The 127602-nt window shown below is 39.0% G+C and overlaps 1 protein-coding gene across 1 annotated transcript; it reads right to left on the bottom strand.

Annotated features, from left to right (window-relative positions):
• Positions 1-44122: 44122 nt before the first annotated feature.
• pten (phosphatase and tensin homolog) lies at positions 44123-119578 on the bottom strand. Its single transcript, XM_003224371.4, has 9 exons — positions 119444-119578; positions 97603-97687; positions 92897-92941; positions 88581-88624; positions 83437-83675; positions 62697-62838; positions 59431-59597; positions 48843-49070; positions 44123-46976 (listed from the first exon to the last, which is right to left on the bottom strand). Exons 1-9 carry the CDS (start codon positions 119520-119522, stop codon positions 46791-46793), a joined length of 1215 nt encoding a protein of 404 aa, XP_003224419.1. The 5' UTR covers positions 119523-119578; the 3' UTR covers positions 44123-46790.
• Between the last annotated feature and the right edge of the window lie 8024 nt (positions 119579-127602).

The raw sequence follows: 127602 nt of genomic DNA on the forward strand, positions 1-127602 counted from the left end.
TAGCTTTACTGCTTGGGATGAGGAGAATACTTGTGGGGTTTTCTGATTTGTGTCAAAATAGTTGAGCAGAAAAATAACTTGACTGAACCTATAGACTATGATTTGAGTAACAATCTGCTGACCTGCCAAAGGCAGAAAATGTCTTAGGTTGGTCCAGAAAAATAAATGGGAACCCAAGGCTACTCTCACTGTAAGACAGAGAGAGCAGTATTGAAATAGTTAGCAGTATTACATACAAGACAAGGAATGTATTTACAACCAAAGAAAGGCTATAAAATGTACCATGGCAGAACTAATAATGATGTGTATGACAAAGAAAACCTGCCAGAAGACACATATTCAGCAGTGTCGTAGCATCTGATTTCTGGCAAACAGGCATAAGCCTCAATCAGTACCTTCAGAGCATCACCAGATCCATTATGGTATGACTTTATTTTAGTTATATGGGTCTACAGGTTGCAGGAAGTTAGCCTGAGCCTAGATCTAATTATTGGTGCCAGCTAGAATATAGTCACAAAAATAAATGAGAGCCAAGTCATATTTCAGTTGTTCTATTCTAACTGGAACTTAACATTGGGTTTAGACAGTGGTCAGTTTGATTTTGGATCATTCTGGAACCTGCAATGCTTTGCCACTCTTGAAATTTTGTCTCAGATCAGTTTTTCCTCTCAAAGTACAGGATATAATTCTGGGGTTCTGTGGGCAGAAGACCAGAATCCAGGAGTTGGAGTAAGCAATCTCTCCTCCTCCCTTTAGGCCTGCCAATGTGTCCTCAAAACTTGTTCTGGGGTGATTAAGAAAGCCTATGGTTTTCAAAGTAGTTCAAAGGATTTTTGTGGGGTGGTGGGGGAAAGAAATTATCATTGCTCTTGCGCCAAGACCATACTGGGTTTAGACAAAAACACATGATGGATCTGGAAAAAATACTCCAATACCTTTCCATGATGATGTTGCAAAATGTGAAATAGAATGTCCGAGTAATGCCAAATGTACTTTGTCTCAAATGTTGAAACACCACGTTAAGGTTTATCTGATGAAGTTAGGAAGGAATTCATCAGTGAAGTTGAGAATTAGAGGCAATCATAATGATCCACAGGAAGTCTTCTAACTGATTGGATAGTTGAACTTCAGGTTTCTTGCATAGTATAAAATTATGGTACTTTGATACCCTTTTACTACTTCATCACACATGTCTTCGCTAGTGTCCTAGGACGCTTGCAACACGGAGCCGCATGCCACCTATCACACGACACATGTTCACTGCCAGCAGGGCTCTGTCAATGAACTGTGGTACAAGTATTTATTTATTTATTTATTTACTATACTTTTACCCCGCCCTTCTCACCCCGGAGGGGACTCAGGGTGGCTTAACAACATGGCCAATAATTCAGTTCCGTTTAAAACAATTACAAAGAAATTACAGAAAGTCATTTAAAATACATATTAAATTACAATAAAACAGTTAAAACCATTAATATCATGTGATCCAAAAGCAAGGTTCGGGCCGTTCCATTGGTCAAATTCCGAGTCTTTCATGTCTATTGCTGCACCAGGTTTTCAAAAGCTTGGTCGAAGAGCCATGTCTTTACTTTCTTGTGGAAGATCAAGAGGGAGGGAGCTGAGCTGATCTCCCCGGGGAGAGAGTTCCATAATCGCCGGGCCACCACCGAGAAGGCCCTGTCTCTCGTTCCCGCCAGCTGCACCTGTGAGGCAGGCGGGACGGAGAGCAGGGCCTCTCCAGATGATCTTAAACTCCGAGATGGTTGATAGGAGGAAATATATAAGTATCCTACAACACTTCACCCAGAACACGGAAGGCTTCCCATTTTCTGTAGGGCCAGCGCAGGGGGAAGCTACATATCGGCACTTCCGCACTTGCGATGGGCAAGTGTCACTGTAGGTGAAGTGGGGTGCCAGGATTGCCCCGCTGCCCCAAGAATTCATCACAAAGGCAAAAGAAAAACACAATCCCATGCAAAGTTACTGCAAAAACAAGAACTTACCTTAGATTACTCTGAAATACATTATCATATATTGCTTTTCAATTCAATTGATACCTGGCCCAAATCTTCCCTTTCTAATAGAAATATAAACAGACCATCTCCACCAGATGCTTCACTTTGTCTCCTTTTCATTTTCGAAACCAGCATGTGCCTGATACTGTTCGATATGCCCATCCCAATCAATGCATTTAGCAAGAGAATCCCCAAATGAAACTGTCAGGGTTGAAGTGCAGCATTTTTCAAAGGACATCACAGAAACTAACACCACATTTTTGGGGGGAAATAATTGCCAGAAGAAGGATTATATTTGTACAGAGGTGTACAGTACATGCATAATACAGTATGTGCATAATGTATCATCCAGCCTCCTGGGCTTAGTGGCAGGGCACCTGAACATTCATTTTGGTGGTATGTTTCCTTGATGGAATTTGGCTGCATCATTATAAAGAGTGAGTCACTTGCCTTGGGTGACAGGTACAGGGAGATGGCTGTAAAGTGCTAAGAGATAAAGTGCTTCACCCTCTAAACTAGCCTGGGGCTATCAAGAGCCGTGGAGAATGCTGGCTGGACTCATTGCCAGTTCAGGATGGGCACAACTGTAGCAGCAAGAAAAAAATATTGTGGATTTCTGTGTACCCAGTAGCAGAATGAGATAAAAAAATTCAAAAAGTATATACAATGGGTTCTTGCTATTCTCTGTTTCATTCTAGGGCCTCCCATGAATACCAAAATCTGTGGATGCTCGGATCCCATTATATCATCTCTGTCCTGTGTATTTAACATGTATTTTATATAAATTTATTTATTTGTTTGCCATATTTATACCCTGCCCTTCTCACCCCAAAGGGAACTCAAAGTGGCTCACATATATATAGGAAACAATGTGATGCCATACAAATGTAACATTCAGTAAATAAACATATACATTAAAACCTGCTGTTAAACATACCAAATATTAAAACCAATTAAGTAAAAACATGCAGTTCAATATCATAGACCAAAGGCTGTTCCAGTTATCATTGAGCTGCACTTACTACACTAAGAAATTTGTATCCAAAAGCTTGGTCCCACAACCACATTTTTAGTTGTTTTCTGAAGGTCAACAGGGATGGGGCTGATCTAATTTCGCTAGGGAGGGACTTCCACAGCTGACCACTGAGAAGACATGTCTCTCATCACCGCCAACCATGTCTGTGAAGGAGGAGGACCAAGAGCAAGGCCTCCTCAGAAGATCTTGGTTACCGAGATAGTTCATAGAGGGAGATATGTTCAGACAGGAAAGTTGAGCCGGAACTGTTTAGGGCTTTATAGGCTAAAGCCAACACTTTGAATTGTGCTCGGTAGCAGACTGGCAGCCAGCAGAGCTGACACAACAGGAGGTTGTATGCTCACTGTACGTCACTCCGGTTAGAAGTCTGGCTACCGCCGGTTGGACTACTTGGAGCTTCCAAACAGTCTTCAAAGGCAACCCCATGTAGAGTGTGTTGCAGTAATCTATTCGGGATGTAACAAGAATGTGGACTATCATGGCCAAGTCTGACTTCCCAAGGTACGGGCACAACTGGCGCACATGTTTTAATTGTGCAAAAGCTCCCCTGGCCACTGCCAAAAACTGAGATTCCAGGCTCAGTGATGAAAACAGGAGAACTCCCAAGCTGCGAACCTGTGTCTTCAGGGGAAGTGTAACCCCATCCAGCACAGACTGTAACCTTATACCCTGTTTGGACTTATGACTGACCAGAAGTACCTCTGTCTTGTCTGGATTCAATTTCAATTTGTCTGAAGCATAGGGAAGCTGATGAAGAAACATAACCTACAAACTATCTACAGACCCACCAAGAAAATCCAACAAATGCTACATGCATTTTATTTTAGGGAAGATGCAGAGCACTTCCCCAGTGGCACAGCAGGTTAAACTACTGAGCTGCTGAACTTGCTGACCAAAAGGTCAGTGGTTTGAATCCGGGGAGCAGGGTGAGCTCCCGCTGTTAACCCTAGCTTCTACCAACCTAGCAGTTTGAAAACATGCAATTGTGAGTAGACCAATAGGTAACTCTCCAGAGGGAAGGTAACAGCACTCTGTGCAGTCATGCTGGCCACATGACCTTAGAGGCGTCTACAGACAATGCCGGCTGTTCAGCTTAGAAACAGAGGTGAGTACCAACCCGCAGAGTCGGACACGACTAAACTTAATGTCAGGAGAAAACCTTTACCTTTGCCTAGAACACTAAGGGACAACAGATTCCGTTGGTTTTATGCATTTGTCCCCCTAAACATTGAGTTCTTATCAGACATCTGATAGATCTCATAAGATCAGCCATCAACATATACCATAGGAAAATGCCCTAGCCATAGACATAGACATTAGCTTGCAAACAGATCAAGGGCTGGAGAGGTTGCAAGTGTACATTGCTCATCATGAAAATACAATTGTCTCTTAACTCATTCAAACTTCCTGAAGAAACATCCAAAATATGCAATGAGCCATGCATTTGGATAAACAAGAATTCTGTTTACCCAGACTTTCACTGACAATATGGCACCTTTATGAATTTGAAGAATGTAGAAAGAATCCTAAGTCTGTGCTTTTAGTGAAGTAGATTTTTTTTTATTTTGGATATAAGTGTACATAACAAGTGTTAACATTTCTACAACCTAGCACCAATATGATGCAGCCAACATGCTTTACATTTCCAGCAGAATCACTCCTCCTGCTCCACTTCCTCCTTTTCACTTTCCTGTTGTGACTTGCAATAGCTCCCAAGGTCTCAGGCAGTCTTTCCCATCACATGCTGCCTGAACTGTTTACAGACATTGGAAAATTCTCCATAATTATCAGATATAACTTTCCTCCATGATTTTGCCAGTCCCAACTGCCAAGGATCCCCCAGCACCTTTATCTGGCAGCTGCAGTCATTGTTGTGGGGGTTTTTGTGTGTGTGTGTGTGTCAGGAGCGACTTGAGAAACGGCAAGTCGCTTCTGGTGTGAGAGAGTTGGCCGTCTGCAAGGACGTTGCCCAGGGGATGCCCGGATGTTTTGATGTTTTTACCATCCTTGTGGGAGGCTTCTCTCATGTCCCCGCATGGAGCTGGAGCTGATAGAGGGAGCTCATTCACACTCTCCCCGGGTTGGATTCGAACCTGGCAGCCTTCAGGTCAGCAACCCAACCTTCAACTCTCAAGGCTTAACCCACTACGCCACCAGGGGCTCCTTCAGCTTAGGCAATGCTTGTCTTCTTGACAAGTGTTGTCCAGAGGGAATTTGCCTCTGAGACTGGGAGAATATGACTGGTCCAAGGTCATCTAGTTTTTATTTGGGTCGCAAAGGATTCAGACACTGGCCTCTGGGCATCATAGACCAACACTCAAGCCACTACATCACAGTGACTCTCTAAGGTCAAGAAAGTGCAGGACTTCAGAAACAGAGATAGAGATGCCTCTGGGATACCTCTGTCATTTCCTCCTCCAGTGGAAAAAACACCAACTCCCCACAATTCATTTACTTCCCGGTGGCACAATGGGTTAAACTCTTCTGCCAGCAGAACTGCTGACCGAAAGGTCGATGGTTTGAATGCAGAGAGTGGGGTGAGCTCCCGTCAATTCCAGCTTCCATGTGGGGACATGAGAGAAGCCTCCCACATGATGGTAAAACATCCTGGTGTCCCCTGGGCAACATCCTTGCAGACAGCCAATTCTCTCACACCAGATGCAACTTGTAATTTCTCAACAATAAAAATCCATGAAATTGTTGTGGGGATCTTCATGTTTGTTGTTTATTCGTTCAGTAACTTCTGACTTTTCATGAACTCATGGACCAGCCCATGCCAGAACTCCCTGTCGGTGGTGGCCACTCCCAGCTCCTTCAAGGACAAGCCAGTCAGTCCCTTCAAGGATGCCATCCATCCATCTTGCCCTTGGTTGGCCTCTCTTCCTTTTTCCTTCCATTTTCCCCAGCATCATTGTCTTCTCTAAGCTTTCCTGTCTTCTCATGATGTGGCCAAAGTATTTAATCTTTGCCTCTAATATCCTTCCCTCCATTGAGCAGTCAGGCATTATTTCCTAGAGTATGGACTGGTTGGATCTTCTTGTGGTCCAAAGCACTCTCAGAATTTTCTTCCAATACCACAGTTTAAAAGCGTCTATCTTCCTTCACTCAGCCTTTCTTATGGTCCAGCTCTCACATCCATAGGTTACTACAAGGAATACCATTGCTTTAACCATGTGAACCTTTGTTGCCAGTGTGATGTCTCTACTCTTCACTATTTTATCCAGGGGGTCTTCATAACAAAGCTTAATTTCTCCCTCACAAATGTGGAAAATGAATAGCACAGAATTGGTGGTTTTTCCCTCCACATTTTTGGGTTCATCCTTTGGGCTGCCCCCTTACCTCCCCCTTGCTGTGGTCTTTGTTGTCATGGCTTTTTCTTAGGGTAAAAATTCAGAAAGTTTGACATTTCTGCCCATAGTTCTGTGCCTGATCATCTTATTAAGAAGAATGCCAGATTCCAAGTGTTGATCTAGGGAACAACAAGAAGCCCTAAAATTATCATTTTCTTCTTACATAAATGAGTTACAGTCGGTTTCTCACAGTGAAATGCTTTTCAAAACATTATCATTTTGATACATCTTTAAATCCTCCTCATTCTGCTTGAATTAGGAAACCATCTGTCAGATCCTATATTGGATATATCAGCATGTTGATGTGCTCTGCAACCACTTTGCTTTTTGATCCTGAAACTATCTAGAACCTCACAAATCTTCTCCACATTCACAGTGAATTTGTTACTGGAAATTGTCCATGGGGCATAATATTCAAGCTACTCTATCATTGGGGTGCTGATTCAGGAAAATTGTATTGGATAGATAACATCATCTCTAGTTTCTGATATGCCATCCAGTAGTTGCCATCTGCTCACCCACAGAAAACCATATTTAATAATCTAGATCTGATGTGGTCTATCCAATGCAATTTTCTGAATCAGCACCCCAAACAACCCCAGGAACAAGCCTAAAAATGAAGACATCAAGGCACCCCCACTTCCAGGTGCCACATGAAACAGCTCTGCTCAGTCGGGAAGGAGGAGGAGGAGGAGGAGGAGGAGGAGGAGGAGCAGTCAGGAGGCTTGTTGTCACACCTTTTGTGGGTAGTTAGCCTCTCCCCTTTCGACACCGCCTCAACACAATCAGAAGGTTTCACGAGACCAATCGCTCTTCTTGCAACGGTGTAGTAACGGTGAGGCTGCAGACCATATTCTTGGGGACCACTGATAGTCCATGGACCACAGGTTGGGAACCACTGCCTTAGACCAACTCATAAGTTTAGGCATACTGAGCTCTTTCCCTCTCAAAAGGAAAATTTAGTTTCATCCCATTTCTACACAAAATTTTGCAAAAAAATCTCTTTCTGGGAAAGAAAGTTCTGGCAAACTTCAATAAGTATAGAAATTAATAATATGTCTTTTCAGACAAAACTGTTTTTGAATGTAGGATCTGTATACCAATTTTTGGAATTTGATGAATGAGGCAGAATACCCAGGCCTTGGAAAAAAATATTTTATAGTGAATACATTTCTCCTCCTTTTTTAATTTCTGAATCTGAGTTTTCTATAATGTTTATAATTAAATCAAAGTATCTCTCCAGTGTCACTTCAGACTGCTGTTTGAGATTAGCTGCCCCAAACATATACCAAATTACTCACAAGTCACATATGAAGTGTGGCGTATGAGATCTACTTGTATTTGAAAATTGTTTTGTTCACATTAAAGAAGTGGCTTTCCTTTTTTCTGTCTATACGCTGAATAGGAGCCAGTGTGGTGTAGTGTTTTGAGCATTGGGCTACAACTCTGGAGGCCAGATTTTGAATGCCTGTGAATTGGTATGAAACCCAATGAGTGAACTGGGGCAAGTCAGTCTCCCAGAGGGAAAATCTCTTCTGAAAAAATCTTGCCAAGTGGAGACTCTAGGTCAGCCCTAGAGTCTCCACTAGGAATCACTTGAAGGCACACAACAAAAATAACTAGCTAATTGTACTAAAGTGATCTGCTATTTGGTCTGAGCAACTGTTGAGGAAGAGGCCCTGAATTCTTGAAAAGAGAGGGGTGGACAGAAAGGCAGTTGGGATCTATCAGTTAGGGAGAAAGCCAATAAAACTGAGAGAGAAAATACCTGTTTTGTAAAATTGTAACTGTGAAAGAAATGCATATTGCCCTGACTTTTTCATGGACTGAACAGAAAGGCTAAAAAGGAAGTCCTATACAGTAGAGGCATTCTTTCAAAACAGCTCATAAACAAATGAGGAGGAGTAGGATGCTAGTTGCACCCCCTTCGTTACTCCATCTGTTGCTCTTCTCATTACAAAAGCTATTTTCTGAATAGAAGAGCTGCCATTCTGGATCACAAGGAGACAATTCACAGATGGAAGAGTCTCTTCTGTTTAGGACCTTATCATAAAGGCCCATAGATTCACCGCCACTCCACAGCCTGCATTGGCTGCCTTACCTTACCTCCCTCATCCCATGGGTGGAAGCGTCATCACCCAGCTTCTCCCCATTGATGAGAAGGCAACATAGGAAGGCTCCCGTGTTGCCGTAGTGGTGGCAGCGGGCACTACTTCACCTCCCTTTTCGACATGGAACCTAACCAGAAGTCCCTTTACATCGTGTGAAGGGCTCCGTGCCATAAAGGGAGGTGAAGCAGCGTACGACAGTCGTAAGTCAGTCTCCACATATGAAAAGTAATGGGATTGTGAACATGGCTAGATTCCCTTCTTACTCACATATTCATCAATGCTTAAAGAATACTTGAATATAACTAGGTTTTGGCCATTTTAGGTGAATATCATCTCTGCTGGTCTTCTGGGCAAGAGATGTCCTAGTCATGTTGAACATGGTAGCCAATTTCACTCTAACCAATGTCCCATTTCGCCCTCTGGCTCAATGGATCAAGATAGCCAGGAAGACCAGTCAATAGGGGAAGACCCTGGCAAGGTTGAGCATCCTTTAATCCGGAATTCTGAAATCCGTAATACTAAAAAAATCTAAAATTGTCTATACAGGTGACTGAGATAGTGACCCTTTCACACTCATGAATTTTAACTGATTAAACCAAATCCCCATGAGTGTCCACTGAAGTTTATATGTCTTGAGTGTCCACTGAAGTTTATCGATGGAGCCTGATTTCTAAATTATTTTGCGTTATGGAACTACTCTTCATGATTCGCTTAAAAAAAAAGGTTTCAAAACTCCCTGAATTTTTTTTCTGGCTATGTCCCTGCCTTCAGGCTATGTGTCTACAGTGTGTATGAAACATAAATAAATTTTATGTTTAGAAGTGGGTCCTATTGCCATGATATCTCATTTTATGTCGACCTCACAACCTCTGAGGATGCCTGCCATATATGTGGGCAAAACATCAGGAGAGAGTGCTTCTGGAACATGGCCATACAGCTTGGAAAACTCACAGCAACCCAGTGATTCCAGCCATGAAAGCCTTCGACAACCAATCTCATTTTATACTTTATGGTGAACCCATAAATTTTATAGGGTTGAATTTCATTGGGTTTTCTTAGGCAGTGAATACAGTGTTCCCTCACTTATCGCGGGGGGTTAGGTTCCAGGACCACCCGCAATAAGTGAAAATCCGTGAAGTAGGGACACTATCTTTATTTTAATATTTATACATTATTTTAGTAGTTATACACTATTTTAAGTCTTTATCAACCAATCATGTGTTGATAAATCGCCTCCTTCTCCTCCTGTTGCCGCTTGGGCTACTTTTCTCTCCCTTTGGCTTCTCCTTCCTCCCTTCCTTAGGCTGTAAATTGTAATTTTTTATGATTTATAATAGTCTTTTGGAGTTTATTGAAAAACCACGAAATAGTGAATCTGCAAAAAGTGAACCGCGAAGTAGTGTATTCCAAACTGTAAAACTGGAACACTGTATTCCAAAATCAAAAACACTTTTGGTTCTAGGCATTTCAGATAAAAGATACTCAACCCAAAAATCTTTAGTAGTGATCATTATATGATACCTGAAAAGAAGGTGAATTGGGCTAGATTAGAAAAGGCAACATATATTACCGGACTTTAATTTCCACTATCTCTATGTTGGCTATCTTAGTTTGGACCGATAGAGCAAAAACATCTAGATGACTACTACTGGGGTGGATAATTTGATCTAAACCTGTCATTTTCAGATATATAATTCTCCTGTTCTTTTAATGACTTAAATTATAGGCAGAATGAAGCAAAAAAAAAAACCCTGTGAAGGCTTATTTCTTCAAGACTTGAGTATATCTTATGTATATTAAGCCTTGTTTTCTATTTTACCACTCTGGTCTTTTGATGTCTGGATTTTGGAAATTCATTAAAGATATCCAAAAACCACATTCAGGGCTCAGATAAATGTTTCAGGTCCACCTCACCTTAAATTCACCCTTGGGATCACCCAGTTGGCTCCCAGTTGGTCTCATCTTGCCATATAGCCAAACAGTGTTTTGGTGCCACTAACTACACAGAAAAGAAAGATAGCAGAGGGTGCAGCTCGCCTAGCCCAAGAGCAAATAGTGTGTTCATTTATCAGGCTCTGGGATATGTTAATCCTTATACATACTGTCTTTTTGACCTATGCATAAGTAAGCCCATTTGGGAATTTAGGAAGATATCCCTTCCTTGGAAGCTTTCCTTGATTACAACATAGTTGCAAGCAGATAGACTAATGAAGTAGCTTAAGACTGGGGCGCCAGTCGCATTTTAGTTATTTTGGTATATAATTAAGCAAAAGAACTGAAGATGCAAATAAGAAGAGGTCAAGATAACCCAGAAATGTAACGTGACCCAACCCAGTCAACAAAACACTCATCTGAAATACTTAAACCTAATCCAGCATAATCCTATGGGAATCAGTCATGTTGTTTAACTCATTGTAAAAGCAAAATGTTCAGTTGACCAGAACCCTCAGTTCCTCGTGTAGCCCAGCAGTTGATCTAGTAAAACATTATTTTTATTAGAACTAAACACTGTTTAAAGTTTTAGCTATAAATTACCCTATTAGACTCCCACTGCTTTTCATAGGAGATTTAAGCATGGTCTTAAATCTTTGCTTTTGAAATTTGTGTTTTCCAGCTTCAACTGGATCACGTCCTAGGTCTTAAATGAAAACTGTCCAAGTTGCACCTGGGTGGGTTCCCAATAAGTTCAATTTATGGGGATGGTGGGATATGGAATCAATATCTAGAAGATCATAGCTTTCTCACCAGGATAACTGTTCCTCAAACAGAAATTTCAAAAAATAAAACACTAATTAAAACAGGAAAAGGTTTTTAAAAACCAGTTGTGTACTAAACCATGATGTGCATTCTTACAGACTACCGGAGTCATTGGCACCACTCTGTAAACTACTTGGAATGAAAGAAACTAAAAAGCTAAATAAAACTTGTTAGTAGAGACAAGATGGTGTTGGCTTATCATAAAACATTAGAGATACAGAATGCAGTTTGTTTCTGTTTCTCAAGATTTTAATGCAGAGCTACTAAGTTTATGTTTATGAAGAGGCAAAAATGATCAAATCTTACTTAAGTGCTTCGAAGGGACTATTTCCTTTCTGTTCCGAACAGAAAGAGCCATGATGTGACCTTTATTTCTTCCTGTCATGCATTTGATCATGAAAACTAGTCTGAAAAAATGAAGTTCATCATACTGTGATACTCCTTCTCTCTTATTCTAGCAAGAGTAGGTTTCTGCCTAAATCACCACTGCCACCGTATATGAAGACATCCATCAATATTGCTTTCACCAAAACTGAGAGCTTTCTTTATTCCCCATGGAGCCCCCGATGATGCAGTGGGTTAAACCTCTTGTGCCTAAAGGACTGATGACTTGAAGGTTGGGTTGCTGACCTGGATTCAAATCCAACCTGGGGAGAGTGTGGATGAGCTCCCTTTATCAGCTCCAGCTCCATGCAGGGACATGAGAGAAGCCTCCCATAATATAATGCAAGATCAGAGATAGAGTATAAATAAGAAAGAGACATATTAGAAATAATAAGGATGAGAACTTGGTGGAGATGATTGGAAGTCAACATTACCTTTCCCCGTATTTTTCCCTTCCCCTCCTATGGGTTTTTCTTTTCTTTTCTTTTTTCTTTTTTTCTCATTTTTTCACCCTGTTTTTCCTTTCTCAAATACCCAACTTTTACAAGTATTTTATTTTATGTAAATATATTCCCCCTAATAAATATTACTTTTAAAGAGAGAGAGAGAAGCCTCCCAGAAGGATAGTAAAAACATCAAAACGTCCAGGCGTCTCCTGGGTAACGTCCTTCCAGACAGCCAATTCTCTCACACCAGAAGCAAATTGCAGTTTCTCAAGTCACTCCTGACATGAAAAAAAGAAACCTTTGCCACCACTATAAGGATATTTTCCCATCCTAATTGTGGGAACCCAGCAGATGCCCTCAAGGTTCCCGTGGAGAATATTATTCACTGGACATCAGTTCTCTTCATCATCTGATGTTACCACAGAAATAACATCTGAACACAATGCTCATAAATATAGTGTTCCTGGAGACCAAAATGATACATGAAACAATACTTTATTGAGATAATAGAAAAAAAACAAATTAATAATTAGACATATTTAAAGCAAATGTTTCACTCTTACTCTTCTTTTAACTGACTTGGGGTACATCTACTGTATACAGTCAATGCAGTTTGACAATACTCTGACTGCTCAATGCTATGGAATCATGACAGCTGTAGTTTTATACGGTCTTTAGTCTTCTCTGCCAAACAGTCTTCTCACATCTCACCAAACTACAATGCCCAGGTATCCATAGCATTGAGCTGGACAGTTAAAGTAGTGTCAAACTGCATTAATTCTGCACTATAGGTGCATCCTCAACACTTTTAAACCACTTTCATAAGGGACTTCATCACATGGGGGATTGCCTCCCCCCCCCCCCCCCCCCAAGGTCCTTTAAAGTGGTGTAGATGCATCCTTGGATGAACTCTGTCCTTTTCTGAAGGAATCCCTGGGATTCTTTGTAGCTATTCAGCGTTTCTTTGGCACACAAGGTGATGTGGAATAGTTTACTTTAGGGTAAAAGATGAAAGAATCTAACATATCACCAAAGAAAGGCCACTTTCCCATCAAAATGTGAAGCCTGTTTCAGAAGCATTCAATGATGTCCTTCGGTTTTCAAATACGTTTCTGTAAGACTCCATGGGAAACACAAGTGTCAAAACAAATCAGCCCCACAACAGCACAACTTAAATGAAAATACATTTCAAATAATTCTAATTACATATTTTTTCAAACTTTGTGTGACCTGCAGAAGCGACCATTTCACAAACTAAAACAGACCTTGCCTTGGATGCAAGATTATTTTGGCTGACCTATATAGGCATGAGGGGATTTGAGAAGAACATAGCATGATACCACAACCTAAATCTGGCACAAATGTCAACAAACACAAAGGAAGTATCATTCACAAGCAGTTCTGGAACCTCCAATATGCCATTTGAAACACACAGGATGTACACAGACTTTTGAGGGACCACGGCCAACAATAACTTTCAGTTTTAACTAGTCCAAACCATGAACTTGAGGAGTAAGCTGTGTGCACACCGATGGAGCATGAAAAGCTGGATTTCCACCAAACCTTATTAAGGAAAAGTTCAATAGTGGTAGACAAGCTTCCTTCAGCAATAGCCAAACCAATATTTCAATATTCTCAGGTTTAGTCATCAATGTGCACAAAAGATCATGGTGCAGTTTATACAAGTTAATAAAACTTCTCAGTTAGTGTGTTACATAATTGTACTTAATTTTAACCTGGAAAAAAACTAGAGAATAGTTATTTCAGGTTAAAAAAAAAAACCTAAGAATTTTGTTATTCTCAATTTGTTTGTTTTTTTGTTTTGTTTTTTTATGATTTTGCAGGTGTCTTGTACCTCTAAACCCAGCAAATGATGAGGGCTGGCTTTAATTGTTTGGTGGTCATGAAAAAATACATATTTATTCCACACATACAAATATTATATGTACAAACTGTATGCATATACAATTATAAACAATATGTATAAATATTATTTTGCAATTGTAACACAATGGCCACCCCTTATGATATTACAAGAACCCAATCCAAGTGTCAGTTATAGGCTCTAAAATCTCATGGAGTAGGAGGATGTCAACTTTGGAACCCTAGAAGGAAAGGCAATCAACTAGATCACATGTGCTAGACTCAAGGCACATGGGTCACATCTGACTGCCATGTCATTTTATGTGGTCCTCCAGATGCTGGACTACAACTCCTCCATTCCTCATCATTGGACATCATGACTAGAGCTGACTGGAGTTGTTATACAGGTAAAGGTTTTCCCCTGACTCTGGGGGTTGGGGCTCAACTCAGTTTCTAAGCCAAAGATCCGGCGTTGTCTGTAGACACCTCCAAGATTATGTGGCTGGAGTGGTACCTACTCACATTTGCATGTTTTCAAACTGTTAGGTTGGCAGAAGCTGGGGCTGACAGTGGGGGCTCACCCCGCTCCTCAAATTCGAACTGCCGACCTTTCAGTCAGCAAGTTCAGCAGCTCAGCAGTTTAATCTGCTGTGCCACTGGGGGCTTCGCTGAACACATAAGAAAATGCAAAATCTTACATTTTTAAGAGGTAAGGTTACAAATGATTATAATTTTGTTTCCATTTTTGAGAAGAATTATAGAAAAGTTTCCCAGTAATTTAATGGAATTACTTTATACATTTCAATTTCATCAACGTTCAGTTAACCTTTTGTTCTTTGCAACCTTAACATGAAAAGAATTCAAAACTATGACAAATTCTTCTCAAAAATGAAACACAATGATCATCCATTGCTGTTTGTTGATGGACATTCCATCTTGCCTCCTGATAGAGTTTATGCTGTTTTCAAAATCAGTCTGAAATGGTGCCATGCAATTCCTTTAAATACTACAATCCAGAGTTATGTAAATATATTTCTGGCTTGAAGAAATTCACTGCAGGTAAGTCTGCACTAGGATGCAACTGAAATAATCCTTAGGCATCGCAGCCAAGTGTAATGAAGGAATTGGTGTCTGAGTATCTCTTTAGGATCAGTGCTGAAAAGCATGAGGTATTCACTAATCCTAAAGCTGGAGGGTTCATCCAGAATAAGTAGTTTACCATTGTCAGACAAAATCTTCTTTTACTATCCTCTTATATCTGTTGCAAAGCACCCATTAATCTCTAGTACAGAATAAAGAAATGATTTTGTGTATCTACAGAGGTATTGGCACTCCATTTTGTTGCATTTCCATAATAGGAATGTTATCTCATTCTTTCCCCGTTTTAGGCTGCAGTTCTGAAATATAAGTGCCTAAATACATAGTTGGAGTAGAAACATAATCCTAGCCTATTGCCTCTATGCAGCATCTGTTATTCCAAATAACATGTTTAATGCACCCACACTGCACATCTAACACCAAATAAGTCCTGCCAGATGACTTTATGTAAGTAAATGTATCTTTAAAGGGGCTATATTTGATCTTGATTATAATTAAGTAGACAGCTCCAAGTGATTTGGGCTTGCAGTGACTAGTGTCTTGGCATCCAACGACTAAGGAGAATGCTTAGTGTGTTTCATAATATCAGCTCTTCCATAGGGCTAGAATAACAACAGTGCTGAATAAGCTATAGACAGAAAGCATGTATGTGCTAGAGCATAATTATGGGGAAATTTCCCAGTGTGCAGAGTGTTCAGACACATCCTTTTTGTACCAGTCTCTTTTAAAATGCTCGGCACCTGAGAAGAACTGCGTGGTTCCTCATCATGAAACATAGGATGTTCAAGCCTGGTAACTCCCAAAGCTCTTCAGCCCATAAGTTCTCCTCCAAAACTAACAATACTGTTTGGGAGGATGGCAGGTAGCTGGATGAGATCTGTGATGGGCACAATAATTAGAAATGTGACTGAATCAGGTGAAAAAGCACAGTATTCCCATATCATCTTTGGTTTGATCCACGAAGATCTACACTAGTTTTAATAACTATTATGTCATCAAAAGTGGATAAAAATATAGCAGTCAATAGACTAGGGACCTCACCACACGATGGAAATTCAGCATCGTCAGACACTTCTGCCTCAGTTGACCCATGGAACCCCATACCGTCCATCGCATGATGTAGCCTCACTTCCGATGAGGCTCCGTGGATCAACTGGAGTGGCAGCATCATAGGACACTCCACCACCAACATGGGAGCCTCCCGTGTTCCATTTGGAACAACGGGGCTGGCACGGGGGGAAGTCACGCGGCAATGCTTCCCCATGTGTGATAGAGAAAGCTGGTAAATTGAAGTACTGAACCTCGTTAATGTGATGAGGTCCTATAATCCCATCATTCCCAACCATTATTAGCCATGTTGGGATACGACACAGATTTAAATCTTGTTTGTTCTCTGAGACTATAACAGAGAAAATTATGTACACTAAGACTACCGGTCATGAAAGATATGTTCCCTTCCAAACTGTGGTCACTGAAAACTGTGGATACTATTGGACCACATTAAATGACCTAACCAGTGAACTATAAAACATTGGAAACAGACAAACATAAAACATAAAACATTCAACATTGCACAAATCCCAAAATTATCTTGACTACTTCATCTCACTCCCCAAATGCTTGCTTGAAAAGCAACATTTTAAGTAATTTCCAAAATGTCAGGAGGAAGGTGGCCAATCTGATCTCGCTGGCGAGGGAGTTCAACAGTCGAGGGGCCACTACCAAGAAGGCCCTGTGTCTCATCCTCATTAATCGCACCTATGAGGTGGTGGGACCGAGAGCAGGACCACCTCAGCTGATCTTAATACTCTAACTGGCTCATAAAGGAAAATATGTTTGGATAGGTAAGCTGGACTGGAACCATTTAGGTATTTATTGGCTAAAGGCAGCACTTTGCTATTGTGCTTGATAGAAAACCGGCAGCCAGTGGAGCTGGCTCAACAGGTGGTTGCATGCTCCCTGTGTGTTGCTCCAGTTAAAAACCTGGCTGCCACCTGTTGGACTACTAGAAACTTCCAAACAGTCTTCAAAGGCAACCCCACATAGAGTGCATTCAATAGTCTATTTGAAATGTAACAAGAGTATGGACCACCGTGGCCAAGTCTGACTTCCCAAGGTGTGGGTGCAGCTGGCACACAAGTATTAATTGTGTGAATGCTCCTCTAGCCACTGCTGAAACCTGAGGTTCCAGGCTCAAGAAAATTATCCTTGTAGAAAAGATTCTCCAACACAAATGTGTGGTAATCTTTGGGGCAAGTATATCATAGAATTGCCTGGAGGACATTGCAAATTCCGAGATACCATTTTCCCCAAATGCAGGTAAATGAACCACAGATATGGTTCTGCAGTTACAGGGGTCTCGTATTCCCAGAATCATGAAATAGTCTGAAATTTATTTTTTGCTGCAAAGATATCTTATAGAGTATAGGAATAAAATGCTAATGCTCAAGACTTGCAACAGGGGAAAGACATAGCATAATGTATTGCTGAAGTGGTTGAAGTAGGCAACTATATGATGGTTAAAAATATGATAAAATGCAGAACCTTTTCAGGATGCCTTGTTTTGTTTTTTTCTTTTATGAAGCTAAAGGATAAATTAGGCACACATAAATAAAGCCAAAAATTTCTATACCTAATTCAGTTTACTCTTCAAGAAACTGAATTGTGTTCTATTAAGGGGAAAGTAAATATCAAATATAAGACTTTATTGAAGATACTAAACTTTACTATAATGTATGTACCATCCAGTCCCCTGCTGACATAAACTGGCTCCATTAATCTTAAAGTTTTATTTAGACAATTCAGTAGCAACTCCCACTTGCCCAGCATTTCATCCCTACCCCACCCTAGGTAGATGCAATGGTCAGAAGTGCTTACTACCAACTTTGGCTCCTTCCTAAAATTAGAGGGCCTAAAGATGGTAGTGCACATGCTGGCAACCTCAAGGTTGGAATTCTGCAATGTGCTTTACATTGGGTTACTGCTGTACTAAGTTCAGAAACTTCAGTTAGTTTAAAACACAGCAGCCAGATTAATTACAGGAACATTTAGGAGTGAGCATATTGCACCCATACTAAAGTCACTCCAAGGTTGCCAATTAGTTTGGCCTTTAAAGCCCTACATGGTTTGGATTCAGATTGCCTACAGGATCGCTTTTCTTTGCACAACCCAACCCTTAGAACCCTTAGGTTCTCTGGGGAGCATCTACTCCAGGGGTCCTCAAACTTTTGAAGCAGAGGGCCGGTCCACAATCCTTCAGACTGTTGAGGGGCCGAATTATCATTTGAAAAAAAAAACAAAACAGAACAAATCCCTATGCACACTGCACATGTCTTATTTTTTGTAGTGCAAAACAGCAACAACGACAATGAAAGAACAATACAGTATTTTAAAATGAAAACAATTTTAACCAACATAAACCTATCAGGATGTCAATGGAAAATGTGGGCCTGCTAGCCCCGGCTTGCTGTTGACCTATGCAGCCCCGAAAGACAGTTGCACCTGTCAATTAGGGAAATTTAGGGACGCTTTATGCGGGAGGCTAATTTACAACACCATAAAACTGCCAGCAAAACATGAGGAAAGGAATGCGGAAGTACAGCCACTACTGGACGGTGAAGCAACAGCTCCCCCTGTGGTCGGAATCGTGAAGCTGGAAAAATGTTAAAAATGCCTCTGAGTCTGTCTAATGTATGTTGTTTGTCTGTTGGCATTGAATGTTTGCCATATATGTGTTCATTGTAATCCGCCCTGAGTCCCCTTTGGGGTGAGAAGGGCGGAATATAAATACTGTAAATAAATAATAAATAAATAAATTATGATTGTTGTTGTTGTGTACCTTCAAGTCATTTCAGACTTTGGCCGAGCCTAAGTCTAAAATTAATTATTTATTTACTGCATTTATTTACTACATTTATATCCCACCCTTCTCACCCCGAAGGGAACTCAGAGCAGCTGTATGTACATACAATATATTATATTATTAGCATAGCACAATATTAGCATTATATATTACTATATTGAACTATACCACTATACTGTAATATTATATGTAATATATAACATATAATTAATATTATTATATGGTATTATTATTAGTATTATATTGTGTAACATAATATTAGTATCAATACTATATGTATATACAGTATATTATATTATTAAAGCTGATATAAAAATATTATATTATAAAACTGAGGGCAGGGGCCAGGTAAATGACCTTGGAGGGCCGCATCTGGCCCCCGGGCCTTAGTTTGGGGACCCCTGATCTACTCCAACCAGCCAGAAACAGATTGGCAACCATCACCCAGAGGACATTTTCTTCAGCTGCCCCAAAGCTGTGGAATGACCTGTCAGACGAGATTCAACAGCTAAAACAGTGGTTGGAATTTAAGAAGCAACTGAAGACTCATCTCTTCTGGCAGACCTATCAAGTAAATTTTAGTTTGCAAATTTCAATCTGCCTTTCATTAATGAATTTTAACTTGCATTTTAACTCTGTGTATCTTGTTATATGTGTTTTAATAAAGTTTTATTTCTTGTTTTAACAACGTTGTACCCTGCCTCAAACCACAAGGAGAGGCAGGTAATACATTTACAGTAGAGTCTCGCTTATCCAACCTCCGCTTATCCAACATTCTGTATTATCCAACGCAGTCTGCCTTTTAGTAGTCAATGTTTTTGTAGTCAATCTTTTCAATACGTTGAGATATTTTGGTGCTAAATTCATAAATACAGTAATTACTACATAACGTTACTGTGTATTGAACTGCTTTTTCTGTCGGTGCTTAATTTGTAAAGTCATAAGGTAATTTGAGGTGTAATAGGCTTTTCCTTAATGCCTCCTTATTATCCAACATTTTCGCTTATCCAACATTCTGCTGGCCCGTTTATGTTGGATAAGTGAGACTCTACTGTATGATTATAAGATGTATGAAGTTTTATTAATTTCTTGGAAAGTATATACACTATAGAACTAATGCAGTTTGACACCACTATCACTGGCTTGGCTCAATGCAATGGCATCATGGGAGTTTTAGTTGTACAAGGTCTCAAGCCTTCTCTGCCAAAGATGTTGATGCTTCACCATATTACAAATCCTGGGATTGTAAATGCACCTTAGGTTGCCTTTTAAATCATGTATATCATCTTCTCGTTCCTATTCTTATCTTAATCTTAATCTTAATTTCTGAAAGCCCCAATCCTAAAGCAAAACAATACTACAATGAGAGATAGAGATGCTAGAGGAAACTGTTGGGTTCCTCTAATCCTATTAAATGTGCCCTTTGCAAAATAGCATCAGAATCTATAGCTGTACATCCATTTAACCTAATGACACATGCTAGTCATTAGTATATATATGCTGTTGGGAGGAACATTCTATGCTTCGCTTTTCTTTGCCGGGTCTGCTCCAGCATAACACCAAGCCATCAAGACCACAAATCCTGGCATGGCTTTTTCTGAGAAGAACATCTGGTTGGCATCTTCCCAGGTTTGTTGTTTGGCTCTCCACAGCTGGCCACCAGGGTGGCTATCATACTGCCCACGCAGCCTTCACAATGGGCATACCAAGATTCCCGGTTGTTATGTCCTCCTGGATATCCATTCTCTCCCTTCCTCCTCACCTTTATGGTCTCTGTGTTAGATGCCTGCAGGGGATTTCTCTGTGCTTCCAAAATGGTCATTTGCCAGTGTGATGGAAAATTATGATGATGAACAAACTGGAAAGTTAATATAAGATTCCCCACAGCAGATGGTCAAGCAGGCATGTGACAGTTTGGAGACTGGCTCATGGTGAAAGGTTTAGATGAACACTGTTACTTTAACAAAGAGTTATTCTTGTCATTGGAGCTGAGCCAAAAGCTTACAGCACTGGAGGGCTTGCAAACATTTACAGCATAATAACGAGGTTAGAAAACATCCCTATACACAAGGAAATATGAATAGAACAAAATAAAATATGCTTGCTTTGCCTAAGACGGTCTCTGCTTACGGTTACATCGAGCAAAGGGAAGGAAAAATATTTTTTCTATTAAAAGAAAATCATAGACACATGCACACCATGGCAATACATACATGAAACTTACTTTCTTGAGAACTTCAGACTGCAAGCCTTCTCATTTCATATTCCTTGAATATAATAAAAAGGTTTCTCCAAGAACATCCTTTCCCTACTTGATGCCTTCCTGATGTTTTTGGTCTATAGCTGCCATTACTTTTGACCTGCTGGCTTGAGTTGCTGGAGTTTCAGGGCAAAATATTTGGGAACAGCTGGTTTGAAACCTTCTATCAAGCTAGTTTTCTACAGCTTCTTTCGTGGATTGCATCTGATCATGAAACAGCAACACATGAATGGAGTATCATATGCTGTATACAATATATCCATAATATCCACACCTCTGAGCTTCCTGTAGAGATTGAGGCTCTGTCTACACTAACCATTTAGGTCGGGATGAGTGTGGATTAATCTGTAGGTGACTGCAAAGTCTCTTTGCATAATAATATTCCAGGCTAACATAGATCTACACTGCCCTATATCCCAGGATTTGATCCCAGATTATCTGGCAGTGTACACTCATATATTCCAGTTCAAATCAGATAATCTAGGGGTCCTTCTACACATGCGGTAAAATCCAGAAATAACTGGGTGTAGTGGCTAAATAATGAGTTAAGAAGTTAAAAACACGTGTTAAAAAGGTGCGCTTATAACCTGATTCCGGCTGAAAAATGCACACCTTTGTATGATTGTATATCCTTGCAGTCATGCAAAACATGTGCTTTCCTTCTGTCTCCCCTATGTAGACTGATCCAGTGCATGTGCGTTTTTAAAAAGCCAAAACAGCAGAAACTCTTTTACACTTTATAATCTTGAACAGAGTTTGAATTAAGAATCGGAGGAAGAGAAAGATCAAAAATTTCCTCCATTATGTGCTGGACCTCATATGCACACATGTGAATCTGCTTATATTTATATTAAGGTACGGGTATTATAAATATATTATATACAGCATATGCTACTTCATTCATGTGTGCAATATACTGTCCAGCACATAATTGAGTGAATTTTTTTTAAAAAAAACTTCCGCTGGATGTCTTTTGTCTGCCCTCCATCTTGATCTGCTTCAAAAGAAGACTGTGAGGACAGCAAGGGAACATATCCCTGGACTGACAGGTCTGTGTGCGGGCCTGCTGCCAGGTAACAACGGTTTTACAACCACTTTGAAAACACAGATTTTGGCGCTGTCTGGAAGTGCCCTGGGATCAGATCCTGGGATGTAGGGCAATGTAGATCCAGCCATGGCTATATCTCTGAATTATACCTTTTCAAGATACCCCATATCAAATACCTTATAGTTAGACCGGCTCTCCATTAGTTTCCCCTTGTCATGAGTTAGGGTCAATAAAAGTAGGGTCCCACTTCAAATCTTCTGATGTCTGAGACATTGCAGGGCTTCTGCCAGTCAAAGTAAACACTGCTGATCTAAATGAACACAAGCTTTGAAGCAATAGAAGAGAGCTTCATTATGACCGTTTCTCCTGTGGTTGCTGCTTTCAAAGTAACCACAACCAAGCAGGGTTAGCTTTAAAATCAGTAACTGACAAGTAGAGAACGTTTTGTTAAATCTGACCTACATTGTGGTAGGAACCTCTGGTGAATGACAGTCTCCAGTTATGGCCCCAGTTGATTCAAGGAAAGCCTATAAGTGGTCAACACCGGAGTGTGGTTTGGAAGGCCAGGCTTCTGCAAAACTATGCAATTTTTTAAGAAATATTGCTTAATTTATTGTTTATAAAATGGATTCTAATATGGTGAATTGATTTAGATTTCATACACTTTGGGCACCCAGCACACTATCTATATGAAAGGTTGGATTCAGAGAAAGTGTCCATGCTGGAGGTGTTGAATATAGAAAAGTGATTTCCATTGGAGATAGAAGTACACCCTTATACAGTAGTAACCTTGAAGGCACTTAGTCCTCATAGCTGGTGTCACACAAAGAGGGCAGGAGAAAATCCTTCAATATGGTATAGGGGGGATTAGAGAAAGTCCTCAAGTCTTAGCAAATTCCAGTAATGTAAAAGTCTTCACATTTGGTGGGGGAATGAGTAGAAATCCCACATCTGGTTACAATGATGGGATTTCTTGGGAGGAACCCTCACAGATAAGGAGGAACCCTCACATTTGGTGGGGAAAGGGTTAGAAAAAGGCCCAATGGTGGAGCCAGTGTGGTTTGATACTTTGAGTGATGGACTAGGACTTTGGAGAGAATGGGATTCAAATCATCACTTGATGACAGAAACACAATGATTGATCTTGAGAAGTCACGCTCTCTTAGCCTACGAGGAAAGCAGTGGCAAACCCATTCTGAACCATTCTGACATAAGTCAGAAACAACATGAAAACACAGGCTGGATCTTCACCACCTTATATCCCAGGATCTGATCTCAGGTTATCTTCTAATCCCAGATTAATATTGGTTTCTTCTATTGGTTAATATGAGAAACATTCAATATTGTGGCTTTTTCGTAAAAGAAAAAGGTTTTGTCAAAACTTTTTAAAAATTCCCAAAATTCAGTAGATGTATGAATATTTCTAAAAGTTGTGGGAATGATCTCCTGTTACCTTGTGTCATTGTATAGAAAATTCAGATAATTCTTTTACAGTAGAGTCTCACTTATCCAACATAAACGGGCTGGCAGAATGTTGGATAAGCGAATATGTTGGTTAATAAGGAGGCATTAAGGAAAAGCCTATTAAACATCAAATTAGATTATGATTTTACAAATGAAGCACCAAAACATCATGTTAGACAACAAATGTGGCAGAAAAAGTAGTTCAATACGCAGTAATGCTATGTAGCAATTACTGTATTTATGAATTTAGCACCAAAATATCACAATATATTGAAAACATTGACTACAAAAATGCATTGGATAATCCAGAACGTTGGATAAGCGAGTGTTGGATAAGTGAGACTCTACTGTATTTAATGTTGTTTAAGAAAACTTTGAAAAATTTCCTAAAAATCAGTGGATAATCAAAACGTTCTGAAATTTGGTGGGCTAAAAGTGGTGAATATGTTCTACCACTGTAGCAAGTTTAATCACAATTGCTCTACAAATGAGGGAGAGAGAAGCCCCTGAAGTTTCCCCAGTGACGTGATTATTTCATTTATGCGCATGTGCAATTACTGTTAACGAAATAATAAAAAAAATGTTAGTCTCATTATAGTAACAAAATTTTCACTAATGAAACTTTAGAAACACTTTAGAAATGAAGCACCAGTACCCTAGTTTTGCGAGTACTTTTGAACTATTTTTTATCTATTGCAATGCCTAGTACCTACTCCTTCCTGTGGGATTACACAGAAGGAAAATAAAATAGCAGAACATGGTGTAAAAAATCCTTCTGTTTACCAGTGCTAAACCACTTCCACCTTAAAAGTCTTGGATGAAAGTGACCCAAGAGTGAAACAAGCTACCACTTGGAGGGACCCGTTATAATGGGAGCAGTACACATTCCTCCATCTGGCTACCTTATGGGGTCTGCATATAAAGCTAAATCATTCCAGAGATTATAAGAAGCAGCAAATTTGTTGTTGAAGGCTTTCATGGCCGGAATCCCAGGCTTGTTGTGCGTTTTCCGGGCTGTGTGGCCATGTTCCAGAAGTATTTTCTCCTGACGTTTTGCCCACATCTATGGCAGGCATCTTCAGAGGTTGTGAGGTACTTCTGGAACAAGGCCATACAGCCCGGAAAACACACAACCCAGCTAGCAAATTGCTAGTTATTCAGCCAAATAAAATTCCTGTAGCAAGAAGTCTCTCATATTGCAAGGATTTAATGGATTTCTAAACAGTCTGTGCAGAATGGATTTCACTTCATGCAAGATCTCAATATGGGTTTCCAGTGTTGAGGATGGAAGATCTTGTTTTGCTGCCTCTCTATATTCCCAAGTGTGGGATTTTCTTTCTTTTTTATAAGTCACCCTTCACTGTTATACGTGACTGCAAATCATCCGCTTGTAATGAAGAAATTAAAGGGTGCATTCAGAATAGGGTTCCCATGTCTTGGAAACCTCCGGATGAGAGAAAAATATATTTATGGTTTTTCCTATTTGGTTGGTGCTTTTCATTTGAATAGTATACCTTGTGTGACTGTGGTTGATCCTCAACATATCATATTTAATGACATCCACATGACTTGCCTACTAGGATATCATAAAGGGTCCTATCTAGGTCTCAAAGATAATATCGAATACTCTCAGGCATTCTTTAAGAAACATCTTCTCAACATTTTAGGTTTTGCCTGCACTACAGAATTAATACACTTTAACTGCCATGGTTTAATGCTTTAGAATCATAGTTTTAGTTTTACAAGGTCTTTTGCCTTCTCTGCCAAATAGTGCTGGTGACTCACTAAACTACAACTCTCATGACTCCAAAGCATTGAGTCAGGCTAATTAATGTGATTCCAAACTACATTAATTCTACAATGTAGATGTATGCTTAGAGTCCTTCAAAGCTGATCGTAACTATGCCCTTGATGGGAGAGGAACAGGAGAGAAATGCTTTAACACCTTTCTGACATACAATTGTGGCCCAAATGTGTAATACATAAACTAATTAATAATAATAATATACTTTATCCTGCTCTATCTCCCCAAGGGGACTCAGAGCAGATTACAGTTACATATATGGCAAACATACAATGCCAGAGACAGACAGGACATAAATAGAGACAAGGCTTCCCTCTTTTCATCTGGCTCTACTTGACTCAGCCATGGGGAAGTGTTGTTGTTTCATTTTCCATGCCGAGAAGCTTGTCGTCCATGGATGCCTTTCCTGGTTGGATTTTTGCCCTGCCTATTTTTCAGGGCACCTTTTACCTCCCCGTCAAAGCAATACCTATTATCTACTTACATTGTTGTTTTCGAACTGCTAGGTGAGCAGAAGCTGGGCTGACGGCGAGAGCTCACCCCAACCCGAGTTTGAACTGCCATCCTTTCGGTCGGCAGGATCTTCTATAGCAGGTTGTTTAATTAGTTACCTCTTTATTGACATTATTTTTAGCAAAACATTCAGGTTTAATTGAATCCGTTTTAATGTATTTCAGTAAGCTTTTCTGTACGCAGCATTCAAAGCATTCGGCTAATTCAGTGAGATGTCATTGAAAAGCTCTTTGCATGGTTAAATTGATGAAGGGCATGGAGAATCCTCAGTTTGCATCCCAATTTCATGTGGCCCTGGGTGCTATCAGAGTTTTTAAAGGTTTTTAAAAATCCTGATGGTACACTGTTCACTCCAAATCATCCATCTAGGGATCATTCCCCCTTTTGCTTTTTATCTGCATGTATGCAAGAAATAGAGAGGTAGAAACATAGAGGGGGGGGGTGGCGGGGAAGCAATGCAATCTGCCAGGATTGCAAAATCCACCCACTTGGAGTCTGGAGTTGCTTATGTAGATAAAGCCCCTAGTTAATTTTGTCCTGTGGACTGTAGTGCTTCATTGAAAAAAAAGTTGTCCAGCCATTAACTTGTCTGATGATTCTGCCCTGGTTAATCTGTGAAGCAGAAAGGTGCCCCATACCATCAAAAGAAATACTTCTAGATGTCCTCTCCTAACTAGGAGTGCTAAGACAGCCAGCAATTTACTAAAGGGTTGGATTCAATAGAGCACTTGAGGGCAAGTGATGACAAAGGTCCCTTCTACACTGCCCTTATATCCCAGGACCTGATCCCAGGTTATCTGCGTTGACCTGGATTAGATGAGTTTCCATTGCCATATAATCTGGAAGGAGCAGATAATCTGGGATCAGGTTCTGGAATATAAGGACAGTGTAGATGGGGCCAAAGTCAGGATATATCTGACTAAAGCCAGGCTAAGGCTCATGTTACCACTTCTAACATTAAAAAACAAGAAAGGGATAGAAGAAGAAAGTAAATGTAACTGGTTTCAATATTCACACAAACCTTCTTGGATATAAACTCACTTCTTCAGATGCAGTACAGTGTGTGCAGAGTGCATCTGAAGAAGTGGTTTCATATCCATGAAAGTTTATGCAAAAACATGCACCAGTTAAAGATGCTGCTACATTTCTGTTTCAGTCTCCCGCTCCCCTTCCTTTATTGTTTTGATGCTGCAAGAGACTAACACGGCTATGTTGAAAATTACCACTTTTGTAATTGAGAAACATCTTGGCTCTCTGCCAGCTTGGCATTTGTACAATGTCATTTACCAGAACTGTGCCAAGATGGCAAAGGGATTTTGAAAAGCAAAATGCAGCTGCCAAAGTATTAACTGCAACCTACAGGTTGGATTACATCACGCCACAACCTGCTGGCTACCAATTCATTTTCAGACTCAGTTTAGAGTTGCTTCTCATCTCTACTAGCCAGATATTCCAGGAATTACAGTAATTAAAAAAATCAATTCCAAATATGAATTTGCCTTTTTGAGACCAATATCTCCAGCTCAGCCATCTGTTTCCACCATCATCAGATGTTTGGTGGGTGATTTTTTTTCAAAAAACAAAATACTTTCTTTGCAGTGGCCCCTGGATCATTGTGTGTTTTGAAATGCCAGGTAGGGTTCCACTGTTAAAACAAAAATAGTTATGTTAAGTAGAATATATATGATACTCCAGTTTTTTGGTTTCTTTTTACATTTACAAAAAGTGCTCCTCTGCTGATTTTTTATATTGCTTTTTTCATGTGTTGATCATTGCCAGAAAAAAAAAGAAAACTTCACTGACCTAAAATAAATCCCCAGTGGCACAGCAGGTTAAACCACTGAGCTGAACTTGCTGACTGAAAGGTCGGCAGTTTGAATCTGGGGAACGGAGTGAGCTCCCGCTGTTAGTCCCAGCTTCTGCCAACTTAGCAGTTTGAAAACATGCAAATGTGAGTAGATCAATAGGTACCGCTCTGGTGGGAAGGTAACAGCGCTCCATGCAGTCACGTGATCTTGGAGGTGTCTACAGACAATGCCGGCTCTTCGGCTTAGAAATGGAGATGAGCACCACCCCCCAGAGTTGGACACGAGTAGATCTAATGTCAAGGGAAAACCTTTATCTTTTACTATAGATATGGCTAAGGACTTCATTTCTTGAGCAGGGGAAAGCAGAAGAAAACATCTTATCCTGTTCTCTCCTGTCTTTCCCCATCTTCTAGGATGGCTGGGTATCCCACCTCCTTTCCACATCGAGGTCAGACTTTCTGCCGCTTTTTGCTGTTTGGAGTCAGGTAACACCAAACTCCTGAAGATGGATTTAGGGCTCTGTTTTCATGCACTTCAGAAATGGAGCACCACGGAGTTCCCCCTGGAAGTGACCTTACATCACATGATGGCCTCCGTGATACTCTGTTTCCGAAGCACATGGAAATGGAGCCCTAAACCTGTGGGATGAAGTCCAAAATCACATCTGAAGTCTCATTCTAATCTTAGTCCTTCTGTGATTAATATAAATAAACCAATAGAGATGAGCCCATTGAACCTCTCTGATCACACTATAATTATCCATTCACTTGTCAGACAATGGCACTGATATTATCTTTTTGCCAAATCAGTCAATTGTAACAAGGGAGTTGAAGTCTTAACAGTATATTGAAGAACATGAATGCAGCACACTATCTGGCAGCCTCTCTAGTAGTAATGTTTTTAGGTTCAAGTAATATTTTAGATCCAATGTTTTTAGGTTGAAGGCATTTCTATGGGGAGAGGGGGATTGGTTTTATCGAATATTTGATTTTAACTACGTTTTTACAGTGCGGGAAAAAAGTATTTAGTCAGATACCAATTGTACAAGTTCTCCCACTTAAAAAGATGAGAGAGGCCTGTAATTGACATCATAGGTAGACCTCAACTATGAGAGACAACATGAGAAAACACATTCAGAAAATCACATTGTCTGATTTTTCATGAATTTATTTGCAAATTATGGTGGAAAATAAGTATTTGGTCAATAACAAATGTTCATCTCAATACTTTGTTATATATCCTTTATTGGCAATGACAGAGGTCAAACGTTTTCTGTAAGTCATCACAAGGTTGGCACGCACTCCTGCTGGTCTGTTGGCCCATTCCCCATGCAGATCTCCTCGAGAGCAGTGATGTTTTGGGGCTGTTGCTGGGCAACATGGACTTTCAACTCCCTCCAAAAGTTTTCTATAGGGTTGAGATCTGGAGACTGGCTAGGGCACTCCAGGACCTTGAAATGCTTCTTACAAAGCCACTCCTTCGTTGCCCTGGTAGTGTGCTTGGGATCGTTGTCATTCTGAAAGACCCAGCCACGTTTCACCTTCAGTGCCCTTGCTGATGGAAGGAGGGTTGCACTCAAAATCTCTTGATACATGGCCCCATTCATTCTTTCATGCATACGGATCAGTCACCCTGGTCCCTTTGCAGAGAAACAGCCCCAAAGCGTGATGTTGCCACCCCCATGCTTCACAGTAGGGATGGTGTTCTTTGGATGCAACTCTGCATTCTTTCCCCTCCAAACATGACAAGTTGTGTTTCTGCTAAACAGTTCTACGTTGGCTTCATCTGACCATATGACATTCTCCCAATACTCTTCTGGATCATCCAAATGCTCTCTAGCAAACTTCAGTTGATCCCGGACATGTACTGGCTTAAGCAGGGGGACACGTCTGGCACGGCAGGATCTGAGTCCCTGGCGGCGTAGTGTGTTACTGATGGTAGCCTTTGCGACATTGGTCCCGGCTCTCTGCAAGTCATTCACTAGGTTCCCCCGAGTGGTTCTGGGATTTTTGCTCACCATTCTTGCAATCATTTTGACCCCACAGAGTGAGATCTTGCGTGGAGCCCCAGATCGAGGGAGATTCTCAGTGGTCTTGTATCTCTTCCATTTTCTAATTGTTGTTCTTACAGTTGATTTATTCACACCAAGCTGCTTTCCTATTGCAGATTCAGTCTTCCCAGTCTGGTGCAGGACTACAATTTTGTTTCTGGTGTCCTTGGACAGCTATTTGGTCTTCACTATAGTGGAGTTTGGAGTGTGGCTGCTTGAGGTTGTGGACAGGTGTCTTTTAGACTGATAACAAGTTCAAATAGGTGCCATTACTACAGGTAATGAGTGGAGGACAGAAGAGCCTCTTCAAGAAGAAGTTACAGGTCTGTGAGACCCAGAAATCTTGCTTGCTTTTTGTGACCAAATACTTATTTTCCACCATAATTTGCAAATAAATTCGTGAAAAATCAGACAAGGCGATTTTCTGGATGTGTTTTCTCATGTTGTCTTTCATAGTTGAGGTCTACCTATGATGCCAATCACAGGCCTCTCTCATCTTTTTAAGTGGGAGAACTTGTACAATTGGTATCTGACTAAATACTTTTTTCCCCTGTACTTTGCTTTGTATGTTTATATGTTGTAAGCCGCCTTGAGTGTGCTTGCAAAGAAAGGCAAGGTAAAAATATCTTAAATAAATAAATAATGCATGGCAGCTGTATCAGAGGAGAGGCGGCCCATGTTGCATCATTGTCTGACACTGCTCCTGAATCACCGCAGTTTTTGCCAAAGCCAGTCTCCCACTATGTTATGTAGGCCTCTTTTATTTTCCACTGGCCAGACCTACGGAGCCAGATCTGGTTATACTGCAGATCTTATATACAATATGATATAGATGTGAGGAGCTACAATCCAATTTAGAGCTCAGTGAACTTTTTGCTTTGGGAAGGAAATTGTCATTAATGAGTTGCAGCAAACACATGGGCTCATGGCCAGTGTGTGTGTGGGGGGGTCATTTTAATGGGCAAAGCAGATGTTCCTTGAGACTTATTGCAAAAAGTTAAGTGGGCTCCATGCCAAGAACTGCTTGGAGAAAACAGAGAAGCTTGCTTTCTTTAAATACAATTTTTAAAGAACAACAACCGGGGAGGGGGTGGAAGCTTGTGGAATGAGTGCTTGATTTGAAGCAAGATTCGATAGGATGACCAAAATGAATGGAGGACCATCACCCCCAATCTTATTGTCAACAACAAAAACTTATCAAAACCTGGCTGGAGCAAGCACAACCATGCTGGCTTGATTGGCAATTCCCTGCCCTCAATATTTAAAACTGAAACAAAACAATAAAATATTTCAGTCATAAACATGACACATTTTAACACTCTGATTCTATGTAAACTTTAGTCTGACTTAAGATACCAAGTCACATCTGATCTCCAAAGCTAAGCAGGGTCAATAATGTTTAGCATTTGAGTAGGAGACTACCAACAAAAAACAGATGCTGTCAGTTATATTTCAAAGGAAGGAACTGGCCAAACCACCTCTGGGTATTCTGTGTCAAAGAAATCTCAATGAAATTGATGGGTCGCCATAAGTCAACAGGCAGGTCTAAGGTGCACACATGTACATTCTGCATGTAAGTTAACTACAGTCGTTAATTCCAAATAGTATGTGCAGCCTACAATTTGAAATAGTTGCCAGTTGACCTCATGGATAACTCCATGGCAAGCCTCTTACAAGAACACAGGACTTCTTCATGGACTTGTACCAGTTCAGACGTGTCCACCTAATTCAGCACTGCCATCTAATTTCAGGACCGACAAAGGTCTTCCAGAGTCTCAACCCAGTAGTCCTTCAGTGGATTGCTGCTTTGAGTTCTCCTAACTCTCTCTCTTCTCTCGCTCTATCTTTCTATATCTCAGTCTTTCAATCTTTAGAAAAAAAGACACTTGTGACAGGTAGAACAAAGAAATATTCTTAAAGTCCTGCATGTAATCAAATATGCAAGCGCTCATATTCTGTTTAGGACTAACATGCAGATTACATAGCTTTTACCTATCTCCTTTCCCACCATGAATCTGTTTATCATCTGTCCTGATCAAGACTTCTGGAGATGTTAAAAGCTTACATACGCTTTGTGACACTTGGGTTAACCCATAGACAGACAACAAAAAACATTACCCTTAAACACAGATTGTGTGTGTGGCCAATACATCTGCTTTCTATGTGAGATAACATACAAGTGGATTCACTGTCTCTAAATCACTGAAACAACAAATTGCATCATGTCTATACAGATTCCTTACATTCTTTTATTTAGTTAACCTTTAACATAAAATCTTTTTAATTGTACTTCTTTGTATCTTTGACTGCTCAGTATGTCTATGTACAGAGATTGGTTGGTTTGCATTATCTTTTTGGAGCACGTCTGTTTATACTACAAAGACATTTTCCTGCCTGATGAAAAAAATACTCCAATAGGATGTTTCCTCTCCAGTCTGCATTTCAAAGGTGACTAGACTAGTAGCGGAGTCATACTTTAGCACAGGTAATGAGATGGCATTCTTTACTACACCGATAGGAATAGATTGGTTTAGAGCTTACAACTGGTTACCTTTCCCCTCCAACAGAAGGGACATAAATGATTTCATCAATTGGTTCTGCCACCTTAGACAGACCTTACACTGCCTTATAGTATAACCAGTCCTGCAATATGAGGGTTGAATGAAAAGTAATGCCTCCACCTTCGTTACTTCGGTTTGGATGGGAATATTTTAATAAATCAAATGCAGAAATAATCCTTAAAATGTGCTCTTTAACTACGATTATTCACTTTTCCACATAATCACCAGACAATTGGATACATTTCTGCCAACGATGAACAAGTTTTCTGAAGCCATCACAGAAGAAGTTGACACTCTGTTTCCGCAACCAGCGTCTCACAGTACCCATCGTGCACAGATCTTCCGATAGCCAAGCAAAGCAATAATGTGACCCATACGTTCTTGTCAAATGCCGATTATGCTTGAAATTTTTCTCTGAGTGATACGACGATCGTTCTGAATCAATCTATCAACCTTTTGCTTGTGAAACTCGGTGGTTGCCGTCACAGAATGTCCAACTCTTTTGTTTGTCACACAAGTCAGATGTTCCCACCTCAACATCTTTAAACTTATTCGCCCAACGACGCACAGTACTCACATCAACACTATCACCATAAACAATTTGCATTCTCTGATAAATCTCCTTTGAGGTGACTGCACATTGCTTATGTTGCATTGACCGTCTGCGCAGGGTTCCATACTTCACACTTTAACAACACAACCATTCAATGCTAAGGCTTCCCGCCAAATGGAACTGTTGAGGAGAGTCTACTGAACAAGCCAGTACCTGCTGCATACCAGTACTTCCATCTGTTGAGGACTTACAAAGGTGGATGCATTACTTTTCATTCAACCCTCGTATTTAAACAGCAAAATTACTTTTTTTAAAAATGCCATAGTCGAAATCCCACATCTGTTCCCTCTTCTGACCCTTACTCAATGCAGAGTGCTAAGAAAAAAAAATACAGTCGGACATATGCCAAGCCAGCAGTTCTGTCCATTAAAGTTTGGTTAAGAGCTCACTTGCATTTCTAAAAGACTGTCTCTTTGATCTACTGTGTTCTATTTAGTTTTAAGGCATTTGCTTTGTTTATTCATTTGTTTTCATCTTTCCTGGTCAAAAAGATATTTTCCCACATACCCAATTTTGCCTCAAATAAAACCTGCTTGCTAACATTCATTCCAGCCTATATTTACATCCACCCCCCCCCCCCCCAATCCCCTCTCCAGTCTTAACCCAATTTACAGCTTGTAACTCTAATATCTTGTCTAGAATGGCTGCATATGTTCACTGGGGCCCTCTCAAGTTACCACGCTCCACTTAAAACAACAAACTTCAAACTTCAGAAAGCTTGCCATACTTGAATACTTTTGCCATACCAGTAAGTTCTCAGAGCTGAAGAAAGAGATTGCTATCAGTTCTGAGCAATCAAGAGACAAATGACAGTGAAAACTGCACATCTGGAAAACCTTGGGAACACATCCATTTGGTAATGCAAGGATGAAATCTAAAGTTACCCCAGGAATTGGCAAGGAGGACATAGAATGGAATTGCTTAGCTCGGAAATATATCAGCAAAGAAAAGGTTTCTTGGAAAGGAAGGGCAAGTGGAAGAAACCACAAGGTCCATTCAGTCCAACTCCCTGTCACACAGGAATACATAACAGTAGAATGGTTGAGACCAAGGCGAAGAGGCTGGCAAGTCAAAAAGTAAGGCCACAGAAGCCAGGAACTCCACATTCAAGACAGAAAAGGTATCAATACCAGCAGTGTTCCATATTTAAATGAAATATGGTTCCTGGAGTAGACCAAAACACACTAAAGGCACCAGAGCCATCTGATTTTGAAAGCTAAGTAGGGATGGATGGGATGCCACTAACAAATACCAGGTGCTGAAGCCTGTATTTCAGTGGAAGGAATTGTTAAAACCATCTTTGATTATTCTTTGCCTAAGAAAAGCCTATGAAATTCATGGAATCATCATAAATTCACAAGGGACTTGAAGGCACATGTGCACACATCTGGGGCAGAAAATAGTAGCAATTTCTGGTTTTAGGGTGGAAGGCAGGACATAAAAGGGGAAAGGGAGAAGAATCATTATGTACTTCTCCCTTGTTCAAATTACTAATTATATAGTTCCTTCCCTGCAATCATGAGGTGCTGATCATCCCCATGAAAATGGCCATGGCTAGATTTTTTAAATCCAAGATTTGAATTCATAGAAAGGGAACTGCCAGAGATCCTATAAGTGAAGACTGATTCTTGCTTTCAATAAGAATCCTACCAGATATGCAATTGTATATACAAATTAAATTACATGGAAATCTCCCTTACCTAGTTTCCAACATTACCTCACAACTTCTGAGGATGCCTGTCACTGATGTGGGTGAAATGTTAGGAGAGGAAGCTTCTGGAACATGGCCATACAACCCGAAAGCAACACAGCAATTCTGGCCACGGAAGCCTTCAACGATACATGGAAATCTGTTTTCCATGAATCCCATACAGCATAATGCTGAACAAGCAATGAGAGATGAAGCACAGCCACGGTCCAACATATACATTTGAGTGGATTCATGTGGTAATATGATTTCCCTATCATGGGAAATGTGAAACAAGATCAAAGTTGTGTTCCCTCAGTCAGATCTCAAAGTGTCCAGTGTGGGTACAACCACCTCCCTCACCCTAAGGTCCAACATCTCAGATATTCCCATAAACTCTATCTTATATACACAAAAACGTAGTATCTAAAATCCTAGTAAACTAGGCAGAAGTCATAACTTGTCACTCATTTAACCTGATTGCTTTTGGGGTAGGGGGATTCAAATTATCTGAAATAGTACATGTAGTCCACTGAGACTATTTCTCAAATGTCCTTCAGAGATCAGGTCAGTGGCATCGAATGAAGAGGTCATTTAGGTGGTGGCCCCCTAGATTTTTTATTTCATGCCTAAAGCATTGCATAAATAAATTAGTTTAAAACTGATAAAATAAAGGGATCACAACAGTTCTTCCTCTATGTATGAGGCAGGACATTGTTGTCAAGCATAAAGATACAGAGTTGTTTGTTCTGCTCCACAGTCGCACAAAGTGGAGGATTCTTCTAGGTAGAGCCATGTTGCCAGGTTGTCTTTTGATCTGCCAACTCCACTTCTGAGCCTGTTCAGGGACTTCCAAGCTGCCCATTCTTGGTTTGTCCCTGGTGGAAGAAAACCGTGCCGGGGGGGGCGGGGGGGGGGATTCAGTTGGAATTGACTGATTTTGCTGCCCACAGGGATATTCTTGCTGTTGCTGGAGGAACATTTAGAGGAGTGTTGGTTCTCATGAAACTTTTCCTTGATTTGAGTCTACTGGGAGGAGAATGATAGCCATACAACAACATACAGCACTTGGCAGCAACATCCCGTCGCACATCAAGGGGGGCAATGCCAGCTAGCTTATAGAGTCTATCAACAGGTGTAGGTTTAAGACCTCCTGTGATTATTCTACATCTCATTCAGTGCTATATTCACCTGCTTCACGGTGCTAGTTTGATCCCCATGATCAGATATGAAATACTGATCATGATTTTCTTCCCACCAAGATTTAAATTCATGTCTTGCTGTTGCCCTTTGTTAATACATGGTTTTTATTCACTGCTTTAAACTTACATTTACCTGTGTCATTGTACTCATTTGTGGTTTTATTATATTTTTAAAAAATATTATAAATCACTGCCAAAAATCAACTCATATTAAAAATACGTCCTCCCACAAATAAACATTTAATAACTCCCCAGCATGCTGCCAATTGATAAAGGGAACACATACATAATACACAGCCCTCCCTGCAGTGTATAGAAAATAGTGTAACACTGCTGAAAATGAATAGCCTTGTGAACATGGAAATAAATACCCCATCTTAGATTGCCATCCAGAAGATTCATAGCTAACAACTGCCTTAAGCCTCTTACTAACTATCTTCAGTCCTCCACAGCCATCTAGTCAACTAGAACAAAAGAACCCACACATTAGCATTTAACAAATTCAAAACAGACTTGCTCAGTCTTGCAGTCAAGACCTTAAAAGCCCTTGGCTACAGGGTGAAGTTGAGCTTGCTGCAAATCTTGCCAGATGTCATGTGAACTAGTTTCCCTATTGTCTGGTTTTGTGTATGTTCCTCAAGATCGTCACCTGGGTGGGTCCAATGATCTTTGAAAAGTAACCTAAGTGGGTGTTTGTGTGTGTGTTTGGTCTATTTTAGTCAACTGCATTTAAACAAAATACTTCCAACTCCAAGAAATGGAAAATATTTGCCAGTAACTGCTGATCGCATTTGAAGTATGCAGCCTCAATGACCAAAACCAGAATGCTTTAACAGTAGAAACATAGCGATGCAAATGTGTTACTGTGGAATGATACTATAAGTTGTTGACACATGGCTAAAAAGCAAAGAAGAAAACACAATCTGATTATAATTTTCACTACATACATACACAACCAGCATATCGTTGAGTGGCATTTTGCAAAACAGAAAAGGAAATCCCGGATTAATACGGAGGCGGATCAACTAGAAATGGAGGAAGATCGGACATATCTAGGGGAAGAGTTTGGGGAGGGAACAATTCAGTGGTTCTCTACTAAATATGCCAATGACCGAGAAACAGACTCAATGCTCTGAAATAGTGGATTTCAGATGGTGTTTTAGGCAGTGTTTCTGAAACTGTGAGTACTGAACCCAAATGGGGTCCTCTTAGCTCAATGTTGGGAGTCCCTTTTTTAATATAATCTAGTAGCTGTTTTTAAACACTTAAGACAATGTGCAATGCAATGTTTACAGTTGATTCTGCAGAAGATGCTTCAGCTGAACGTCATAAAAAGGAAAATCGGCCTGTTTAACAAGCTTTGACAATGTTGATTTGTTACCAGTAATTGTATGATTTAGAATCATTGAATAATAGAGTTGGAAGAGACCTCATGGGCCATCCAGTCCAACCCCCTGGATGGCCCATGAGGTCTCTTCCAACTCTATTATTCTATATCTATTTTATGTATCTATTTATGTAAAAATTTCTTAGGCCAGAAAGTGTCCCGAGTGGAAGAGTCTAAGAACCCCTGTTCCAGAATGACACCTTCCCTTTGCATGTAAAAGTGTCCAAATTCAAGTCCACAATCACCAGCTAAAACCTGCTAGCAGGTAATGAGAAAGAGCTCTTTCAAAGACACTAGATGTTAATCATAGGATGTACAATCTGTCTGACTTGGTACATGGTTGCTTCCGAAACTCAGGTTCCTTGGAGGTACAGAAGAACTCCTTCAAGTTCAGGCTGTCCTGAGAGGTGATTTCTCCAAGACATTACATGCAACTGCCATTCGGCATTGTATGCTTTCTCTGGTGCTTTCTCAGTTCACAAAGACTAGGCACAAAATGACAGGTTCATGCAAAGTACAAAACTTCTGTAGAAGATCAGTTAAAGCAGATCTTTAACTGTGCTTCTATTCTGTATGCAGAATATCTTAAAGCTGACACCCTAGAAATTAAGAGGTGTGGCAGTTTTTTCAGAGCTGGTGAAGTCTCCTGGCATATAAAGTGTTAACATTTTTGCTCTGTATGCCAACTTGTGTTGGCTACCATGATTAACAGGTTTCCTTGATCAACTAATGTCAAAGGAGCCAGGAAATAAAGTGCTTTGGCACCAAATTCTGAAGTTACATAGGCTTAGGCTTTATCAGCAACTCAGCTGGAGACTGCCTAAGAAAGCGATGTACGCAACCCTGAGATGCTTAGATAAAAGGCACAAAACCAGTGCAAAGTCAATTCCATTCAGGATCAGTAGCCTGCTGGGTCCATTAGAATCAATTTAATTTTGAAACTCACATGTCTTTATCATATTCCTGCAGAACTCTCTACGCCCCAAAATATTTCTATTTCAATAGCTACCTTGTAGTTGCTGAGGTTGGTAATCACTGCATTTGGTGGAAGTAATTCTAGGTACTTTTGTCAAGAGCTTTCCTGTATAAGTTTTGATAATGTCTCCAGTAACCCCAGCCTCGTTCTCTTTCCTCTCCAAACCTTGTGTAAGGAAATGGACTCAGGTCAGGTCAGGTTTACTGAAAACGGCTTTTATGATTCCTTAACCTTTACCACAGCCCTGCACATCTATACTGTAGAAAGTGGGAAGATGACAGAATGCAAACTTATTGTGACTCCTGATTCTACACACAAAAATAGACCATGTCTGAAAGAAATACAGTAGACTCTCGGGCCCCTTCTACACTGCCATATGATCCAATTCAAAACAGATAATCTGGATTTTATATGGCAGTGTAGAAGGAGCCTCAAGCAACCAGAACTCTCAAGTAACCAGAAAAAATGAGTTAATATTTTAAATAAACTCAAAATAAAATCAGTTTTAGTAGAAATGTGTTACATTAAATTAAGTTTGTCTTATTTACTTTCACTTACTGTATTTCAATATTACAGTGTTCTCCCACTACTTCACGGTTCAGTTTTCGCGGACTGTTTCAGTTTTTTAATAAACACTAAAATAATAGTATAACTCATAAAATAATATTATAAATCCCTCTTTCTACTTCCTTCCTAAGGAGAAGCCTAAGGAAGAAAGGAGGGAGAAGCCGAAGGGAAAGAAAAGGAGGCTGAAGCAGCTTTCGTTTTCACCTCACAAGGCAGAGGCAGTGGCGGAAGCACAAGGGGACAGAGACGTTACTTGTAAGCAACACAAATATAGCGACCCTACTTCGCGGATTTTCACTTTTTGCTATGCCATAGTACAGAGCCTAGTATTAATTAGGCCTATTTTTTAACAGTAACCCTCAAGCAACCAGAAACTACATTTATCTGGCAATCTACTAATCCCAACTGGTGCCGGTTAACCAAGAGTAGAATGTACATCAAAATATATCAAAGGCAGAATTCCTCTATAATGAAATCTCATTTACAAGCAAACAAACTTAACAAGTAGAAAAGGAATGGAATACGCAGTGTATACTGTTTTTCTCTTCCTCACATTTAGATTCTTACTGCTAAAATTATGGCATAGTCAGTTTTGACAACAAAGTAGCAAACATCCCAAAACATCATAGAAACTCCTGAATTTAATCAATAAGTGTCCAAGGATCTTTTTGCAGAATTTTTAAAAATGTCAAAGATACAATGACCAATCATAACATTATGTAACATGATTTTTGTTCCTGGGTTATAGAAATATCTTCACAAAGCCTGGTGAAGACCTTTCTCCCTTCAACAGGCTGTAGAAATAAATAACAAGTAATTTGTGCCTCAAATTTAGCACTGCAGTGGGTCTTCTCTTTATAGTTGCTAAATTTCTTCTGTTTGTTATGCCTTTATATTTTTTGGTTAAATTTAAACCACTTACAGAACTTTTGTGTGATCAGAAGCAGACAAACATAATAAATAAAATAATTTTTGTCCGCTGTGGGCTTTCCTCTCCATGGTCTCCTTTCTGCTCCACTGAAGGACACAGGGTGGGACCATCCAAAGAATTAGGTAACACATGTTGCACATAATATAAATACAATATTTTAGACATAATTAAGGCTCTCTATACTCTTGCCTAAAGTAGTTACATAAATTAGCCAAATTGTGAGCACACCAAAGTAACAAGGACGACGCAGCATACTTTGCACAGGAAAGTGTAAAATACTGGAAACACTAAAGTCATGAGGGCAGGTGGGTAAGAAATAAACATTATTATTAATTAATGCAGTACCAATTACCTAATCACTAGCAATTTTTCAAGATATTGGCATTAAGTGTATCGTATGCTCACCAGCATGGTGATGTTTAAAATTTGTTTTATAAGTAATTTTTATTCAAGAAAGAAAAAAACAATAGGACAGCAACGATAAAACAAGCACATACTTTTAAAGATATATAATACTAAACACTACACAATTATATTCTACCTACTACTACAGAATTACAACTACACAGCTATTAAAAATAACAGAATATGAACACATAACGAAGCCCACCAAAAACGAAACAAACAAAAAGACAGATCTACAAACCTCACACTATCTAATGGTTTTAAATCCTTTTCAGTCTACTCCCTTTAACTATTATATAAACACATTTATACTTTTGATAATACTCTGATTCATGAATCCTATAGTTGACAAATTACCCCGGCATTGTACTGAAAAGGCAATAAACAAGTCACAATCTTTTGTAGAGTTGATTAAAGATTTCTCCTTAATCAGCACAGTCAATTTGCTCATCTTGACAAGTTCACAAAACTTCGTCAACCATTTATCTTGGGTTGGAATAACTGGTTCCTTCCAGCATGGCAATTTCTAAGTAGGTTACGTGTGATTTTTTAAAAGGCTTATAAAGCAAGTAACCACAGTTTACTACAACTACCTCATTTCTGATTACTTCAGAAAGGGCGAAAAATAAATTGAGAATAATATAATTCTTAAGCACTGTGTGTGTGCACTCTCTTCCATAAGAAATTGAAGGACCAAACCGAGCCCACCACATATCACAAATGGAGAAGTACAGTGAAGTTACCATCCACCAAAGAGAGACAAGATATTACCCTTTTGAACGGGGATAAAATGACTTTAAGCATCCAATATTTGTTATGATTAAAGTATTCCTATGAAAAACAAGGTGCTTTTTAGAAAAGATAGAAGACACGTAACAACAAATTAAGGCTATCTACAAAAATGCACCAACATTTACTGCTTCTTATCAAACTAAAGATCACCAATTCATTCTGAAGGAACATTTAACCTCAGTAAATGAGGTTGACTGAAAACAGGGGAGAGGATTAATGCAACTGTTAAAACTGTGGTTAACAAAAGAAACCACATTTTCAGCAGTCTCACACTGTACAGGTAACAAATGCCAGAGGAGATTACTAATGCACATCATTTCACAATTTCCAACTTGATTTCAGATTTTAGAGAAATATTTGCATATTTTCTAATTAGGGGTGCAATTAGACCCATTTAGAAAACAGAAAGGGGAGGGAAGAGGACAAAAAAGAAATCCAGTCCTAAACTCCTTTAGAGAAACTAACAGTCTGGTGGAAACAGCAGAACAGCAGTATTTCATGTTTCCTGTCTTCTGCTAGTTGGTTCCTTGTTTCTGTTGTATATTTTATTTACATCAGAGTATTCTGCAGTATCTCCGGGTTTTATGACAGCAGCTTTATGAACTTTATGTGGCTTATACTGACTAATGCAATGCCTTTAAATGCCTAAAACAGACAAATAATAATAATAATAATAATAATAATAATAATAATAATAATAATAATAATAAATTTATTACCCACCTCTGTTTGAGGATCAAGGTAGAGTACATCATTATTAAAACCAAGAGATAAAACACTATTAAAATACAAGATACATATAGTTAAAATGCAGGTTAAGAGTCACTGATAAATGCAGATAACATTCACAAAATAAAATTGACTGGGTATGCCTGCTGAGAGATGGGTCTTCAGTTGCTTCTTCTATTCCAACAGCCAATTTAGCTGTTGATGCTTTTCCAGCAAGTAATTCCACAGTCTTGGGGAAGCCAATTAAAAGGTCCTCCGGCTGACAGTCACCAATCAGGCTCTGACTGGCTAGAGTAGATGTCCCCAAGAGGACCTCAGTGTCCAGGGCAGATTGTACAGGAGAAGGTGATCCTGTAGGTAACATGGACCCAAATCATATAGGGCTTCAAACATAAAAAGCAACACTCTGTACCTTTCCCAGAAACGAATTGGCAGCCAGTGGAGTGACTTTAGTATAGATGTAATGTGCTCACTACTGTTGGAGTTTCCAAACTTAGTACAGAAGTAACCCAATGGAAAGCACACTGCAAAAGTCCAACCTTGAGATTACCACTTAGTGCACTACCATCTATATCTATGACGTCTGAAGCAAGAGTTTTGCAAAAGCACTCTGAAAATGACACAACAGAGCTAAGGTGAATGAGCCTGGAGGACTTCTCTTATTTCTGACCACACTTCCTCTTTTTGAATGAATTAAAATATCTCAAACAAACACAGCATTTATAGCCACAAGTCTGCAGCAAATGGTCTGAGCTGCAGCTACAAAGTGGCAAAAAAGGCGCACAAATACATTTTTAATTTAAAAAAGTGAATAGAACACAATGGACTACAGGAAGCTGAGAAGGTTCTATGTTAAGGTTTGTACATGAATAGAGAATCAAGCTCCATTGAAAACCAATGTAAGTGCTTGGAAATATTCAGTCCATACTGAAGATCTGGAGGGACCCAGGAGAACCAAAGATGGCCACACATGTTTTACTGGAAGCAAACAAAACCTCCTAGAACGTAGCTATTAATAATGACCAAGTACAATTAAACTGTAGCTTAGACACACAGTAAACTCTATTCTTTAAGAAAAACCTAACCAGAAAGATATGAAATGTTACCAGCTTGGGTCCTCAAAAATCACAGTTCAATAGGCATTTTTCAAGTATAAATCAAATTTCAAATACATTTATATAACCCTTTCCCACCCAATCCTTTCACATTAGCACCAAACCTTGCTGCTTGCATCGAGAATTTGTAACCAACAGACAGCAATAACCTTAGCACGGCATAGGAAGGTAACCACAAAACAAAACAAAACAAAAAAGACTAAAATGTTAATAAGTCACAACTCTCAATCATTTCAATCTTCATTTCAAGCAAATCTGGATAGTTTCAGTGGTAACATATTTGGGGCCTAAGTTTACATTATACAGTGGTAATCTAGATGTAAAACTCAAGAATTCGGTCCAAATAAACTCAAGACTAGGATGTGTAGGAAGCACGTATGCCTACAAAATGGCTTTTACAATTTTTTTTACATTTTTTTGCTTCATGCAAATGACAAAACTGTTGCACACTCTATGTAGAAACAAGGAGCCTAGTCTAAACATCAGGCTTCAGTTTATCATTGCTTTTCGATCCTTTTTATAGGTTATCTGAGGTAACAGAAATTAATATCTGTACAGGTGCAAAAACTCCTTTATGTAAGAGCACAAATGACCACTCCAAGACCTCAGTTACAGGTAAGCAACTTGCCCATGTATGACAGTAACAAAGATATAAGTGAGAAATTATACCCATTCCAGATATGCCGTTCTGGCATATCCATACTGGCAGATTATTAGGAAGAAAGCTTGGCATGCAAAGGACCTGTATTTGATGTACATTTTAAGAACAGCAGAGAAGTCTAAACGTTCTAGAGTTGAAAAGATATATAGGAACTATACAGGGGGATATTTAAAATTAATCTTGTCTTTTGTAACTCTCATTGGTCTCAGACTACTTTTCACACTTTTTATGTCATGGGACAGGAGTTCTTTTTAAATGCAGGAGAAGGAATAGTTTTAACATAGAAATTTAAGACCTTACTACATGCACCAGAAATGAAGCAGCTGGCCATAGTAAAGTAAATATAGGAACAGGTCCAAGAATAAAAGAAAAATACATGCAATCACATTCATACATCGGGTCAAGTGGAATGTTAATTACACTCTGATCCCTACGTGGAAATCCCTACTTCTAAAATCCAAGAATAAATTGTAAAAATCTCACCAATTTGACTTTTTAAACTGGAATTTTCTAATTTGTATAAAATGGGATTTCCCTCTAATCACATGTGCTTTTCATTTGTTTTAAAGAAAGATGAAGTGTTTTTGTTCCATGTATTTCCATATAAAAATACACCCAACACAGTGACAAGAATGAAACTTTAATCAGATTTAAGTGGAGTTTTAACACTAAGATAAAGGGCTGTTAAACACAATAACAAACGGACATCTGATTTGTATGAGACATTATCCTGTACATGTCATTTTTCTTGTTTTTGTGTATCCTCAGTGCATAGCATTACACACAGAGCCACTGTTGCACAGCACAATAGTATCTGAAGAGGCTGAATCAGAATAAGGCTGCTTAACAGACAGATTTTTTTTAGTATATATATATTTATATATATTCTATATGAAAACAGACTGAGAATTTTGAACTGGCGAAGTAAAGAGGCAGCTCTACCAAACACTGCAGTTAAAGCCTCCTTTTAGTGCACAGTTCCACCCCCTTCCATCTGCATGCATGACACATTTTTAACAGTATTTTAAAAAGGTAAACGAGGCACTTTGTGGCAACCACAGGCATCGTCAACATATTGCACGTTTGCTAGAATTTAAACATGGAACTGCACACTAGCACCCGACACTTCTATTTCTCCTTTCCCCCTTAAAGCTGAAACAATTGATGCTGTATGTAAACCTCTCTCTCGTTTACAACTTGTGCCCCAGCAAAGAACCTTGGTGCTATTTTATGCAACTGCCCTTCAGCTACGGTGATAAGTTATTTCAAATGGGACTACAGATGACTAGGGATGGCACAGGGCCTAAGAGAAAGCTCCTGTCAAAGTGATGCCTTCAAGTAATTTCAGACATGTAAGCTGCTGCACGTCCAAGAATTTAGCACACAGTCCAGAAACTCAAGAAATTACCTAAGAAGAATGCATTTTTAAGCTAATGATGAATACTGTCATAAATAAAGTTTTAATTAGGACCAAACCTTTTCAATCATAGCAATTCTTGCCATGTTCAATGGGATGGTAGCTGAAATAAAGTATAGGAGAGTATGCATTATATATATATATATATATATATATATATATATATATATATATATATATATAAAATGCCATTTTTCCTTTTTCCAATGACTATACCATAAAAACGTAAGCAAGGCTTCTTGGAACCACTGACACATTCAAAATCCAAATCCTCATTCAGACCTTCACATTCCAAAGGAAGAACAACAGTGCAAAATGCCACTCAACTATCTCCAATCTGACCCTCCCATGGTAAGCAGTAGGACTCTACAGGACACCAAACACTGTCAACATCCAAAAGGTTTAAAGCACAAACTTTTGAGTCGGCTGATGAGGCTTTCAAATTGTTCAACAGAAACCAAGTTCAATGTGAGTCACTGAAGAAAAGTCAAAGGCGATTCAGTAGTTACCTCTTGCCAATCAGTTATTTCTATGTAATTGTAGCACTGGGTCAAACATAGGAAGCCTTACCATTAGCTTTGAGAAACTTTACATAATGGATGAAAGCTACGATCCTGTGCAGCTACATGCAAGTCCCAATAAAATCAATATGAAGTTATGGGCACGCAACTACACACAGGATAAGAAGGGAGAAAAATTCACCAATGTTACAGGAGCATGTTGCCCCTTTGTTCAATATTCAGCCTGTGTTCTGCCTCAACTAGTGACCATTATACCCTTGTCATTAGAGCGAATAGAGACTGGGCACAATGGATTTCAAATCCGTTTACTCTAGTGGAATAACCAATAATGGACAAGTCAACGCCAATAAACCAATGGGATTTTACACCATGATAATTCAAAATAGCAATTCCAAATGTTTGAAAGACAAGATTTTTTTTGATTATCTTTTTTTTTAGAAAAAAATATTACTCTGACCTTTAACACCCACAGCTCAGGGAATGGCAATTTCAACACACAAATAACTGTGTACGCCCATTTGTGACAGATAGCCTCCACATTTATATGGTGAAGTCATTGTTACTGTTTCACGTGTAACCACTTTTTCGAATCCCTTCATTTGTAGATCTTTTATGATGTTGTGGAAGGTTCATTCCTGTACCCCTAATAAAGAACCACTCCCTCTAGCTGCCTTTTCTAGCACCATTATGCTTAAAAATAAAATAAAATGCACAAACAAGCAGTGACAGCGGCGATTCCTCAAATGTCCAGGATTTATTACTGTTGCATGCTAAAGAGGTGCATGTAAGTAAGCTGGAAATGGTACACAGTCCAGGGTCCAGCAAAGACATTCCTTTCTGAGCTTGCCTTTCCACTCTCCTACCCACATTACATACATTTGAATGTAGAAAAACTCTGTTACTTCTCTGAGCCAACTTCATACTTATCTGTTGCCACAAAAGTGCAAAGAAAGGGGCAGGATGTGAACCTGTGTATTAGAAAGAGCTTTACAGGAACCTCAGTTGGTGACAGAACACAAAAGGAAGATTCCTACGTATACACATCAGATCTGTCTCCACTTTTATAAAACTGGAATCAAATGGGAAAGTGCCATCTTTGTGTTTTCCTAATTGAAATTTAAATGTCCTCTTGACACAAAAAGGTATATACATAACATAGCTACGTAACCTTTTTTTCAACGGGACAACAAGTGTCAAGCCCAATGACATCATAGGGCAAATGCGATTGGTCAGGTAAAGAACTGTTCCTACAACTGATAATTGTGACACAATGTCCTATTGCCATTTCAAAAGGTCCATAATTCAGTTTATTCAAGTTTTTCTCTTTGTGGTTTTTTTTCCCAAATAAAAAAAATATTCAGACTTTTGTAATCTGTGTATGCTGATCTTCATCAAAAGGTTCATTCTCTGGATCAGAGTCAGTGGTGTCAGAATACCTATAATGATCAGGTTCATTATCACTAACATCCGGTGTTACTGAAGTTGAGCTGCTTGCTTCTGGGTTTGATGGCTCTTCTACTGTTTTCGTGAAAAATAGCTTCACCTGGGGAAAAACAAGAAAACAACAGAAATCAGTATGTATCTGCCCCATGGAGAAATATCTGGACCCCATATGGCTGGTATTAACTATTGCCTGGTGCTCTTATATGAAAGTACCATTTAGGGTCCTTTTTAAATTTAAGTTTTAAAAGACATTTATTTCCTTATTTATTATTTTAAATAAAATACCATAGTATGGACTAATACAATAGCAGGAAGCTTGGCAAACTGAAGTAAATAATTAAAACTACCACAACAATAAGAAACAAAAAAGAAAAGAGATAAACAAAATAAATAGCTATACCTTTAGCATTATAAACAAATTTAAAATCTCTGGGTAAGTAAATAGGTGTTGATCTAGGGATGAAAACAATACATCAACACTGTCTCTATGTGGAAAGAATGTTGTAGACCCAGGATGATCCAATAATAAAGCCTATTCTCCTTTTTGTCACAAACCATATTTTAAAACCCGTTTAATCTTATGGTACAGGCAGGCTGATAAAGGAAGAGGTGTTATTTCAGTGATTTAGTCAGTGCCAGCTACAAATATTATAATATATGAATTATACAAAAATTCCAGACAAAAAGTATGTATCTTATGGCATGAAACTTCCTATTTCTTCTAAAATAGTGCTTCTCATGCTATCTGATGTGAGGGACCAGCAGGTTTTTCCAGTATACCAGAGACTGGTACCATTATCTATGCTCAGTAGCTACAACATTTTCATTCTTTCTGGGAAGTGGTCCACTGACCAGCAGTCAATATGTCAAGGATCAGAACTGATCCATTGATCACAAATGTGAGTACTAAGATTCTAAAAAGGATCGACATTTTGTCCCTTATGTTCCTTTTTCTCCTTTTCTAAACAGATTTAGCAAAGTTTTTTTTTTCAAAATTGTTAGAAGAAATTTTAGTTTGCACTTTCAAAATTGAATGCTTACAGTACAACCCCCCCCCCCCCCCAACCTCAGTATGTATAGGGGTTATGTTCCTGGACTTCGTTTGGATACAAATATCGCAGTTAATAGCAAGACCTACTGAAATGAGGGACCTTTGGCCCAAGAACATCATAGTATTCTGCTGGATGACCTAGGAAATACCTAGACATGATATATATTTTCATATCTGGATAAATGAAACCACACATGGCAGTTCCAAAGATATGTGGTTCTTAGTGTACTTATCAAATGGAATGATGATGTTGAGGATGATAATGGGGATTAACATTTTGTCTCTTTTCCACAATATTTTGAAACTTCATTTAACAGAATTTAATTTAGCTAGGCTTTGTCAAAATCAACTTGATACTTTTTCCATCATTGATCCTCTTATGTTATATATATAAAACTATAGATCAAAGAATGGGGAAACACAATGACATTCAATAAATTAAATTCTCAGAAACAGCTGAATACTGGCAAAATGTATGAATACCCATTTTAGCCATTAAATACATCCCAAATACATATTTGTGATAATCTTTACAAAGCCACCATATCAGGCACAAACTAAAAAAAAATCACATAGCAGCGGAAAGTGGCACTCCTGAAAGAATATGCTGTAGGCTTACACCTTGTTTGTTTGCAAAATTATAGAATGTTTAAGCATGCAGAAACGTTATTCTCTGCCCTCCACTACCCAATATAAAAGAAAGAGAAGTGGCAAGACAAAAAAAAGGTCATTAAATGGAACAGAAGACATAGAATTTCTTAAGTCTTCCCATTATTTATAGTTACAGATATCCTTTATTGGTTTGTTAAGGCATGAGATATAAAGTAAGGGACTTCTAATCTTCAACGCACAGTACATTTCAAATCATTGCACACTCTTCACATTCTATTACTTGATGCTTCAGATTATACTCACCTTAAAGTTTGGAGAAAAGTAACGATTTGCTTTGTCTTTATTTGCCTTGTCCAAATCATTTTTTGTTAGTGTAAGTATTAGATATTCCTTGTCATTATCTGAACGCTCTGTACTGAAAATCCCATCAAGTTCCGGGTCCCCAAGAAGACTTCCATTTTCTACTTTGTCAGAATTTTCTTCCAGTCCTGGTATGAAGAATGTATTTACCCAGAAATGAAACATTTTTTCCTAAGGCAAAAAAAGAAAAAGAAAAAAAGAATTTGCTTTAACTTACAAAGGAAAATCCACATACACTCATAGGTCATCTACTGAAAGTCTGACTCTAAAAATATGTACATAGAAACATAAGATGTGAAGTATTACTGTGAGGAGACTTGTTTATGTTACCTTCTGTACTCACACAGGAAATGGAACGTCATCGCTATCCCTCTCCATGCTTCTGATGGAAGTATCAACTCCAATTTGGTTCCCCCAGTGATTAACACAATTACCAAATGAGATATTTCTTCAGCATTTCTTATGTATAATAGTGGTGAGAAAGGTGTGGCTGTCTAGCTAGTATTGAACTGCAATTCCCGCAACTCCTAGTCAGCAGGATAGTCTGCTTATTTATTCATTCATTCATTTCATTTATCTGTAATCTTTCTCCCAATGTAAGACCCAAATCAGCTCACCAAGAAAAATTAAGATCAGTTAAAACCTGACAATAACCACTAAAACACAATTAATAATCATCACATTAAAACTATTCAAATACTATTCAAAGATTCATTTTTCCCAAACACACTAAAATCTGGGCTACAAAGAAATCAGGGGCTGTAATGATTGCTCTCTTAAACAATATTGATTTTCAAGGAAAGTTAAACTGAGAGACACATTAAGAAACTTGCAGTTTTAAAACTTACAACAAATGCATTAGAAACTAGAATACAAGAATTTTAACAATGATTACATATACTTCTCAGTTTACTTTGTTTCTGCCTTAATTTCTAATCAACTAATTTTTCTTTCATGGTGCCTTCATCCCTCATTTTACAGCATTTTCAAAGTGTTGTATTATTTCATTCAACTCCATACTAAAAGGAGACAAAACCACCATTCCCTATCTATCGTTCTCTTCAAAAGTATGGACCAAACATAAGGAAGTGGGTACAACTTGGATTTGAAGAGGATTTGGAGGGGTTTGCAGTTACTTTACTTACTTTATAAATGAAGTACTAGCAGAACTATATTTGCAGTAGGAAATGTACAGGTTACGTGCAGTTGAATACAATTCTACTGCAATGAGTGAATGCTCTTAATCCCAGAATGAGCCAGGCTAATTGTAAGTACCACCCTGAATCCACTTTTTCAATAATAAAACTATGCACTCAATAATCCTTTTATTGCCTGTTCCTTTCATCCAACACCACTGTAAATACATATGTTTTATCACTGACTTTAAAACAGCTTTCAAGCTACAGATCTGGATTACAGAAACTTTGAGCAAAAATGAAAGTTCGTTAGATATGGGCATGAAAATCTTTCATCAGATTCAAGCTAAGAGTCCTCTGTTGCCGACAAGAAACAAACTTAGATAGATAGGATTGTGACTTTGAACTTGTGTAATTTTAAATGGATGTTTTACAATTTATGTTTTAACTGTTTGTTTTACCTGTAATTGTTATTACAATTGGTGTTTGGCATCTAATGGTTGCCAGTTGTGAAGCCACCCTGAGTCCCCCACCACCACCACCAGGGCAAGGACGGGATGTAAATATATGAAAGAAAATAAATAAATAAATAAATAAATAAATAAATACAGACTTAATTCAAAATTAGCACTAACTTCTTGGAAAATGGGTTTGAAAATCTTTTTTCCTGTTATTTAATTTTGTTCTCTTTATTTAATGTAAAGTGTATAAGGACATAAATGCTGTTACTTCTTTTCGAAGAATTAAGAGAAGTTGTTATGCTAAATTGCATATAAAAATGTCTGAACTCCTGTTTTACAAGAACAAGCCAATCCAAAATCAATATTTTAAAATGGCCTCCAGCCTGAATTCAAGATGTTGGTGGTGACATACTGTAGTACCCATTATTCTTGAACAGTCTACTTAGAGAACTGTTTGGTCCAGTTACAGACTACTTTGGCTCCAAGCTATAAAGCTGCAATCTTTTAAGTAGTGAGAATACAGGAAATTCAAGACCTCACTGACAAATTACAACTAATCACCAGCTAGGAACTCAAAACTGAAACCGCTGCTCTTCCTTACTAAAACATGTACATATTATTTCAACCTTGTAGCGCAGCCTTAGAATGGCCAGTAAAATACCATTTTAAAAAGGGATCTAGGAATGATCCAGGAAACTATAAACCAATTAGATTAATTTCCATCCCAAATACATTGATGGAAAGTATTGTTATGGGTTCTTACGCATATAGAAGGCCAAGTGGTTTCTTCATAACCAAGTACTGAACTATTAACATTTTAAAGTAATTTTGAAAGTGTTGGTAAATATCTACTTAGAATTTGAAAAGTTTTTGGTCTCATACCAATTGTGGAAAACAATGCCACCTGATGTAGTAATAGTTATCAAGCTGACTTTAAAAGGAAATATATATCTATAGAGGATGATGTCATCAATGTCACCTCCACAAGAGAAGCAGTATGGCCCTGTTTATCTGCTGCAGAGAAGGTTTTAGAGATGAACAGTGCAACTGAGGGATAACTGTAACTGATCTGCCATTAAATAAGTCTCTGGTCTTCTGGCTTTTCTAATCTTCTTCAGTCTAATGATCCTGAATTGAATCTGTATAAATACGTGATTTTAAATCACTGACATTATTTAAATTATTTTATGTACTTGTCTTAAATAGATTTGGTTCCATATATTGCCCCAAGATTTTATGATATTTGGCAGGACATAAATATTTAAATAAACAAATGAAGTCATAAATAAAGCATTTAATTAATACAGTTCTGCTCATATAGTATTCAGTATAAACCAATCTCACTTTTTTATAAAAAGGATAGCACTACTGTAGCAAGATAAGATTTTTACACCTGACCAGAATAATGCCTGGCTACTAAAAGTATAGCAAGTCACAACTATGCAGTGCTATCAAAATATTCACATGTTTAAATAAACTTAAACTGGTATCATCTTGTTTTACTACATAAGCCAATCAGCCTCTCCAAAATAAACTATTAACTATCAGCCAATAAACATGTTCAATAGAGTATAATAATATTATGGAACATGTCTGTTCTAATACATCTTTACTTCTACTTCCATAAATATTGAAAGTTCTTTTGCAGGAACAACCCAAAAATACTCGATCCCTTGTCAAAATGCTTGTGGCCACAAATTTTTAGGATTTTGGATTACTTTTCTACTTTTTGGGTTTTAGAATACTTGTATATGTACATAATGAAATATCTATTATTTATTTATTTATTTATGACATTTCTACCCCTCCTTTCTCAACCCCTGAGGAGACTTAGGGCAGCATTACACATAGGAAACTATTCAATGCCTCAACACAATGAACAATTCAAATAAACATTTTAAATAGCATTATAAAATACATTAAAACATTTAAAACAATACCATCATTATTAACCACGCTATCCACAATCGTAATCTGGACTGTTCCAATAGTTATTGCACATAATTCCATATCTATCTATGGCACAAGAGATGGGACCAAAATTTAAACATGAAATACATTTATGTTTTATATATGTCGCACATAGAATGAATGTAATTTTACATAATATTTTGAAACAATGTTTATTCATTCTATATTCTCTAGGTTTCTCTAATCAAATCCATCCATTTTACAAGACAGACCACACTATATGTGTTTTTCAATCTTAGATTTACTATTTTTCTGTGCAGTTATGACCCATCAAGGGCAAACACCTTCTTTTCACCAATTTTCAACCTCTCTCTCTCTCTCTCTCTCTCTCTCTCTCTCTATATATATATATATATATATATATATGTTCTGACCGTTTTTCCTTTAACTTAAACAGCGAAACTACTGGAGCAAATAACACGAAATTTGGCAACAAAAGACATAGTCATCCGGTGTGTTTTTACAACAAAAAACATATAAATACTACATGGAAATGACAAAAAAAACCCAAACCCAAACACGCAATAATGCATTCTGTGCACGCGTGGAGCAACCCCCCCCCCCCCAAAGAAAAAAAAAGGCACTCCAAGGCTGGCGCAACACCAGGAAATGGCGGCCATCTCATGCCTGCACAGAGGAGGCGATCGTGCGGGGAGGGGTTAGAATTTCTCTCACCAACCGACTCCTCTTCCTTCCCCATGCCCGTGGGGATCTGTGGCAGGGCCTGGTTGAAGGAGACATACTCGGCCAGGACGGGCAAGTCATCCAGCGCCCAGGCCTGAAACGGAGGAGGAGGCAGAGGAGGGAGAAGGACAATAACAGAGGAGGCAGCACTGCTGCTCAGCCTGGTTGATGGAGGCATACAAGTCCTCAAGTGCCCGGGCTGGAACGAGAGTATGGAGGAGGAGGGGCCAGAGGAGGAGGACGACAGGGGAAGGTGGCTCTCCTGCTCCGCGCTGAGAGTTGGGCCGGCCAACGGAGCACTCACATGGGGGAACTTTTCCACGGCGAGGCCAGGCCAGGGAGCCGACTGCTCTCCTCCTCCCTCCCCCTGGCTGCTAATGGAGCCAGGTGGCGAGTGAGGCCTAGCTATGGAGTCAGGAGCCCCTTGAGAAACTGTGCAAGGGAAAAAAACACCTACGCAAAAAGGCAAGAGCTGGCAGGTGAGCGGGTGGAGGGGGGGGGGAAGGCAGAAGAGCCAAGAGGGATGAACTAGCGGCGGATTTTCTTGACATTTCCCTCACTTGCCAGGTGCGTTCAAAAGGGCAGCGCCACGGACCCACACCTTTCGGCTGGGAGCTTTTCACCCCTGAGGGAAGGCTATGCCACTTGGCTACAGCGCTGCTTCTTCCCAATAGGGAGCGTGGGCAGAGACCTCCACGCCCAGCAGCACTTTCAACATGATTAGGATAATAAATTTAATAATATATATTTAAAATCTATGGTATAATAATACAGAATAATATAAACTCTAATATCAGGACAGTAAATAAACAGCAACACTCTGAAAACAGGGAAATTCCAGAAAGAAAACAAACACAGCCAGCTAACACCTCCCAATAAAAGAATCACCCAGGGAGGAATCAGCCAGGCTTTGAAACTACAAGCCACTAAAGGCTAATCAAGCTGACTAATTACAGCATTCAATCTTCCCTCCAACAGACAAGAGATCATTCTCCCATGCTAGATATTATTCCACAGGTATATAAACCACACTTACCTGCCTGTTTCTTACCTAGGTAAATCCATTGACAATGAAAAATCCTGGCTCCCACCATAAACCATATCTAAAACCAGAATAGTAAATACAGAACTACAATCTGAAAACGGGGGAATTCCAGTCAAGAAACAATCAGCCAAGCTAAAACCACCCAACAAAGAATTCCCCCAGGGAAGAATCCGCCAGGCTTTTAGGCTACAAGGCCATTAAATCCCACTCAACCTGACCAATTTACTATGCCACAACACACCAACACCTCCAAGGTATGACCTCCAATAAAAAAACCTAAACAAATACACAGGAATGAATAGCCTTGCAACTTCAAAGCCTGCCTACTTCTCATTACTTTATTTTCCATGCCACAGCAACACGTGGTCGGGCAAAGCTAGTTAAGTATAAAATATTACCCATATTAAAAAATACACAGATTCGAAAACACTCTCAAATGATGTTATAATTATGTAGATACAGAATGTGAGGGATGAAAAATGTTCCCAATGAAACCTGGATAATTATTCTTTCATATGCGACAGAGAAAAGATATTTTTCCTTTCTAAAAAGATAAAATGCTCATTGTAGTAGCCAAGTATTTTCCATTTCCATTCTGAAGGAGTCAAAGAAAAAAAATCACAGGATCTCCAATTATAACTTTCCAGGTCTGGATATATTATGCAAGGATTGCTTAAAAAGAGCACCTGGAAAAACTAATATTGTAGCACCTTTATTTAGACAAATTCAAAACAGTATAGTTAATACTATTGGCTTTATATTTAGCAAATACAAAATGTCTTTGGTAACATTTAAAAAAACTATGAACTACCTACAAATCTAAAGTTTGGGTTTTTGCTAAAGAACAGACTGGTGTGTTTCAAAGACATACATTTCCGTTGTTTAGAGGGAATGCTGTAACCAGTAGGGGGCTACTTGGCCATTAGTGTACTGAAGTGGATTTCAACAGTGAAGAACAAATGATGAAATTGGAACTTGAAAATGTTTCTAAAGCTCATCTAATAACTCTTGGCAAGGCAGATTCACTACTTATGTTCTAACATATTAATCCTTCATTGAATTTTTTAAAATGCTTTTGAGGGGTGCACAGTTTAACGAAGCTGATATGCTGTAGAATGAGTACAGTTGTGCTGGCACTGTTAGTTATAATTGTATGAAAATAAGAAAAATAACACTGGAGGAAAACTGGGTGGGGGAGGGCTCAAAAGATGTAAGATACAGGCTTGGAGAAGAAGACAAGAAAAAGATGGGACAATATAAGGAGACAAGATTAATGCAAATGCCAGATGACAAGAATGTACTTGCTCTTGATATAGAGGATATTGTAGATGGAATTTCTTTGTATCTTAGAGAGTATGTATAACAACAATACTCCTCCTCCTACATCCCCAGCGATACAATAGACTCCTGTCTCCTCCCCTTTATGTTATAAAACTGTACAAATTAAATAAAAAAAACTGGTAAAACAAAAAAAGATATCCAATGTGAGACAAAATATTATTGATACATACAGTATGTTATATTACTGCATGTATGCGACATTGGTCTAAACTGCACTATGTCAAATTTATTGAAACATATCCTGCTAGTACTAATTCTGTTTTTGGCTTATTTTATTACATGAGGCACATAGAGATGAAAACCCATCCTAATTATTATTGTAGTATGCATTGATGACTGACTGAATCAAATCATATAATTTTTACTTAGTTTTTTTAATGTAACTGCAGATTTGAATAGCCCTTATCTGGAATTCCAAAATATTCCAAAAATACAGAACTGTCCACATGGGTGACTGAGTGACACCCTTGGTTTTTGATGATTTTATGTACACAAACTTTATTTTGTGCATAAAATTATTACAATTATTGTGTACAATTACCTTCATACATATGAAACAAAATGAGTTTTGTGTTTATACTTGGATCTCATCTCCAAGAATACTCATTATATACATTTATGCGAATTCAGATCTTCCAAAATCTGGGGGGAAAAACCTGAACTCCAAAACATTTGTGGTCCTAAGGATTTTGGATAAGGGATGTCCAAGCTATAATTGCTACTTTGAATAAGCCCAGGATTATGTTGTCAATTTCTACCATGTTTTGAATGTTTCCCTCCTGCCCATCGTAGTGCTTATGGTCACGGCAAAATAAAGGGTACAAATAAAATACTTCACCACCAATGCTTTAGAGAATGCACAGATCTTATCACTTGCTCCTTTAGGACTTTATTCTAGTTGTTTTTGTTAAAGGTTGAAACTGAAATATTAGTGCACATAACTTGCAAGTAACTACTAACAGGCTAATGAGTAATGCATTATTTGACAACAAAACATTGAGTAAGAAGTGCTTTCTGAGGACTTCAGTATCTGAAGTACTGCCTATATATACTTCTCTGAATTCTTTAGTTATCTACATGCACACTTCTAAGTACTCCCTCAAACTGAGGAAGGAGGGATAAAGGGAAAGAATACTTTTTCAGTGAGACCCAATACCCTCCCTCCCTCTCTAGAATAGCTTGCTTAGCATCCACCCCATTTTCTTTTCAGACAAAGGAAGTCTTCTGTTACTTTTGTCATCACATTAATATTGTCATTTTTAAAATATTATTCTGAATTCTAACTGCTTTGAAAAATAATTACCGTGTTTCCCCAAAAATAAGACAGTGTCTTATATTATTTTTTACTCCCAAAGATACGCTAGGTCTTATTTTCAGGGGATGTCTTATTTTTCCATGAAGAAGAATTCACATTTATTGTTGAACAAAAAAATGAACATTTATTATATACTGTACAGTAGTTGTCACCACAAACCAACATAACTAAACCAGACAAACTGTGACTCCTGTCAAGAATTTCTTGTTACTACCATTATTTCCATATACAACTGGTATGTACATTTACCAATCCTGCATGCTATGGTGTTTTGTTTGACGGGCGCCGGGCATGCTTCCAAACAAAAGCTTTGCTAGGTCTTATTTTCAGGGGAGGCCTTATATTTAGCAATTCAGCAAAACCTCTACTAGGTCTTATTTTCTGGGGATGTCTTATTTTAGGGGAAACAGGGTAGGTGGCAACCAATATTGTAAAAACATCATGATCAAGTCTCCCACTTTTTTCTGTGATCCCATACAACTCAAACACAATATTCAGATTTTATTCCATACTTATTAGGGCTACGCAAAAGTTGTTTGTGCATCATATGTTGGATCTATTTAGTAAAATCTGTACATATGACATGATTTTCAAACGATAAGCTTATATTTATCCCACAAAACCCCAAGACAAGCTAATGAGCAAAATAAAAGTCTGTTTTTTATATCTGATTTAGTCCTCAGCCCTGAAAGTCTTGGAAAAACAGTAGATCAACCGCAGTTTCTAGAACGCTGCAAAACAGGAAACTGCATTATACCAAGTTACACCATTGGTCCAGAAACTGTCATCTGGCAGCAGTTATCTGCAAGATTGTAGGCACATTTCCTGGTCCTCTCAAAAAATTCCTTTTATTACCAATGGTCTCCTATCAAACTTCTATCCAGTTTTCAACATCAAGTGCCTTGGTGTATGGTGTAAACGTTCACACAGCAATAGCAGCACCATTCAAGGCAGCAAGCCATCATCAACTTCTCATCAACTTCATCAAAATCAGAAAGTTGCCATTTGTTCTGCTTTGGACTTAATAACCACCATTTCATGTGTTTAAGCTAAAACTCACTGTTTGCCATGATATACGATTTGAAAACTTCAGAAAACAATATTTACTTAATTCAATTACAGTAGAGTCTCACTTACCCAACATAAACAGGCCGGCAGAATGTTGGATAAGCGAATATGTTGGATAATAAGGAGGGATTAAGGAAAGCCTATTAAACATCAAATTAGATTATGATTTTACAAATTAAGCACCAAAACATCATGTTATACAACAAATTTGACAGAAAAATAGTTCAATACGCAGTAATGCTATGTAGTAATTACTGTATTTACGAATTTAGCACCAAAATATCACGATATATTGAAAACATTGACTACAAAAATGCGTTGGATAATCCAAAACGTTGGATAAGCGAGTGTTGGATAAGTGAGACTCTACTGTATACTATTTTCCAGCAAATTTTAAATACTAGGACACAAAGCAACAAAGAATGCAAAATACGGTGGTGTACCTCTGTGAAAACAAAATACTACAGGAACAAAGTAGATACATCTGTGATGACCTCCTAGGCCAAAGGTCCTCAAACTACGGCCCACATTTAGTCTTGCTGCTCTCACTGCCGCCATTTGCACCTGAGCCCACTCCTGTTACCCCTGTCATTTATGCCCACCCCCTGCTCCCACCCCCATTTGTGCCCGGCCTATGCGCCCATCGCTGCTGCCTTCTGTGCCAGCCCACCACCGCCATTCGTGCCTGTGTTTGAACTTTCTTTATAGTTGTTAAGAATGAAGATGTTGTGTCTTTGGATGTATTCTTTCTCCTCTCCCCTTGTTTTTGTCATTGTTGTGCCAAAAGTAAGGCAGATTGATGGGACAGCAGAGAAAGTGAGGAAGGCAGAAGGAGAACAAACAAGAGCGAGAGAAAGGAAAGGAGAGGTGGAAGGAGAGAGGGAAAGAAAGACAGAGAGGAAGGAAGGAAGGAAGGAAGGAAGGAAGAAAGGAAGGAGAGGGAGGGTGGGAGAAGGAAAGAAAAAAGAGGAAGGAAAGGGGAAAGGAGGAGGGAGAGAAGGAAGGAAAAAGAGGAGACAGAAAAAAGAAAATGAAAGACAGAGGTAGAAAAAAGAGGGAAAGAGGGATGAAAGAGTGGGGGGGGAAAGAAAAAAGGAGGGAGGGAAAAGGGAGGGAAGGAGGAGGGAGAAAAGGAAGAAAGTTAGCTAGAAAACAGAGAGAAGGAAGAAAAGTAAGAAAGAGAAAGAAAGGTGGGAAACAGAGGGAAGGATTTCAGAAAGTGCGGCATAGTGGTTTGAACCTCGGACTGTGGCTCTGAACCTACTGGGTGACTTTCCCCAAGTCCCACTCTCTCAGCCTCAGATGAAGACAAAGGCGCATAGCATACCCTTTGAATAAATCAAATTTTGTGAGACGGTCATCTTAGGTTGACATAAATCTAAAATGACTTAAAGGTACACAGCAAGAAACTACCATTTCTATTTGAAGCAGGAAAAGAACTGAAAGGAAGTGTATTTAAAACTATTGAAGAATAAAAATCAAGCATTTCTCAAGATTAAAAAAAGCAAACCTTTTTCAACATCTTGTTTTGCTTATGGAAGAATTCCACTTTGATGTCACCACACACTGGCAATGGCTGAGGGAATTCGAAGTACATGTATTTGTCTTCACGCCTTGTGGGCCCTGAAGTAGAGGTGAATATCTTTACCTTGAGCTGGTAGACCACAAATTGAGGATCTGCACGATAAAAGCAAGCATTCCACAACAGTTAGTATAAAAAACTGATTCCAAAAAGAACTTTAAAGAGGGGTTTTTATGGATATCAAAAAGAATTAAATTATGCTAAATAATTATGTTGATTTAAATACTCTAAAGGCATCAGATCTCCTCTGAACTTGGAAGGTAAGCTCTGGTTAATACTTTGTTCGGAGACCACCAAAAAATACCAGGTGTTATAAGTTAAATTTCAGAGGAAAACAATGGGGAAAACACCTCTGAATATCCCTTACCTAATCCTATGGAATTCATAGGAAACTGACAGGCAACATTAAGGTGTGTGTGCACATGCACACACAATTTAGCCATGCTAACAAATGTAACCATTTCTAAGCTAAAGTTATTGATAAGTCATCAACTGCAAGTATGGACTATTAAAAGTCTTTTTCCTAAGAAAAATGTTTGCAAAAAATACCTGCAACATTTGAATCGCCGGTAGTAGTACTGGTGAAAACATTTCCAAGCTGTCAATGAGCTCGGCATTTAATGTAAACCTGATATAATGCACACTGTTGAAAACACTACATGCATTATAGATGCTCCAATATATAGCTTATTTATATGTTGTCAGCATTATATCTATTAAACAGTAGTTACTAGAGATGTGCACGAAAAAATTTCCTTCATTTCTTTCGTGCTATCTTTTCATGTTGACCGTTCGTCTACGCAATAGATGACATTTTTGTACAAAACTATAGGCGACACGATATTAAAAGTGGTACAGTTTCGTGCTTGCTTTTGTTTTCAGCCACATGGCCTCCATGCCTGCAATTCACTTCCTCATGAGTCAGAGAAGGAGGTAAGAAGGTGATTTTTGGAGAATCGGAGGCCAAGGAATCACTGAAGTGGGCTGGGCAGGGAGTGTAAAGGGAGGACTGCACCAAAAAGAGCCATTGCTGCTGCTGCTGCTGGGAGCTGGGGCTGGCTGGGTTGGTTGCTGGCTGCTGCTATTGCTGTGTCTCTGCTTGGGCTTGCCTTGGCTTGCCTTTTCTTGTGCCTTGCCTTTCTGGTGAGGGCACTTCTGGGACTGGGAAATTGGGGCTTGGGGATTTTCACTGGCTGCTGCTTGCCTCATTTAAAAAAAATCCTTTTCTTGTTGGGTTTCCTTTCCTTTCTCCGTTTATCTCAGTGGCTCAACTGCCTGCCTCTGCCTTGGTCTCCATTTCCTTTGGTGTTTTATTTTACATTTTTGAAAGCAAATACATATTTGGGGTTTGTAATCTCCAACCCTTGAGTGCTCCGCTTCGCCTTGCTAGGGCGCAGTGATTTCTGACTGGCTGGCTGCAGTGCTCTTGCCTTATTTTAAAAATTCTATAATGTAATAATAATTTAAAAATAAACAATATCAGGGAAGGAGCTGGGATTTTTCAAGTAGGTTTGGCTGGGGAGTACTTGGCCTTTGGGAAAACTACGTTTCCTTTCCCCTCCTTGGTATAGAGCTTTCTACTTTTCTGATCCCCACTCAACCCGTGAGAACTACCTCTTCTTTCCTTCATCGCTACATACAGGCCAGCATCCTTTGGGTGGTTGGGTGTCGTGTGTCGCCCTTTCAAAGGGAGACTGGCCATGTCTGGCCAGTTTGTCTAAGCTATTTTGGGGCGCACGGGGAACTAACCCTTGAGAACTAGCTCTTTATTTCCTTCATCGCTGCATAATGCATACAGGCCAGTGTCCTTTGGGCGGGTTTGGTTGTTGCGTGTTGCCCTTTCAAAGGGAGACTGGCCCCCTTTGGGAGATTTTGACCCCTCTAGCCCTAAAACTGAGTGGGAGGTGAGCCTCTGAAGCTCTCCCATTGCCGCCAATGGCACGAAAAGTTTCATTTTTCGTTAGCGAGACCAAAATTCTATTTGTATAGGGCCCCCCATTTTCGTTAGCAGAAACAAATACAAAAATGAGACAAAACGAATGAAACTACACAAAACGAACAGCAATTCCATACAAATGCACAACACTATTGGCTACCTTATCTTTTGTATTTTGTCAAAGACAAGAAATGAGAAAGAGGATAGACTCATACTTCTCTAAATGTTAATTTATAGACACTGCTAACTTATCATATTGGGCAGCCATGGAACAAAGCAATGTAAAGTAACTTCCAGATACTCTTTCAATGTAACACATAAAAACAAAGAATCCTATTTTTCCCACTGTACACATCTATTAAAAAGATCTAAACGGTTTTATCAATCAAGAACTATGTCAGGATACGACACACACTAAAGGCTAAAAGATAATAAGAGTGGGCCACATGCACAGCAATAAACTGATTTAGCATCTCTTGGAACTGGCTTAGAGCTTGATTTGTTTAAATGATGAACATATTAACAATGTCAATGAACTGAAACATGTAGGTAAATACGAACAGAACAAACTGCTTTTCTTATTTCAAAAAGTATAGCTAATTCCTAATGATTGCTATACTGTTGTGCCTCAAATAATGATGTCACACCAAGAATCAACCTCCACAACAAAGTCACACCAGCCAACCAAAGAAGCTTTCAAAGGACCTGTAATATGACTATAACTTGAGGGAAAGTTGGAGGGGACGTATCACATTTCCATTCAACATTCTAAGCATGACAGATTCATTATGTGCCTGTCAATTTAGTTGTGACTTTAATAAAAAATAGAAATATGTGGATTAGTTAAGCTTGAGATAAAGATTCATCCATGGTCACAAAGTAACCAATAACTGATTTAGGATTTGAGTATAGATTTTCCTGTTTGCAGTCTTGACATTATACCATATTGGGTCTACTGTATCTAATCCAGCACTATCTTCTGTGGAAATGCTTTCCAATGGACACAGACCCATGTATAGGTCAGCCCTATTTATAAGTCGACAGTAGCAACTGATATGTTGATAGTTGAAACTTAATTTGTCAGAAGGCATATAGGGATAAATTTTAAAAAGTGGTAAATGTACAACAATTTGCTTTCCAATGTAGTACAGTTTTATAATAGTTTATATGTCTCAGTTTCTATGAGAAAATACAATGGTCCACAAATGCAAATAGAAATGCTGTCTCACATAGTAAAAGTGATTGAAAAAGAACTTACTGCAGGTGCCACCACTGAACATTGGAATTGTTTCAAACATCATTTTGTGAAAGAGCAGTGCCACTGGTCGGTAATCCAGATGATTCTTTAACAGGTAGCTATAGTAATATACATAGCGCCTCTGACTGGGAATAGTTACTCCCTACAATGAAAAAGAACAGCAGAAATATTTAATCATGTGTAATATTTTCACAGCTTGTTACCTTAACTGACTTCCATGATTTACAGCATAGAAATGAATCATAACAGCTGTATATAAGCAAATCTGTCTATCTCTACAGACTCTCTTCCAGATTGAGAAATTTAGCATAACTCTAATAAGCCCAAGTAAGCAACCCTAAGAAAAGGTCTGGGACACTTCTCTACTCTAGAAAAGAAAATACCAGAAGGAAACACAGAACATTAAAATGAAGTTTTCGCTTCTGCCCATATTTGGGCTGCATTCAAACAAAGAAGATGGACTTGTCTCACGTTTTTTTCTCCTATGAAACTAGTATGAAATTGGTCTCATATATATTCCTGTACTTCTTAACATGGAGCACATTATAACATTTAAGTTAAAAAAAATCCGATTTGTATGAATGTTTATGTACATTCAGTATTTCTTGTTTTTCCTCTTTAAAGTTAGCTTCTTTATTCCTTTCACTTCTCCCTACAACATATGATGTTGCACTCTAGATGAGATGACTGAGGGTTATTCAGGCCTTGTATTACATCAAAGCCAATGAAAGTTAATACATCATGAAAGCATTTCAAGAAAGTATAGAATCATAGAATCATAGAATAGTAGAGTTGGAAGAGACCTCATGGGCCATCCAGTCCAACCCCCTGCTAAGAAGCAGGAAATCGCATTCAAAGCACCTTACCAGGGAGTAAGAAATGATAAAGATAGGAAGACTAACAAAGTTCACTTTTATAGTGCAAACGTACTAATATAAAACAGATTAAGATTTACTTGCTTGCTCAAAAGACTATTGCAATGCATCACCACTAACAGTCTGACTGCATAGAACTATGCAAAGTGCAATAATCTGTAATGTCAGCTATTGATTTATTTATAATAGTGTGGTAAGAAAAAATTTAGTTCTGATGCAATTATTTATCTCAGAATAAGTAGAAAGGTGCACTGTGTGTACAGCCCAAGAATTTGGAGGCCAGTTTTGGTCCTTTGCATAGTGTTAGGTGATCCCTCGTAGATCGAGGATGGTCCTCCAATTGTGGGGTCTTGGGGGTGGGTCCGTAGGTCTTTTTTGGCCGCAGGGTGATGAGCCCTCTGGACATGGCAGTCCAGTCAGGGGTAAGAGAGGCAGACTATGTTTAGGGCATCTTTTCTAGTGTGAACTAGGCTATCATAAAGTACAACAAAGCTGCTACCTTCTTACTTTAGCTCACAGTTGTTACAATAAAAGTTGAGAGGAATGTTAGACAAAGGTTGTCCAAACATTATGTGGTTGAGGTCCATACCATATTCTGAACTGCATTGTTGTTAACGCAATCTCATGAATAAGAGACCTCCAAGTCATCCTATTATCATATCAATAGCCTTGCTCAGGTCGTGCAGATTACATAACATAGCTTCGTTAATTAAGTCTATCCTTCTGAAATGTGGTCTTCCTCTTTTCCTGTTGCCTTCTATATTACCAAGCAATACTATTTTCTATCTATCTATTTATTTATTTATTTATTTATTTCAAACATTTATACCCCACCGTTCTCACCCAAGGGGACTCAGAGCAGCTTACAAGTGGCAATTGATGCCGTTACACTGATATACAATGAACTAAAACGTTAAAACAGTTAAAACAGTTTCTAGAGAGTCCTGTCTTCCCATGATGTGTCCGAAGTATGAAAGTGTCATTTTAGTCACCTCAGCTTCTAGAGAATGTTTGTCTGTGTGTGTGTGTGTGTGTGTGTGTGTGTGTGTGTGAAGATTTTAGTAAGAATCTGAGTAGATTCCATCTCCATAGCCTGAAGCAGGTCTATGGTTGTTGTTTATTCGTTCAGTTGCTTCTGACTCTTCATGACCTCATGGACCAGCCCACGTCAGAGCTTCCTGTTGGCCGTCGCCACCCCCAGCTCCTTCAAGGTCAAGCCAGTCACTTCAAGTATACCATCCATCCATCTTGCCTTTGGTCGGCACCTCTTCCTTTTTCCTTCCTTTTCCCCCAGCATCATTCTCTTCTCCAAGCTTTCCTGTCTTCTCATTATGTGGCCAAAGTACTTCATCATATGTTCCTGGTAATTTATCCCAAGTACTCTAAATGCAGCTTCTACTTCATTTTAAAAAACTGTAGGTCCATCTTCAAACGGATCTTCCTTGAATACATGAATCTGTCATTCTTTCATCTCTTATATGTAGTTCTTCACTGCACTGCTTCTATGAACTTTTTATTTCTACTAGGTCATGCAATGTGTTTTCCTTTGTTGGGCATATAGCATCCCCATTCTTGCTTTAAATTTTCCTTTAATTCTTGGATCTTATGGAAGAGTTTTCGTTTATCTTTTTTTGTTGTCATTTTCTATTTGCCTGCATTAATTATTATAGTGGCTAAACAGTTGCATTTGGGGTTCAAATCCTATTTCCAACAAATAGCAGTTTTGACACTCGTCTGTCCTTAACTGCTTAAACAGTTTCATTTGTCATCTCTTGAGGCTTCTCTTTCTTTCCTTTCTGACAATGTCCCTGGATTCATAACTTAATCATAACTTAATTTGATGTGTAATAGGCTTTTCCTTAATCCCTCCAACATTATTATCCAACATATTCGCTTATCCAACGTTCTGCTGGCCCGTTTATGTTGGATAAGTGAGACTCTACTGTGTTTACAAATTTAGAACCAAAATATCACAATGAATTTAAAACATTGACTACAAAAACATTGACTACAAAAAGGCAGACTGCGTTGGATAATCCAGAACACTGGATAAGCGAATGTTGGATAAGTGAGATTCTACTGTAATATGAAATAATTACTGTGGTAATCCAGTCCAACCCAATTCTGCCATTGGACGATACAATCCAAGCACTCCCAACAGATGGCCAGCCAGCCTCTCAATAATAATAATAATAAGAAGAAGAAGAATAAGAATATCATACAATCCTAAGGTTAACAGATACCCCTAAGGATCATCCAGTTCAACTTCCTTATACAATGCAGGACCCCATCTACCCTCACCACTTTCACAGTACACAAACAACCAAATGCATACTAAACATAAAGACAACCATACAACAGACATTCAATACCACCACTACCTCAACAAGTTCTCACCAACACCACCGGACAACACCACAGCAACACGTGGCCGGGCACAGCTAGTCTATATATATAAAAGAGTGATGGCATCACGGCAATTCACAAAACAACAAAAGTACAGGCCCCCCAACCTCAAAATTTGACAACACAACCCATCATCCATGCCTCAAGGTTGATACAACAAAAAGAAAAGAAAAATAAAGTCCTAATTAGAGGGAGAGCAATAATTGTTTTTTATCCAATTGCTGCCAGTTTAGAGGGCTAATCTCTGCCCACTTGGTCGCCTAGCAACCAGCCTGTCAGCAAAGGGACAGCCAGGGTTCAGTTAGGAGACAGGCAGATTTAGGCCTAATTTAGGCTTCTTCCACAGATTATCTAATTTGCACTGGATTATATGGCAGTGTAGACTCAAGGCCCTTCCACACAGCTATATTACCCATTTAGAATCTTATATTATCTGCTTTGCACTGGATTATCCTGACTCCACACTGCCATGTAATCCACTTCAGTGTGCATTTTATACAGCTGTGAAGAAGGAGCCTCATATAATCCACTTTTAGACAGATAATATAAGATTATCAATATACAGTAGACTCTCACTTATCCAACATAAACAGGCTGGCAGGATAAGTGAATATGTTGGATAAAAAGAAGGGATTCAGGAAAAGCCGATTAAACAAATTAAGCACCAAAACATCATATTATACAACAAATTTGACAGAAAAAGTAGTTCCATGCGCAGTAATGCTATGTAGTAATTACAGTAGAGTCTCACTTATCCAACACTCGCTTATCCAACGATCTGGATTATCCAACGCATTTTTGTAGTCAATGCTTTCATTGATATTTTGGTGCTAAATTCATAAATACAGTAATTACTACATAGCATTACTGTGTATTGAACTACTTTTTCTGCCAAATTTGTTGTCTAACATGATGTTTTGTGCTTAATTTGTAAAATCATAACTTAATTTGATGTTTAATAGGGTTATCCTTAATCCCTCCTTATTATCCAACATATTCGCTTATCCAACGTTCTGCCGGCCCGTTTATGTTGGATAAGTGAGACTCTACTGTACTGTATTTACAAATTTACCACTAAAATATCCAACGCAGTCTGCCTTTTCATAATCAATGTTTTTGTAGTCAGTGTTTTAAATTCATTGTGATATTTTAGTGGTAAATTTGTAAATACAGTACAGTAGAGTCTCACTTATCCAACATAAACGGGCCGGCAGAACGTTGGATAAGCGAATATGTTGGATAATAAGGAGGGATTAAGGATAACCCTATTAAACATCAAATTAAGTTATGATTTTACAAATTAAGCACAAAACATCATGTTAGACAACAAATTTGGCAGAAAAAGTAGTTCAATACACAGTAATGCTATGTAGTAATTACTGTATTTATGAATTTAGCACCAAAATATCAATGAAAGCATTGACTACAAAAATGCGTTGGATAATCCAGATCGTTGGATAAGCGAGTGTTGGATAAGTGAGACTCTACTGTAATTACTACATAGCATTACTGCGCATGGAACTACTTTTTCTGTCAAATTTGTTGTATAATATGATGTTTTGGTGCTTAATTTGTTTAATCGGCTTTTCCTGAATCCCTTCTTTTTATCCAACATATTCACTTATCCTGCCAGCCTGTTTATGTTGGATAAGTGAGAGTCTACTGTATATTGATAATCTTATATTATCTGTTTAAAAGTGGATTATATGAGGCTCCTTCTTCACAGCTGTATAAAATGCACACTGAAGTGGATTACATGGCAGTGTGGAGTCAGGATAATCCAGTGCAAAGCAGATAATATAAGATTCTAAATGGGTAATATAGCTGTGTGGAAGGGCCTTGAGTCTACACTGCCATATAATCCAGTGCAAATTAGATAATCTGTGGAAGAAGCCTAAATTAGGCCTAAATCTGCCTGTCTCCTAACTGAACCCTGGCTGTCCCTTTGCTGACAGGCTGGTTGCTAGGCGACCAAGTGGGCAGAGATTAGCCCTCTAAACTGGCAGCAATTGGATAAAAAACAATTATTGCTCTCCCTCTAATTAGGACTTTATTTTTCTTTTCTTTTTGTTGTATCAACCTTGAGGCATGGATGATGGGTTGTGTTGTCAAATTTTGAGGTTGGGGGGCCTGTACTTTTGTTGTTTTGTGAATTGCCGTGATGCCATCACTCTTTTATATATATAGATGAACTTTAAATTCTATGGGGATGTTCTTCAGGTTATATTTTGGCTCAATGGTTGGTTGGTTTAGTGTTCTTTAGCTTTAATTTTTGATGTTAGCAATTCACGGTCTTTTGAGTTGATGAGATAATCCCAAATTCTAAACTGTAAACATGTGAGAACACATTTTTTGTAACCATGAAGGCTTCTACCATCCCTACTTTCAGATATTTTTTCTAATTTTGAAATACACTAAATATTTCTGAAATGCCAGGAACTTAATATTGCTGACTAAATTTTGAGTCTTGGTGTGACAATTTTGATTCTAATATGTTGAAAACAAAGAGTCAGTGTTGACCAGTGGTTTTGTAGATTGGACTGGGTAACCTTGAGCAAGTCACTCTCTCTCAGAGGAAGGCAATAGCAAACCCCTCTAAACAAACCCTGTAAAGAAAAGCTAATTATAGGTTCACCCTAAGTCTTCGTAAGCTGGAAATTACTTGACGGCACAGAATCACAATTCTGAACGGTTCTTTTTAAAATCTGAGTTGTAAATAAATATTTATTTAATGTACGTTTACCTTTCTCCAGATTAAAAATGGCATTCTTATCCAATATAATAAATTACTTCAAAACAAAGTTGCTACTGTGAAATTTAAGAGACAAGCAAGAAATTCGCCTAGAGCAACTTAAAAAAATGACTTTAATCATTACAGCATAACAATATTTTGAACTGTTCACAACTATTTCTGCAAACAAGCTAGCAAATTCATTCATGCTAAATTCATTCCATAACAAGTTTTGTTTTTTTTAAAAAAGGGGGATTTCATAAAATGTTCCAGATTTTCACCTTCCAGTTGCTACCCAAAGGTAAACAGGGGAGTATTCCAAGTTTAAAATGTCCATGATTTCCTTAGTATAAACATATATATATATACACACACATATACATACATACTAGCTGTGCCCGGCCACGCGTTGCTGTGGCGAAGTATGGTAGTATGTTAGAAATAAAGTATTGAGGAATTGGCGGTAGTTAAGATAAAGGGTAAACGTTTTCCCCTGACTCTGGGGGTTGGTGCTCATCTCCATTTCTAAGCCGAAGAGTTGTCCGTAGACTCCTCCAAGGTCATGTGGGATGACTGCATGGAGCGGCGTTACCTTCCCACCGGAGCAGTACCTATTGATGCACTCATATTTGTATGTTTTTGAACTTCTGGGTTGGCAGAAGCTGGGGCTAACAGTGGGGGCTCTCTCCGCTCCCCCAATTCAAATCTGCGGCCTTTCGGTCCAGAAGTTCAACAGCTCAGCGCTTTAACACGCTGCGCCATCACGGGATATTATTTCCTAAAGGTTGTGAATATACAATATTTCTGATTGGGTTTTTTTTGTCTGTTGGAGGCAAGTATGAATGCTGCAATTAGGGAAAATGATTAGGATGTAATGGCCTTGCAGCTTTAAAGCCTGGCTGTTTCCTCCCTGAGTGAATTTTTTTGTTGGGAGGTGTTAGCTGGCCCTGAATGTTTCCTGTCTGGAATTCCCTTGTTTTCAGAGTGGTGTTGTTTGCAATATTTTATGTGCTTCTACTGTCTGTGGCCCTGAGAAAACAGATGATTTGCCAGACTTTGATGATGGGAATACTTTGTTGGGAGGTGTTAGCTGGCCCTGATTGTTTCCTGTGTGGAATTCCCCTGTTTTCAGAGTGTTGTTCTTTATTTAGTGTTCTGATTTTAGAGATTGTATTGTTCTGTTTTATTATACCACATTAATTTTTATATATTCTGATTTTAGTGTTTTTGAATACTTGGAGCCAGATTGTATTCATTTTCACGGTTGACCGCAACATAATAATAATAATAATAATAATAATAATAATAATAATAATAATAGTAATAATAATGACTTCGGTAATACACAGTGCTTCACCCCCTTCTCAGCTTCCTTTCTGGAAGAACCCTTTCTTGGGAGGTGTTAGCTGGCCCTGATTGTTTCCTTTGTGGAATTTCCAATTTCCCTGCTTTCAGACTGTTGGTCTTTATGTACTGTCCTGGTTCTAGAGATTATATTGTTCTGCATTATTCTATCCCAGTAATTATTTCATATTAAAGTAGAATCTCACTTATCCAACATTCGCTTATACAATGTTCTGGATTATCCAACACAGTCTGCCTTTTCATAATCAATGTTTTTGTAGTCAGTGTTTTAAATTCATTGTGATATTTTAGTGGTAAATTTGTAAATACAGTAGAGTCTCACTTATCCAACATAAACGGGCCAGCAGAACGTTGGATAAGCGAATATGTTGGATAATAAGGAGGGATTAAAGAAAAGCCTATTACACATCAAATTAAGTTATGATTTTACAAATTAAGCACTAAAACATGTTTAACAACAAAGATGACAGAAAAAGTAGTTCAATATGCAGTAATGCTATGTAGTAATTACTGTATTTACGAATTTAGCACCAAAATATCACGATGTATTGAAAACATTAACTACAAAAATGCATTGGATAATCCAAAACATTGGATAAGTGAATGTTGGATAAGTGAGACTCTACTGTACAGTAATTACAACATAGCATTACTGTGTATTGAACTACTTTTTCTGTCAAATTTGTTGTATAGCATGATGTTTGGTGCTTAATTTGTATAGTCATTACCTAATTTGATGTTGAATCGACTTTTCCTGAATCCCTTCTTATTATTCAACTTATCCAACGTTCTGCCAGCCTGTTTATGTTGGATAAGTGAGACTCTACTGTATATTGATAATCTTATATTATCTGCTTAGAACTGGATTATATGAGGCCCCTTCTACACAGCTGTATAAAATGCACACTGAAGTGAATTATCCGGCAGTGTGGACTCAAAATAATCCAGTGCAAAGCAGATAATATAAGATTATAAATGGGTTATATAGCTGTGTGGAAGGGTCTTGAGTCTACACTGCCATGTAATCCAGTGCAAATTAGGTGATCTGTGGAAGAGGCCTAAATCTGCCTGTTCCTCCCTAACTGAACCCTGGCTGTCCGTTGGCTGAGTTGGCTGCTAGGAGACCAAGTAGGCAGAGATTAGCCCTCTAAACTGGCAGCAACTGGATAAAAACAATTATTGCTCCCCCTCTACTTAGTACTTTATTTTTTTTCTTTTTGTTATATCAACCTAGGATGATGGGTTGTGTTGTCAAATTTCGAGGTTGGGGGGCCTGTATTTTTGTTGTTTTGTCCGGTGCCCTGATTCCATCACTCTTTTATATAGATATATAGATATACAGTAGTCTCGCTTATCCAAGCTCCGCTTATCCAAGGTTCTGTATTAGCCAATGCAGTTTGCCTTTTAGTAGTCAAATGTTTTTGTAGTTAATTTTTCAATAAATTGCAAAATTTTGGTGCTAAATTCATAAATACAGTAATTATTACATAATGTTATCGTGTATTGAACTGCTTTTTCTATCCATTTGTTGTAAAGCATGATATTTTGGTGCTTAATTTGTAAAATCATAATTTGATGTTTAATAGGCTTTTCCTTAATCCCTCCTTATTATCCAACATTTTCTCTTATCCAATGTTCTACGTTGGATAAGTGAGACTCTACTGTATATATATCACAAAGAGCTGCTGATGTCACCTGTAGAAAATCACTACAGAGTAACACACTAACTGGAGGCTCATGACACAATCATGAGAAGAACTAACTGAAGTGGCTCCTTCTGAGAATACACACACTATCCAAGTAGGGCTCACCAAATTCTTTGTAATATTGTATCCATAACTTGAGGTTCAGCTAATGTATGACTCTTTTTGAAACAATGTAGTTTCTTTAAATCTAGCTCAGTCAATTTTCTAAACAGACCTCAGAATTATAACTGTTTCACAAAAACTCTTTTATTTGTAGTTTCCTATACTTTACTGAAGAATGAAACGTTTTAGAAGGTTTTTTAAAATAAGGAAGGCAAACAAAAAATGGATTGAAATGATGATGCAGAGAGATACAGTGAGCCACTGTGGAATAGAGAATAGCTTTCCAAACATTTCATGTTGGTGACACACTTTTTAGACATGCATAATTTCATGACATAGTAATTCAGTTTTACTAGCAATCCAGAGGTTAAACCAACCCAATATGCTACTGCCTGCATTCTTCTTCGAGGAATGGGAGCTATGCACCAAACTGTCTTATATGTATTTCATGTCTTTGTTTGGGGTTTTCATTACATTTATACACTTCTCTGGTAACTGTAATCATGAAGGGTAGATTAAAAATATTAGCAAAAAGAGGGAAATACTAAAAAGGTTCCTACTGCAGAAAGTCACTATCAAGAAAACTAAGCCAACAAAATTTTGTAATTAAGATACAAAGAACTATAGAGATTTTAATAAACCTTCCCATCAGGCATAAGTACAAATGTAATAAGTTAAAGTATGTAGATAATGGTGCTCACAAATTGGACATAAAGAATCCTTCTCTACAGTAGTGACATGACAGATCCTCTCCTTCTTGTTAGCTCTTCCTAAGTATGTTCCCTCTATACTATTTTTTTAAAAGGAAGTTTTACCCTCCATATTTTTGGCACAAAAATCTCAAGCTTATACACAAGTATATCCAGTACATTCCTGTGTCCAAAAATGCAAGGCTTCCCATGATAGTATGTGAAACTTCTACATTTTAACCTATTAATTTGGATAGGTAAAAATAGAGGACAGCATCTCCAAGTTGTAAATACATGAGTGTGTGTTGGGGGGGGGGGGGGGGGTACTTTATAATCATCTGAAAAAACCCAATGTTATTACCTCTTTTATAATTTTGTTTCCACTTATGTCCATTGTGTGTGTTGAGGGGTGGGGGCTGGAAGGGACAGGGCTCACTTTTTGATGGCCCACTAATGGTATCACCATAGGATTAATTTTTGTTGTTTTATGGCCAACATAGCTACTCCAGAAAAACATTTCCTCATGACACTAAATCACAAAATCTCTAATTCAGTGGTTCTCAACCTGGGGTCCCCAGATGTTTTTGGCTTTCAACTACCAGAAATCCTAACAGCTCATAAACTGGCTGAGATTTCTGAGAGTTGTAGGCCAAAAACATCTGGGGACCCCAGGTTGAGAACTACTGCTCTAATCTGTTGTTAGGATAAGCTGTACTCCTCTTCAAAACACAAATAGATGACTTCAGAAACCAAAACCTCCATAAGTGAATCAAAGCTGGTGTCTCTGGTAAAAGAAATGCTGGAAACATGGATGAAGATGGCAGATTTCATGTAGAGCCAGAAATTTGACTTGGAGAATTGATGATCTACATGAAATGTTCAGTTGATCTTGGCCATGGATTCAAGAAAGCTATATTTGGACTGGACTTGAGCAGCTATGACGGCCTGCAAGATGCTGAGTTTTGAAAAGAATAACCTCAGTGCCTAATGGAACAGTGACTAATACAGTCTATATTTAAAAGAACATGCAGGAGCTCCAAGAGTGAGGTATTTAATCTTCACAATTTAAACAGTAAGTAAATTAAGTCTTGGTCCACCTTATAGGACTTCAGTACACTGGTTGCTATTGGATACCATGTCTTAGGAATATAGCCAAGCATGGCAATTAAGGCAGCAAAATGCAAATGCTTCAATTTTATTCTTACTGCAATTAAGCGTACATCCATGGAATCAATAGAACTTACATAAAGTAGGTTAACCATGAGCTGGAGACTAACAATGGAATTTCAACTGTAATAAGTATTAAGTGGTCCTCAAGACATGGTTGAACTTCAGTTCCTAGCATTCCTCATTCATGGCCATACCAGAGAGGGTTGCTCAGAGTAACAGTTGAACAACATGTGCAAGGCTACACAATTTAGAACAATCAAATAATCCATACTGTTAGCTTAATTAAGTTGTAGTCTCCATTTGTTAAAATCATGTCAGGTTCCAAAAACGTAACGTATTGCATTCAACTAATTCTCTATTAACCCTATGGCCTTCTGGCTGCATGCAAAGCTTCAAGTCTCCTTCTGTATGCCCAACCTTGTGTTTCCCAATATCCTCTAAAATGTATTGCAATTTGTTGTTGGCACAAAAAAATCATACAAGCGCCTACCACATTCCTGCATCACAGGGACAAGCTGATATGCTTGCTCCTGTGGAAGACAGCAATGGTCGAAGCAATTACTCTGATATTTCTTGTTTGCCACCCAAAAAAAGTTCAAAAGTGTACACCTGCTGCCCCTTAGAAGAAAAAACTGATGAGTAACCATTGGCACCAGATAGTTCATCATGATTACTGCAGTTAGGGAAAGAAAAGTACAAAACTCCTTAACAAAACAAAACTAAACAAAAACGATACTAATTGGACTCTCTTAAAATAAACAGAATGTACAATAAAAAATCAAATTGATGAATAAAGTTGTAGACATTAATAAAGGAAATTCCATGGAGGTTTTCCAAGCTTCTAGATGCAGACAGTTTAAGCTGTTCAGACATCCAGGATTAAGACTGAGAATAGTGCAATGAATTGTATGTGTCCGGGGAGAGAAATTATTGTGGCAACTTGCTATCTCAGTCTGCCAGTTACTTAGTCATCAGTGTAGTAGGTACAGGTATACTGTACACAGATTTATAGTGACTAAACGATCATAGGAAGTGATCACATAGGATTTGAGAGCACCTTGAGTTTAATTGATTGCTGAACTGAAGGTTTTGGAATGTGATTGATGGTTTGTGTATGTTTGTTGATATATTGTTGATTGAAAGTTTGACTGAAATAGGCAGTAGGAACGGTGTGTCAACTTGGAATTTTTGAAGGTCAAGAGTGGTTTACTATAGGAAGGCTTTTTGGAAGGTTATAGGAAATAAGTATGCAGGAAACTCTGAGGAATAATGACCTCTCTTACCTATGTGATCTTCTGGGGAAATCGTTCAGTACGGTTTTACATCAGATGGAGATACTGAGCAAGAAAATTGACCATCTTTTTAAAGGAATTTCCCTGATTGTGAAAAACTCTACTCCTATGGACATTACAACAACTGTACCAGCCAGTTTTATTAACATTGATGAGGAAACAAGTGCTTTGGAAGGCCAGGGAAGGAAGAGGCTGGAGGGGCAGAAGGTAGCCAGTAGGCTAGGATCTGAAGTTGCTAGGGGAGGGGAGGGGTTTGTGCCTGGGGGAGAGGGAAAGGGGAGGGATGGTTGGAAGGAGACCAGCAGAGTCTTGCAGAGGACAAACAACTCTTTAACATCTGAATTGTTTGGACAATCTCTGGACACTCCCAGCAATTTTCAACATCTGCTACGAACAAACAATGTGGCAGTGGAAGTTTCAGACTCACTACTGAACAGAGGCAGATGGACATCTAAGAGAGCGGTCCAGATATCTCTATCCCAAATTCTATCTGTAAGCTGGTCGGAAGTGAAGATCAGGACTATTGACTGGCTTCATAGAGATTATCAATCCCGGAACCGCTCCTCGTGTCTTCTTATTGGACTGGAAGACAGATTGTTAGTGGAGGAATTGTTCTCACTTGGGCCCAAATTACAACAGTGGGGCATCACTCTTAGAAGGGTATTAGTAGACCCATTGATCCGCCCTTTGGTCATCGGGCTGAAATCTGATATACAAGATTCAATAATGTCCAACAATGGGGTTGAATGTTCGCCGGTGTTGGCCCCCTTCTCAGAGTTCCATTTTGAGACTCCCTCCCCAATTTCGAGTCCTGCCTGCTTCAACTCCCAATCCCACCCACAGACGCTACCCTTGTTCAGTCCCCTTTCCACGTCAGATGACTCCATGTCAGATGACTCCTTTTCTCTCCGACCAGTGGAGATGGGCTCTTTCCCTAGACAAACAAGTACATTTGGAGGCTCTTCATCTTTGGACAGCTGACTAACCCCTTCAGAAGGCAACCTCAATCAGCCAATCCACCAGGGGAAAGAGGGGTCACACGGATGGGGCACCATCGAGGTGGTGTGGGGGAGGAGGAAGATCGGTCACTTGCTGCCCAGGGAGAAGCGCAACAGAGTTCTTGCGACCCTGGAGAGGAATAGGTGTGGTAGTCTCCATGACAGACCCCCCGGTCTTAAGGTTCTGCTTTTGAACGCCAGATCCGTCAATGGTAAGACAGCTGTCATTCAGGATTTGATCCTGGATGAGGGGGCGGATCTGGCATGCATCACCGAGACGTGGTTGGACGAGCTGGGTGGGGTGAATCTCACCCAGTTGTGTCCACCAGGGTTCGGGGTGCATCAGCAGGCCAGGGCTGGGGGGCGGGGAGGAGGAGTCGCGGTGATCTTTCGGCAGTCCATCGCCCTGATCAGATGCGCCGTTCCGCAATCTTCGAGGTTCGAGTGTGTCTTCTTGAAGGTGGGAGCCCGAGACAGCTTGGGGATTCTGCTGGTGTACCGTCCACCCCGCAACCCAGCAGTCTCTCTGTCTGAGCTAGCAGAAGTGGTCTCCAATTCGGCCCTGGTCTCCCAACAACTCATAGTTTTGGGAGACTTTAACATCCATGCCGAGACCACATTGACAGGTGCATCTCAGGATTTCATGGTTGCCATGACGACCATGGGGCTTACTCAAGTTATATCTGGGCCCACTCATCAGGCGGGACACACGCTGGACCTTGTCTTTATTGTGGACGGTGGGACAGTCAGAGTGGAAGAGCAAAATATTCTTCCATTGTCATGGTCTGACCATCATCTGATCTGTTTAAGTTTCGCCGTGTCTTCTAATCTCCGCAGGGGTGGTGGACCCACTAAGATGGTCCGCCCCAGGAGGCTGATGGATCCGGATGGACTCCTGAGGTCTCTTGGGGATCTTCCTGTTCTGGAGACTGGCGATCCTGTCGATGTCCTGGCTGATCACTACAATAGTGAGCTGTCAAGGGCACTTGACACGATCGCTCCCGAACGTCCCCTTTCGCTGCGTAGAGTCACGTCGACTCCTTGGTTCACTGAGGAGCTGGCTGTGATGAAGCGTGCGAGGAGGGGACTAGAGTGCATCTGGAGGAAATCTCAGGATGTGTCCGACCAAGCACGGGCTAAAGCCGCTATTAAGGCTTACTCCGTGGCTTTGCGAGCAGCCAGGAAAGCTTTCACGACTGCCCGCATAGCGTCTGCAGCCAACAGGCCATCGGAGTTGTTCCGAGTTGTTGGGGAGCTCCTGCGGCCTCCTGAGACCCAGGGGCTTCCCGATGACTTGGCAACTCAGTGCAGCGATTTCGCAGACCATTTTGCAGGCAAAGTTGCTCAGATACGCCGTGAGTTGGACTCCAGCTTAACTGTAGTTCCAGCGGAGGTAACCGAGGTACCTGTCTGTCCGATTTTGTGGGATTCTTTCCGGCTTGTTCTTCCTGATGACGTGGAGGGGATTCTTGGGTCTGTGAGGGCGACCACTTGCGCTCTGGATCCTTGTCCTTCTTGGCTGGTTAAACTGGCCAAAGATGGGTTGTTGGATTGGTTTGTGGCTATTATAAATGCCTCCTTGGGCCAGGGGATAGTTCCATCCTGCTTTAAACAGGCGGTGGTAAAACTGCTATTAAAAAAGACCTCCCTGGACCCATCTGTATGTAACAGCTACAGACTAATCTCCAACCTCCCGTTTCTGGGCAAGGTTCTGGAGCGGGTGGTTGCCACGCAGCTCCAGGAATTCCTCGATGACACTGATTTTCTGGACTGCTCGCAGTCTGGCTTCAGGCCTGGGCACAGTACTGAGACGGCTTTGGTCGCCTTGGTGGATGACCTCCGCAGGCAGCTGGACAGGGGGAGTGTGACCCTGCTGGTTCTCTTGGACATCTCAGCGGCTTTCGATACCATCGACCATGGTATCCTTCTGGGGAGGCTCTCCGGGATGGGGCTTGGTGGCACGGTTTTGCTGTGGCTCCAGTCCTTCCTGGAGGGTCGTTCCCAGATGGTGAAGCTGGGGGATACTTGCTCGGACCCCTGGCCATTGACCTGTGGGGTCCCGCAAGGGTCTATCCTATCCCCCATGCTATTCAACATCTACATGAAACCGCTGGGAGAGGTCATCCGGAGTTTTGGAGGGCGTTGCCATCTCTACGCAGATGACACGCAAATCCACTACTCGTTCCCATCTGACTCCAAGGAAGCCCCTCGGATGCTGAACCAGTGCCTGGCCGCTGTGGCGGACTGGATGAGGAGGAACAAGCTGAGGATCAATCCCGACAAGACAGAGGCCCTCCTGGTCAGTCGCTCGTCTGATCGGGGTATTGGGTGGCAGCCTGTGCTGGACGGGGTTGCACTCCCCCTGAAATCACAGGTCCGCAGTTTGGGGGTCCTCCTGGACTCAGCGCTGACGCTTGAGGCGCAGGTGTCGGCGGTGGCCGGGAGGGCCTTTGCACAACTCAAACTTGTGCGCCAACTGCGACCATACCTCGTGAAGTCTGACTTGACCACGGTGGTGCATGCCTTAGTTACCTCTAGACTGGACTACTGTAATGCACTCTACGTGGGGCTTCCCTTGAAGACGGCCCGGAAATTACAACTGGTCCAGCGGTCGGCGGCCAGACTAATAACGGGGGCGAGTTACAGGGAGAGATCTACTCCCCTGTTTAAGGAGCTCCACTGGCTGCCGTTCATCTTCCGGTCCCAATTCAAGGTGCAGACCATCATTTATAAAGCCCTAAACGGTTTGGGACCCACCTACCTTCGTGACCGTATCTCCTATCATAAACCTGCCCGATCCCTTCGATCGTCAGGGGAGGCTCTCCTGTCACCACTGCCAATATCTCAGGCCCGCCTTGTGGGAACAAGGGAGAGGGCCTTCTCTGCTGTGGCCCCCCGATTGTGGAACTCACTGCCCGGTGAGATTAGGCAAGCCCCCACACTAGCAGCCTTTAAGAAAAACCTGAAAACATGGCTCTTCCGTTGTGCCTTTGGAGAGTAATCACTACATACATCCCTTTTGCTGCTCTCCTTCAATATTTGTCCTCCACATCGCACCGCCACTTTATGATCCTGTCCTCTGTGGTTTTTACTCCTACTTCCTTTCTCACCTCGAGTTTTAATCTAGTGTTCATGTGGCCCGCCCTTGGTTTTATTGTTCTTTGACCTTGTTTAATGTAGTGTATATTTTCTTTTATTGTGTTGTTTAATGTGCTATGATTTGTTGTTCTATTATATTTTGTTATATTATATTGTTCTGGGCATGGCCCCATGTAAGCCGCCCCGAGTCCCCATTGGGGAGATGGTGGCGGGGTATAAATAAAGTTTATTATTATTATTATAAACACTTTAATGGTAGAGTCTTTGTCTTTAGATGCTGAGCTAATGACTCAAAAATTCACACAAGGTTAGCAAAGTGTATGAAGATATTGCCTGTTTTTTTTTTTCCTTTTGATGATGCTGGCAATTATGATAGTAGTGGTCATCTCTATGGGAATGCCAACTCATGCCAACCCTTTCCTAAAACCTGAGAAGCGACAGCTTGTCCTGTCAGTCCTGAGGACGAAGCCAGTACAAATAACATTATGTAACAAAATTTGAAGATTTTTCTGTTCCTGGTTTGAAAGTGTTATTTCCTGTTTAATTGTGTGGTACTTACTTTGAAAGTAGTTGTTCTACTCCAGAAACTTTGCTGTTGTGGTTCCCATAAACTATGTTGAATTGGTTAAGATTTGATCGGATATTCATTGAAAAAATATAGCAAAAAGATTGCAGTTTAATAAATGTATTAAATGCTTTTATGACAGAACCAATTAGGAAATGACATTTATAACCCAGGAACAAAAATCATGTTACATAGTGTAATAGCTGTTTGGCAGGAGCACTACCCCTCCTGTCTATCATGCATTTCCCAGCCTAGCAAGCTACTCTACCCTCATGTAACCAAGTTACAGCAACCAGAAAGAAGGAAAGTGCTGTGAGTTTGCCTGAGGGCATAGATGACGACCAGAAGAACCACAGTTACAGGTATGAAAACTATTCTTCCTTATGGTATCTGTGCCTCCCACAAATGGATGACAATGAGGCTTCCCAGAGTTTGTGAGTCAGGAAGCTGGAGAAGGGAAGATAGCACAGAACATGCAAAACTAGTATTTGCTCTGGATCTGCAATCTAATTTATGTTGGATGACCATAGATGACTGTGCCATGAGGCCAGGTAGAGAAACACCATATACAGTAGAGTCTCACTTATCCAACATAAATGGGCCGGCAGAACATTGGATAAGCAAATATGTTGGATAATAAGGAGGGATTAAGGAAAAGCCTATTAAACATCAAATTAGGTTATGATTTTACAAATTAAGCACCAAAACATCATGTTATACAAAAAAATTGACAGAAAAAGTAGTTCAATACGCAGTAATGCTATGTAGTAATTACTGTATTTACGAATTTAGCACCAAAATATCACGATGTATTGAAAACATTGACTACAAAAATGCGTTGGATAATCCAGAACGTTGGATAAGTGAGTGTTGGATAAGTGAGACTCTACTGTAGTAACACAGCTGAGAAGGTCACTGCTCTAGCGGAGTATATTATTTGATGAATTTATAGGCTACTTACATGATCTGTACAATGCATTTCGAGAATCACTGAGATAACACCTGGTTCTTTTTTGAGGATTTCTCATAACAAATGAACAGTCTATTACTGAGTATTACACTACTCAGTCATATACTGAATATGAAGTGCAAGTTGCTATCATATGTCAAAAGAATAGTGTTATTTTTTTCAGTTGCATTGCTGACTACAGATGGAAAGTAGGCAGGACAATCTCCTGGTTGAAATGAAATTGTGACATGACTGTGATATCTGGTCATAGGGCTACCTTGTTCCAATGAAAAACACAAATGGCTCATCTGAACAAAGTGCCACAATCCCACTTGCTCACCTCATAGAGGTGACAGCTGCAAGAAATGCCACTTTCAATATGAGGAGACATTCAATAGTAGAAACCTCTGGTTTGAAAAGTTTGCAGATCAGCTACAAAAATACTAGACACAATGGCCATAGCAAAGGAAATAAAGTCACCAGTTGATTGAAGTGCAATAGATGTTTTAGAAACTTCTTAAGAATGGGATGTAAGGATAGTGTGACTGATCTAGGAGGCACTGGTTGATATGCTACAATCATAGCCAAATAAATGCTCAATGAAGAGAAGGCCAGTCCTTGCTTGCAAAGATGTAATAGGAAATGCAGGATAGTAGAACCCCCTGCAGATGAAACAAGTTTCTATCTAGAGATCACAAAGGAACAGAATTACTACAGTGTGCTGTATTTATATATATAGCAATATCTTTCCCAGTAGCTGACAAAACTGACATGGGTTTAAGATAGTGGTTCTCAATCTGTGGGTCCCCAGATGTTTTGGCCTTCAATTCCCAGAAATCCTAACAACTGGTAAACTGGAGTCTGTGCAGGCACAAAACCCATGTGCGTGAGGCACAGAAATGATGAAGATAAGCTTTAAATAGCCAGTGGCAAGAAGTCTCATTGCCAAATGTTTGGACCTAAACATATTACAGTGGAAAACTTAGATGACAAAGTAAAAAGACACTTAATGGAAAGACTTTGAACAAGTTAATGTCATTGATAATCAAGCTCAAGGAGTTTGTGAATTCTGAAAGATGAAAGATATTAAATATATAAATTCAATTATAAAGCTTTTGAAGATTTTTTCTCTCTCTGCAACTACTTGCATTATGTTTGAGGGGAAGGGGAACTGGCTAACACCTAAAAATTTACTGGTTGAAAGTGGGGGGCAGGGAGTCATGTTCCTTGCCTTCCAGAACTTTACAGTTCTTTCAGTCAATATATATGATTGATTTCCTAATGTAGTCTGTATAAAACCAAGAAAGTGTTTGGAACAGAATTTTAATTTTTGAAAGACAGACTAATAGGTAACAATTTACAGAAGGAGGGAGTTTTCAAAACACCTTATTTTATTAATTAAAGTTACAATTAAAGCTGCAATCTTTAATCCACAGTGTTTAAGTGAGTATTCTAATTTAATTTTGTCATTCCCTATTAAATACAGTCATAGGAAGCTTATCAGAATTAAAATCTGTTTTGCAGTAATCTCGAGGACTATAAATTAAGAACTTTTATCCATTAGTGTAACCATAGGGTAAATAGTATTTTACAGATAGTATATGGGAAAGGTATGCACTCTTCTTTGTTAGAAGTGCTACATTTTCCACTGCAGTACAATATTGTTATCCTTCATGAGTATAGATTTAATGTCAGGAAAAATATGACAATCAGAATATTGCTTGCCACCTTACAGAATCAGTAATTTTATACATCAAACAGGCAAAAATATTTCATCATGTTGTCAGGGTTCATTTCTCTTGTGCAACAAACAAAAATGAATTCAGAAAACACCTCATTTATCTTCATTGTCATAAGTAGCTGCCTATTGTAACTAAGAATTGCAAAATATCAACAAAAGAGATAGGTAATCACACATGAAGTCATCATATACCTGTTCACATATATGAGACCAATGCCATTTCTCAAACAGATCTATAGCCAAACTGATATATTTCTCATTCCCACTCCAAATTTCATAAAAATAGCCCTTAAATATGAACCTACTTAAAATTCAAAGTAGCTAGAACCATTACACAGAGAAATGTTAATACAAAATTTAAAATAAACACATGCAGCAACACATATTGCGTTTCAATCTTCATCCATCATAACAAAAAGTTTTCACTGAGTGAAAATAGGTTAATATTGGATTATTTTTGTCCTTTTAAAAAAAGTTGTGCCCGTAAAATATCTAAAAATTATAATTCTGGTTCTATGTGGATTCTGTACCAAAACAAACTTGGGAACTGAAGAGTTGAAGGTGAAACTGACCATTTATCCAAAAAGCTATGTGAAAACACAGCATCTTTCTATAGATAATACATTTTCTTCTCAAGGAGACACTGAGGTTGTTTTTTTAAAGATGTAAGAAGGTCTGCGGAATAACTAAAACTGGATAACTGAATAATGAAGCCACACGAAGACAGAAAAATTGGTCAGTTTCACCACTTGCAGCATAGGTCAGCAACTTCTTTAGAAAGGACTAAAAATTAATTTGTCATAGTTTAAATCATCTGTATCGAGGAGGCAAAAAGAGTGGACAGTTCTACATACTTTGTACATGTTAGGGGAAGAGAGATGATCACATATGCAAAACCAACTAATAACCACATAGCAATATTTTATGGATACAGGATGTTTATGATTCAGGCACAATTTAAAAATGCCTCCCAAAAAATTTGAGCTTCATAGCATTCTACAAAACCTATAAATGAAATAACAAGTTATTTGGGGATGAAGGCAGATTCTCACCTTTTTATCTCTGGTCCTTACTTCACCATAGAAATCTAGGGCTTCTTGTGCCTTATGAAATCTTCCTCGATGTAACAAATATGCACAAATCATTACACCAGTTCGTCCCTTTCCAGCTTTACAGTGGATTGCTGCAACATGATTGCCATCTTCACTAAGCCATCGATCAAGATCTTCACAAAAAGGTTTGATAAGCTCCAGCTGTGGAGGGTTATGGTCTTCAAAGGGATATTGTGCAACTACAGAATAAAAAGAATGAAGCAATTAGCCAAGAATTAGACCACTTTTACGTGTAACGTGCTATTTTAAAATATTTAAAGTGATTACAGGTTTTATACACACTTGCACAATTTGTGGACCACAATGCCAAATACAATCTGTCTTCCTCTTCTTCATTTTTTACATTTTTTACATTATGTGAATTCATCCTAATGTTTCACCCTGTAAATCTAGTTCAGAAATACCAGTATTATGAAGCATTTTCCAGTTCAGAATTATTTAACATCACTGAAAATTCAAAACTAGACAACTCTGTTTAGAGCACACTTGATATGTGTCCCAAATCCAAAAAGCCAACACTATATTGTAATGGATTTTAAGAGTAATGTAAGAAAAGAAGATGGAGCTGACTAATGGGATGGGAGAAGGGCGGGAGCTGCAGAGCATGGCCAAAATATGTTATGTTATCCAATATCTACACATATAAGGAGTGTCATCTTTCAAATCTTTATTTCACATTTTGTACAAATTTCTACACTGACTTTCTTATCAGTCAAAACTGTTTACAACAAACAAAATCCAAAGAAAGCAATATCAAGTAAAAGTCAGAATACAGTGCAGGAAGGCATCAGAGATAAAAACCTGATGCTCAGCAATAAAAACCAACCTAGTACAAGGAAGAAAGAAAGGGAATCTGGGCCTCATGGGACAAGCTGTTCCTTAACAAGGCTACAGGAAAAGGCCCTACCTCCTGTTAGACGTAATCCTGATTCCACACACTTTGTAACAGCCAAACTTGTAGAGGGCATTAAGTAACCAGAGCACAAATGATTCTGACTTTCAAGGTATTTCACGGTGTAACTAAGACATGCATTGCCATAACACACTATTTGATCTGACTACATGAAGAGACAAAATTGGTGAATCAATGTAAACTGAACAATTGCATTTCTGGCCACTGCCATAATCAGGGCACCAGCCAAATCCAGGAGTAGTCCCCCCCCCCCCAAACTACTGTGATTTTTTTTTTTAGGAAGCAGTACCTCAACCAATAATAGATTGAATATTTCCTTTGGACAGCAGCACTTTTGACTGTCTGAATTTTGTAACCTATATCTTAGTAGACATAACACCAGCATTCAAGAAAAAAACTACAAATAAACAGTAACACAAGGGCAATCATACACAATACTTTGCAGGTACCATTCATTGCTGTCATGTAGTGCATCAGAACTCTATTATCTTAATCTACTGGTATATTATGAGTTGCCATTGGTCTTGCACTGGGAATATTTGTTCATGTATGTGTGCATTCAGTCGGCACTCCATATATGTGAGGGTTAGGGGCATAGAGATCCTGCAAAAGTGGAAAAAACATGAATATCTCCAGGGGCAAGGCAATACTTTCTTGTGGAGCCAGCAAGTGGGAGGGGGGTCACTGCTCTTTCAACTATCCCAAAAAAAAGGGGGGGGGGAGCTGCAATCATCTTTGCCAGCCAACTCTGGAAGCGGAATGTTGCGTGGTTTCTGGGCTGTATGGCCATGTTCTAGCAGCATTTTCTCCTGACGTTTCACCTGTATCTGTGGCTGGCATCTTCAGATGATGCAGGTGAAATATGTCAGGATAAAATGCTGCTAGAACATGGCCATATAACCCGGAAACCACATAACACTCCAGTGATTCCAGCCGTGAAAGCCTTCGACTAAACTCTTCAAGTGTAGGCACCTGCTAGTTGCCTGATTTCGTTGGCAAAGGGGCTCATTGCTGTCCTGCCTCTCCTGTACCTTTTTTTTTTTTGGGGGGGGGGGGGGAGAAAGTCAACCAACTCTGGCAAAGTGACTTGCTGCTCCGTCACCTCTTCTGAGACCATAGGAGGGGTAGGGCAGAAGTAAATCAGTTTGCCAACCAACTTGGGCAGTCAGTCAGTACATACCATGTCATCACATTGAAGCTGGGAAGTGTTGGAATGAAACAGATGATTTCCCTATGTTCATCACACAATTTAATGTATTGTGGTACTCAGCATTCAAACTATAATTCCCAAGACTGAACAGAATGGAAACATGGCATAATCATCATCATCATCATCCTTCTCTCCTGGCTTTCCCATGCAACACAAAGCACAGGCACTGGCACAGGCACAGGCATGGAAAGGGAAGAGAAGTGAAAGGCTATTTTTTTTAAAAAAAATGTTCTGGCAAAATAAAAACTTGGTGAGCAAAAGGTAATGCTCTCCCTAACAAAAGTACTTTTGGCTGCTCCCACAATTTCCCTTCCACACATTGGGGAAACCTTTCATTTTAAACCTGGGAGCAACAAATGCCATCACATTGGAGAATTGGCCAAACATCCAGATCATTACCAAAAATCCAGTTCCCCACCACCTCATGAAACATTTGAAAAGAATGCTGCATAAAACATGGAAAGAATGCTCTATCCTACACTTGAAGCCAAACTAATGTGATGAGAACAATGGCTTCCCAGATGTTAAGTGCAGTACTTAGTGAAATTTAGTAAATGTGATGAAGTAGATTGAGGTGGTCAAAAAGCAGCTCTTTGCCACCCTGCCTATCCCGTAGCCTCAGAAGAGGTGTTGTAAGAACAACAAGCTGACCAATTCTCCCTGCCAGAGTTGCCATTCTGCCTCTTTCGAAGTTATGGGAAGAGCAGGCAACATCTTACTGTTAAAGGCATTCATTTTAAAACAAACACTGGATGTTTAGAGGAATGCTGTTTTATGAGGTGGTCCCAGCACTGTGATTAACTTGAAATCAACACACCACATTCTACAGTTCTTCCACATTCTCTAGGTTAGGGTCACAGGACCTCCACAAAAGTGAAAAGCCACAAATAATAAAATAACTATTTTTTTAACTTGGAGAACATCTCTCTGGGAATTCCTAGGTCTTCCAGCATGACTCTATGGTCAACATCTGCTGGAAGCTGACCACAGAATTGACTACAGAAGTGCCCCAACTAAGGCCCACGGGCCAGTTGCGGAACTCCAAGGTCATTTACCCACCACCCAGCTATAACATCACCCTAAATCTGAAATGACTTGAAGGCACACAACAATCCTAATTAACTTGACTATCTTATTAGTCAAAAACAGACCCACACTTCCCATTGAAATGCTGGTAAGTTTATGCTGGTTAAAATTGTTCTTCATTTTAAATATTGTATACTTCTTTCATGGGTTTTTTTGCACTACAAATAAGTTAGTGCAGTATGCATAGAATTTATTCAAGTCTTTTTCTGGACCCCCAACAGTCTGAGGAACTGTGAACTGGACATCTGTTTAAAAGTTTGAGCGCTACTGGTCTAGGTCCTCCAACATAACAGAAGAAAGCTGACAATTGGAGGACCTACACATTCCGAGAAAGAATGTTTTAAATAAAATCTGTGAATAATCCACGAAAGTCAAAACCCTTTTGTGGAGGGACAACCATACTGACCATACATGTTTCATTCTTCACTTTTCTTAAGATTCTGACTATCAGTATCATGATAGCCCTTTTTCGTTCATATTTTCATATGGCCCTAATAAAGATGTTGCCTAACCCCTACATGGCTTACTTTGTTTTGTTAATAAATTGCAAAATTTCAAATGAAACACTTTTGGAATTTTGAGTGTTGCAGGTGTTCAGAAAATAGCAATTATTGGTATATCCAATCACAAAACACTCATTTTCAAGCAGGCAACCCTTGTGACTCGTGACACAAAAATGGATGATGCTCCCAAACACATACTTTACAACATAATGCCAACTAACTAAAAACACACAAAGCAGGACAACCTTGACCATCAAACACTCATTTCTAGTGAAATACACACTACACAAAAACCAACAAAACCCAGGCAATAGATATTACAAACGGGAAAGTAAGCTGTATTAAGATCTGTTTACTTATGTATCTTGGATACATTTGTTTTCTACTGTTTGTGTATCAGGGTTTTTTTTTTACCAAATTATAATGACGTCAGGACCTAAATACTCAAAAGGTGTTTCGCTAAACAGAGTTGGGCATGGTTAGTATTTGGATGGGAGACCATCAATAAATAGAGCTGCAGGCTCTATGTCAAAGAAAGGATTGTCAGAGAAAATTGTAAAATTCATGGGATTGCCAAAAGTCAAAAAGTAACATGCACACACACACGGCCACCAACATTATTTAGTCAATGAAAAAAATGCATTAAAATGTGTATAATAACAAATGGGACTAGCAAAAATGAAAATATGTTCACATAGAAACCAACAGATTTTCAAAGCTGTAACAGATAGACAGACACACTCACACAGTCACAAGTAAAATATACAACACAACACTTCCCACCCCAAATCCACAATAAAACAGCTTCGGACATTCTGAGACATCAAGATGGTGCTAGAAGTTGATCAATCAAACTTTACAGTGTGCTATCTTCCCAGTATGAAATAATAACTACCACCCAAAGAAATGTGAGGGGGAGTGAATTTGGCAGGCATTTAGGCACAATGTCCATGGTACTATGCATATAAAGAAACAGCAGTCATGTTTCAAACATACTACATTGTTTAATATCGTGAGGAAGGTTCAGGCTGATCTACTTCCCATCCCCTCTCATGCATCTTATGCACAGAAGAATAAATTAAGGTTTAGGTTTAAGTCCAAACTATGCTAAGATGTTTTAGCAAAAAAATTCTGTGTTCTTCAAAAGATATTTCCATTCAAGTATTTTCTGGAAATTGCTCTCCTTTGGAATTGTTAGACACAGATCAGAATTTTTAGAATTACGTTTTATTTAAAAAAAAATACTTATTTGATATTAACAATCTAGGACCCATACAGAAAATAATAGATATCGAACTACTAGGGAACTTAAAGCTTGTTACAACACTAATCTTCCTTCTCAGTTCAAGAGAAACAAAACAAAATAACATACCTCTGCAGTTAAATTTGGCGGTATCATAATGTCGTTCAGCACATCTGAAAGAAAATTATGATATGTTAAGTACAAATTTCATATCTACCATGGAGACACATTTACTACATTCATATACTTTTCAAAACTCCATCACAACAATGGCAAAAAAAAAAAAAAGCACATTAATATCTGACTAAATGGAAGTTCCAGATATCTTGAATCAGAAGTTCCAAGACAAATCATGCATATCTGAAAATGGAATCTAAAACATTTGGAAGTTTTCTTAAGGAAACCTAAACACACATAATAGGCCCTCTCTCCTTTGTGATAGTACAAATTGTAACATAAATTCATATACATTTGTAGCAAAGATATAGTATATGCCAACATATTTACACCAGATGCCAAAGTGATGCAACTGATTGTACCACAAACAAACAGATACTCCATTGTGTAAATGCTGATTAGTTCACCAAACATCAAGGCAAAAGTGAGAAAAGGAGTTGAGTATATGCCAGGAGAATGATTGGTTATATTAGGTATTGAACTTACACAATCTCTGAGAAAGAAAAATGCTTATGCAGCTTTACACTATGATTGCATTTGACAAGATTCTGGTCTAATGCTTAAATAAAGGGTTGGAATCATGCTGCCCTTCCGAATGTTACTGGACTGAAAATCCTAGCACTCTTACCCATGTTGTTTATAACTGCTGGGAGTTGCTGCTCCAAAAATATAAAAGTATTATTTCCATCTTTGGCTTAAATCCTCTTAACTGATCAGATAAGAATACTAGACATGCTGTGATGTCCACTGGTAGAAATGGGGAAATAATGTGTTAGTGCCATGAAGTATGGGACTTGGAAAAGGAAAATCTATTGTGTTAATCATGATGTGCGCTTAGTGGGTCCAACAGTTCGTTAACTTCTAGCTTTAAAATCTGATCCTTCTGTAAAGATAGAAAGGGAACTTCTATCTATATCACCCTCAGCTTTCAACAGAAAGGCTGGGATAAAACAAACCTTTGATTAATATGATAAGCCCAGAATATTTCTATTTCCCAAGAAGAATTATTATTTATTGGCCTATTTATAAATATAGAGTTATTGTGAACAATAGATTTAGTATTAAAATACTATATATTAACTGGCTAGTAAACAAACATCTATCATCCTAGAATTAGGCACAATACTACTTATCAAGCTGGATGTACAGTCTATAATTTGATAAAATACAAAAAATATATGAATAAACAAACAGGTGGAGGAGTCTCCTATGTGGATCCAGACAACTTTTGCTTTCTTACAGTGTATTTAGACTAGAATTCTTTAATTATACCCTCTATCCTAATACTATTTCTCACAGGTTGCAAACTTAGCTTCCCCAGCTCTAATTCCTATTTCTGATCTATTACTAAATTGCTGAATTTTGTTCCCAAGCATACAAAAAGTTGGATACAAGTGGGCAAAAAGAGAAGCAATCACAATACGTGAATGGATATTGCTCTCAGTGAATGGTACAATAGAGCAAATGTAGTGTTAATATCTTCAGATCATGAAAATAAATTTGTACAACAGCCAGAAGTGCTCATATAGATGCACTACAGTTCATCGTTTAATCAGACTCACTCTTCCAGGCAGTGGACATTCATTGCTTTAGGAATAATGGTCAGGCTATATACATACAACCATTGGTACAGTGAATTGAATTGTGAATAAGCAACAGTCATAACTTATTTGTAATTCAACTAAGGAAAGTATCAGATCCAGTAGAAAAATATGATAATGTCCAAATATGTCTTATCAAAAGTTTATCACAGTAAATAATTCAATTTACTGACACAAAGTTAGGCAGATACTCAGTGTAATAGATAACACTAAATTAATACAATATTTTAGCTGTCAGGAACCATGTTATTGCAGTGCATACAATTTCTTTTGGAAAGAATACCATGTTTGACATATTTTTGATTCAGTTACAATCATTCATTTTCATTTATTTTTTATTCACCATCAAATAATATGCCACATGTAGTATAAAAGGCATAATCCAAAAATATTATCGGATAGTACGAAGTTGAAGAAGTGTGTATTGGAAGTTCAACTGTACCATTACAACTGAGGGATGTTCTTGACTGGCAACTATTACCGTGATTTTATATCCCTTAGAAGACCGATAACATTGTCATGCTATGCTTAGTGCAAACGAACCACAGCTTTCAGATTTGTCACTGTAACTAGTTTAAGAACAGATGTTACTTACTATTTCTATAGCCTTATGAATGCAAACTTCTATCTCCATTAAGAGAAAGAAATAATGAGCTGAAACACAGGGTGCTTAGTCAACTCAAGGCAAATGAGACCAAGCAAATAGGTCTTTGTATGCATAATTAAAATGACTGGAAAATAGAGAATGTTAATTTAATAGTTCATATAGTTTCAAACATAAACTTTTAAATGAAAAATGAAGGGTAAATTCACATAGCCCACTGTTTTAATAGAAGGGCTTGGCCAACTGTTTTGAAATTAGTTACATACCGTATGTAGAACCTAAGATCAAATAATGATAATGTAAAGGCTTAGTTTAGTGAAGCAACTATAGCTGCTTCCAGAGAGGAACAGCATGATGACAGTTATCTACACTGTTATTCATGGAAATTAATTTTAATGTGGTATGGTATATGTCAGGTTGCCAGCACTGACAATGAAAAGTCTGTACAAGATCCCTATTTGTGAATATTTTTAACCTCATAAGTGCTAAAGAGTTTGGCACCTGAAAATAATGTTTTTAAAGTTGTAAACAAATATAATACTTGTGGGGCCAACTTATTCTAGATCAACCTTATAATTCTAGATCAACCTTATAATACTGATATTCTAAACTTTTAATGCACAATTGATGGCTGCTACATTTAATTCTCACTTATTCTAGTAATTTTGTTTTGAATACATTTTGTAGTATTTGTTTTACTGGTTTAGTATTATCTTTTACTGTAAACTGTTTTGGTTTTCTCATCATTTAAATAAGCAACTAATTTATCAACCCCAAGAAAAATGAGACAGGAAAATTTATGAGTTGTGTTTTAAAGTTTCTGTTCTTGTGTATTGAAGGAAAATTTATTTCATCTAGGAACATCTATTTTATCCCAATTATGCTCTTGTTCTAGTAAACCAACAGAAACTATATCAGGGATCAACTGTTTCAGACCACAACTGTGCACAGGGCATAATTTCTTCAACATAGTGATAAATTAATGAAAATACCTAAACTACATGCTGAATTGAAAATCAGACTTATGAGGTCAGCATTATAGTAAAAGAAAATCATATCTGAAATGTTAGATTTAAGTATTTGTTCCGCATGAACCACTTTTTTAATCTGTCTTTTTTAATACTAAAATAGTGACGGGTTTCTTCCAAATTTACTATAATTATAGAGACCAATGCTAACTTCTTCTCAAAATGGCAACTCAAAGTAACATCATATCACATCACTTCTGATTGCCATTTTGGCAGGCTTTGATAGAGAGAGAAATATCTGGAAGTGTCTTTGGGGTGTCATCATGCAACCAACGGGCTTTCTGATCAATTTAAGAAGAAAGGTATCTCAAAATCACTATGATTTTTTTTAAATAGAAGGAAGAAGGTTTTGGGGAACTTCAAGGGCTCCAAGACTGCAAATGAGGATACTGAGGGTTACACACTGCTCATGGATCATGCTTTCCCTACCCTTGATATAAGGCTTAGATTCCCTTACATGAAATTTAATTACCATATGTACTCATATAAAAGTAAAACTGAGCTGACATACATCGGTCAATGCTGAAAGAGGGACTCAGTGAAGGTATTGTCAAGAAGCAAAGGTAAGATGTTCCCCTTAACAATGCCTTCACTTCGGGTCCCTATTTCAGGACTGATCATCACCCATCCCTTGCCCAAACTAGAGAATGAAAATCAGCCCTTCAGAGAGAGAAAGGGGGGCGGGATCTGAAACACAAATGTAGCCTAAGAATAGCAAACTAAAATTTTCCCGAAGATATACTGTAATGAAATAATGCACAACAATTTTGTATCACTGCAAAGATATCAACAGAAAACATTTTAATCACTTTCCTTTATCACAATGTTAGAGGATGAAAAGTGAGCTGTTAATCCACTGAAAACATTCACCCTCCCACTAACTTCACCTGTGCCAAATAATTAAACCATGCTTACATTCATCATTTTCAGAATACCTCTGAAGTCTAGCTTAGCAGTAAAAAGATTTTCATTTACTCTATAAATCATATTTAAGATCAACACATGACAGTAAGTATAACTGAGAAACATACTTACAGATTGTATATCTTGTAATGGTTTTTATGCTTTGAATCCAAAAACCTTAAAGAAAAACAGGGAATTCAAATATATGTGGGATACCAATGTTTTAAACTGCTACTCAATAATATATATACATAGTCAGCTAGAATCCTGATATTAATTTTCAAATCAGAAATTCATTTCACATGTGTGGAGTACCTAGTCCTACTGCTCTTTTCTTAAGAGCTAATAAGTTAGGGTCATAGTACCAAAATGTAACTGCATATTTAAATTTAAAAAGCATTCCGATTATTCAAGTTGCAGAAGTAAAGTTGTAACACAATATAATGTCATTTAACAGATGTCGTTCCAAGGTTGCATAAAAGCTGTTTTAACATGAAGAAAAGTAAATTAAATTCTTAAAAGTGATATTTATTTCTGGATTTCATAGAATATATTTCAAATCAAGTGAAAGGAAAACCAGGAATTCAGAACCTGTTCCCACAAACTATATTATAATTCCATTTTAACTCATACTTGCCAAACATCTGTGATTATTCCCCAATAACTTGAAAAAGTTGAAGCAGACATCTAATGTGACTAGTCACTCGTTCTCACTGGCTATGCACACTTTCTGATTTCACTAAGTGTGGATAAGATGATGCTGAGGAAACAAACCTAAGACTCAGTAAGAGTAGGTTCAAATTTACGCAACTATACAGGTAAACGATAACATAAACAGACCTCACATTTATTGGGCAATAGATGTCCAACTAATTATAAATGCCAGTCAAAGAAGTATCCCTGATAAAAATTGATCTATTGAATCACAACTAATCAAAGCTCCAAAAAAAATTAACAGAACCAGTACATCACACAATTCCACTGGACATGAGAGAAGCCTCCCACAAGGATGGTAAAAACATCAAAACATCTAGGCGTCCCCTGGGCTATGTCCTCGCAGACGGCCAATTCTCTCACACCAGAAGCGACTTGCAGTTTCTCAAGTCACTCCTGACACGAGAAAAAAAAACTCGACCAAGTAAGATCTCACAAAGGCTACACTCACATATAAATCCACCAAACCATGGTTTAAAGTTAGCTTGGGAAAAATGAAGTACTAGTTAGTCATAGTCACACTACAGAAAAAAAATTATTCTGGATATTAAGACCAGAAGTTATTCTACAATATTGAATTTACACTGCCTTTTTCTGGATGACTTGCAGTATGTCTGGACATCAAATTAAGACAAGTTGGAATTATCTAACATCTTCTCATGCTTAGCAAGCTACATACAAAAAAATGAAAGGTAATAGCACCCATAGCCAAATTTATTTTAAATTGGATATTGATGACTGTATATTATGCTACAATTACATATCACCATCTTATCAAGCTGCAACTGACCAATAAAAACATCGAATCAACCCCGATATGTCATTGCAAGTTCTGTAAAAAAAAAACCAATAGCATTATTTTATGCCCCTTCACACTGTTTGCTGGCTCAGAGTAATTTATCCAATAATAGTATAACAGATATTGTACAAATGTGAATACAATGTTACAGAAACCTTGGGTTTGAAGTTTGCCAGGACAACATCACTATTTGTCAGAGAAGGCTAAAGACTTGTAAAAAGTCTTTGTATTTTCCTGTATGGCAAGGAGCTGTACTTGTGGTCTCTTCCATCTCTATAATTCTACGTACAGCTCCCATAAGTCTACAGATTCTACAGTGTAGATGCACCCTCGGTCAACATGCTTTTAAGAAGGCATATCTTATTAGGTCACTCACTGATTATATTAATACTCTCATTGTAGCTACTGAAATATATTTTACTTGTAGCAACATCCTCAAATACACAAGAGAGTGTTCAAGTGAATAATTTAACTATTACATGTCAACTTAAGTTGAATTTTCAGTTCGGTACAGTCAAAAATTGTTGCAGAACAGAAGACACTGAAAAGACCAGATATTTGGGAATAAAACAGAGGATACGCCACATGGACTCAGTCAGTAACCCCGACAAAATACAAAACAGCTTCATCCAGATTCTAGTACCTGTCATGACTTCCTATTTCCTGGTCCATAGTATCAGTACATGAACTGTGGTGCTCGACACAGTTTGCACAGTTAGTGCACTACCTGTGCCTGTTCCTGGAGATGTTTGATCTGACTATGGTGAGATTCCTTGGTTGCAACCCATTTGAATTACTGTAATGAGCTCTATATGGGGCTGCCTTTGTTAGAATGCTTAGAAACTTCAGCCACTCTAAAAGCTGTAGCCAAAATGTTAACTGGCACTTGATACAGGGAGCACACAACTCCCTTGTTGCAATAGATTCACTGGCTGCCAATCTGTTTCCGGGCACAATTCTAGGTGCTGTGACCTATAAAGTCCTACACAGCTTGGGTTCAGGCTATAGTGAAGGATTGTGTCACCCTATAAAAGACTGTGAGGAGTTCAGAATATGCCCTTCTCTGTCTTCACTACTTCCTAGGTATGTTTGGAAGGAACAAAGGAACAGACCTTCCCAGTGACTGTTAAATGGATATTAGAACTCCTCCCCTCCCCAACAAATGAAATCTTTCTAATTCTGCCAAGACATTAGGAACTGACTACAAGGGATTTTAAATATGCGCTGTTTTGTTAATTCTTTAATATAATGTCTTTTAAGGAATTTTAAATAATTTTAATTCCATAGTTTTGAAAATAAAAACGTTTGTGTGTGCATGCACATATGGCTGTTTTATGTTTTTCATTTGTATTGGATTTAATATTTTGTAAGTTATCTTGGGCCCCAATATTGAACCATGCCAAAGGTCAAATGCCAATGAAGAAACAATAACAAATTATAACAACAATTCTGTTTTCAAAATAGGACTCCTTTCAAAAAAGCTGTAAGGTATTTTTAGTTAATTGCCGTTATCCACCAAACTCTATATGGATTTCTCAAAATTAAGCCCATGAATTAAACTTTTCAACCTTTAACACTCTACTTGCATTTTATTTTTTTTCATTTCTCCATTCCATTAACTGAAATTATTTTTCTTACATCTAAATGGCTCCAATTATCTCAAGAACATATGCAGAAATCTAATTTCAAACAATGGCTATTATCTTGATCTTTTTAAAAAAACATTGTCCACTTCACTGGTTTCTATATATTCTTGGTAGATCGATGCAACTAGGTAATACATGTATAACAGATATAACAACAGCATGGTAGCCATTGTTTCAGCAATCTTCTATTGTTTGATTCATCTGATCCCATTAAGCTTATTTTCTGTGGAAGTACACATTTCTTAATCTTCGACTTTAAAGGGGTTTTCTTTTAAGCCTCAAATTTTGTGTTAAAAGATTTCTATTTCACAGATATACCTGCAGCAACCATTTATATTTTCCCAAAATAATTTCTACTACAATCAAGAACTTTTTAAGTATGTACTTAATATATATTTAAAGTGTTTAAAATCTGTATATGTTCTCTTAATATAAACGCATGTCTTTCAAATGTTATATATTTTAATGGTTTTATTGGTTTTAACTATGCATTTTAAATTTTCTATGCTTAATTCTATTTTAATGGTTATATATGTTAGGTTTTAATTCACATGTTATGGTTTTTAATGTTAGCTGATTTGTGTTTCTTTTGGCAGATAATAAGCAGGGTATAAATACATATAATAATATTAATATGCATTTGATTCAATAAGAAAACATATGCTGTAAAACATATGCTTCCATGTTTAAAGCAAACATAATTGGACAAGACCTAGGAATCATAGGAAAGGTTTAGGTTTACTTAAGAGTCATCCTGTTTCACACTATACATTTAGGGTATCTTTAGGTTATCCAAAAGTGTTTTTGATTTTGAAATACTTTTATTTGCATATACAGTAGAGTCTCACTTATCCAAGCTAAACGGGCCGGCAGAAGCTTGGATAAGCGAATATCTTGTATAATAAGAAGGGATTAAGGAAAAGCCTATTAAACACCAAATTAGGTTATGATTTTACAAATTAAGCACCAAAACATCATGTTTTACAACAAATTTGACAGAAAAAGCAGTTCAATATGCAATAATGTTATGTTGTAATTACTGTATTTATGAATTTAGCATCAAAATATCACAATATATTGAAAACATTGACTACAAAATGGCTTGGATAATCCAGAAACTTGGATACGCGAGGCTTAGGTAAGTGAGACTCTACTATACATACATAGGGTCAACCACAAACTGGAAAAGATTGCTTTGAGGGCAATGAAATACAATGTTTAAATGTTTCTATGAGAAAAAATAATGCTATTCTTAACAGTCTTTACTCTGGAAATCATTTTAAATCTTGGGTTTGGCTTGGTTTTAATGATGTCATAACATGGACAATAACATGCCCAATCATAATTTGTGTAAAATTAGTTATATTTTCTCAAATGTGATGCCTTGTAGACAATAATATAACTTATCAGCAATTCTTCACATTTTGTACTTAATGAACGTAATATTTACTCTGAGGTAAAATGAAGGAGTTAAAAATACAGTGATTTTGGGAGTTTTCTGTTTAGTGGGGCGGGGGGGGGGAGGGCTTTGCAGTAAAAACTTCCATCTCAAAATGTGTACAATATTGTTCTCATCTCTTATATTTTGTATTATTTGCAATGAAAACTGACTCTTAGGGTAAGCAGATTGACAAACCACAAAAATATTAAGATAGTCAAAAGAATGAAAACACTCTTACCTTACAACGTCATCAATATTGTTTCTGTATACTCCTTCAAGTCGTTCTGCAGGAAAACCCATTGCAATGATATTTGGATAAATATCTGAATGTTTAAGTTAAGGCAAATATTAATGTAACACAATATACTAATATACAATTATTTATTAAGCACATCTTGTACTTAGTGATGTAAACTAGATTTAGAAAGCAATCAAAATTTAGAAGAATGAATTGGAAAAACCATCTCTTGAGAATTCCTTGCCTAAGAAAACCCAACAAAGATTTCATGGGGTTACAATAAGTCAACAGGTAACTTGGCGGCACATATACACACATTAGAAAGAAATTCAGATGCTCCAAGTATTTTAAAGGGGCTTATAACATATTGTATCCAAGAAATTTACCTTTGGAAAACATATTCAAAGTAGCACAAACTCATTAAGGAGAGAAAGAAAAAATTTTGAAGCCCACAAATAGAAGTGACCAATAGTAATAAACAAGGATTCTTACTCCATATTACAGAAGTGACAACCCTAGCTGCATACTGCAAAGGAGGTTGTGCCAACACTAAAACCAATCTCAAACAAAAAATAGTATGTCTATAATTTCTTCCATTTAAAGGGTGCACAAGCACTGAATAACCAGTGTATTTAATCAAATGTAAATAATCATTCAGAACAAGAATCATACATCTGTGAACCAATCGTCATATATACCCACATTCAAACCCACAAAGCAAAGAACAGCAACTTCCAATTCCATGGGGACAGTTATCTCCCCCCCCCCCCCATTTTCCCTTAACTAAGCATGGACAAAAAAAAGAAGGCACACTGATGTGCAAGCTCCTAACTTCAGCTCCTATCAAAAAGTGGTCCTTTGGCAACATTAGTTGCTAACCTTTTTGTCAAATGTTTTAATGGAATACAGAATAATCAATCAATTTGTCCAATGCTCTAATTAGTCAAGTAGTATTACTAGTACTATTATGCAATTACTAACAGTTACAACTGGCTTCCCCTCCAACCCCATCTCCATCACAACAACCTCTCATCCCTATATTAAAGATACATAAACTGCAATGTATTTCTAAACAAGGTAACTTTTAAGCACATTATACTATAAATTAACATTACAGTTCTCTTACTGTCATACTGATGCACAAATTTGTGTCACACAGTAATCAGAAAAAGTAAAATCCAGATACTTTAGGCATATTAAGGGGGGGGGGGGAGGACTACTTGCTAATTCTCAGGCTTTTAGTTTATACATCCAGCAGATACAGGAACAGCATCAAACCTCAAGTGGATAGTGACTTAACAAAACGGTATTGCAAAAATTACCTTTAATATGTACATGAATCACAATAATTATCTATTGTGATTATCAGGACCTGCCTATCTCCATGATCGCCTCCTCTCCTATGAACCAACGCGAACCCTAAGATCATCCGGGGAGGCGCTCCTCTCGCTCCCACCTTTGTTTCAAATGCGGCTGGTGGGGACGAGGGAGAGAGCCTTCTCGGCAGTGGCCCCCCGGCTCTGGAACTCTCTCCCCAAGGAGATCAAGTTAGCTCCTTCCCTGCCCATTTTCCGCCGGGAATTGAAAACATGGTTGTTCCAGAGCGCATTTGAATGAATAGGCCCAATAGAGCTGTCATCAGAATACTTCTTTATGTTTTAAAAGCGTATGACACTTTATCACTGTTACTCATTTCCACGATACAGCACTTTATGAAACCTGTCCCCGCTGGTTTGCTTTTAATTACTCTGATTTTATCGGATTGGATTTTAATGTATTGTCCATTATTTTATTTTGTGTATTGTTGAAATGTTTTAAGTTTTTGTCAAATATGTTGTGTCGTTGTTTCAGGCTTGTCCCTGTTGTGAGCCACCCCGAGTCCCTTCGGGGAGATGGGGCAGGATATAGAAATAAAGTTTATTTATTATTACTATTAAAAGAGGCAAAATCAGCATTAAACACATTATTCAGACCTACAGTATTTTTAAGATTAAGAGCTTGTCTACATTAAGTAGAACAGCAATATTTAACACACAGCAACTTCTGGCGAGTCCTGCTGGCTTTTTTTGGTTTAATCCATTGCTGCCCATTTTTAGCGAAGTCAGGGAATACTCTGGAGTTTGCCAGAAAATCCTGAGTATCCTAGGCACTCTGGACTTAATTGGCTGTCCAAAGTGCACACCAGCGCCATCATCCTTTTCGTGCATTCATCAGCACATGGAAAGGGGATGGATCATGCCCATGCTGATGCTGTTCCTAGCCAGACATGGAGCACTGCCTAACAAAAGGAGAGAACAGAGCAGATGCTCTTCCAGGCCACCTAGACAGCAACTCTGGATTCACCACATACTGAATTCAGGGCAAATTTCCAATTTTCCAGGGCTAAACTGCATGGTGTATATGAGCTGTAAGTATTACTGCTGTAACATACAGCTCAAAATCCTATTCTGCCATTCAGCTATAAGGTGAACAGGTTCAGAACTACTACTTCCCATCATTACAACTGTCACCATGGATTCAATGTTTTGAATGAAGTTGACCACTGAATGCGACTGGCCACATTCCTCTTTTTTTCCTAGCTTCCAAGCCACAACCCTGTTAATTACTTGTGATTGAATGGCACTGAAAATCCTTGGCCTAATCAGACAAATATTCAGTATAAACGGAAGCCTGTGCATTTTGGCTGTGGTTGCACAAACTCTCAGTGCTCAGGAAATAGGTAGCTACATTTGCCACTAGATAATGCTGAAGATCTTCCTACAGTATATCTGACTTGAGATGCACTGTCTACTCTGCATTATACTGGCAAAAGTTAACCTATGTTTTTTAACCACAGGACAAACTCTTCTGCAAACTGGAATAAAAAGTAATTTTAATACACAAATCTAAAGTGTAGTTCTGTCAGCTTGGCAGGGATGAAATACCAGGAGAAATACTAATGGGATACTTGGAGAAAGATGAAAGTTATACATTTGAATTAATCAATTAATTGAATTAATTAATATTTGTACATGCATGCAAATATATGAATGCCTTGGAATCAGATGATCTGATTGCCTCATACCACAGCTAAGGCCTTGGGCAAGTTCGACTCCCTCAGCCTTAGAGGAAGACAAAGAAAAACTCCCTCTCAATCTTGCAAAGAAAACCCTGTGACAGATTCACCTTACGGTCGCCATAAGTCAGAAATGATTTGAAGGTACACAACCACAAACAGAATAATCATTAGATGGTCTCCAGAGCTCCTTACCCAACTGTGTTTCACTGGTGAGATACAGAGGGGACTACCAAAGAAATGACCTTTTAGTGGCTATAGAGTCATAACCCAAAGCACTCAGCTGGTACCTATTCTAATTTGTTCAGTGCTAGGTAAAGGATATGTTTTCACAAGTCTTGAATTTTTAAACATCTAGTTATTTTTTATTCATTTTATTATACTAATTATATTGTCTGCTACTTGAATTTTTGAACTTAACTATATTTTTATAACATTACATGTTAATATTATTGCAAGCCATCTAGACAACTCTTACTGGCCAGCATAGGAATACTGTAGAAAATGACAAATGACTGCTATTGAAAGAGTATTTATTATAATCTTTGTCATAAAATTGGCAACTAGCCAGTGCTAAGCAGCTGTCATCCAAGAGCACATTGCATCGCCTTCTCCCAACACCCCCTCCCCCATATCCAACATCTACTTTTCTTGAAACGCTACTTTAGGATCCAAGTGCCACAGCTGTTTGCTAAACTTCAATGTCTGTATCATCAACAGGACCAATCGATCTCTAAGACCAGATCACATATGTATGAATACAGCATTCCAAATGTTTTTTTACAGTATTACCCAGGCAGGTAATATACAGTATAGAGTTCTGCAGTACCAGTAAAGTTTACCTTACACTTCTTTTATGCCACAGAACAGAAAGACAAGCATGTAATGCTACCATAGCAATAATGTTTGATACGAGTAATTAACTCCCTAACACCTGACAACTGGCTGTAAGCTCTGGTAAATGTCACAGCAACAAGAAAATGCTGCACTTATTGTGGGAGTGGACTACTGGGCAAGATGGGAAAGGATAAAGAAATAGCAGCACAAAGTTGAGGATGGCAAACAGTAAGGCTGGAGACACACAGGAATACAGGCAGAAATGAAGCTCTTTGTTGCTAAGCTTTCCCATGTATGAGGATGTTTTTCTCAAACATTCAACGAGACACCATGGTATGTTGCTGTTTTCTCTATCTCTTCATAATACAATCTTGTCATATTGTATCTTGGAAGTCTAAGCAGTGGCCTTAATATACAGTATTTTCTTCTAGTTAAAAGGAATCAGCTAATTTATTACACAATTACAAACATTATTACAAAATAGGAACAAGGCAAGAAAGCTACAATGACAATTATTTCTAACTAGTTCACTACTTTTTCTGTTGTGTGGAAAAACAAAAATCAAGATTTGCAAAAAATAAAGTTTCCAAATCTGTGTCTCTTTAAGGTTGTATTTTTCATAGCGGACTCTGATATTTAGTACATCAGGGATCTATACGTTTTTTAAAAGCCAAATAATACACCATGAAGTCACCAGATACCACCTGGTCTTCAAAACTAAGCAGAGTTACTGTTGTTGTGTTTTTTGTACCCTGCTTTTATCTCTTGGTCAAAACTCAAAACAGTCCACAACTTTAAAAACAATATGCTTTAAATCTACAAAATATAAATATTAAGATCAAATTACGAATACGATTACGAAAACAAATCAGTTAAAGCACCTTAAATAAAAATTAAAACTCTTGGAAGCTATATGAACAGTCTGGCTCATTCTTGAAAATTTTCTGCTTTAAAAGCTTGTCTGAATAAAAAGGTTTTAGCTTGCCATAGGAAGGACAATAAGGGGGGGGGGGGCATTCTGGCTTCTCTGGGAAGGAAGTTCCAGTGCCAATGGGCATCCATGGAGAAGGCCCTTTCTCATGTCGCCATCAACTGTGCTTGCAATGGTGATGGGATTGAAAGAAGGAACATCTCAAAAATCTGAGTAGATTCACACAGGGAGATACGTTCTATGAAACAGCCAGGACCAGGACCACATAGGTCTTTATAGATCATAACAAGCACTCCGTATTGTGCTTGGAAACAAACTGGCAGAAGTAGAGTCCCAACAAGCGAGTTGTGCACTTTTTATAGTCACCCTCCCCAAAAGCATGACAAGTATTTCTATTGAGACCACCAATGGCATGGGTAGTATTTACATGAAAGACAACAAATGAACATAAGGTGCTTTAAGAGTGTATTTCAGAGGAAGAGGCTGGCAAAATTGTCTCTTGATATTCCTTAAGAAATGCCTATGAAATTAGTGGGAGTTACCATAAGTCAACAGGTGACTTCAATGCACACATACATTCATATATTTCACATATGGGAATTTATGTATCATTTGTGAATAAATGGCTATCAATTTAAAAGGTTCTAATGGAGAAAATAATTCGTTTATTGAACTCCTAGAAAAAATAGATTAATCTGGTGTCAATGTCTGCATGAAGTATGTCTTTGCATTCTTTCAGGCATGTTCCATCAGCACAACTATGTACTTTAAGAAGTTCAATGCACTCCTCCTCCGCCCCCCAACCCTTAATAAGTGACAACAACAATATTTGAAGACTTGCCACTTATTCAAGCCTGGTGATAACTGGCAGCAAGTCTAGTAGTTACTTTATACCATTACCCGCAGGTTGGAAAGAAGCAATGCCATAGAATAACAATGGACAGGTCGGGATAACACAACATCAGAAAACAAACATACTTCTTTCAGAAATTAAAGCTTAGCTCAAAAAGAACTGATCTCCAGGAAAATATGGTGTACAGAAAGTTTAAGCATCTGTTTTTTAACTCAATTACTTAACAACTCTGCAATTAACTCTTTGAAAGTGGCAAGAACCATAGTTTACTTTTGGAGGTAAGTGTACTAGATGTTTCAAAACAGAAAAGTCCCTATCTCAGCCTTTAATAAAAAAAAAAAAACTATGATCTAGCTGGGGTTGTTCTAAGAACATCGGCTGCTTTTTCTTATGTTAAAGTTACACAGTACGTACAAGACAGGGCTTGCCAAAAAGTCTGGCATTACAATACTGTGTACACTTTTTTGGATATAGGTAACTTTGAACTTAATGGGACTTTCCTTAAACATGTCACAGGATTTATTCATTAGCAGCATGTGATGAGCCGATTTTGAAAAGAAACAGGAGTATTTGTCTGGAAGCAGATCCCTTTCAATATATCTTGTGTCATTTAAAATAAATCAAATAGCTAAAGAAGACATGGCCAAATACATAACTGAAGATTTATCGTTATAAGTGTACAGAACACTTAAGTTACTCATTTACTGCTTCCTCTAGTATAATGTAATGAGCAGTGGAGAAATTTATCTACAATTCTGTTTTTGATAGCAATGCTATACACACACACACACACACACACACACGTGTGTGTGTTTGTGTGCATGTGTGTGTGTATATAAGGTTATGCCCGGGGGAACTAGTATGAATTTAAACAAAAGACATGAATGAAATGTAGTCATTTAATTACTTGCATGTAATTATTGGGGGGGAAAGACTCCACATAACATTTAACAACAGGCATTAGAACCAAGATGCTAAGGATCAAGAAATCGTAGATATCACAAATGTATCCATGTCAGAAGAGCTTGATGACATTCACCCACACAAGTTAATTGCTCTCTTAAAACTACAGTAGAGTCTCACTTATCCAACACTCGCTTATCCAACGTTCTGGATTATCCAACGCATTTTTATAGTCAATGTTTTCAATACATCGTGATATTTTGGTGCTAAATTCGTAAATACAGTAATTACTACATAGCATTACCATGTATTGAACTACTTTTCTGTCAAATTTGTTGTATAACATGATGTTTCGGTGCTTAATTTGTAAAATCATAACCTAATTTGATGTTTAATAGGCTTTCCCTTAATCCCCCCTTATTATTAAACATATTTGCTTATCCAACGTTCTGCCGGCCCGTTTATGTTTGATAAGTGAGACTCTACTATATTACCAACAGTGTGTGTATGGACTTGTGGAAAACTAGTACTGCCCCAAAAGAAACTATGAATAAAAATGTAGTGTGGCTATTTTGGGGGGGAAAGGGAAGAAGGAGGAAGTTACAGTTTGACTTCCCTACTGTGAAAGATGTTTCAGGATAATTGTCAGAAAATTAACAAAAAACTGCATCAATCCAAACCTATTGGCTTTTTTTTTTTCAGTAATATGACTGATTAGGAGAGTTAACCCACTGAAAAATCTTTACCAGATCTACTGACCAATGTCTCCATGACAACCACACAAGAAATGCTCAGAAAGAAAGAACATATTGAAAGAAGAATAAAAAATTAGTTGAAAAGAAACACAAAGAATCTGGTAAAATAGATCAATATCAAATTGGGAAGAGGCACCCAGCAGAGCACTGTTGGGTTCCTTTCTATATTTTATCAATGGCTGTGCTGAAAGGGTTGACAATACATTAATCAAATCATGAGCAATCAAAATCAGTGATGTCGCAAACACATTATAGGAAATAAAATCAAGTATGTTTCGAAGGAGAATTAGTTATGGAACATTTTAATGAGAAAAAAGAGACAGATGTTGTATCTTTGAAATAAAAAGTCATATAAATAGAGGGCAAAGGAAAGAGAATGCACAAACACACAATGCAAGGATGGACTAAAAACAAGATATTGTAAATGGCTAATTTCCTACAATTCCTCAAAAAAATTATAGAATTTCAATAGATAAACGGAGTCTGAGTCAAATGATGTGGTGGCACAAAAAAAGCCCAATGCTATTACAATTAACCATACCACACTAGTCAGCCTACAATAAAGATCTAATTTGTGTTCAATGCTAGGCAGCAGAACTCAAGAATTATGAAAGAAGGGATTTGCACCATAGTAAGGTCAATCAAAAGGCCCTTCTAGTTCAATTAGCTGTTCCTAATATTAGACACAAGAAACTTGTGTGCCCTACTTATTCTAAGAAAATATGTTCCTGTTTTTAATAATTCTCTCATATTAGTATTGGCATTAGTTCTGTTTCACAGTTTTACAGGAGAGAAAAAGAAAGGTTGACAAATTTATCCTTGATTATTCTTTCTCATACCAACTTAAAGATAGCTAAGATTTAAAAAGAAGAAAACTTTATGAATTCCCTCAAATCCCTTTTCAATGCTTAAATTTACAGCCCCCATTAGTTCTTGCGTCAGTCTGTTCTACAGCTCAATTATACACTGTGTGAAGTATTATATACTTTCTTATGTGCTGGCTCTCTTACCATTCTACTTTCATGGATTACACCAGGTTCTACTATTATGAAAAAGAGGGAAAGCTTCCACTTTCTTTCTGCCATACAAACAGACCTTTCTTATTATTTTTACACACAAAAGTTAAAATATTTTGTCACAGGAGTGTTGCTTCATGCTTTGATTTTTCTAACTACTCTTCCTCCACTTTATAGTGCTCTAATTCTTGTGTAGTTCCAATAACTTCATATACTACAGATGTAAATCCAACCTGGATTTAGAAAACTAAGTTTTATTTTCAATACTTTTTCTAACTGTATCAAATATGGAGGTCCCACCCCCCATTTTATGTGCCAATATTTTGATCAAGCTATTGACAACCAGAAACAAAAGCTACAAATGAACATGCAAAACTCTTATACCTCCACAAAGAACTGCACAAACACCTCCCCCCCCCAAAAAAAAGAACACTGAAAAAGTCTGACAAATATACTCACACATTCAACAGTGACAGACAGAAGGGTCAACTTGTTTTTCCTTTCGCTCTTCCCAACTAGCTCTAAATAGCCCTCCACATGTATGGGGCAGTATAAGACTAGTGCTTTGCTTTTTATCCAATTTAATTTGGAAGTGATAAGCTGAAATGCACAGACACTGACTCTTTTTCTGATATTAGCAAAAATACTGTAAGAAGTCTTGCATTATGCATAATGCTGAAGAAAATTAAATCTAAACATTTTGGTCAGAAAAAGCAGTAATTTATGTGACTCTGCCAACTACAAGGCAAGTCATGACAATGTGCAATTTGTGTGAGAATAAACACCGAACTTATTACTATGCAGAAATATGATAATCTCTACTAAATAATTTGCGTTAAAATTCACCAGTGTTCATTTGTAATAGTTTTGGCCAATTTTTATTCAGAATGAAGAATGATCTGCATATAAAAAAATGTGTGAGGAAATCAGACATCACTATAGTTGGCTGCCACTACAGGCAGTCCCCAAATTACAAACAAGATAGGTTCTGTAGGTTTGTTCTTAAGCTGGGTTTGTTTTTAAGTCAGAACAGATACATTTTTAAATGTAACTCCAGCCTGTGTGTGTGTGTGTGTGTGTTTTGGATAGCTGTGGTGTTGGGTTTTGCTGTCTGTGCCCCTGTTCAGAGGATTGCACCTCACTTTCTGTCCCTGTGAGAATTGGATTTTGAAAAAATGGCTTGTTGTGAAAACAAGGATTAGCAATAAAGCTTCAGGTGAGACACGCTTTGCCTTATGATAACTCTTTCAGATATGCATTTCCCTTCTGAGGGGTAGATTTCTCTCACTTCCTGTTGTCTCACCCCCGTTCTTAAGTATGAGTTGTTTGCAAGTAGGGTGATTGTAAGTCAAGGACAACCTGTATTCAATTTGAGTGTGTACATACATATAAGGAAACCAAAGAAAACTACTGCCTAATACTGTCAACTCAATTAAATAAAAACATTAATAACTTAGTTTATTGCAATAGCAATTATGAAATATGATATTTTCAAAGTAGTGTAGTAAAGCCACAGAGAGAATGGCTGAACGTTATATCCAAATACTAAAATGACAGAAATGGTTTGGACCTTCCACTTTACACAGACCCTACACAAGCTGATTCAGAAGTAAGTCCAGATGAATTCAACAGCCCTTATTTCTAGTTGTGGGTATGGGACTGCAGCCTAAAGTAGGATTACTTCAAGTTGGTAGATTTACTTCAACTAACAATTACATTGGTACTTATGAAGAACTTCAAATGTATTCAATGAGACATCACAGCCTAATCTGTTAAGCTGCATTTTAGCTTAGCTCCTTGTAGGACAAAACTCCAGAATATTAGTGCAGGCATATAAGCCTTGCATCTCAAAAGTTAAAATTTAATTAATAAGACTCGATATCATTTCAAATTTAATAAATTTACGCTTTTCAAATTTATTAAGTGTTCTACATTGCAAGAAATACAAAGGACCTATCAGTTTCATGATGTTGGGCAGCATATAAAGGACTTTTAAAATCAGGTTCAAAGCAAGAAGAACAACCCAATTTGGCATTGGCATTTGTCTGAATTTTATACCACCTTCTTAAACCAAATATGTCACTAGAACATTTATCAAAGCAGCAATAAATCAACAACTTATTGTTGAGATATTAGTAAAGACACCAGAAATCCTAAGCCAAATCTTACATCTCCTAAGCCAAATCTGAACTATTTTCATTCATTATTCATTTTGCATAATTTCTTTTCAGAAATTACTGAGAATGCATGGAAAATATCAAGAGAGTTTCTACATGAAAAGATGTATTTGGTTATAAACGTTCTTAAGAAATATAACACATGTACATTTTTCTGTTTAAAACATGCAATCTGCTAAAGATACTCAGCTACTTATCATGATTTTTATTCAAAGCTCTCCTGACATTAATTTATATGCTAAAACAGCTCACCTTTTCAGTCTCATGAGCCAACTTAAACAACACAAAGATTTCACAGAATAACTATCATAAATTGCATCTACATAAGGATATATCCCTCCCACCCCAAAGCATGAAAATCATGCATTACTTAAAACTGACTTGCTTGGAATTTCGTTGCACCCTGAATAAATTTCAGTCAAATGGTACTAAATAGCTGGGGTTTAAACCCATAGCTTTGAATTTTCCTCTAGGAAAACACAACAAAGGGTCGCAAAGAACATATCCATCATGAACATAACCACAGCATTTTAGCGACACACACTGACATACAGCATTCTTTTACAAGAACCGGCATTCTGTAGTGGCTCCTAGACTGTGAAATTCATGTCCTCCACTCTGTTGCTCTTCTACTGACAGGTAAACCTTTTTAGTAAAACAGGCATTTGATGATTAATCTTCTTGTGCAGAAGAATCTGTTATTGGGATGTGTCCACTCCATTTTTATTCTTACAATGTTATTTATAAATAATGTTCTACAGTTTCAAATATTGGTGTCTTTATATTACATATATATTATTATATTAATAGTTTTTATTTTTTATTATCAGGTTTTCAGCTGCTCCTGGTTTCCATCTTTTTGTAAACCGCTAAGAGCCCCTTGTCAGAAGAAAAGCAAGATATGAAGAAATACTGTAAATAAAATTAGTAGAATCCAAACCACTAAGTATCAAAAGAATTGGTCTTGTGTTTTCATTTATCGATATTAGTAAGCAAGAAGCCTGAAAGAAAGCCATTCACTAACTTTCTGGAAAATTCAGGTAAATATCAGCTTTAGAACAGGATTCTTTCTGATTTCTTTGCAAATGTGATCAGATGCAAGTAGATGATGTTGCCAAACTTTGACACTGCCAAATGATGTGTTCTTTTTAACTAGAAACTATACAGCCTGGAAACACTGTTACGGTAATGGCTTAATTTGTCTACCATGCCTTTGCAATGGTGAGGGTTTTATTATCCACAACTCTCCAATCAAACACAGCTCCATCTACTTTGGAATCACAGAACTAACCCAACCTGTTAAGAAATCACATTACAAATTCTTTTTTGTGTGTACTGTAATGTGATGAAAACTGGTTCAAGAAAAAAGGCCTACACACATGCATATGCACCAAATATGGGACATTACATAACTAAAATGGCATCAACATACTTCTTTTGCAATTATTAGCAGCATGCTAATAAAAGTAAAGGTTTCCCTTGACGTTAAGTCCAGTCATGTCTGACTCCGGGGGTTGCTGCTCATCTCCATTTCTAAGCCGAAGAGCCGGCGTTGTCCGTAGACACCTCCAAGGTCATGTGACCGGCATGACTGCATGGAGCGCCGTTACCTTCCCGCTGGAACGGTACCTACTGATCTACTCACATTGGCATGTTTTCGAACTGCTAGGTTGGCAGAAGCTGAAGCAACAGCAGGAGCTCACTCCGCTCCTGGGATTTGAATCTGGGACCTTTCGGTCTGCAAGTTCAGCAGCTCAGTGCTTTAACACACTTCGCCACCAGGGCTAATAGAAACTCCTAAAAAGGGAAAGTCCTATTTGCTACAATTACAAGTGCCTTTTTCTAATGCAGGAGATTACAGTTATTCTGTCTATCAGAAAAGATTACAATCACAAAAGCCATTATGATGGAGCTAATAGATATAATATGACATTCAGGTGCAAGAATTGGCTTCAAATATTGTTCATGAACTCATTTAATAGCCATGTGCAACTCTTCTTAGCCATGTCCATACCACAGGGCTGATGAAATCACAAAATACATGCCACCCCAAGACTCTTGAAGGAAGGAACAAAAATGTTTTTGGAGTATCAAGTAGCAAAATATTATGGAAGATAGACAATCATGCAATAATGACTGAGTACTTGATATAAATTTATTTTAAGACCTATCAGCATAGTTGCAGTTTCTCAAGTCGTGCCTGACACAAAAAAAGTAGAGTCAAGTATGCTCACATTCTTATTAGCCAATCCAAATGTCAGTTGCTTAAACAGATCCAATGAGGTCCCTTAATACAAGACCCCGAAAGAGATTATATCCACATCTACTTTAATATGAAAGAACTACTGACTTTTAAGTGGAATTAGCATAAATGCATAATGCCAGCACTTAGCAGTGTGATGTGGACTTTAATAAGTGTAACTCAAATCGTTGTAGAAATATTTTATGAACTTCTCAAAGCAACAATGATCCTTGTATTTTAAAACTGTGTAACATTAAAAACAATGTACTTTTCTGGGTGAAATCAGATTATTACTGAAAGCTTTCTTCATGTTTATGCTATAAAATACAGACAATGAGAGACTGCGTCCTATATAGCCCAAGTGGACTTTCACTGCCGTATACATCAATCAACTCTCCTGACTGTTCATAATAATGTTAAGGGTCCACAAGGGGCTGAAGAGCAAAAGGAAAAACTATTTTAGCAGGGATGTCCTTCCATTTCCAGATGGCCATCATTGAATGCAATGCAATGCAATGTAAATCTTACTACAAGCTACATCTAACAAATGGACAGCCTCCTTTCATTAGCAGAATGAAACAAGATCCAGAAAGTTGCCAGTGCAGGGAGGGAATCAAACAATTATCTGATTCTTCCTTCCTTGATTCCTTTTTCCAAAGTCAGCTCCCACACTGTTATAGGGAATCCACCCACCCACTAGAAATAGCATTTGGTAACATCAGGAATTTAAATTGCCATCAGAATATGATTATTATACTTTTTCTCCTACACAAGTAGCGTGCCCTAAAGCTTTCAATTTCATTAATTTAATATCCTCTTTCTCCCAATATGGGACACATGTTGGCTTTTTGTTGTCATGTGCTTTTGTTGACTCTGACTTATGGTGATCCTACCATATGATTTTCTTAACAAGATTTATTCAGAAGAGATTTGCCATTGCATTCTTCTAAGTCTGAGAGTGTAGCCTCATGCCTGATCTGAGTGTTTGAACTCTGGTCTTAGGGAGACAAATCCAATATCCAAGCCATAACACTACATTGCTTCTGCAAGGCAGCTCCGAAGAATGCTAAATCAATACTTAATTGTGTAGTGGGATTACTGACATAGTGCATGCTTATGCTTTCTTCATGCCACCATTTATATTTTTGAAATCTTACTCATTTTCATTTCTCAATTCTTAGGAATTGTGTGAGGAATTCTATCTTAACGTGTACATTATCTTTCCTAAACTATTTGCAGTTATCCGAAAACCAGTTAATTTATTCACATGGTTTAGTATTAGTAATGATTTCTATTGTCCTGCTTTATGTAAAAAAATGACATAAACTATGGATCTCAAAAATGTACTTAAACAATAGCTGCATTTCCTCTTCACAATGAGAGTAAGAAATAAGTTTTGTCAAACAGTTCCTGTAAGATGAAAGCAGCTGATATATGAACTGTATATAATAATTTATTAATATCAAGGTATTAGCCTCTCTCTATCTCCAGAAATTCCCATTCTACAACTACTTCTGTTTCGCAATCATCAGGCATAATGGGGCTTAAGAGTTCAACAGCTGTCCCCCTAGGTTAGAAAGGGCATTTAGATAACAGTAGTTTCTAAATGAAATGAAGCACAGAATTAAGAAATATTTAAAATTGTGGCATTTTGAACTAAATATCTTGCATGTAAAATTAATGGAATAGCACTTGCTCCATTTTGGGCTACCAAAATGATCAAAGGGTTGGAAGCCAAGCCCTATAAGGAGTAGCTTAGGGATCTGGATATGTTTAGGCTGTGAGCGGACACGACAGACATTATTTCAAACAATATCACATCAAGTAGTCAGGCTTGTCTTATGCTGCTTTAGAGACTAGGTCACAAAGCAATGGATTCAAATTGCAAGAAAAGAAATTCCAACTAAAAATTAGGAGAAACTTTCTTATGGCAAGAGGAGTGGAATATGCTCCCTCTGAGTGTTGTGGAGGCTCCTTCTCTGGAGATATTTCAAACAGAATCTACATAAGCATCTGTAAGTAAGCAGTGCTTTGATTATGTGTTCCTGCATGACAGAATGGGATTAGACTGGATGGTCCTCATAGTATTTTCTAACATTATTATGCTGGGACCTTCCGTCCAATCACATCTGGAGAAACACGAGTTCCACCCCAAGCTTTTGATTTTCACTCAGATGTTCTATTAGCATTCCTACTCACACGTGACCACAATAAGACTTCAAAAATTAAAATGCAATACAATGAGCTCTTGGTATCTGCTGTGGCTCGGTTTCAGGAATGCTTGTAGATACCAAAATCCAGGGATGCTCAAATCTCATTATATACATTAGTGTACGAAAATAACATCCCTAACATAAAATGGCAAAATGGGGGGGGGGATATTTTTAGGAGAGCGGTGCCTATTTTTAAGCAGTGGATGCAAAATCCGTGGATATGGAACACAGAAAGGTTAAAAACATACAAGCAACAGTACAACAAATGCTGTACACCCATGGAGTCCCAAGTTAAATATTTTATATCTGTAATTTAAAATGATCTCTTTTGGCATAGCTGAAAACGATTTGTTCCTAAGGCCTTAGGAAACCTACTAATCAGACAAAACAAGCAATGCTAGCCAGGTGGACCAATAGTCTTACTGTGTATTGTCGGAATATGTACAGTCACAAATACATAAAAATACCAAGACTTGATTATTTGTTGTTTTACACTCCAATCACTGGTAACTTACATACAATTATTAAAGGACAGACCATCTCACTACTGCTTATCTGGAATTCCAAAATACACCAAAATAAAAACATGTTCACATAAGTGGTTGCAATAGTGAAGCATTTTGGATAAGGGATACTATATCTGTATTGTTACAACAATAGACCAAAAGAATACCAAGAGTTGTGACTTAACTGTGTACACAAGCAAGGCTTGTTAATTTTTAACTTTATGCTTCGTTTGCATAACCTTACAAATACACACATTTTAACTGCAAATTTCAGGTACAGAAGTCAATCAATTCCAACTTAATGGGACACTATTCCACAGCACTTGGGAGACTACAATTCACAGACGAAAAATAAATTAATTTCACTATGAATCAGACATTCAATGGCTCACTTTGCCAAATATATCAATGATCTCACATATTTTGTCAACTGCCTTAAAAATATATTATTTGAATAAAATCTTTCTGATGCTTGTATCTAGAGATAAAAATACAATTGCACTGTCATTTACATATTAATGCATATACAGTGTTCCCTCACTTATTGCGGAGGTTATGTTCCAGGACCACCTGCAATAAGTGAAAATCTGCAAAGTAGGGACACTATATTTATTTTAATATTTATACATTATTTTAGTAGTTACACACTATTTTAAGTCTTTATCAACCAATCGTGTGTTGATAAATCGCCACCTCCTCCTCCTGTTGCCGCTTGGGCTCCTTGTCTCTCCCTTCAGCTTCTCCTTCCTCCCTTCCTTAGGCTGTAAATTGTAATTTTTTATTATTTAGAATACTCTTTTAGAGTTTATTGAAAAACCTCAAAACAGCGAATGCACAAAAAGTGAACCGCAAAGTAGTGAAGGAACACTGTACACTTTTCTTACAAAGTAATAACACTGTTAGGGAAAAATGCAACCCCCACTAACTAAAATTGCTCCTCATACTAGGTTATGTATCTTACCATGCTTACTGTGAAAGAAATTGTAATGCATGTAGATGTTTACTTCCAAGAAAACATCTTCTGTTAATCTGATATTTGAACTCCAGAATAAGTATTACTTTCATGGTCTAACAATGCCCCCTTCACTTCAAAAATGACATTTTACACATACTACACAGAACTTACTACATGATATAAATTATGTATATGAAGTAAAGACTTTGTTAATTTAAAACCAAAGTCCAATACATTGAAGGTAAATTAATTTACATAATTTCTAGGTTTTTATCCAGTTCCACTGAAAACAACTGAATGGGATTTATAATATAATTAAGAGCAAGTTTTTTTCTGAATACATTTCTCTGTGTTTAACTTCACAGTAAGCCAAGACAGGACTCCAATTATTTATTTTTATTGTCTCAATTTGACTTTCATATTCACATACACATCACATAAAGTCTTGCTCCCACAGTCCCATGAAATTAAAGTGGAAAGCATTTTTTCTGAAAAGGCAAAAAGTGAACTATTTCCAAACTACATTTGAGGAAATGTCAACATCACAGCAGTTAAAATCTCCAGGCAATTAATTCCAGAAATATAATTCTGAAATAGACCTATAGATTAATAAATAAAATATTTAAATTATCTTTCATTTCTTTAGCAATTTTATTTTTTCATTCACTACCAATTAATACACGATGTCTGTATATTATTTAATGTAAGTGTCAGAACTAAAAAAAACTATTGCTGAACAACTCATTTGCATTAGTTTACCTAATCTAGCAGCATAACCCTAGCTATTTTTACTCAGAAGTAAATCCATCCAAATTAATGTCCCATGCAGTCAAATCATACATATTTTGAACGGAAAAAGTAATTTTCATTTTTATCTAAAACATACTTTTTAAACCTTCTTGATCAAGTATTGAAAATTCTATCATAGATATAATCACTATTCTTACAAAAATAATTTAATAACTTTTATTCACTTGTGAAGTCATCTCTCATATCATCCCAGTCCACTGAGTACAGATGAACCAACTTTAGAGTCAAAAACATGACTGTATGGCAAATACGAGAAACCAATAAGTAAACTAAATTCAGAATTTTAACAAGTTAATCCTTCCCCTTTTAGAGGAATATGTACCCGTTGACAAAAAGAATATTAGAAAAAAACAGCTGGTGTTATATTATGTAGCTATTAACAAAAAATACCTAATTAGAGGGGGGTGGGGAACAGTTGCTATACCTAAGTGTCAAAGATGGGAGAAGCTATCAAATGGTATAAGGCTGTTCTGCATGCAATTCTGAACAGGTAAATTTCCCAGTATTGAAACCTAGAACAAATGGATATTCTTCTTTCACAGAATCTTAGCATTTTCCAAAAATACCTATGAATTACATATTTCATTACTTATTCTAGTTATTAACCTGTTAACTGACAAAACGTCCTTTGCTTTCAATTAGTAGTCCCTACGTGTTCGAAATATCATTTAAGACAGTGACATCACTACTATACTACACTATACTAAACCAATTTCTGCTGGACAGATAATATAATTCAAGAGAGCCAACCCCACGCTTTAAACTTTTAAAGCATAGAGTTTAAGACATATTAATGTCATGCCTATATTATTTTAAAATGTCATGGAGGATCAACTTCCTGTTTTAGTTGTTAGGGGTATTATTATTCACCTAATAATCAAATACATGTACTACATGGATTTTTAAATACATAATCTTTCATCCATACATATTTTAAGTCGTTCCCACATCAGCAGACACAAAGAACCTATGCCCATGCGTACACTGGCTACACTTCCAGCACTACATTTATAAAAAAATACAGTAAATTCTTCCGAAGACATCAAAACATACCATCAAACTCAGAAAATTAAAACTTTCATTGCAACAGAGATGCTAGGTTGTACTTGATCTTTGGATGAAAAAGTTTTGTATTCAAGTCAAATTAACTTTCCAGATTCCACCACTTAACAAGAAAATACATTTTAAAATCTTATCTGAGCCTCAATAGGTACATTATTTCAGAAAGACATGAACATTCACAAAAGTATGGCAAAGACAATCCATTGTCTAATCTCAAATCAACAGCAGTATCTTGGCAATCATTTGCAGCCTATAAAATATACTCTGATCTACATGACACTATTTAGTATCAAGTAACTACTGAGGTATCCGATTGCACAAAATGCCAAATCTTACTACCGTCAATACCCATGGTTGTATCTTCCCACCCACAATCAGCGGCCAGGAAATGAGGACTATGCAAACTGACCTATAGTGTGCATTTTTCTATACCACAATAAGAAAACATTTTCCCGAAGACAAAGGCATTGTGGTGCACCTATATCTTTTGTCACTGTGACCGATAAAAATCTTACACACACACACACACACACACACACAAAATTACAATTGCCATCATAAATACTGCCGCAGCAGATTATCCGAGAGTTACGGAAAAGAAACATATTAGATAATAGCTGCAGGATTCTGATGCAACAGCTGTACGTGCACAACTGATTTCCACTGGCATTTCATTTCTACCTTCCCTGTGCCAGGCCTAGGCCTCAGCCTGCCAGAGTCTCTCGCTTCGGCAAATCAGCAGAGGAGGGAAATCACAACCACTTTTCAACAAGAAACATGGGGCTGGGAAAAGGAACCAAAGCAGCAGGGGCCTTAAGATTGGGGGTAAGGAGAGTGCAGGGTACATCTATATTGCAGAAGGAAACCAATGACTACAACTGCCATGGCTTAAGGCTGTGCAACCAGGGGCGTCACAGTTTGCACTCTTTGGCAGAGAAGGCTAAGGGCCCTTCCACGAAGCCATATAACCCAGATTATCAATGCAGATAATCCATATCTACTTTGAACTCAGTAATCTCAGTCCATGCTACCATACAATCTAGTTCAATGTGGAGTTTATACAGCTGTGTAGAAGGGGCCTAAAGAGACCTTGGCCCCTTCCATAGCTGTATAAAATCCACATTCAACTGGATTATATGGCAATGTGGACTCAGGGCCCTTCCTCACAGCCATATAACCCAGAATATCAAGACAGATAATCCACAATATCTGCTTTGAACTGGATTATCTGAGTCCACACTGCCATATAATTTGGTTCAATGCTGATTCTATATAGCTGCGTGGAAGATAATCTAGTTCAAAGCAGATATTGTGGATTATCTCTCTTGACATTCTGGGTTATATGGCTGTGTAGAATGACGACTCCCATGAATTCAGGTGTCAGGCTGCACTCATTCCACAAGGTAGATGCACCCTGCCCTGACTCAACGGTATGGTATCCTAGGTGTAGTTTAGCAAGGTAGTCTTCGGAAAGCGAAAGACACTGTAAAACTACAACTCCTATGAGCTATTGAGGTGAAAAGCGGTTTCACACCATCCTCCTTCTACAGTGCAGATGCAACCCGAGCCATAGAATGCTCCGATTGGTAGTGAGGCACCATAGAAAGCCTTGGGGTCTTCCACACAGCCATAACCCAGAATATCAAGGCAGAATAATCCACAATATCTGTTTTGAACTGGGTTATCTAAATTCACACTGCCATATAATCCAGTTCAATGTGGATTTTATACAGCTGTATAGAAAGGGCCCTTGTGAAACTTCACCTTCACAGGAACCGGGGGGGTGGGGGGGGGGGGTGGAAAAGCGGGATCAAACTGAATACTGATGCAGAGAGACTAGGAGCCCTTCCACACAGCCACATAGCCCAGAATAGCAAGGAAGATAATCCACAATAACTGCTTCGAACTGGGGGCTCTTCCACACAGCTGAATAAAATCCCACAATATCTGCTTTGAACTGGAATATATAGCAATGTGGACCCGGGGCCCTTCCACACAGCCATATAACCCAGAATGTCAAGGCAGAAATTCCCACAATGTCTGCTTTGAACTGGGTTCTCCGAGTCCACAATACCATATATTCTAGTTCAAAGCAGATATTGTGGTATTTTCTGTCTTGATATTCTGGGATATATGGCTGTGTGGAAGGGCCTTGAGTCAGCCTACTCATCCATCTAGTCTGGTGGTTCTCTGGCTCCTTTGACAGGCCCTTCCACCCAGCCATATCAAGGAAGAAAATCCTACAATATCTGCTTTGAACTGGGTTATCTGAGTCCACACTGCCATACATTCCAGTTCAAGCAAAACATGTGGGATTTTATTCAGCTGTGTGGAAGGGGCCTCAGATAACCCAGTTCAAAGCAGATATTGTGGGATTTTCTGCCTTGATATTCTGGAATGCAGGGCTGTGTGAAAAGGCCCCTGGGTTATCTGAGGACCCTTCCACATAATCATATAATCCAGAATATCAAGTCAGATAACCCACAATATTTGCTTTCAACTGGGGGCTATCTGAGATTATCTGAATTATCTGCCTTGCTATTCTGGGCTATATTGCTGTGTGGAAGGGCCCCTAGTCTCTCTGCATCAGTATGCAGTTTGACCCCACTTTTGCAACCCACCCAGGCTCCTGGGAAGGTGAAGTTTCACAAGGGCCCCTTCCACACAGCTGTATGAAACCCACACTGAACTGGATAATATGGTGGCGGTGTGGACTCAGGTAACCCAGGGGCCCTTCCACACAGCCATATAACCCAGAATATCTGCTTTGAATTGGATAAACTGAATTGACACTGACATACAACCCAGTTCAAAGCAGATAATGTGGGGTTTTCTGCCTTGATATTCTGGAATACAGGGTTGTGTGGAAGGGTCCTGAGCTATCTGAGGGCCCTTCCACACAGCCCTGTTTTCCAGAATATCAAGGCAGAAAATCCCATATTATCTGCTTTAAACTGGGTTACCCGAGGACCCTTCCACATAGTCATATAATCCAGAATATCAAGGCAAATAACCCACAATATCTGCTTTGAATATCTGAGGTCCCTTCCACACCACTGAATAAAATCCCACATTATCTGCTATTGTAGGATGTTCTGCCTTGATATTCTGGGTTATATGGCTGTGTGGAAGGGCCCTGAGTTCACATTGCCATATAACCCAGTTCAAAGCAGATAATGTGGGATTTTCTGCCTTGATATCCTGGAATACTGGGCTGTGTGGATGGGCCCTGAGCTATCTAAGGGCCCTTCCACACAGTCATATAATCCAGAATATCAAGGCAGATAACCCACAATATCTGCTTTGAATATCTGAGTCCATACTGCCATATAACCCAGTTCAAAGAAGATAATGTGGGATTTTATACAGCTGTATGGAAAGGGCCTGGGTCCACACTGCCATATAACCCAGTTCAACGTGAATTTGACACAGATGTGTGGAAGGCGCCTCAGGACGGAGGATCAATCCAAAAGAAGAGCCAAGGGGGCCGGACGAGGCCTGCTGGGGAGAACTGCGTAAGGGATACAGGTCAGGTCTAGATCGAAGCCATCCTCCTGGTATCGCCTTTTGTTCCTGCTGACGATCTCTTTGATGATGGCGGTCATGTCTGGGAGCCGGGAGCCGCTGAGGAACAGGGCGGACAAGCACGGCGGCGGCTGCAGGGCGCAGAGGGCGCGGAGCCTCGGCGGAGGAGGAAGCGGCAGCGGCGGGGGAGGCAGAGGCGGAGGCTGCCCTCCTCCCTCTTCGGCCCGCCAACGGTGAGGGGGACGGCGGCGGCGGCGAGTGCTGCTGCTGCTGCTCGTGAAGCGGCTCGAAGAAGGTGGAGACGATGACGGCAAGGGTTCTGCTGCTGCTTGTCCTCCTCCTCCTCCTCCTCCTCCTCCTTCTTCCTCGGGCGAAGGCCCGGACGCGGCCTGGCCCAGCGGTGGCGAGAGCGTCGCTTCCTGAGGCGAGGAGGAGCCGCCGCCGCCTCCTCTCTCCCGCGGGTTCGAGCGGCGGCGGGGCTCCAGGAGGACCGGCGACGGCAGCAGCTTCGCCTGCTTTTCCCCCACCCGCCGCCCAGGCAGGCGAGCGGGCGGGCAGGCAGGCAGGTTGCTCTCTTGCTTCCTTGCTTCCTTTCCGAAAAGGGAAAAAAAATATAAAAAGGACGCGGGAGGGCCCGAGAAACGAGGAAGAAAGGGAGGGGACAATAAAACAAAATAGCCCTCAGGTCCTGAGGGGAAGGCGGCTTCCTCGCCTCATTCCTGCCTTCCTGCCTCCCTTCCTTCCTTCTTCTTTGCCTTCTGCCTTCTCCCGCGCGCACGCGCAGTCGATCCGATTTCTCTCTCTCTCTCTCTCTCTCTCTCTCTCTCTCTCTCCGGCGCGCGCACACTCACGAGCCTCCTCTCCTCCTCCCCCCTCCCTTCTTCTCTGTCTCCGAGCGGCTGTTCCTTCCAACGTTAACCACCCCCCTTTTTTTTTCTTTCTTTCTCTTTTTCTTCTTCTTCTCCTTCAAAGCCTCACTTGTGCAGCTCCGAGCCCCAGCTCCAACCGCCAACCATCATGGCTGCAGCTTCCGAAAAGAGAAAGACAGCGAGAGAGGGAAAAGGGAAGCAGCAAGAGAGGGAAAAAGGGAGGGGGGGGGGAGAGAAAAAGGAACAGCGCCGAAAGAGAGAGAAAAAAGTCAGGGTGTACGTATCACGCCGCTCTTGATTGGTCAGCTCCCTCCGCCGCTGGCGAAAAAAGGAGTCCGCTGCCACATCACCGCCTCCTGAAATCTCTTCCCTCGACTTTCCCCCCCGCTTTGCTTTCTTTCCCAAGGTCTCCCTCTGGAGCGGTTGCTGTTCCGCCTTCCTTCATCAAAGCTACACCAAGCCGAGAAGGGCTAGGCTATATACCAAAAAAAAAAGAAGAAGAAGAGCGCAGGCGGAGAGAGAGAGAGAGAGACGCTCTGGAGCGGCGGAAGGATATCCCACAGGCGATTGCCTCATCGCAATGACGGGCTAATTCCCCCCTGAGTCACGTGACGGGTGTAAAGCAAAGGAAAAGGAAGGAGGGGGGAAACTTCCCGCGCCTTCGTCTCCCGAGCCGAGCTCGCTTCTGCCCCACTTCTTTCCAGGAGAGGATTCTTTATTTATTTGTGACAGTATTATATCCTTTCTATGGAAATTCTTGGCACACAGGGAAATGGCTCTGGCCATTGCAACCCCTTGGGCCCTGCACTGGGCCCCCTTTTTTTGCAGCTTTTGACCCCAAAAGCCTCCTACAAGGCCTATTGATGCATTGGTCTGGCAGCCGCCCTTTTCCTATTGGCTTTGCTGTGCTGGTTGCAAGCTCAGTAGAGCAAGCATGGGCAAACTTGGGCCCTCCAGGTATTTGGACTTCAACTCCCACAATTTCTAGCAGCCGATAGGCTGTTAGGAATTGTGGGAGTTGAAGTCTAAAACACCTGGGAGGCCCAAGTTTGCCCATACCTGCAATAGAGGCTGTCCAATCTTGCAGCAATGGGCAAAGAGAAGCAGGACTGGGTTGCTGTGAGTTTTCCTGGCTGTATATGGCCATGATCCAGAAGCATTCTCTCCTGATGTTTTGCCCACACCTATGGCAGGCACTCTCACAGGTTGTCTGATGGGAACTATGCAAGTGAGGTTTATATGTCTCTGGAAAGTCCAGGTTGGGAGAAAGAGCAGCCAGGCTTTAAAGCTGCAAGGCCATTTACTGCTAATCAATCTGGCCATTTGACACATTCACACTTGCCTCCTGCAGACAACGGCCTGAGACAAGTGTTAATGTTTCAATTGGCCAGCTTGATTAGCCTTGAATGGCCTTGTAACTCAAGGCCTGGCTGCTTCCTGCCTGGGGGAATCCTTTGTTGGGGGGTGTTAGCAGGCCCTGGTTGTTTCCTATCTGAAATTCCCCTGTTTTCTGAGTGTTGTTCTTTATTTATTGTCCTGATTTTAAGAGTTTTTAAAGAGATTTTGTTCATTTTCATGGTTTTCTCCTTTTTGTTGAAATTGTCCACATGCTTGTGGTTTTCAATGGTTTCTCTGTGTAGTCTGACATAGTGGTTGTCAGAGTGGTCCAGCATTTCTGTGCTCTCAAATAATATACTGGGTCCAGGTTGGTTCATGATGTGCTCTGCTACGGCTGACTTCTCTGGTTGGATTAGTCTACAGTGCCTTTCATGTTCCTTGATTCATGTTTGGGCATTGCAGCATTTGGTGGTCCCTATGTAGACTTGTCCACAGCTGCATAGTATACGGTAGACTCCTGCAGAGGTGAGAGGATTCTTCTTGTCCTTTGCTGAACATAGCATTTGTTGGATGTTCTTAGTGGGTCTGTAGATAGTTTGTAGGTTGTGTTTCATCATCAGTTTCCCTATGTGGTCAGTGGTTCCCTTGATGTGTGGTAAGAACACTTTCCCTCTGGGTGGATCTTTGTCTTTACTCTCGTGGCATGTTCTTGCTCTTGCAGCTCTTCTGATGTCTGTGGTGGAGTCTCCATTGGCCTATAGAGCCCAGTTTAGGTGATTCAGTTCAGCTTGGAAGAGCTGGGGTTCGCAGATTCTTTTATAGAATAGCTTTATTTGACATTGTGCTATTGCACAACACAATTACATGCCTTCCCCCACACACACCACAAAACCACACAGTCCCCAATGCCACATCAGTGCGAAACCATGGAGTTCAACATAGCCACAGCTCTAGGATAAAAGCTATCCTTCAGTCTGTTTGTTCTTGTCTTTGTCACTCTGTACCATCCGCCAAGTGGCAATAATTTTTTTAAAAAGAATATGCCGGGTGAGATGGATCCCCAAGAATGCTCTGAGCTTTCTTAAGGCAGTGGAAATTATAAAATTCTTCCAAAGAGGGGAGAGGGCAGCCAGTGATTCTCTGTGCAGAAGTGGTGACCCTTTGGACCCTTCTTATCTGCCACTGTGCAGTTACCAAACCATGTGCAGATTCAGTAGGTTAGGACACTAGCACAGTGGTAGAAAGTCACCAGTAGTTTTTTATTCTGTTGGTGGTTTCTTCAGAGTCTCAGATAGTACAGTCTCTGTTGGGCCCTCTTAACCTACACTGCTATATGGGACTTAAGGCTACACAGTGGTTAACATCCAGTAGATGATGAGAATTACAGTTCACCAGTGTCTAGAGGGGAGCCCCTGGTGATGCAGTGGGTTAAACCGCTGAGCTGCTGAACTTGCTGACCAAAAAGTCAGCGGTTCGAATCCGGCGAGTGGGGTGAGCTCCCGCTGAACCAAACTGTCTTTACAATCCAACAAATAGAATGAACAATAAAGGAAATGTACGACTGTTCCCGAGGGGAGGGGGGAAAATAGTGGTAAAGGGATGGATACAAGTAGGGGACGAGGGTGATTATATATGGAATTTTAATCTCTTTTTTGTTAAATTATTAAAATATATGTACCATATAAGTCACCTATGTTATCTTCTAAACTTCCTCACGAGGAAGAGTGATTATGTTATACTTGTTTGTACCAAATTTTTAAAAAAAGATAACCCAATGCCTTGGACCCCAAGGATACATAGCATGAGGATTGTTGAGCCCTTTAGTACCCAGGGTGGCCTTGAGATTGCAAAACCCAATGGCACCTAGGGCCGAATACTATGGAGATTGCACCACCCCTAGCTCCCAGGGTGGCATGAAAATGATATAATACTGCCCTTTGGTACCCAAGGCTGCATAGGATAGGGATTGATCCCTTGGAGTTTACATGAGCCCTGGTACCTGGGATGGTCTTGGGATTGCACAACCCCTTGGCACCCAGGGATACAGAGCATGCAATTACATGGCCCTTGGCAGCTGTGATTCTACCGGGGGTTGCACAACCCCTTGGCACCCAGAGATGCAGGGCATGACCCCTGGACACCTCAGGTGGGTGGGGATTGCACATCACTTGGCACCAGGACAGCACAGCATTGGGATTGCATGGCCCTTCGCATCCAGGACTGCATAGTATGGAGATTAAATGACCCCTTGGCACCTACGACGACATAGCATAGGGATTGCATGGCCCTTCGCACCCAGGACTGCATAGTATGGGGATTAAATGACCCCTTAGCACCGAGATATGTAGGGCATGGTGATTGTACAACCTCTGGCATGCAGGAATGCATGGCAGGAGACTGAATGGCCCCTTGGCACCCAGAGATGCAGGGCATGGAGATCATACATCCCCTGGCACCTGGGTTAGTGCTGGGATTTCACAGCCTCTTGGCACCCATGGCTGCATAGTATGGGGATTAAATGACCCATTGGCATCCATGGCTATACTGCATGGGGACTGCACAACACCTCACATCCAGGGATGCATGGCATGGGGACTGAACTGTCACTTGACATCCAGGGATGCAGGTCATGGAGATGTTCTGACCCCTGCACCCAAGACTGCATGGAGTTTGACCGATCTATTGGCATCCAACACAGAGATTGCACAACCCTTTAGCACCTAGGACTGCATAGCATCAGGATTGCCTTGGCACTTGTGACCACATGGCATGGGGATTGAACGAACCCGAGCATCCAAGGCTACACAGATTGCATCATCCCAGTTACTCAGAATAGAAGTACACCTTTCATTTAAAAAGAAGAGCTCCCTCCTCTTTCTCTCCTAGGCTTTGCCACCTGTAAACCTCAAAGGGAAAAAGTGCTGATTGTGATTCCTGCTGTGGTTTTAGTGATGTCACTCCTCAATTGTTCACAAAGTCTCCCCGGCCAGATGTAGACTCCAAGCGGAAGAAAAGCGATATGTAAAGAGGAAGACGGTAGCAAGCTCTGCCCCAGAAAATCGGCAACAAGTAGCCTGGGAGCCCCCAAGCGGCCACCTCACAAGGCAAGCGACAAGCAGCCAGCTTCACATTTTTCTGCGAGGCTGGCAAGAAGCGGATGCCGAGGCTGCTACGCCACCTATTGCCTCGGAAGAGGAAACCACAGCTGCAACAGTGCAGACACACACCCAGAACACACACACAGGGCCCACACCTCCCAAGTCCCCACCCATCTCTTGGTACAGGCCTTGGGGCTGCCCTCCAGGGCTTGGCACTTCAAAAAGATGCAGGCTGGGGCTGCAAGATTAAGGCAGCTAACCAGCACCCTCTGCTTGCCCAGTCTTTAAAACACTGATTCCTTGTGGGAGGTCTGCATAAATTAATTTGAAAAATCTTAACCTAGATCTGGATCTTTTCAGGGGTTTTTTCTCCCAGATTTTGAACATGCACAGCCTACGCAATTGGGAAAGCCTATCGTTTTAAAAATCTGCTGTAACTCTTACAGAATCTTGAGATGTCTTGCTAGACTGCACACACGAGAAAGAAGAAACTGGTTTTTAGGTGATTAAAGTTGACTATATTTTTCGAGGAAGTTTCTTGGTTCTGTTTCATAAAAAGTTCAACACATTTTGGACTGTATATTGATCTTCGGGAGCTACACATTCAATCTGATAACAGCAGAATTTTTTGGAGTTGTTCAAAATCCCTCTCCATGTACAGTACTAGATGCAGCCATCAATAAGAACATGAAGACCTCTTTCACCTGTAGGTTCTGCTTTCCAGATCTGGTCTATTTCAATGCTGTGTCAGCTGATGTCTTCTCCATCCTTCAATTCAACAATGTCAAATTAATACAGTTTGGCACTACTTTTAACTGCCATGCCTCAAGGCTATGGGATCATAGGAGTTGTAGTTTTACAAGTCTTGAGCCTTTCTCTGCCAAAAGTGCAGAGAAACTACATACCAAAGAGTACCTCACCAAACTACAACTTCCAGGCTTCTGTAGCATTGAGCCATGGCAATTTAAGAGGTGTCAAACTTCATTGAATTTGCAATATACTGTAGATGTTCCCCTAAGTTTGGAACGCACTCAGCCATGGAAAAACTACTTGGTGATCTTAGGAAAGTCACACTATTTCAGCTCCAAAGGAAGGCAAAGGCAAACCCCAACTGAACAAATATGGTTAAGAAAATAATCTGTGCAGAGAGCCCCTGCTGTAGAATGGATCTTCTTTATTATGTTACTAGCTTGGGTACTCGGTGTTGCCCAGGTTATCTGAAAAAGTCAATTTTTAATTGTACAAAATCCTTATGTTTGTGGATTAACTACAACTGATATCATGCCAGGTTAACCCCCAAAATACTCCACCAGTACTTAAAAGTTTTTATGTTGGGCAAGTTTGCTCTAGATCAGTAGTTCTCCACATGTGGGTCCTCAGGTGTTTTGGCCAAGAACTCCCAGAAATCCCAGCCAGTTTACCAGATGTTAGGATTTCTGGCATTTGAAAGCCAAAACATCTGGGGATCCACAGGTTAAGAACCACTGCTCTAGATGCATCATCAGTGGGGTTCAGTGTGCTCTCTGGCTGTAGGATAAACTACAACTCCCACTATGGTGAGTCAGTCTCTTCAAATCGCATCCAGTAGATAGAGTTAGTCATGGGAGTTGTGTGCCAAGTTTGAACCAGGTCCATCCTTGGTGGAAGTCCCAGTTTCCCTGGTTGTGGTTGAACTACAACTCCCAGAAAGGAAGGTCAGTTCCCCCCAAACCCTTTCAGTAATCGAATTTCGGCATATCAGGTATGTGTCCCAAGCTTAGTCCAGATCCACTGGTGTTTGGGTTAGTACTGTCTGGATGTTGGTGAACTACAACTCCCCCAAATCAAGGTGAATTTTCCCCAAAGACCTCCAGTGTTTTTTGTTGGTCATAGGGGCTCTGGGTGCCAAGTTTGATCTAATTCCATCTTTGATGGAGTTCAGGGAGCTCACTGATTGCAGGTGAACTATACATCCCAGTACCTACAACTCCAAAATGTCCAAGCCAATTCCCTTCAAAACCAACCAGTATTCTAATCTGGGCATATTGGGTATGCATGCCAAGTGTGATCCAGATTCATCATTGGGTTCATAGTGTGCCCTGAATGTAGGTGAACTACAACTCATATAAATCCCTCCAAAGACCTCCAGTATTTTTTGCTGGTCATGGAGGCTCTGTGTATGTTCAGTTGCTGATCAATTCTTCTGTTTTCTGTGTGCCATGGAAAAGAATAGGAAAAGGTTGTGGGAGAGGCAATGGACGGAGTCATGCAAATTCTACACCAATGGAGAGTAAGAAACACTGGGATGTCTGTGGTGGCGGAAATACAGAAAATCTAGAATGAAGTGGTCCCTGTATGAAAGCCTTCACTTGGGTGGTGGGCAGTATGGTGTTTGTGGAGGACATTGGCAGGGCTCTTGTGCATGTTTACGGCACTCACTATAATCTTCAATGTCATTGGAGGGAGGGCCATTGGTCTATCTTGAGTAGTGGGAGCTATGTCTGTGGAGGTAAGACCTTGTCTGTGTAAGTGGACACCTCAGCTACACATACACATACATATTTTCACTTTTATTATGTGTATAAATGTGTAGATAGATTGTGTCATGTATTGCCTGATGGCACAAATTGACTTTAATGCATGATTAGCATCCACTGCTGGTTTTTAAAAATTCGCACAAAGATCCCATTTGATTTTGGAAACTAAGCAGTGTCAGTATTTGGAAGAAAAATCTCCAAAGAATATTAGGTGTTGTAGGCTATAGTGCAAAGGAAAACAATAGTAAACCATCTTTAAGTATTCTCCGCTTAAGAAATTCCTATAAAATTCCTCGGGTTGGCAGGCAACTTCAAGGTACATGAAAAGAGAGGCCCAAA

This window comes from Anolis carolinensis, chromosome 3 (assembly GCF_035594765.1).
Source record: "Anolis carolinensis isolate JA03-04 chromosome 3, rAnoCar3.1.pri, whole genome shotgun sequence".
Lineage (NCBI taxonomy): Eukaryota > Metazoa > Chordata > Lepidosauria > Squamata > Dactyloidae > Anolis > Anolis carolinensis.

Coding starts and splice junctions, on each gene's coding strand:
- pten (XM_003224371.4), bottom strand. CDS start 119,522: ATGACCGCCATCATCAAAGAGATCGTCAGCAGGAACAAAAGGCGATAC. Junction 97,688..119,443: donor CTTCGATCTAGACCTGACCT/GTATCCCTTACG, acceptor TTAAACATTCAG/ATATTTATCCAAATATCATT. Junction 92,942..97,602: donor AATATTGATGACGTTGTAAG/GTAAGAGTGTTT, acceptor TTTTTCTTTAAG/GTTTTTGGATTCAAAGCATA.